We start from the raw sequence: 144,179 nt of genomic DNA, 5'->3' as shown, positions 1-144,179 counted from the left end.
GTAGGGGAATCGTCGGAGTAACCTTCTTCTTTCGTGGGTCCTTAGTCTCCACTGAAGTTATTTCAAGGTGTTCCAGATTAGTTTAACTCGTTACACATCAACGGACATGAATTAAATCAAGAGATATGCAAGAAAGAATTTTAAGCAACCGTTGCATAACTTATAGACACGTCCAGTTTTTAAACATCCAAACATGAATTCAATTTTCAGCAATCCTTACTGTAATTCTCCTCTGTTCTCTCTCTGCCTCCACAATCGTGAGTAGGGTTCTCAAACCCTTGGTAGAACCTTAAACGTATATTTATAGGCCAAACTAATCCTAGGTTCAATTAAACCCTAAACTGACTTACTTGGCCCATAGAACAACCTATGTTATATATATGTCGGCTACATATACGTGAATTCTATTGTAAAGCTATAACCGTAACCTAATTTAATACAATGTAACCTTAGAAATCTTATCCTAAATTAATCCCGTTAAAACCTTTAATTAAACCAATTTACACATAAAAAAGGAAAATACTAAATTACTAAATTGAACCAAGTAAAGAAAAACCAATATAACAATTAAATACACAATTCAATTAAAGAAACAAGAAATCAATTAACGCAATATTAAAATTCATAATTAATAATTAAATCACATATAACTCAAATAAATAATGAAAACAACTAAACACTTAAACAAATAACCAAATAGTCACACAAAAATATAACAAAACATTAATTAAAATGCCGAGACTATCCTTTTAAATTTAGGGGTATTACAATCTAGCAGCCATTGATAGAGCGAGACCATACTTCGAGTGGTCATACCACCAGCATTATTAGCCATTATCAGTTTTGATGATGATTTCAAGCCGAAACTCCACTAAAAGATCTGACTTAGTGTATAAATTTACTTATGCACCAGACACCAGTAGTCACTTGACATGAAGTTACTGAGTTATGCAAGTGTGCTTTGCATATCTGTCTCGAAGATAGAGCTCTGTTGCAAATGTTGTATGAATGTGACAGACAAAGCTTGCATGCCTATGCCTCCGTGTAGTGATTTGTTTTTACTTCAACAATATCTTGTCGATGCCATGAATTTTTCGTGACGCAATACCTCAATAGAAAACCAAATTTCTCTTTCAGCAACACCTCGGCGGCAAGCAAATTTTTTTTTAGCGACACCTCGACGATAAATCAAAACTTTGTTGCAGTAACACTTTGGCGATGACCCGGATTCTTCAGCGACCTTGGCGGCAAGTCAATTTTATTTATTTCTTGCAGCCATACCTCGATGACAAAATTTTTTTTTTTTTTAACGATAACTCAACGAAAATCTTTTCCAGCAATACTTCGACGGCGAGTAGAATTTTTCTTGGCACCTACAGTCTAGCGACGAACCAATTTATTTCTTCACAACTACACTTTGTCGGATCAAAATTTCCTTTGTAGCTACAATTATGGTGAGGGACCAAAATTCTTCTTTGTAGCTACATTTTGGCGGTGGGCCAAATTTCTTCGTTGCAGCTATAATTTGGCGACAGACCAAAATTTTTTTTGCAACTACACTTTGGTGGCATGCCAAGTTGATAGGTGCGACGAGCACTTTTGATATCATGCGATGAGCTCACTTTTCTTTTCTTCTATTTTCTTTTTTATTTTTTATTTTTATTTTAAGGTTGACTGAACTTGGAACAAACTTCCAAGATGCCTACATACCCTAAACAAGGATCAAGTCATCATGTAGTTCACAAATTTATTTTTTTTATTTTTTATTTATTTATTTATTTTTTGGTAGACACTTTATACTCATGTCAAAGAGTTTCTTTTTTTTCTTTTTTTTTCTTCTTTTTTTTTTTCAAGCGGACAATTTATACTCGTACCAAGGAGTGTTATTTTTTTTTCTTCAGATAGACAGTTTATACTCATATCAAGGAGTCCAATTTTTTTCCAGGTAGACAGTTTAAACTCATGTCATGGAGTGTCATTTTTTGTTTGGGAGATGGTTTAAACTCGTATCAAGGAGTTCTTGATTTTTTTCAGGTAGACAGTTTAAACTCGTGTCAATGAATGGTTTCCGAGTTAGGAAGTATATTGTCTTCTTCTTCGGACTCACTTCTCTCATCTTCTTGAAGGTTATCAGATATACCAGGAACTGTAACGACCCGGTCTTTTTCCTCCTTTTCCTTTTTCGGCGATTTTCTTTTTTCGTCTTTTTCCTATTTTGTCTTTTCCCTGTTTCGTCTTTTTCCCGTTTATCATTTTTTCTTGCATAACATCACTTGTTCTGCTCGGATTTGATTCTGGTTTTGCATGCATCCATGATATTTGATTTCCATGATAGTGGTATTTTTACTTTTGTAGAAAAGCATGTTAGTTGCTTACTTTCATCATAAAGGGCATGGATGCATACTTTCTTGTAATTATTCTTTATTTTTGGGGGTTTTTTGTAATTACATAAAGTAATTATTTTTCATCTTAGGGACCACCTTGCAATTTAATTTGTAAGATATATTGAAAAAGGACATTTTTGTAATTTTTGGAAAATGTGACAAGTGTCACATTCTCATGGAGCCACTTGTTGGCATTGGGGTGGAGTGACTTGGGAGCATAATCTATTGACATTTGGAGGGCGGAGATTCACCCACTTGTTGGCTTAGGATTGGTGCACTTCTTGGCTTAGATGATTGACAAGTGTAGGCTTAAGATTAAGCCTTAGAAGGAGTCATGGATTTGTGACAAGTGTAGGCACCAAATTAAGTCTTAAATTGTGTGTGTGTGAGAGGTAGTGTAAGAACACATAGTGAGTGGAGGATCTAGTATTCCTCCATTCACCATTTTCACTTAACCCCTTTCATTTTCACTTGTTCTCTAAGAACCCTAACCTAGCCACCATGAAAGGAAAAGCTTTGCTTAGAGCTTTGACCTTACTTTTGGCCTCCTTCCATTCACCCTAGAATTAAAATCTTGGAACACAAAAGTTTTCCCTCACTCTCCTGTTCATTAACCCTAAACTTGTTTTCCATTCTGAGTTTGGTAGCTTGGATAATAGAGATTCAATTCTCTATTGAGGTAGGGGTGGTAGTATGTTTATATTTTAAGTGTTTTAAAATCCTTTGGGGTTTAATATATATAGTGTACATGCTTTCAGAATTGTAGTATTGCATACTATAGGAAATCCTTATGATTAACCTAGGATTTATTGATTGAAGCATGTATATTATGTATGTATCTTGAGTAGGATTATTAATGTTGTATAGAATTCGTATTGATTTGAATTACTATACTATTATGATGTCAATCCTACATTCTAGTGAATTACTATTGATAATTGTAATTATTTTAGAAGCTTAATACTATAATGTGGTAATCTAGTATATGAAGCTTATTGTTGAGACATGGTTTAAATTGATAAGTTAGAGATATTGTTTCGCACATTTTATCATGATGAGTACTTGCCATTTATCATACCATTCTAGACTTGGAAGCCCTACGACATGGATTGTGCGATTTCAACCTATTTGTGCATGGAAGATGATTTCGTGCATTATATAAATTATATATAAGTTGTTAACTTATTTGGTTTATTTTGGATTCTCTTGGGATATTGTTACAAGTGATATGTCTAGAATTTGGCTCTAGTGCAGGAGGTATGAGTTCTCCCCAATTGAGATAGTGCGCACTTAGGGTGTTCTTCCCTGCGGGTTAATGCCCAGAATAATCGTTGACATCTCGGCAGAATTCTGAGCTTAGATGTCCAAGAATTCCACTTGTTGATTTCGCATTCCATTTCAAGTTGACAATCAATGGTTAAATTGTAACTTGAAATTTTTGTTTTATGCGATTTGATGTTGTTAAGTACATCTATTTTGATATTGTGTTGCTAAAGAATCATTAAGTTAGCTTAGGATGATCCTTTAGAACACCTTAAACATAGACGTTAAGTGGAATGCTCCTTTGCATTCGTCTATATTGATCTTGCAATGATATTGAAACTTTAAGGTATACGCATATGCTTCTTCCTACGAGTAACTTGATTACTCACCCTAGTGGTTTGGGTTGTTTTACAAGTAAAGAGACAATGTTCTTGGATGTTCATCATCTTTAGTGGCTTATGAGCAATTTGGAACATTTTTTGTTTATTGACATGCAAGTGTTTATCATACTTTACTTTTGAAGTTATATTTTTGCATACCATGGATGTATGGTTTTTTTTAGGCTAATGTAGTTACCTTGATATGTAATGATACCCAAGTACTTACTTTTGATATTAGAAGCATGTATGTATGGAGGTCAAGGGCCAAGCATGTTTATATTAGTATTTGTATTCATTTGGCACCAACTTTTGCTATAAAAATGTACTTTTACCCATTTTGGAGCTTGGTGTATGAAAATCTTGTAATGAGCATGTATGAGGCTAGGAACCATTGTTTTATATTCAAATATGCATATGAAGTTTGTTGACATGTCCACATACTCTAATCTCACGAAAAATCAGCTCTAAACTTTCATTTTGAACCAAATCATTAAGGGATTCAAAGCATGGGTTGAACCTTAACACCTTTGACATATAGCAGGTCATATTACAGAATTTCGAGGTGTTTTGATCGACTAAAACTCTATTTCAGTTGACCGATAGCTTTTGGTAGCTTCATTGTACAGTAATTCATCAATTCCAGTAGCCATTTTCAGCTTTCAGGGCCATTTCAGTCGACCGATGGCTTATTTCGGTCGACCGATGGTTCAAGTCGGTCTACCGAACCAAACTCACTTAAAAAATCAAGATTCCAGTAAGTCTCTGTGAGTTTCGGTCGACCGAAACTCTATTTTGGGCGACCGAAATAGCCTAAGTATGTACAACTTCTCTATTGGGTTTCAGCACTAAAGTTCCAACTTCAAAGGGTCATAACTCCTTCATTTCTAACCCAAATGGGGTGATTCTTGAGCCTAAATTTATGGATTTTGAGTCAGATTTCCAATGGTACCAATGCCATTCTCAATTTCTGATCACAGTGAGAGTTATTCATGTTTTAGTGAAGTAGTGTCAGTTTTCACTTAAACCGAGAAAGGGCATTTTGTGGGATTCTTATCCAAAGTTCTTGGAACCTCTTGGAAAGTTATGAAATGATTAGATTAGGTTGTATTCACCTTGTTTGACTTTTTTAGAGTCAATTTTCTCCTTTTATTTGTGAATTGACCGTTTTGCCCTTCATTATCGGATTTTGCCCGTTTTGACAATAGTTTCCTCTTTCTCTCTTTTTAACTTCCGTGACCCCATGGAATGTCACATTGATGTCTTAGAGATGATTTATATCTCAAAGGACTATGGTTTCATCTTTTGCTTCCGCATTTTAGATCCGTTATCGGGTTAATTTATGGGTCGTCACTGATGCACCGGGCTGAAAAACTTGGGCTGTCACAGGAACATCTTCTCTAGCACCATGATTTTCCATGCTAAGCTCCATGTCGTGGACTCGAGTAACAAGCTCTTCAAATGTGCGAGGCTTAATCCCTTGTAGGATGTAAAGAAGCTCCCAGCGCATACCTTGCATACATGCTTCAACTGTAGAAATTTTAGACAAACAATCCTTGTAGTCAAGACTTAGAGCTCGCCAACGGTTGATGTAGTTAACCATGAGTTCACACTTCATTTGTTTTGTATTTGTAAGCTCCAGCATACTAACAGTACGATGAGTGCTATAGAAACGGTTGAGAAATTCTCGTTCCATCTACTCCCAACTATCAATACCTCTAGCTTTGAGGTCTGTGTACCAATCAAATGCATTCCCTTTGAGGGAACGAATGAATTGCTTGACAAGGAGATCTTCGTCTATACCAGCATTGCTGCAAGTCTCTACAAAGTGTACGATATGTTGCTTTGGATTGCCTTTTCCGTCAAACTGTTGAAGCTTTGGAGGTTGATACCTAACCGACATTTTTGAAATGTCAATTTTTTCTGTGTAAGGCTTTGAGTACATGTGAGCACTTTGAGGGATGCCATTGTATTGTTCTCTTATGCAATTCACTATCATGTCTTGAAATTGTTGGACAGAAAGTAAGGTGACAGAGGCAGCATCAATAGTTGGATTGGCGTACACGTCATTTTAATTATCAATTGGAGTGTTCTCTGGCATGGAATTAGAATGAGGAATTTGACCTTTGCTTGACTCAGCATTGTCGTCACGTAATTTTAACTTTTCTGTTAGCGAGGCAATTTTCAGATCTTGCTCCTTGAGAGAGTGTTGTAATCTTTCAATTGCGCGGGCCATAGTCATCAATTGCTCTTTATACGAGGTAGTACTCGTCATCATGACTGGCATAGTGATGGAGTCAGAAAAAATCTTTGGCCTTGGGTGGACTAACCTTGAACTTGTGACTGGAGGAACCTTTGAGGTTATAGGAACCTTCCTCCTTGCCCCCAGCAAGGTGGAACTTGAACTTGTGACTAGAGTAACCTTTGAGGTTGTAGAAACCTTCCTTCTTACCCCCAGCGAGGTGAAGGCGGTATGAGTTTGAGTTGTTACTTTGACAGATTTGGCAGAATTGACTCTCACCGCATCGTGCTGTCTTTTGGTAGGAATGGATGATTTGACCATGCTCCACATCATTGAACTTGCAGAGGTGTTTGTACCACTTGATGAAGTTGTAACCTTCTTGCCACCTTTTGTGATGGTATTGATGTTGTCCGTCATGACCGCGATATCTTTGGTGGTATTCTTACTCTTCGTCTGAATCTTATTGTGACTGACTCAGTTCCCGAAGTCCTTAATTATTTTAGAACAGAGGAAGTATATATTTAATGTTAGCTGAAAATTGTACATTTTGTATAAGTCTCTCATAGGGGTGCACAAAAGAACCGTAACTGTAGAACCGGAACCGTGGGAACCGGAACCATTTTTTTCGATTCTCACGGTTTCGGTTCTGGTCCCGGTTCTTAATTTTGGAACCGTAAGTGTACAGTTCTGGTTCCGGTTCCAGCCCATGGGAACCGGTAAGAACCGGAACCGTATATCTATATATATATATATATAATTATTCTAAACTAAAGGCCTACAAGCAGCCACGTGTAATCCATAAAACAAAACCCAATCCTCAATTCATCCAATCACTTCCATCTGGACCATCTCTATTCTCTTGACTCTGAACTTGCCTTCTCTCTATTTTCGTTCTCAGATCTGAACTTCCCTCTATCTCTCTCTCTCTCTCTCTCTCTCTCTCCCTCCCTCTGTGTCTATGTGTAACTGCAAATTACAAAATCTACAAGAATCAGAAGTTCAAAACCCATATATTCCTTTATTTGTTTTCCTCGAAACAATCTCAAAATTTTAACAGCGAGGTTTGTGTAGTGCCGATACAATAATAGACAGATATATTTGTATAGTATTTGTTAGGGTTGGGATAGCTATGATGAGAGATAAAAGAGATGAGTCGGCGCCACCATTACCATTCTTTCCCTATGATCTGATATTCAACATACTCTTATGGTTACCCATTAAGTCTATCTTAGGATTCAAGTGTCTGCAAGTCATGGCACACTTTGTTCACTGACCCTGACTTTGTAAAGAAACATCTGAGTCAATCCCAAAACCACAAACTCATTGTTTCATGTGATTTCGACACTTTTTTTTGGGTAATATTTGAGAATCATGGTCCAAGACCCATTCACAATATTAATTCTGAAATCAGGGGTTTAAAATTCATCTTAGGTTCCTGTGATGGCTTGGTATTATATGGAACTCGTGCTGGTGCTTCCAATAGGCTTTACTTGCTGAATCCTACAACTGAAAAATTCAATAGATTACCAGTTTTAATCAAAAGTTCAAAACCCAATATATAGATTTCAGATTGTTCAAAAAATCAAAACCCATATCTTTCAGTTCCCATCGCTGCTGTTCCAGTTCGGGTGCAAGCTTCAGTCGCTGGTTAACGGTTCTCATGGAACCGAACCAGAACCGAACCGTATCAACGGTTCGATTCTGGTTCAGTTCCAATCTATACAGTTCCAGTTCTGGTTCCATTTTTTAGGAACCGTTGTGAACGGTTCCAGTTCCGACCGGAACCGTGTGCACCCCTAGTCTCTCAGTCCCTCCATTCTCTCTCTCTCTCTCTACAAAACCCACGATATCTCTCTAATTCTTGTTCTCTATCTCTGTTTACACATATTATTGGTGGCTTCCATTAATTCAAGTTAACGTGAAATAGTTAGGACCAAATCTGATATCCACATTATTACAAAAAATGATACTTACACCAAAGTCATGCACCGAATTGTTAGGCAGAATAATGTGGTAGTCTAACTAACGTAATTTTTTATTAATCTACTTATTCACTTTTACTGTTCACCATCCCTAATTTCAGAAACCTCTCTGCGGTTCTCAATTTCTTAGACGATGTAGATATATATATATATATATATTTGATTTACCAAAGGTACTTTGCAAATCGTCTAAAGTTGTAAATCGTCAAAAGCTTGTTGTAGATCATTAAAACACTTGGAGTTGTTGCAAATAACATCGAATTGAAGGAAAAAAAAAATGCTGTTGAAAAATTGGGTTCTATTTTGTGCAAGAGAGAGAAATTGGGAATGACAGAAAAATGGGTTTCTAATTTGTACAAAAGAGAAGTGGAGGATGATGAATGAAACATCGTCTGAAAAATTGGGGATGACAAAGAGGTTTCTGAAATTAGGGATAGTGAATAGTAAAAGTAAATAAGCAAATTAGTAAAAAACCATGTTCTCTGCCAGTTAAACTACCACATCATTCTGCCCAACAATTCGATGCATGACTTCGATGTAAATATCAGTTCTCTATTATTTATAGAGATGCATTCATTTTGGTTCAACAAATGATTAAGTGGTCAGAGTCACTTAGACCCAAAGCCAATATGGTTGAGCCACATAGAAATTGGATTCGAAATCATTTTCGTTCTTTAGTATTAAAGATGCATTTACAAGTCTCAAGGAGAGTTGCACAGAGGAGATTCATTGTATCCACAAGTTTGGTGTGCTGCTATTGGTGGATGGAGACTGTTTTATCTTGAGAGACAAGTGCCATAAAATCCGTCACTACCATGCGAGGCGCGTAAATTGTTTTAAGAAGATCGTATCCAATACTAACTTTGGTTGAAATTTTTTACTTTTTTATTTATATTATTTTATTTTACATATTTAATTAAATATTGTATTGAACATTTAATTAGTTATTTCTTAATATATTATTAATAATCTCATAACATATTAATATAAGTTTGTTGTATCTATCATATTGAAGCATATAATTTCCAACATTGATTTTTTTTTTTTTTTTTTTTTTTAACTTCTTGTAAGAGCACATTCTTTCATTGGAATAGTCCCCACCTAACTCTCACTTATGAAAACTGTCAATTTGACCTGATATACTTGAAATATAGGTAGTTTTTAACAAACAAACAAACAAACAAAAAAAGAAAAAGAAAAAAATTACTAAAAAATAATTTAAAAAATTAAAAGAACATAATTGTGCATTAATTGGATGGGAAATAATATCCTTCTCTTATTGTATACTCTCTCCTTTTGGGAATATAGATGCCTGTGTGTTTTGTTTCTGAACATGTGTGTGTGTGTGTGTGTGTATGTGTGTGTGCAGAGTATATAAGTGAATTGGTCATGATAGCTTCTTAGTCATTCAGAACTTTCTTATTGAGACAAAACCATGGGTATAACAGGTTCTTGGTCTTTAAAAGAGATGAATGATCAACTCCAACAACACAGTTTAATATTACCTACGCCATGGACCAAGTAACGTCCACTTTCCCTAAGCTCATATCCAACCCCAAAGCATTCCACACACCATCCGATCCATCAACAATGTTATGTTTCTCGTCATAACCGCGCATTGAATCACACTTATTTACAAACTTAGCCATCACATTCATCCCATTACTAGCAGCGATGCTAATCATCTTCCCACATCTCGATCCATTGTCGAACAATCTGCTAGACAACCCCACGACCAGTTCTGATTTGTTATGGTACTGCTCATCACACTCCGATTTCCATCTGCCATCGCCTCCTCCGCTAAAATATTTGTTAGTAAGTTTGGCACGTGTGGGAGGGGAGCTCGGGGAGGGGCCGGTGACAAGCTTAGAAGAACAGGGATGGTCCTTCCCACAATTGAAGCCGCCGGATGGGGCACAACTAGGAGGACCACTAGAGCTCCCTGGGCATGGAAGAGTTAAGATGATATAGAAAGAAAGATAAAGAGAGAGCAACTTAAGATTTGCCATGGTACTCATATGTTGTTGTTAGGCTAATAGAGGGGGGTGTTGCTTATATAATTAATGTGTTAGTTCAAAAGGCATTGGCGTTTACTTGACTACAAAGTCTTTGTGCCTAATTTTTTTCATGATGCAAATTGCTTTGTTCAAATGACGCATTACCCTTTCTTCTATCAAACATGACGAGGAGTCCAATGAATGCACCGAGAAGTAAAAGTGCTCCCACAAGAGCTAATACGATCATAAGAACTAGATTGAATTTGTGGCTTTCTTTCGCAATGTAAACTATATGGCCATTATTGCAAGGTTCCAATCCTGAAGCATTGCCACACAAACCGTTGTTCCCTTGTAATGCCTCTATGCTAGCATTTCTGAAGGCTTTGCTGCTAGGAATAGGACCTCGAAACCCATTGTAGGATATCTTAACATACATCAAGCTATGCGTCTCTTCAAAAGCCTTCGGAAGTAAACCAGAGAGGTTATTGTGGGAGAGATTTAGCACCTCTAAACTCTGCAAATTTTCAATTTACGATAATATTTCTCCCGTGAGAAAATTATGACTCAAATCCAGCTCAGACAGGTGAGCTAACTTGTACATCTTAGGTGAAATTTTTTGGCTAAAACTATAATAGCTCAAGTTCAAGTAATGCAGTTGTAAGCATTTTTCTAGATTTTTCGGTATTGACCCACTCAATCTGTTTATGGACAGGTCAAGATACAACAGATCAACAAGTGATCCAAGTTCTCTAGGTATACCACCATTTAGTTGATTATCGTTTAAATTAAGCCATAGCAAATTCAAATTCTCTAGTTCATTTGGAATATCCTTGGCTAATTGATTCGAAGAAAGATCAAGTACCTAAAGTTAATTGAGATATATTTCCCAACTTTGGTGGTATTTGTGAGTTTATGCAGTGTAAGATTTAGAAAGTTTTGTATTTTTAGAAACAGATCTGTGTCTTTCTAATTTTACTTATTTTAGTAATTAATCAATTAATCTCATGCGAGATAAAATAAAGCAAAGTAATAGAATTACAGATGACACCAGGATTTTTAGCTAGGAAACCTAGGCTAATTGGTAAAATAGACCAATTGTTTGCGCTGGAAAAACCTAGTGGACTGTACAGTCCAAAGTAAGCCGATTCATTATGTTTGAAACAAAGTATAATAGACTTTGACTCAGGCTCACACCCTGTCATTCTACCAAACACCAATAGCTGACAATCCTCTAGCTTTGTGACGTTCCGTCCAACAGCACTTGACCTCAGGCTTACTCTTAATTTCTGTAGAATGATTGCTGGTAAATCAAACAACATTGCTCGAATGCTTTGACCCTTTCAAAGTGTGATCGCTTTTACCTCTATTCTTCAATATTTGAATTTGTAGAAGAAGCAGATCTGCTTTTCTCTTATCGTTGTAGATGCTAGACTTTGATCACGATCAGGATTTGAACAACACTCTAAACTCACTCTTGTGTCTATGTGTGTGTTCTAGAAAGTACGATAGAAAAATCAACTTTGATTTTTTGCAAAAATATCTCTCTAAGGCTTTTAATAAATCTGAAGTTGTAATGCAAAAGTCGTAGAATTCTAGATGAATATCAAAGTTTATATAGAATTTTCAAAGACCTAGTCATGTATAAAATAAGGGAATTTTTGTGCATAGGACTTTTGGTAGTATTCTAAACTAACTAGGGAGTTTGAAACAAAACACGAAACTAGTTACCTAAACTGTATCAGCTTGTGGTACCCGTAGCCACCTTTGGAATCGGTTCCCAAACTTGGTACTGGTTCCCACTTGACAGAATCTTAAAATATGTTTGAAAAACCTGGAAAGAATTCTGTTTTGGTAACTTGAAGAATGTACCATGTAGGTATAATGTCCTGAGTGGGAAACAACTTCCTAAAGTGTTGTTCTTTCCTTTCTCAACTTTCTCAGTATATCATCTTTGAACAACATTCCAATTCCGCGGTCGATCTCGATCTTGATATTATAACTTGAGAATTACAAATCAATCAGACTTGTTTAGACATCAAAATTTGTCAATTACAAAAATTATATCTCACAATCTCCCCTTTGGTAATTTCGTGAAAAAACCCTAAAAACAAATATAATCTACCTAAGCAGAAAAATAATAGATTATAATCGTCAAGGACACGGAATTTTTCCTTCTCTGTTCTCTTTGTCTCTTGGACAAAATTTTACCTGATTTCCTGTATATGTATTAAGCAAAACTACCAAGTGAAAGTTTAATAAAACAATTTATAAAAACTCCCCCTGAATAAATTATCCAATTTTCTATTTTTCTCCCCCTTAATTAACCATTGTTCTCCCCCTTTTTGGAACTGTTAACCACTAATTGACTCTAGAGGGGGGGTGAATAGAGTCAATGGCCAATTTTCGCAATTTATGAAATTTATTTTACAACAACTATTATGCAATGATTAATTGAAAAATTCAAGCAATATAAAGCACAAGTATAAAAGAGATAGAGATAGGAAGATGCAAACAATGAACTCGGTGATTTAGCGAGGTTCGGAAACTCCTACTCCTCGGCTCAAGATCCCCCTTGAGACTTCCCAAATTCACTAGAGCTTCTCCTTAATGGTGGAGAGCAAACCTTCAAATTTGAAGCAAAACCTTGCTTCTTTTCCTTGCTAGGAGAACACCCTTCTCCTAGGCTTCTTTTGGGTCACACCAACCCTTACAAGATTGTAGCAAAGTTTGTAAATGAAATACAAGAATCTCTCTCAATAGATATACAAGTGTAAGCTCACAACTAGAGAATATCAGAATATTAATGAAGCTCAAGTTCTAGGATGAGAGAATGTAGTGATGGTTGAAACTGAAAGCTCAGAGAAGAATTTAAATGGCTTATTGAATGCTCTTGAATGCTCTCTTGAATGTATTATCCAGTGGTGTAACTACTTCAGTAAATGAGCCTTCCTTATATAGATAACCGTAGCTTAATATGTCTGTTAGAAGTAGTTGGAAGACTTAAATGCAGAAAAGTGCCGTTGTAGATTCAAATTACTTAGAAGAGCCGGCTCTACAAAAAATTGGAGGAGGCTCCAATAAATGGGAGGCGGCTCCAATAACTGGGAGGCGGCTCCAATTCACAAAATGCATTCTACGACACACAATTTGGCTACTGGAGTGCAAAGAGCAGGCTCCTACACTTGGGAGGCGGCTCCAATCCTTGTGTAAGACTAAGAATGAAACACATCTTGTTCTGTGCACTTCCTATTATGAGAGCATGCATAAGTAAAGTTCATGGAAAGATTTTAGGCCTTCTAAAAACTGATTTTTAGAGAAAATATGCATGAACCTAAAAACTTGAGCTTCAGAAGATATTCAAATATGCTTTAACATTTAAATCTAAATCTCTCACCATCCTATTTACCCTTTTCTCCATTCCCTGACCATGATCTTTTGACCTTGATGAAGACTTGCTTTCTTCCTTGAAATTGTTTGATTGATCTTTGAAGTTTGAGTCTTTCTTTGATTTCTTGCAGTCTTTGAGGCTTTATTGAGTCCATAGCTTGAGTACTTGAATGCTTAAAATGGCTCATCTAGCTCATTATATAAGATATGAACTATATATAACTCAATGAAAATATTAGTACATAAACATCATTAATGGTTTGTAATCATCAAAAATAAGCTTGACCTTTAGATAAAAATCCTTAGGCCAACAATCTCCCCCTTTTTGATGATGACAAAACATTGATGTGTTTATTGACAAAGTAGAATTGTATTTGAAAGAGAGCTCCCCCTATCAATAAGCATATCTAAAGTATCATATCATGCTTGATTTCATTTAACTTTTTTTTTACAGATATTTTTATAAGTCTCCCCCTATCAATATGCATCAATCAAGATATATATAAAAAGTATAGTAGACACATAGCATAGTAGACACATAGCATAATAACACATCTTTCTCCCCCTTTGTCATCTCAAAAAGTCTACTTCTATGAAAGAGAAAATACATGCCAATTCATGAACTATTGGAGAATGAGAATTTAAAGGGCAATAAAATAGGAAATATGTCATTTTATAGATGACAGAAGTCAAAACAGTAGATAAGGAAAATATGAACATAACTAGCTGATGTTAGACAAAAGCATAGATCATGATAAAGACTTCAAAAGAAAAAACGACATAAGTAAAAACATAGCTAAAAGAGGCTTCTTCAAAGCAGATAAAACAAGTGAGTGCACAAAAAGAGTTTTTAGACGAGGTGATATTGTTCTAAGTAGAAGGAGGAAGGGGTTCAAGGCCTTTTCGAAAGGCTTCAAAGTCTTCACTGATATGAGTGACAGTCATAAGCACTTCTTCAAGTTATTGTTGGTGGTGTTCAAGAGTGGTTTGTTGTTCTTGAAGAGTGGCTTGATTTTGACGAAAAACATTTAGAAGTTCCAATAAAAGATCATGATTTGAGCGATGTGCAACTGGAACATCCTCATCTTCAGCACTGTCATGGCTTTCATGTTCTTCCTCATCCCCATCATCAACATCCTCAATCTCTTCTCCACGAGCTCTAGCATCTTCGAATCTTCTTTGCCTAGGATAAAACCACATACCATCGGGATCCCTTTTTAGCCCCATTGTGTCTAGATTGAAAGCATCAAGGATATCTCTTGGACCTAGTTTGGCTGATTCACTTTTGTCAAGTGGAATTTTGTTAGCCATGAAAATGTGAGTGAAAACTAGGGCATAGTGGATTGGAGTGTTTTTCTTTTTCTTGCATGCCAACATGTAATGAAAGATAATGTAGGCCAAGTCAAAATCTTTTCCATATAAGACACACTAAATCAGAAAGATTTCCATGCGAGAGACTTTTGAACGACTGCCGGTTTTAGGAAGAATGGAGTATGCAATAATTTTGTGGATCAATCAAGCTTCCATAGTCAATTGTTTGGATTTGAATTCTTTGATATTGGTAGTGCGGGAATCATAGCTCATTTGGCGAATGGCTGCTAGTTTGTCAAAATCTTTCCCAGTGAACCATTTTTGAGGAGAGTAGAATTGAATACCATCATCCATAAAATGAAAGATTTTGGAAATGCTTCTAACATCAAGATCGAATTCCACTCCAGCCACATAGTATTGTAACTTCTCTACACCAGGCACTTTCTCAAGGTGGGTGTAGAATAACTGAACAAGTCTTGGATAATACTTGTTTTTCATCCCAACAAATGACCCAAGGCCAATAGCATTAAAGAGATTGTAGGTGTTGAGGTTGAGGTCATCACAAATAGTGTGTGACAGAACCTTTCCTTTGGCCACTTTCCTATGAAGAAATTCATTCTCATATAGCCTCTTGTGAGTAGGAGTTCTATATAACTTTGTGGCAGAAATTTGAATTGGACTTGGAGGAGGAGTTTGTTCATTTGGGATAGAGTCATGAGATTGAGTGATCCTAGTTTTGCCACGAGAAGGATTCCTTCTACGGGAGGATGATGCCATGGAAACTCAGTAGGGACCTAAACAAGTCACAATTTAAAAACTAAACTTATATTAATTTTGAAAGATATGGAGGCATTTTCAAAAGACTTTGAACAAAAAAATTTCATATCTAGACAATTTTGAGAACAAAACAATAAAATAAACTATGTTTGAAAACCAAAAAAAATTTGTGAGCAACAATGTGATTGTCGTTGGATTTTGAAAAATGAATTTTGAAATGTAGACTTAAAATGGAATTTTAATGGAATAAAATTAAAAAGAAATGAATTCACAAAGCAAACCCCAAAAAAAATTGCTGAAAGTATTAATTTTCTAGGGTTTGATAGAAAATTAAGTCTTGAGAAATGTTGAATCAATTATGACAATTCATGTGGAATTGGTAAAATATTATGGAAATGTAAACCCAAGAGGGAAATTCAACATAATCCACAAGAAAATGCTTAGATTCATGAAGCAAGACCAAAATATTGGATCAAAATATAACATTTCTAGGGTTTGAACATGTAATGTAAAGGAGATTAAACCAAAATTTTGTTCAAAATTGGAAGGAATTCATGCAATAAAATTCAATTTAAGATGAGTTTAAAGCAATTCATGGAGTATTACATCAAAGCATGGATCAATACATATATATGATAGATGAAATAATGAAGAAAGGAGAACAAATGAGGTTGAAGTTTTTACCTGAGATGAGGAAATTCTTGCACAACAGTGAGAGAAGAATGAATTAGGATGCAGAATAAAGGCCACTTGATATTATATGATGGATGAAATCATTTTGAGACCTTAAAATTTGAAGCACTCATACTCATGGTAAAGGAGCTCTCACGGTTTATACTCTCTGGAATTGGTGAATATAATGCCTAAAATGCTACTGCCAAGAGGATTTAAGAGAGACGTATCAGATTGGAGCCGGCTCATGGGAAATTGGAGCCGGCTCAAGAGCTTTTTGGAGCCGGCTCTTGATTTTTGGAGCCAGCTCTTGATGAGTTTTGAGAGATCCCGAGAGTTTGGACATGGATGCAGGTTTTGGGGAGCCGGCTCATGAAATTTTGTGATCCGGCTCTAGAGATACCGAGAGTTAGAATTTGTGATTTTCTTGGATACAGGTTGGAGAGGCGGCTCTTGAATGAGATGATCCGGCTCTTGTTTTCTATAGAGGCGGCTCTTATTTAGATTGGAGCCGGCTCTGCTGCTGCTACTTCACTGCATGACATTCTGCTCTGTGATCATTCCAATTTCTCTTCTGAGTAGACAGAATCTTTCCTCTTGGAGTGGTTTTGTGAAGATGTCAGCTAATTGCTTTTCAGTAGTCACAAAAATAAGATCAATATCACCCTTAGAAACATGATCCCTAAGAAAATGGTATCTAATTTCTATATGCTTTGTTCTTGAATGCTGAATAGGATTTTTAGAGATGCATATTGCACTTGTATTATCACACATAATAGGAATGTGATCAAAATAGAGTCCAAAGTCTTCTAGTTGTTGTTTAATGTAAAGTGTTTGAGCGCAACAACTACCGGCTGCAATATACTCGGCTTCCGCCGTTGATAGAGCTATGGAATTTTGTTTCTTGCAAGACCAAGATACTAATGATTGTCCAATGAAGTGACAAGTCCCGCTAGTACTTTTTCTATCAACTTTGCATCCACCAAAATCAGCGTCCGAGTAACCAACAAGGTCAAAAGATGTATGTCTAGGATACCAAAGTCCCAAGAATGTGGTATAGCTCAAATAGCGAAAGATTCGTTTAACGGCACATAAATGAGATTCTTTAGGACAGGATTGAAAACGAGCACATAAACATACACTAAACATGATATCAGGTCTACTTGCAGTTAGATTTAAGAGACTACCAATCATACCTCTGTATTTTTTAATATCTACATCAGTGCCTTTTTCATCTTTATCAAGTTTTAAAGATGAGCTTATTGGAGTATGGGCATGTTTGACTTCCTCCAAGCCAAATTTCTTTAGCAAATCTTTAACATACTTAGATTGGCAAACAAAAATGCCATCAAGTGTTTGTTTGATTTGCAATCCTAGGAAAAAAGTAAGTTCACCCATCATGCTCATTTCGAATTCATTCTGCATACTAGAAGCAAACTTTTCACATATCACACTATTGGTTGATCCAAAGATAATATCATCAACGTAAATTTGAATGACCAATAAGTTGTTATCGATGGTTTTAGTGAAAAGAGTATTATCAATTTTACCTCTTATAAAACCATTAACAAGTAGAAAACCACTTAGTCTTTCATACCAAGCTCTTGGAGCTTGTTTCAAACCATACAAGGCTTTTGATAATTTGAAAACATGGTTTGGGTAATTATAGCTTTCAAAGCCCGGTGGTTGATCAACATATACTTCTTCTTCAATGATACCATTTAAGAAAACACTTTTTACATCCATTTGATATAACTTGAAGTTCTTATGGGATACAAAAGCAAGGAGCATTCTTATAACTTCAAGTCTAGCTACGGGGGCAAAGGATTCCTCATAATCAATTCCTTCTTCTTGATTATATCCTTGAGCAACAAGCCTTGCCTTGTTTCTTACTATGATTCCCGATTCATCCTTTTTGTTCCTAAATACCCATTTTGTGCCAATGATAGTTTTGTCTTTAGGCCTTGGAACCAAAAGCCAAACTTTATTTCTTTCGAATTGGTTAAGTTCTTCTTGCTTGGCCGAAAGCCAAGATTCATCATTTTCGGCTTCATGAATATTTTTTGGTTCAAGTTGGGAAACAAAAGCTACATAATTGCAAATATTACTCATTTGAGATCTAGTTCTTACACCTTTAGATGGATCACCGATAATTTGATTTATTGAATGATTAAGCACTTGCTTCCAAGCCTTAGGAGGAGTGTCTTCATGAGAGTGACTTTCTTTTGGAACATCTTTGAAAAGATCTTTATGAGAAGGACCATTTAAATCAAGATTTTCAACATTCTTTTCAATCTCAACCACATCTTCATTTTCATCCAATGAGCATCTAAGAGGGGATAATGGTGATTCATCAAATACAACATGTATTGATTCCACAACCACTCGTGTTCTTTTGTTGAACACTCTAAATGCTTTGCTATGAGAAGAGTATCCTAGGAAAATACCTTCATCTGATTTAGGTTCAAATTTTCCTAGATTATCTTTGTCATTTAACACGAAGCATTTACACCCAAAGACTTTAAAGTATCCAATATTTGGTTTCCTTTTGTTCCAAAGATCATAAGGAGTCTTATTAAGGAGTTTTCTAATGATGACTCTATTTATGACATAGCATGAGGTACTAACAGCTTCGGCCCATAGAGATCTAGGAGAATTATGTTCATTTAACATAGTCCTAGCCATTTCTTGGAGAGACCTATTTTTCCTTTCAACAACTCCATTTTGTTGAGGAGTTCTAGGAGCCGAAAGATTATGATTGTATCCATTTTCATCACAAAATCTTTTCACATCTTGGTTGTCGAACTCTCTACCTCTATCACTTCTAATGGACTTGATCTTACATTCTTTTTCGTTTTCGACTCTCTTACAAAATTTAGTAAAGATTGTATGAACCTCATTTTTATGTGTAAGGAAAAATACCCAAGTGAATCTAGAGAAGTCATCTACAATGACAAATGCATAGAGTTTTCCACCAAGACTAGCAATTCTCTCCGGACCGAATAAGTCCATATGAATTAATTCTAGTGGTCTTGAAGTTGTTATATCCTTTTTCCTTTTAAATGATGACTTGATTTGCTTGCCTATTTGGCATGCGCTACAAGTTTTATCTTTAGAAAAATTAGTCTTTGGGAGGCCTTTGACCAATTCATTCTTAGATAGTTTTGAAATTAAATCCATACTAGCATGACCTAACCTTCTATGCCACAACCAACTATCCTCATTTGAGGATACAAGACACTTGACATCTTGATCGTGTAGTTCACATAAAAGCAAAGAATATACATTACCATTTCTTAGAGCATGGAAAACTTCAACATTATCCTTTTTGACAATGCATTTGTCCGATTTAAACAAGACATCATATCCTTTATCACATAATTGGCTAATACTAAATAGGTTATGTTTTAAGCCCTTAACAAGTAACACATCATCAATAGACAAGGAGGAGGAGATACCAATAGTTCCAATGCCAATGACCTTGCCTTTTGAGTTGTCACCGAATGTGACGCTTCCTCCTTTATGAGGTTTGATGGAGTGAAATTTTGATTGATCTCCCGTCATATGCCTTGAACATCCGCTATCAAGAAACCATTTGTCCTTGGATAAATATGGAGACTTCAAGCAAACCTACAAAAGGAATTTGAATAATCTTCTTTTGGTACCCACATTCTCTTGGGTCCATGAGAGTTAGGAAGAGGTGTATAAGTCCCTTTAATAACCCAAACTTCTTTTGTCCTACATGGCCTAATAGGACAATGATTGATCTTATGTCCTATTTTTTTACAATAATTACATTGTAGACTAAAAGAGGAATTTTTAACAAAATAATTGTTCAAAGGTTCTCTCTTTTTCAATAAACAAGAGTCTTTGTTGTGATGATCAAATCCAAGTCCATCCTTGGCATAAGCATTTCTTTGCTTTCCAAGTATAAGACCCAAATTTTCTCTACCTTTTGTGAATTTTGCTAAAGTCTCAATTTGATCTTCAATCATAATTTTTAATGATTTATTTTCAGAAATTAAATCTATTGAAACCGATTCTTTAGCTAATTCTTTTTCCTTTTTCAAAGCTTCATTTTCAAGTTGAAATTTTTCAAGGTTTTGAGAGATGATATTCTTTTCCCTTTTTAGAGTAGCACATTTTTGAACCATTTTGCCTAATTCATCATGCAATTCTCTAAAGGCATCTAGCAAGTAATTGTGTGCATCAACCAATTCATCATAAGTAGTTTCCAAATTAAATGAGTCATGATTAGAAATTACCTCATCGTCATCGGCCATGAGGCAAAGATTAACCAATTCATTGAGTTCATCGTCACTTTCGGATCCATTTGAATCATCATCCTCCCATGTAGCTTGCATGGCCTTTCCTTTATTTTTCCTTTCCTTTTCATTTTTATAGGCATAGCAATCGGATTTAAAATGCCCCGGTTTTCCACAATGAAAGCAAGTAGGTGCTTCTCTTTTTCCTTGCTCACTAGATGACCCATTTCTTTTGAAGTTGTTGCTCTTTTGGAACTTCTTCATTTGAAGGATTCTTCTCACGGTTTTGGTAATGAGAGCAACTTCTTCTTCTTCTTCATCATGAGGCGCCTTATCAATTGCAACTTCTTTGGTAGTAGCTTGTAGAGCTATATCCTTCTTTTGAGTTTCTTCATCTCTATCATTCATTTCTAGCTCGTAAGCCATTAATGAACCAATGAGTTCGTCAATGGGAAGTGTGTTAAGATCTTTGGCTTCTTGGATGGCGGTCTTCTTTGCTTCCCAATTCTTTGGCAAAGATCTAAGGATTTTTCTTACATTGTCGGATGATGTATATTTTCTTCCAAGAGCTTTCAAAGGATTAACAATGTTAGTAAAACGAGAGTACATTTCACTAATAGTTTCTTTGTTATTCATGGTAAAAATTTCATATTTATGGACAAGCATATTCATTTTGGATTCCCTAACATGACTAGTACCTATATAGGTAACTTCAAGTTTATCCCAAATTTCTTTAGCCGTTTCGCAATCCGAAATTCTATTGAATTCGTCTTTGCTTAAGGCACAATAGAGATTAATGATAGCCTTGACATTACATTGTATAAGCCTACGGTTGTTGAGGGTCCATTCAATATCGGGTGTTGGAACATTTTCACCCTCTACTATCTTGGTTGGAACATGGTCTCCTTTTTCTATGGCTTTCCAAACATCTACATCTATGCCTCTTAAGAATGCTCTCATTTTGATTTTCCAATAGTTGTAGTCACTTCCATCAAACCAAGGGGGTCTATTGTTAGATTGACCTTCTTGATGAAAATTTGTATTGGCCATGATCGTTCTCTAAGATGATTAATCTTTTTCTAGAGATTAGGCTCTGATACCAATTGTTAACCACTAATTGACTCTAGAGGGGGGGTGAATATAGTCAATGGCCAATTTTCGCAATTTATGAAATTTATTTTACAACAACTATTATGCAATGATTAATTGAAAAATTCAAGCAATATAAAGCACAAGTATAAAAGAGATAGAGATAGGAAGATGCAAACAATGAACTCGGTGATTTATCGAGGTTCAGAAACTCCTACTCCTCGGCTCAAGATCCCCCTTGAGACTTCCCAAATTCACTAGAGCTTCTCCTTAATGGTGGAGAGCAAACCTTCAAATTTGAAGCAAGACTTTGCTTCTTTTCCTTGCTAGGAGAACACCCTTCTCCTAGGCTTCTTTTGGGTCACACCAACCCTTACAAGATTGTAGCAAAGTTTGTAAATGAAATACAAGAATCTCTCTCAATAGATATACAAGTGTAAGCTCACAACTAGAGAATATCAGAATATTAATGAAGCTCAAGTTCTAGGATGAGAGAATGTAGTGATGGTTGAAACTGAAAGCTCAGAGAAGAATTTAAATGGCTTATTGAATGCTCTTGAATGCTCTCTTGAATGTATTATCCAGTGGTGTAACTACTTCAGTAAATGAGCCTTCCTTATATAGATAACCGTAGCTTAATATGTCTGTTAGAAGTAGTTGGAAGACTTAAATACAGAAAAGTGCCGTTGTAGATTCAAATTACTTAGAAGAGCCGGCTCTACAAAAAATTAGAGGAGGCTCCAATAAATGGGAGGCGGCTCCAATAACTGGGAGGCGGCTCCAATTCACAAAATGCATTCTACGACACACAATTTGGCTACTGGAGTGCAAAGAGCAGGCTCCTACATTTGGGAGGCGGCTCCAATCCTTGTGTAAGACTAAGAATGAAACACATCTTGTTCTGTGCACTTCCTATTATGAGAGCATGCATAAGTAAAGTTCATGGAAAGATTTTAGGCCTTCTAAAAACTGATTTTTAGAGAAAATATGCATGAACCTAAAAACTTGAGCTTCTGAAGATATTCAAATATGCTTTAACATTTAAATCTAAAGCTCTCACCATCCTATCTACCATTTTCTCCATTCCCTGACCATGATCTTTTGAGCTTGATGAAGACTTGTTTTCTTCCTTGAAATTGTTTGATTGATCTTTGAAGTTTGAGTCTTTCTTTGATTTCTTGCAGTCTTTGAGGCTTCATTGAGTCCATAGCTTGAGTACTTGAATGCTTGAAATGGCTCATCTAGCTCATTATATAAGATATGAACTATATATAACTCAATGAAAATATTAGTACATAAACATCCTTAATGGTTTGTAATCATCAAAAATAAGCTTGACCTTTAGATAAAAATCCTTAGGCCAACAGGAACAAATTGACAAAGCAATTAAGAATGATTAGAGCAGAAAATATAGAAAACAATAGTCAAAATCAGTTTATAACATGTCATTCAATCAAAAGAATAATATCCAAAATAATAATATTTCATGACAATGTATGAACTGAACAAAAATATGATGCATGTAAGATCAGAAAGTCAAGCATCAACATCTCCCTCAAAAGGAATAGCAGTGGTCGGAATATCCTTATCATCACCACCATCACTACCATTGCCATCCTCATCATCATCATCACCATCATCTATCTCATCATCATCATCCTCAGCAGCTAATGACGAATCTATAGGTGCAGGTCTATAGACGTCCTTAGAAGTACCACCTATCTGCTGTCCACAAAGAAATCTCACCTCGGCCTATAGATCACAGATAGCGTCAAGCATGGCCCTCTTAATCTGAAGAATCAGAGAATATAGCAGATTTCCATCATCCTTTGTGAAATTCCCTTTGGAGGGAAAGATCTTAGTAACAGGTGGAAGCTGAGATGTAGCAGTGTCTGAACCCCTAATTACTTTTCGTGCATTCTCCCTAGCAGACTTAGATTTGTTCAAGGCCTAGAGATATAGCTTAGACATGATCTCATGATGATGAGCTCTAAGAGGAAGTATAATCTTAAACTTCCTATAGAGTCCCATGATGATCATAGGAAATAAAGCAGACTTTCTCTTGGAATTGTTCTTATAATGAGCTACCATCAAGTTCACAATGGAAGCAGCAATGTGGATCTTTGCTCTAATAACAAGAAGATACAATACCTAAGTCCGATCCAATGCAATAATATCCTTTTTCCCAAAATAGCCAAGATTGGCCATAGCAAATAAGTTCAGAAACGTTGCCTCGTTAGTGAAATAGCGAGAAGGAATGTGGTTCGCTTATCTCAGAGAGCCCAGAACGCACAAAGCGTCATATATCTCCTACCATTTAGGCCCTGACTCTATAAGAGGTAGAATGTAGCCTGTGCTGCTAACCCTCTTCAAAATGCCCAAGATGCCAAAGATGACATCTTCATTCACAAGATAGTCAGTCCCAAAAATAGCAACCTCAAAATACCCATCGTCATGAATTCGACAAATCTTGGAGTGGAAATAGTGTACCATGTCAGGAGAATAACTGTGCCACATGGTAGTGAAAAAAAGTCAACTCTTCTTTTCGATGTACTCCACAAGCTTGTGACCCGCACGATATCGGAGCTTTTTCAGATTTACATTCTTTTCTGACTTAATAAGCCACCTTTGTATATTTTTGTGTACACCTTCCATGCGTGCTCATCATAGAAGTGACCCTGAGAGAATTCTACCTTCCCAGTATCAGAAACTGAAGGATACCCAACTAATAGGGGTGATAATTCGTGTTCGCGGGTCGTAATCATGTCATGTCAACTTAAGGATATTATACTAAACAGCTCTACCCTAACACGACTCGTTTAATAATTGTGTCACGAACTTTCAACACTAACCCGACCTGTTTATTAAACGGGTTACACGTGTAACCCGTTTAATGACCTATTTGCAAATATATATATATATATATATATATATATATATATATATATATATAATATTTAAATTATTAATAATAGTCAATAAAATAATAAATACTAAAAAAATATAAGTTTTAATCAACCAAATTACTAAATAGTTTCTAGTTTGCAAAAGATTAAATTATAAGACACAAGTTTATATAGTAATTTTATAACTTAAATAAAAATTTATTTACGACATATATAGTTAAACGTGTATAAATGGGTTATATGGATTGAACCATTCAACCCAAACACGACACGATTAACTAAACGGGTTAATCATGTCGATCCATTTATGACCCGAACCAATTTAAGGTTAACCCAAACACATTTAACTCGTGTTATATTTGAGTCGTGTTGGCGAGTCGTGTCAACTTTTGCCACGCCTACCAGCTGATACCTCAGTGGTAGGAGAACCTGTGTCCATAGGAGACGACAGCGTATCCTTAGGAGCATTTGAACCCCTCTTGAGGTTCACGAATGGAGATGCTAGTTCTCACTCTTTTGGGAGGCCTTGGAATTGCAATTCCTCTACCTTTGGCTTCTTTGGAGATCTCGGGGCCATTTGATTTTGGAAAATTTTGGTTTGAAACTTCAAACTTTACTAGGTAATTTTATAGAACACTTGGCCTGCACCCCAAACTCTGTACTTGAGAAAGCTTTGTTTAATTCTTTAAAATCCCAAAAATCAACCCAACAATGTTATTAAAAAATCATAATGTCAAACCTAAGCTTTCAATCCCAATAGCAAGAAAATTTTCAACCAAACTTAACCAATCCTCTAAAATTCTTTTTCAAACCCAAACCTCCAAGTTCAATCTCAAAACCCAAGTTTCAATCTTCAATTCTCAATGTCAAGGCAATAATCAAGATATGCAATTGAGTATGCGCAATAATATGATGAGAATTATGCACTTGAAGATGTATATATAAGATAGAAGTAAGATAGGGAGAGAGTATGCAATATAGAGAGAGATTTTTGTAGCAATGCCTAACAGCATGCAAAGTGGGTTTCTTAAAAGCCAAAACTCGCTATCAGGAACCGATAGCCAATTTGGGAACTGATTCCCAAGCGGCAGTGCACTCTCGTGCCAAAGAAAACAGACCTGAACTAGTAGCAAATATGGAGTACCGGTTCCAAATGGCTAGAGAGGATTTTTGCATGGTCTTGCAATCCTGAACCGATAGGGGATGCTTGTATCGGTAGAACTTAGGCAGTGAACACATCATACACTTGAATTTTTCAAAAAATATTTTCTTCCCAGATTATTTAATCACTCAATGATCAATGCAAACAAAAAAAAAAATTAAAAAAATAAAAAAAAATCTACAATCTAAAAATCAAAATCTTTTTGAGTTTTTTAGAGTTTTTTATTTTATTTTTTCAAAATAAGAACAAATCATTGAACATTTAATCAAAATCTTTCAAGTCCACACATGATCCAAATTTCTAGAAAATTTTCAGAGATATCTATAAACACAAATTTTTGACTCCACTAAATCTTACAATTTGAAATCTCAAAAAATAATCACAATATGACATTCAACTTACAAATATTGCTAAAACATTTAGAAATTAATATAGCAATTTCATGTGTGTGTGTAAAATCCAATCTCATCAATTTTCAATCAAATTCAATAAATCATTATTTAAACCATATGGATCAAAAAGCATCAAGATAAGATTATTTTTGAGCAATTTTCTTAAATAAGGTGGCTTTCACTCTAAAGAGCAGACAACAATTCCCCAGTTTAACTTGTCTCCACCTTTTCTTTTTACTCAATTAACTCCTCTTCAAAGTCTAATGGGAGTTTTCGACCCAAACTCAATAGGTTGGTTTTTCCTCAACAAAGAATTCAGCAAATTTTTCAAATTTTCTTTTCTTTTTATGCTGATTAAATATTTCCATCATTTTTTTTTTTATGCTCCTATTTTTTTTTCTTTTTTAACACAATAACTTTTATAACTTTTGTGCTCAATGTACCCTAGTCAAGAATTCAATGATTTTCAATCAAAATTTTCAAAAATGGGCCAGTACACAAAAACTATGAACTCAAGAGATTCAAATCTAAAAATCTCCTAATTAATGCAAATTATCTTTCATTGTATAGATTACAATCCAATAATCTATTTTTATCAAATCATCATGTGTCTCAATTTGCATTCAAAGATAGATCACAAATTTAATCTAAAAAAAATTCCACACATGTATCATGAAGAATATGATCAATGACTCAATACCTTAACCAAACCCTAACAAGTGATCCAATGGCAACAAAGTTTTGAATTAAACACAAACCAAGATCACTAATCATCCTAGGACTCAATATGAAGGTAAAATCATTTTGGAAACTAGTTCCACGGACTCAACTGGCACATAATTGATCAAATTTTTCTTTTTGATCCACACAGTTTTCAATCTCACTTCCTAAAATTCTCTTTCATATTTTACCTCTTTCTTAGGCAAATTTCTTGCTTTAGAATTCATAGGTGCCACAAAATTCTTTTTCTTCCTAGAATGCAACTTCTTCTTAGCATGAATATCATGAGAATGAATTTTAGAAAAATCTTTCTTTTTTCTGTGAAAACATGAATGATAGCTATGTCCATTCTTACCACAAATAGTGCAATGCAACAATTTAGGTACATATGACATATCAGAATGTAAGGTATCAGTCAAACTTGGATCAGGCATAGAATTATCAACAGGTTTAACAAAAATTGTTTTACCTTGACTACTAAATGAGCCTTTAACAAAACCTAACCCAGTTTTATCATTCACATTCTTACCTATGTTGAACTTCTTATTCAAATTGACTTGACCCATAGTAAACCCTTTCAGTTTATCTTATGCAGTTTGCAATTCAAGTTCAAGATAATCAATTTTCAGACTAAGATATTCTTTCAAGGAGTTAGCACAACTTACCTTATCTTCAAGAATGATGATCTTTCTGTTGAGATCAGAGATGATTGAATCGCTTTCAAAAGCTTTTCTCTTTCCTTCATCAATATGTTTTCTTAGATCTTTATTCTCTTCCTTTGGTTGGAAAAGTTCCTTTGCTAACTTATTGACAACCAGTTTGACTTTAATAGTTTATTCGACCATCTTCTTCATCCTTTTCATCCTCTTGAACTGTTCATCAAGAACTTCATTAGCTTCATCATCTAAAATGTCAGAATCAAACAAAGTAACAACATGAGGACCATTTTCAAGAAAAACGACATAAGAAAAATCATTGCAATCATCATGAAGAGAATCATTATCACTATAAGTATAATTTTCATAAATAGAAACTTTCATTACTTTTCCTTTATTCCTATCTTTTTTATCTTTCTTAGGACTAGGACAAATATTATCTGCGTAACCTTTGCCACCATAATTCTAGAAAGTGAATTCAGTTTCTTTTGACTCTTCTACTTTCTTTTCATTAAATTTCAATTTTGACCCCTTATCAAAACTGTTAAGATTGGTCCAATTGTCATTCCTTCTCCTCAATTGTCTTTGCAAAATCTGATTAAATTTCCTTGATAGAAAAGCAAAATCATCATCAGAATTATCAACCTGTGTTGATTTTAAAGCAAGATTCTTTTCTTTTTGATTTAAATCAAAATTCTGCATCTCAAAATTTTTTAGTAAACCTACAACTTCATCTACTTTAGAGATAGAAAAATCCCAATCTTCAGTGATAGTTTTTTTCCCTTATTTGAAATCTTTTAGGTAAAGATCTTAAGATTTTCTCACAGATTTTCTTATCACTAACCCTTTTGCCTAAGTGGCGCAGTTCAGAATTAATTTCAAGAAGATTATAATAAAAATCAGAAAATGATTCATTTTCTTTCATCACAATGTTCCCAAAGTTATGAGAAAGTATTTCAATTTTGAATAACTTCACTTTTGAAGTCCCTTCATGAGTAACCTGCAAAATATCCCAAGTGTCTATAGCAGTTTTACAATAAAAAATTCTAGCATATTCAAATGGAACAACAGAATTTATAATTGCATATAAAGCTTTTCCATTAGCATCATTACGCTTAATTTCAACAGCAGTAAAAGTAAAGGCATCTTTTAAAACTTTGATTTATTTACCATCCACAGTTTTATCTTCCATAGGTGGTGTATAACCTTATTCAACTATAACCCAAGTTTTACCTCCTGAATTTTATAAATAGGCTCTCATCTTAGACTTTCAAAATTATAATTGTTTCCTTTAAATAAAGGATCACGTTGATTAGAACTACCTTCTCTCAACACATAAGACATGATGAAACAAATTTTTGAAATCAATCAAAACTTTCCACAAGAATCAACTCAATGTGTAGAGATTGGCTCTAATACCAATTTGTGAATTTATACAGCGAAAGATTTAGAAAGTTCTGTATTTTTAGAAACAGACCTGTGTCTTTCTATCTTTACTTATTTTAGCAATTAATCAATTAATCTCATGCAAGATAAAATAAAGCAAAGTAATAGAATTAGAGATGATACAAGGATTTTTAGCTAGGAGATCCCAATTGGTAAAATAGACCAACTGCACGTTTACGCAGAAAAAACCTCGTGGACTGTACATTCTAAAGTAAACCGATCCACTATGTTTGAAGCAAAGTACAATGGATTTTGACTGAAGCTCACACCTTATCGTTCTACCAAATACCAATAATTGACAATTCTCTAGCTTTGCGACGTCCCGTCCAACAGCACTTGACCTCATGCTTACTCTTGATCTCTGTAGAAGGATTGCTAGTAGATCAAACAATACTCCTCAAATGCTTTAACCCTTTCAGAGTGTGATCCTTTTTACCTCTATTCTTCAATATCTGAATTTGTAGAAGAAGTAGATCTGTTTTTCTTTGATCATTGTAGATGCTAGACTTTGATCACGATCGGGATTTGAACAACACTCTAAACTCACTCTTATGTTTATGTGTATGTCCTAGAAAGAATGACAGAAAAATCAACTTTAATTTTCTGCAAAAATATGTCTCTAAGGCTTTTAATTAATCTAAAGTCGTAATGCAAAATCCATACAAACCTAGATGAATATCAAGGTTTATATAGAATATTCAAAGACCTAATCATGCATAAAATAAGGGAATTTTCGTGCATAGGACTTTTGGTAGTATTCTAAACCAACTAGGAAGTTTGAAACAGAACAAGAAACTAGTTACCTAAACTGTATCAGCTTGTGGTACCGGTAGTCACCTTTGGAACCAGTTCCCAAAAGACAGAACTGGATTCTTCGAAGCTAAGGTTCTTGAACCGGTTCCCAAACTTGGTACCATTTCCTACTTGACAGAATCCTGAAGAATGTTTGAAAAACTTGGAAAGAATTCTGTTTTTGTAACTTGAAGAACATACCATGTAGGTATAGTGTCCTAAGTGGGAAACAACTTCCTAAAGTATTGTTCTCTCCTTTCTCAACGATCTCAGTATATCATCTTTAAACAACTTTCCAATTCCGTAGCCAATCTTGATCTTGATATGGTAACTTGAGAATTATAACTCACTTGTTTTGACATTGAAATTTGCCAATTACAAAAATTATATCTCAGAGTATTTGTCCAGTGATATTGTACCTAGCCATCCTTAGGTGTGTCAGTTTTGAGCACTGTTCCCATTTATAAGAGATTTCACCAAAAAATTGTTGTTACTTAAATCCATGAATTGAAGATTTGGATAGACACCAAAAACTTTAGACACATCTTATATGAGTTGGTTTCCATCGAGGCACACTCTAGTTAAGCTGGACCAGTTTCTCAAGCTTTTGGTGGCAAGACCGGTAAGCTGGTTATTGTTTACCATGAAACGTTTAAGTTTCCCGCCTTGGCAAATCGTTTCAACCAGAAAGCCAAAAAACTTATTCTCATCCATTACTAGTATGGCCAAGTTATTCAGATTCCCAATTTCTTGTGGAATGGGACCGGAGAGTTGATTGTCATGGAGGTACAACATCTCCAAGTTGCTCAAATTACCAAATGAAGCAAGAACAGAACCATTGAGTTGATTCTCACTCAATTCTAGATCATTAAGAGACTTTAACTTCCCTAGTTCTTTAGGAATGAGACCGGAGAGTTGATTCTCATAGAGAAGTAGATTAGTTAGGGAGCTTAGATCACCTAAGGATGCCGGGATTGCGCCAGAAAGATTGTTTGTGCGAAGGACCAGACTCTCAAGCAATTTCAGGTTTCCTATCTCTGGGGGAATGGAATGAGAGAGTTGACTTTGGAATAGGTACAAAATGGTTAGCTTATTCAAGTTCTTGAAAGTGGAAAGGATGGGACCTATGAGAAGAATAGTATTCATGTCAAGCTTGACAAGGTTGACGAGATTTCCCATTTCTAGAGGAATGGAACCGGAGAGTTCGTTTTCATAGAGATACAAATAAGCCAAGTTGCTCAAACTGCCCAAAGAAGTGGGAATGGGACCATCAGGATTGTTACTGGACAAAGCCAGCTCGTAAAGGGACTTTAGCTGGCCTATTTCCTTAGGAATTGAGCTATTTAATTGATTCTGGTTCAGGTGGAGGACCTGAAGATTTGTTAGCCGGCTGATTTGTGGTGGGATTTTTCCCAAAAACTAATTGATGGACAAATCAAGATAGATGAGATTAGAGAGTTTTCCAATTTGAGGTGGGATGGTACCGAAAAGACCATTCATACTGAGATCAATATATGCAATATTAGGGAGAGACAAGAATGGGAAATCATAGAGCGTACCGTTTACACTTGAATTTGTGAGGTTCAGTCTCGTGACACTTCCATCAATATTGCAAGAAACGCCAGACCAAGTGCATGGGATGGCCCCTGTTTTTGAATGGCTTGAAAAACCGGTGGTGGCATTATAATTAGAAGGAAAAATCCATGACGTTAGCGCAGAATTGTTTTGGTGTTGAAGTTTGGCTTTCCATTTGAGGAGAGCATTAGCTTCTTGAATAGAAGATGAAGCTAAATTGGGTGAAGACAACAACATAATAAACTGTTGGGATTTATATGCCCTGGCATAGAAAATTCCTATCTGGATTGTATTGACATATGTTCCTGACATATCTGAAATATTTATGATTTATATAATTGGTGAATTCAATGTATTATGTTTCAATTCACTATGAAATTGATAGTGTCCAGTTAATTACAAGAAATATTTATATATATGTATGTGATGACAATCAATGCATGATATATAAATAGTAATTATAAATTGTTCATAGTCGGTAATTATGGATGGACTCATAATTAATTAAGACTTGAACTGGATCCGCGTTAGGTTGAGATATATTGCGAGAGCCGTCGTATGCAATTACTCCCTATTACCGTCATGGCATTTGACTCTTAAGCATGAGAAAAGTATAGACTCTTTTATTAATTAATAATTACTTTGATTTGTTCGGAGGATTCTTCGGGATCCTTAGACCGACACTTTGGGTAGTTATGTAATTAATAGTTAGAGGGTTATATTTTCAATATTTGCATCATTGCTACTTGTATTTATTTTGTATTGATTATGGTTGATCACAAAGTAAATTCGAAGGCCTTCGTGTGTTTTTAGACAAAATGATTTATTATATATTTATTTATTTAAATTATTATTTTTGTCAAACAAATGTTTTATTGTGATCGAGCCAGAAATAATCAAAGGTACCAAAATAAATATATTAATTAAGTAGTCGGATTGATGGCTATATTTATCCGATAACTAATTATGCATAGAGGGGTCAAAGTGCAATATTGACTTAGAGGTTATTTATTATTTAATTGGAGTTCAATTAATTTCTTTTAGTGGAGTAGAAATTAATTTATGAATTAATTGAATTGGGTCCATGGACCGGGCCAATTATTAATTCATTGTAGCCAATAAAATAATAGGCCCAATGGATTCTCACTCATAGCCCAACTTGATATTGGAATCATATTAGATTTGAGACATATGAATTAGAAATGGAGAAGGATTTGTTGTTTCCTTTTCTTTATTTTTATGTTGCCTATAAATATACATGGTCTATGTATATTTTAAGGGGTGATTTTTATGAGAAGGAAAAAGGAATAAATTTTCTCTCTCTAGAAAATTAGGGTTTATGGTCTCATCTAATAGAGGCTCCCACAAGCCTAGTTTTCGAAGGTAATTCATGGAGGCTTATGAGTGATTCCTAAAGGCAAAATAATTACCAAGAAGATGGAGATCCAAGGAGAAGGCATCTTGCTAAGGGATCTACAATAAGTGAGAACTTCACTTTAGAGGAAAGTTTTAAAGGTTTACTCAGACCTTTGATGTAAGTATTCAATCCATTAATTGAATGATACACCATATTTTTATTTTTGCATAAAACTTGTCTCTATGTGATGAATCAAGATCTATGAATCAAAATCCCTCGAAAAGTTTTTAAAACTTGCACGTTTCCCAACAGTGGTATCAGAGCATGGTTTGATTCATTATTAGAGATCATGATTTTATGAAAATCATCATTCATGGATCCAAAATTATATTCATATATATTTTTATTGATGTATGTTGATGTATGATTTAATATGTTGATATATATTGATACATGATGATGTATGAATAATTGTGAATGAATGATGATGTATGGTTGGGCCATGGATGAAGCTTATAGGAATATTACATGTAATTTTATCTTTGGATGAATGTAATTAAGGCTTTGATTTAGCCGTTTGAAAGTTCAATGATTTAATTTATTTTTCCCATTGTATTTTAAGTTGTAAATATTTTTAAAGCCATGTAATATTCATCAAAGGATGCTATGAAGCTTCAAGAAGGTCCAAGAGGGTTAAATTAGGCTTCAGAAATTTTCTGGGATTTTTTAGCAATTTTTCGGAATTTTTCTGGAATTTTTTAAGGCCTAATTTAATTTCTGGAAATTTTTATTAATTTTTCTGGATTTTTCGGCGTTTTTCCGGTGGCCGGAGCATCACCGGCGACGAGTAGAGACGTCGGAGGAGGCTAGAATCAGGTGTGGCAGCGGTGGGGTGAGCCTGGCGCGTGAGGAACACGCGCCAGGAGGTGACATACGCTGGCGCGTGCATTGCACGCGCCAGCCAAGTGTGTATGGCCTCCACGCGCGTGCAGGCGCGTGGGGGCGCGTCCCACGCGCCCCAGGCGCGTGCCAGCGCGTGGGGGCGCGTGGCTTCACCTGCAGCATGCCCCAGGCGCGTGTGAGCGCGTGTGGGGCCCTCCAGTCGCGTTCCAAGCAGTGTTTTGCTTCTCCTAGCGCGTATCAACCTCCTGCGGGTGTTTGCAAGCTGATGGAAGATCCTCGCGCAATACTTAGAGTAATTAAATGTTAAAAGCTGAATCCATTGGCCATTTAATTTGCTTTATCTGTCATTTATTGTTGTATGTGATGCATGAAATAATTAATTGCTAATTATTATTGTTCATGCATTGAATCCATGATATTTATTTAAATGGCTTGATTTATATTAATTAAATTATGAAAATTAATTGGATTAGATTACTAATTAATTTGAGGGCACTTATTGGGAAACGAAAAATTGTTTTTGTAAATTATTTTTAAAGTGTGCTTCAAGTTAAATATTAGTGAATCGTTTAAAGTCCAAATATTTTTTAAATTTAATTGGATTAAAATCAAGACGTTTTGCATGCATTATATCATGTAAATGAATAAAATGAAAACCCTAATTATGAATGATTAAAAATTGAGTGGGAGCGGGGATTTTTATCATTGCCCCATGGCCTTCGTTATTAAAACCATTGTAATTAGATCTTCAAAAATAAGGCCCCACGCATGATTTGAAGAGTCTTAATATTACAAGAATGGTTGTCTCATGAAAATAAAAATATTAAATGTTCATTGTAATTAGATCTTTAAAAATAAGGCCCTACGCATGATTTAAAGAGTCTAGATTATAATGACAACATATTTAATGTTTTATTTTTCATTAGAGCATTAATAATGTTATACACTCAATCTAAAATCAATAGTGTTAGCTCCCCAACGGAGTGGTCTACACTAGGTGATTTTAGAAAGGCTAAACATAATCGGGAGTCATTTCATATAGATAGACAAGGCATTGTCTTAAGAGATATGGAGATGATGGGATTTGCCCGCCAATAGCAATAATGAACTTCGCCAACCGAATAAGTTATTGGTGTATTGGTTATCCGATTTTTCATGCAGTGGTTAAGGGACCCACATACTATTTTAATGGAAGTGCTCACCTAATAGTAAATAAATCTCAACAATAGTAATAATGAACTCCTCCAACAGGATAAGTTATTGACATATTGATTGGTTGATTTATTATGCTACAGAGTTGAGGGACCCGCATTAATTAAAAGGGATTGTTCACCAATAATGATAATGATCTCTTGTTCGATTGAGATTTATTATATTATGTGGTTAACAAACTCATTTTAATTTTAAATATGCATGACAGAATTAATAATTCACCTTGCATATTGTATGAATGCATTTATATTCAGATTAATTATGTCTAATCCAGTTTATCTACTTGCTTACATATTCTATGATATTGGACCTTATTTATAATGACTGGAAAATGAACTTAGATATTTTATTCACAACGTAAAGGTACAAAATGTGTTTATTACTCCTATACCTATCTCTTTTACTTTGAGATACCAAATTTGACATTAATGCTTTTAATAAATTAGATAAGGCAAATGATATGACTTGGTGCAATATTCTAGAGTTTAGCTCGAATATACTCCAAAGCTAACATTTGTATTATTTTATTTTCTTCAAGCATCATATTAAATGTCAATGAGATATTTTGGTGAGATTAGATAGAGCATATGCCTAAGTACTGTGTCAAATTTAAATACCATCAAGATAGCCTGATGAACTCCAGTTTGAAATCAAATTTTGGAAAATGATTGTTTATTATTTAAAAATTAGCTGGAGATCAATAAGGCTGACTTGGGTGGTAAGTTTCAAGTTGACATGATTATTGCCTTGTTACCAAACTCATTCGACTCTGTTAGAGTGAACTAAATAAGGAATCAGTTTGAGTTCACACTCGCTGATATTCTTATAGAATTGGTAACAGAAGAAGGGATAATCAAGAGTATGGGCGTTCCTATCAATCTAACCTAGTCTATACCATCTTCTTCTAGGCCCAAGTGGATGGGCAAAGCAAAGAAGAAGGATGATAATAGGACTAGGCTAGCACAAAACATAGGTATCTAAAAGGTTAAAGGGAATAAGGCAGTGTATGTGGAGGGCGAATGAAACTGTTTCTTTTGCCGTTAACTAAGACACTAAAGGACAAACTGTCTAAGCAATGACGTGGCATAGGAAAATATATATTTAATCATTGAGCCATGTTATGTGGTTGTATCTATTGATTCCTGATGGATAGATTCTGGAGCCACTAAACATGTTTGCAATTTATTGTAAGGATTTCAGGAATCCAGAAGCCTTGATGATATGGGTATATATTTATCTTTTGACCTGATGCCAAGGTTGTAACTAAGTCAGTGGGAGTATTACATCTGAAATTAGAGAGTATGAGGATATTAGTATTAGAGAACTATCTTTATGCACAGAAGTGAAACGCAATCTCATTCTTATTTCACTTTTGGCTTATAAAAAACTAGATCGTTATTTTGTAAAACTGGTTTTATAAAATTGAATAGATATGTGATTGCTTCTGGTGTATTGAAAGATGGTTAATATACTATAATCACAAGCTCTTAAGATTTGCAGGATGTAGAAACTAATGTTGCATCTTCTAGATTGAATGTTAAGAGAAAATTTGTTATTCCTGACTCATTGTATTTTTGGTGTCTATTTTTGGGTTGTAATCAATCAAAATGAGATTTAAAGATTGGTTAAAGAAGGTTTATTACCTAGTGAGGCAGAGGAGCCTAAACCAAACTTGTGAATCTTGTTTTGAAGGATAGATAACTCTAAGGGCTTAATCAGTCAAATGAAATAGACATAAAGAACAATTGGAGTCGGTACACACGTACACGTGTAGTCTTATGAACATCCAATCAAGATTACTCACGTTTTGGATAAATTTACCTGTTGCGACACAAGTCTTATACTTTTGGTATATTCCGAGAGGGTCAAGACTGATGTGGAGCTCAGATTAGGTAAACTTATCAAGACACTTCGATCTGATCGAGTATTTGAGTATTTCTTGGGATAGTGCAAAGACTATATGGTCAATGAGGGTGTTGTGTACCAGTTTTCCGCAATTGACGCTAAATTAATTTAGGTGTCAAATAGGAATAACAGAATTCCACTTAACATGGTTAGATCTATGATCAATAATGCCACATTATCTCTTTCATTTAAGAGTTTAGCGTTAATGACATCGATGCGCATTATGAACTGCATTCCATCTTAGTCTGTCTCAAGGATACCGTTGAGCTGTGTTTTTGACTAAATATTAGTTTGAATCATATGCACATATGGGGTAGTCTTGCACACGTGCGTTTGATATGGACAAGTAAGTTGGAATCAGATCATAGGCATGCTAGATTTGATAGCTACTCTAAATGTCACTAGGATGGATTATTTTATGATCTCAAAGATAAAAAGTTGATTGTTTTCACTCACTGTTTATCTATAGGAGAATCATATTATGAATCACATACCTAGTAGCATAATGTTAGAGAATTTGGTATGAGTACCAGATGTACCACATGTGAACACACTTATTATAGAGATTGAGAATAATATATGAATTCCCTATTGATGCGTTAGCATCATCTACTACACAGATTCTTGCATCGGTACATTGATGTAGTGGGAGGATTATCATCCAATTCGACAGAATCATGTTTTTAGGTGAGACCATTATGGACATCCCTGTTAAACATGAGTTGGACCCAGTAAGCTACACGGAAGCGTGAACCGATGTGGATACAGATCGTTTTGGTGAGTTACTATGAAATCAGAGTTGGAATCTATGTATTCTAATAAATTCTGGGATCTTGTAGAACTTTCTAGTAGGGTGATTCCTATGGAAGGCAAGTTAATCTACAAAAAGATACCAGAAGATTTCTTAGTGAATAAATCATGAGTGTACAAGGGAATGTCATTATTTTTCTTAATTCTATATATTGATGACATCCTACTCATTTATAATGACGTGGAAGTTTTGTCATCAATTATAAGGTAGTTGTTCAATTACTTTTAAATGAAGGATTTTCAAGATGTAAGCTATATTCCTAAGATCAAGCTTTTGCAAGATCAGGTTAAAAGGAAAATAGGCTTATCTTAATAATCCTACATTGATAAAGTTTTGACCAGGTTTGGTATGCATAACTCAAAGAATGAGTTCTTGCTTTATTGATATGGATCGCTCTCTCTAGTAAGTAGTTTTTCAAGACTAGCAGAGGAGATTGAGCAAATGAGACTGGAACAATATGTTTCGGCATATGAGAGTCTCATATATGCCATGGTCTATACCAAACAGGACATCCGCTACATGGTAGGGATAGTCAGTAGAGATCAGTCCAATACTGGACTTGACAACTGGTCTATTGTGAAAAATATCATTAAGTACCTAAGGAGAATCAATGATATCATACTCATTTATGGATGTGATGATATGGTCCTAGTCAGGTATGCTAGTTCTGATTTTCAATCAGAAGTAGATACTATGAGGTTCATGACTTAGTGTATGTTCACTTAATGGAAGGGAAATCAGTTGGTAGATTGTCAAGCAGATTTCAACTGTTGACTCAAACCTGCAGGTGGAACATATTGCAGCCTTAAAGGTGGCAATATAAGCCTATTGGTTTGATCTCACTGATTTAGAGGTTGTGGAGCATACTAGCCTGCCTATCGAGCTATATTGTGACAATAGTGCAGAAGTAGTCCAAACCAATGACCCAAGGTTCCATAGATGAACAAAATACACTGATAGGAAGTATCATGTTCTACATGATATTGTCCGGCAAGAAAATGTACTTGTAGCTAGAACATTGCATTGGAACACAACTTTGTTGATCCATTATCAAAGGTGTCATTGATCAATAATTTTGATCATCATCTGGATAACATTGGAGTTAGGTGCAATTTAAATTGGCTATGAGGGCAAGTGGGAGCTGTTGGGATTTATATGCCCTGGCATAGCAAATTCCTATCTGGATTGTATTGACATATGTTCCTGACATATCTGAAATATTTATGATTTATATAATTGGTGAATTCAATGTATTATGTTTCAATTCACTATGAAATTGATAGTGTCCAGTTAATTACAAGAAATATTTATATATATGTATGTGATGACAATCAATGCATGATATATAAATAGTAATTATAAATTGTTCATAGTCGGTAATTATGGATGGACTCATAATTAATTAAGACTTGAACTGGATCCGCGTTAGGTTGAGATATATTGCGAGAGCCGTCGTATGCAATTACTCCCTATTACCGTCATGGCATTTGACTCTTAAGCATGAGAAAAGTATAGACTCTTTTATTAATTAATAATTACTTTGATTTGTTCGGCGGATTCTTCGGGATCCTTAGACCGACACTTTGGGTAGTTATGTAATTAATAGTTAGAGGGTTATATTTTCAATATTTGCATCATTGCTACTTGTATTTATTTTGTATTGATTATGGTTGATCACAAAGTAAATTCGAAGGCCTTCGTGTGTTTTTAGACAAAATGATTTATTATATATTTATTTATTTAAATTATTATTTTTGTCAAACAAATGTTTTATTGTGATCGAGCCAGAAATAATCAAAGGTACCAAAATAAATATATTAATTAAGTAGTCGGATTGATGGCTATATTTATCCGATAACTAATTATGCATAGAGGGGTCAAAGTGCAATATTGACTTAGAGGTTATTTATTATTTAATTGGAGTTCAATTAATTTCTTTTAGTGGAGTAGAAATTAATTTATGAATTAATTGAATTGGGTCCATGGACCGGGCCAATTATTAATTCATTGTAACCAATAAAATAATAGGCCCAATGGATTCTCACTCATAGCCCAACTTGATATTGGAATCATATTAGATTTGAGACATATGAATTAGAGATGGAGAAGGATTTGTTGTTTCCTTTTCTTTATTTTTATGTTGCCTATAAATATACATGGTCTATGTATATTTTAAGGGGTGATTTTTATGAGAAGGAAAAAGGAATAAATTTTCTCTCTCTAGAAAATTAGGGTTTATGGTCTCATCTAATAGAGGCTCCCACAAGCCTAGTTTTCGAAGGTAATTCATGGAGGCTTATGAGTGATTCCTAAAGGCAAAATAATTACCAAGAAGATGGAGATCCAAGAAGAAGGCATCTTGCTAAGGGATCTACAATAAGTGAGAACATTCACTTTAGAGGAAAGTTTTAAAGGTTTACTCAGACCTTTGATGTAAGTATTCAATCCATTAATTGAATGATACACCATATTTTTATTTTTGCATAAAACTTGTCTCTATGTGATGAATCAAGATCTATGAATCAAAATCTCTCGAAAAGTTTTTAAAACTTGCACGTTTCCCAACATAAACATGACTAAGGAAACAAATGAGAGGACCTTCTCTATGGTTGATGACCCCATGGTTTATGTTGGATGTGTAGTAATGCTGCTTTAAAGCTCTTATTTATATACATCTTATTCTACTGTTCCAAACAAGGCTCCAGATGAAGGGAATGCACTGAAATTGATATATATTAAGAAAATGATTTTATATTTTATTTTATTTTTATATTTATATTTTAAGTCCTCTCCTATTCTTCATGATATAGGTCCATCCAGGCAGGAACCGTCATACAATGAATTATAAACTAATCTGGTTCTTAGTTTTGAAACTTCATAATTTAATTTTCGAAATCTTATTATAATCATCCATTATAAAGGGTGTTTATTTTATTCATACTATTTTTATTTATAAATTATGTACTTGAAAATAAAACTCTAACTAATTATTTTGCACCTTGACATAGTGAATTTTATAGTGTTGAAATTCAAATTCACAAAAATGGTGTAATTCACCATTTAAAATTTTAAAATATATGTTAAAATTTTAAGCTAGGTCCTCCACAGGTGACAGTTTATTGATTGGTGGTGATATAGCTAGGTCCTCCACTGGTGACAGCTTATTTTATTCACTTGGAACAATAATAATACTAGTACTACTTTCTTTTTTTCCAAGTTCCAACTTATCATTCTAGATTTTTTGCATTTTGAAAGCACATACAACTCAAGACTTGCAAGGGCCGAGTAGATGAATCATTGAATGTCTTCTCTTTATATATATATATAGATTTATTGGATGTGATTTACAATTTTTACCTTAGACGAGAGATGGACAGTCTTTTATTACCTCTGATTTTTCAATAATCTATATGATAAAAAAAGGAAGAGAGATGGACACTCTTTTATTACCTCTGATTTTTCAATAATCTAAGAGATGTGAGTTCAGTCTAGGTGATTATTGAATATTGATGGACAATTTTGACTTAAAACAATCATAGTAAAAGTAAACTGTAGACACTTTTTTAATTTTATATTATGATTTTTGTACCTTATACATATCGAATGTTATTCATGGCTAATAAGTAATAAAAAATTTATTGTGAAGGCCGTATATAAACACAGTGGAATGATAAGTGTGTGAAAAGAAAAAGGCTTAATTAAAGTTGGTCAATCTAATTCTAGCCACATGTGAATGGAGAGAGATCAATGCTTGGTTTGTGTGGTTTGTGAATGGGGCCAATTACGTGGTTTGCGTGGTTTGTGAATGGGGCCAATTACGTGGCTTGCGTGGTTTGTGAATGGGGCCGGTGGCTTGCGTGGTTTGTGAATGGCTTTAGCCAAATTTCCTTGACTATTGGAGGCCTAGGGGGCCAATTACGTGGTTTGTTTCTTTTGTCCATGAGCAATCAATGGTGACAAATTGAAAGTATTGGAGGAAAAAAAATAATAATAATAAAAAGAAAATTTTAAAGGCGAATTGCAAAAAAATCCCCTTGACTTTCACCATTTTGTAAAAATTCTCCTTATGAATATTTTTAGCAAAAAATCTCCCTCAACTATCCCGAAGTGGTGACTTTAACTGACATCCGTTTAGTAAAAATACACTATTACCAAATTACCCACGCTTTCTTAATTTTTTTTGGTGACTGCCTAAAATGAATTTTATTTTCATTTGTTCACGTTTGGACTCAATCTTTACAAAAGTTATAGAATTGACTTGCTGATTTACACCAAGCGAGTCAACCAAAATTGGCATTGAATATGTTCGTTTATACCAAGTGAATCATCCACCGACTCTTAGTATCATTCGTCTTTCTCATGCTATTCACTCACTCGCATTAATAACTATACGAAGATCATGCAGATTTGGACTGAAATTTGAAGATTTACAGTTTGGGGTTTTAAACCCTAAATTTTGAGGGTTTTTTTTTTTTTTTTGGGTGGCGGTTGTCCCTTTTGAGAAGACAACACAATCATTATTTTTAGTGGGAGTACTATAATTATTTAAATTTTATGCAAACTCGTATAAAATACCCTTCTATACATGAACATATAATATGGTTGCATACTAATTTAAGATGATATTAGGGAAAAATTATCATATGGATATGATAGGATAAAAAATAAAATAAACTTGACTTATAATATGGTTTCATACGAATAGGATATAAGTAAATAAAATAAATTTAATTTAATTTTCACAAACGTATATAGTATTATAGTATATATGATTCAATTATAATATTGAAACACTATTTTATGATTAAAACGGTATGAAGAATTTGCTGACGTAGCGAGAGAGTAAGTAATAAAAAAAAAAAAAAAAAAGTCCTTTACTGTTAAGGGGCAATTTCGTCCAAAAAAATGGGTCAGCAAATTATTTAAACGGATATCAGTTAAAGTCACCCCCTCAAGATAGTTGAGGGGGATTTTTTACTAAAAATATTCATAAAGGGTGTTTTTTGCAAACGGGTAAAAGAAGAGAGGGATTTTTTGCCATTCGCCCAAATTTTAAAATATCATTTATTTATAAGGGGTGTTTTTTGCAAACGGGTAAAAGTCGAGAGGGATTTTTTGCCATTCGCCCAAATTTTAAAATATTATTTATTTATTTACTTAACGTTTGTTATTTATTGAATGCAATTTAATGCTTTCTACACATACTAAGATATACCACATACAAATTTTATTTTATTCCTCTGATCATAACGTTGCAATAGGAGCAACTTTCACTAATATACAGAGAAAGACTAGTAGGCTTATTAAATTGAATGATTTGTAGGAAAAATATATATATATATATATATATATATATATATTGTAAGAGATTTGAAGAGTAATTATCCCTCCAATTCCTCGTATGCTATCTTCTTAACAATGAAAAGATTTGGAGAGAAGGGATGGCTTTAATTATACTTTCATAAATTTGAAACTACCCTCAATAATTAAAAGAATAAACTTATTATGACGTTTGAGTTCCATCTTATAAAAGGATATGATAGTAATTTAATTCTTGTCATTTCTTTTTTTTTGTCTCCTGAGTCTTCTCTATCTTTTCCAAACACAAAGACTATTATTTTTTTTTCTCTTCATACTTTATTCAAACAAATAAATATTAATACTATCATTTATTTTCTTTCATGACTAGTGTTATATAATTTTTTTTTTTTTCCATGTTTGATCTATTTACTATCGTATAATAATATCTAACTTTAAAGGGTTTACTTCTGTCAAATGTTTAATTTAATATGATTCGAACATAATTTAATTTGTGAATTATTTTATTTAATTCAAATTGGATAAATTACATTGACATCTCCTATGATTTGCCATAATTACAGGGACCTCTATGTAGTTTGAAAAATTACTCAAACCTCCCCTAAAAGTGAAACTAACCTACATAGACCTTCCATCCTAGTGACGGCCATCAAATGCACTAACAAATTTGTCTAATTTACTTAAATACTCTCATGTTGTTATGGTAAATGACTCCAGTATCCCTTCTGTATGTGAGAGTGAGAGGAGATGGACGAAGGGTAATATTGAAATTTTAATTATTCAGTACATGACATCAGCAAAATTCATCATTGACTCGCATTGACCTTAATAGAAGGGAGGTCCATGTATATTAATTTTATTTTTAGGGAAAGTCTGACTAATTTTCCAAATTATTGAAAATGTTCTTATAATTATGACAAATCATAAGAAAAGTCTGTGTAATTTATCAATTCAAATTTAAAACCTTTAGATGCAAATTTAATTCGATTATATTATAAGTTTAATCGAACGTGTGATGAAAGTTTGAAAGGGAGTCCGGTCTCAACTAAACCCATTTACACCACCAAAAACATAATATAATTAAAGGGAGATCGTGACTATTTAGATTAGAAAGTAAAGTGAACTTCTAGAAAATATATAATAAAAAAAAAAAAATCACTTTAAATCTTTAAAATAATAAAATTTATGGTGTTGAAATCCATAAAAGGGGTTAAATTTACCACTTATGATATTAAAATTCTTGTAAAATTTCAAAATAAATAAGATAAAATTTCACCAGAAAGAACCTAGAAAAAATAGTTCCTTGGAGTAAATTGTTGCAGCATTAGGCACCCCATCCACTGTATAAACGTCTATAGAATGTGCCATCACCCAAGATCCTACCATCGTGGACAGAATAGTGGATCACACGATATCAATCGTCGATCTACAAATGATGACAAGGTTTAGAAGATCGATGTACCAACCTTGGTACATCGAGCTAGTCGGGTTTCTAGCTTCTCTCCTTCAGTGACCCCTCGAGGAAACTAGTCGTCCAAGACCAGTACCCGATCCTCTAAAAAAGTCTCTACACACCGGGAATAACTCTAAGTCCAGTAAAGTTTCTACAATCAATGAGTCCACCATGTCCAAGGTGGTCCCATGAGGATTTTAACCATCAAGCACTAATGATGGTCTTTTCAACCTGGAACCAAGCTTAGTCACATGAACTTCAAATTTGACGGGTCACTACCACCATAGTCATAAAGCAAGGCAAGCATAAAGGAAAAGTCCACGAAAGTGAAAAACTTTGACTCCCTTATTAAAGGGCAAGCATATAAAGCTTGGGCAAAATATCCCCTTATTAAAGGGGCGAGCTGGGTAAGGCTCGTAAAAAATAACCCTTTATTAAAGTTGCAATATCCCCGTATTACAAGGGATGATAATGAGTGTCCTATATTATAAGGACGCGGGCCGAAAGAATCCCGTAATCCATTTCCCCGTATTACAAAGAATGATAACAAGTGTCCTGTATTATTATTTCCCTTATCAATAGGGCATGTTGAGTGAAGCTTGAACATATTACAAACTCCTTATCAAATGAGTAACAAAAAAACCTAATTCCCTTACTAAAGGGACGAGCTGAGTGAAGCTCGTAAAACCTAATTCCCTTACTAAAGGGATGAGCTGGGTGAAGCTCGTAAAACATGATTCCCTTACTAAAGGGATGGGCTGGGTGAAGCTCGTAAAACCTACTTCCCTTACTAAAGGGATGGGCTGAGTAAAGCTCATAAAACCTACTTCCCTTACTAAAGGGACGGGCTAAGTAAAACTCGTAAAATTTAATTCCCTTATTAAACGAGTGACGAGCTGAGTGAAGCTCGTACAATTTATTCCCTTACCAAGGGAAATTACCTAGGGGTACTAAAAATAGTACCCAGGGACAGAGCACCCAAGGGGAAGATTACCAAAGGGTACTAAAAATAGTACCCAAAGGCAGAGTATCCAAGGGTACCAAAAATAGTATCCAGGGGCAGAGTACCCAAGGGTACTAAAACTAATACCCAAGGGAAGATTACCCAAGGGTACCAAAAATAGTACCTAGGACAGAGGACCTAAAGGTACTAAAAATAGTACCTAGGGACAAGGGTACCAAAAATAGTACTCCCGGGGACTATTACCTAAGGGAAAAGTCCCTAGGGAAAAATAAAAATAAAAATAAAAAATTCTTGTTACTATTCATATGAACAATACCCGTGGGTACTGTTTTTAAAAAAAAAAAAAAAAATCTTGTTACTGTTCATATGAGCAATACCTGCGGGAATAGTACCCTCGGGTACTGTTCCCAGGGCAAAGAAAAAAAAAAAAAAAAAAAGCTACTGTTACTGTTACTGTTCCCCGGGCAAAAAAAAAAAAAAAAAAAAAAAAAAAAAATTGACATTCCCAAAACTAGAAGAGCAAGCTTGGGAATGGGGGGCAACTGATAGGGAAAAATAACCTACCTTGACCAGCCGCCAGACCTTTTCGACATATTTCATTATCAGAGATAAAAATTTTCCTCGGATAAGAATGATGACATTTCTTATCCAGGATAATGAATAACGATGTGGTTCAACAGGGTGAGGATAACCTTCGCACAATTTGAGGAAGTCAACGTAGTAAATCTTATCCCGACAAATCTAGTAACAATCGATCTCCTCTAATCTCGCACAAGCCGATCTCCTGCGGGATCAATCTGATTCCAATCGACAGCCATAAATAGGGCACCAAGCCGTTAAAGAAGGTACGAGAAAAAACTCCTAAATAGAATATACATAATTATTATGTGATACGATTACAAGTACTAACTTGATCGTCAGAGGGTCCTCGGCCGGCACCCCACCGGTGCCATTCGAGGTGACATCCCTTTGTTTTGCAAGTAAACGCCGTTGCTCCAAGTCGTGAGGATTTCCGCATCAACATGTTCATACACCGAACACCAAAATTCTGTTCACGCTAGCGGATCCCACTCAAGCCCACCCCATAATATATATATATATATATATATATATATATATATATATAATTTTAGTCCAGCCAAAAAAAAAAAAAAAATTATTATTATTATTAACGCACTTAAATAAATATTAACCAATCTCATTTACAACTCCTGAATTGGCCATTGATAAAGATAAGCTTGTTTATTCTCTTTTTATTATTAGATCACATGTCCTAGCCTGGACAACCATTCAAAGTGGAATGCACAAGAATAGACAAGTGGTAACCACTTGAAATGAAGTCCTACCATATATTCCTAATATAAAACAAGATCTAAGAGATTTTTCTTAATAAATTTTATATACCTTTATAAATCTCAAAGAATCTTATTATACTTAGGTTATTTTTATCTTTTTCTTAAAATAAAAAGAGAAGCTCAAATTAGAGGCCAATAAGCTTAATCCATTCCAAATTTTGAACTTATTATATTTTTTTTCATGAATCATTTTTTAATCACAGATCATATAGATGAGAAAATTTCTCTCTCATACTCTTCGTGATATAGTACATTCAGGGCAGGGAGTCCCATAATCAATTATAAGTGTAGTTCTTATTCTTGAAATTTCATAATTTAAAATCCTAATATAATCAACCATTATAAAAGATTGTTTGTTTTATTCATACTATTTTTATTTATAAATTATGTACTAAAAAATAAAAATCTAATTAATTATTTTGCACCTTCACAAACATGAAAGATGTGAAAATGATAATTCTAGCCGCATGGAAATGAGGTCCCTTGCATTTATTCCGCAACCACCATGAGCAGTGATTTCATTACCACGAAGCTAGGAAGCACGAACACTTCTATAAAAGAGCCATACCCGTGTCATACCGATGTCAAACATCGACACTCCTCAAAAACGTCTCCGGCACTTCAGATACGTGTCCCTAAATAAAAATTAATTTTATTATTTCGGACATTTCGTCGACACTTTTCGGACTCTTCACCGACACTTTTCGAACATTTTGCCTACACTTCTACCTAATAACATAATTTTCGGACATTTTAATACAAGTCTACCTAGTAATCTTGAAAATAATATAAATAATATCATGACAAAGTAGTGAAATAATAGTATATATGATATAAAAATTATTATAATAATAACATAATTTTATTTCCTGATTTATTTCAGAGCAACTCTTAGTATAATAATTATAAATGAATTAAAGTTTTATAATACTATTACTGAATAGATATATAATAATAAAAATTTATATTGTTATGTAGTCGTGTCCACACCGTACCCGTGTCCTACGTTTAAAAATTTTGATGTGTCGGCGTATCCGTGTTGTATTGTATCCGTGTCCGTACTACATAGCCACGAAGGGATCAATGTGTGGTTAGTGGAACGACTTTAGCCAAAAAATTTACCTTATTGTTATTTTCATATACACATTTTATTTCAAATATATATATTATTATTGTTTTAAATTGTAAGCATTCAACATTTAATGATAAATAATGTCTCTGTGAATTAAAATTTTATTCTATTTTGAATAATGCGTACTATTTTAAGTAATATCTAATTTACATTATCAAACTCAGAATAAATACGTTACTACAATACTTTTTCCAATATATAGCAAACTTTTTTCTGTACAAGTGAATCCAATTCCAGCCACATGCCAATAAGGTCTAAATTAAGTAGCCCATTGATTTTTTTTTTTTTTTTTTTTTTTGTCCTTGAGCAATTGTGAAAGGCTTGCAATGCCCCGGGTAGTTCAACGAATGTCATTTATTTACAAGACCCTTTTTTTTGTGATTTATTGAATGTGATAAGATATATTCATATATCTAACTCTAATGTGAAAATTTACAATATTCAGCGGATATCAATTAATATATGATACTCCAGATAATAGACAGACATAGAAATTTTTAATTTTTCGTATATCTAGAAAAATTGAGAAATTTCATATCTGTCAACTAATTGGTACCCCAAGATATTATAAAAATTTCAAAACTCAACCTGCACACTTATATTACCCCCTTTGAGAATTAAATTCTCAATCATCCATGTGAAGGGAGGAAGAAATAACAATTATGGACTTTATCCAATGTGAAAGTCTACAAAATTTAGCTGGTAACAACCAACAAGTGGTAGACACAAAAAAAAATTCTCAATTTTTCATATATTTAGGCAAATTGAGAGTTTTTATATCTGTTAATTGATTAATACCCGAGATATCATGGACTTTCTCCAAACTCAACATACACACTACGAATGAAGAAAGGAAGAAATAACAATTGAGTTCAAGACTAGGTGATTATTGAATATAATGGACAATAGGTTATCTTATAATAATGTTATTATCTTATCTATCACTTTTCAATGTCAAAATTTTTATTTCTAATTAAAGGTTGATAAAATATAAAATTAATAATTTTATCAATTAATAAATTTTGAACCTAATCAATTCAATTGTTTATTCCTCTTTGAAGAGAGTAATATAACTTGTTCATTCTGCGAACATGGTGTTTTTTGTTGATAAACTATAATTTAATTTGATATTGTGTAAATTGTGGGATGTAACTTGTTCATAAGTACTTTAATAAATAAAATTAAAATGTTTTAAGAATGTGTAAGAAAGTAATTTTTACCTTAATTTGAGGGATCATTGTTTAATTTATTAAAAGAATGTTATTGTTCAAAGTGTCTAAATTGTAATTACCTATTTCCAACTCAAACTTGAGAAACTGTTTGTAATTTATCCAAAATAGGTGAGGTCGCTTGTATGTATATATGTGCAGAAGTGGAAGACTTTAACAAAAGTAAGTCAATCCAATTCTAGACCACATGCGAAACCTATCCTAGTGAATTCTTGACAATGATAACTAAATTTAGTGAAGATAAAAATCTAAGCACATTGATTGGTGGTACAAAAGTCATGGAAACTCTCCATTTGTCTTGGTAGGCCGGGGTGCATGAAATGTATGTATAAATATATGCATGAAGAGTGGGATCAAAAGCACAAGTAGAAGACATTAAAAATGATAACCAAAGCTTCTCCGGCCACTTGTTCTGTCATATGCTGCTTGTTCATGATTTGGATTATCATGGTTTCACCCGTGCTGTCTGCGCCGCAATTATACACCACTCCCGGCAGCTGTAAGTACTCCCCAGTCCCTCTCTCTCTCTGTTTTTATGTCGGTCTCTCTCATTCATATTGTTGTCATGACTTTTGCAGACGAAGATAGTAAAATTGGAGTACCCGAAGTCCCTACTAAAGACGGCCAATCTTTTGCAGACGATTAATCCGAAGAGCTCTCTCTCCACGGACGGAGCCAGAGTAATTTTTGAAGGTGGGCGGCCTTGAACAACAAAAAATAAAAGAAATTCAAGAATGAAGAATCTAATAATATGTTATGTTTAATGTTAGTCGGAAAATGTACATTTTGTTTAGTAGACACTCCATTTTTTCCATCCCTAGATCACAATAACAAGTCTCTTAAACCCTATATTAAAGAGGAACTGAAAACGGATCGGAAAACAGACTTTACCATTACATCCGGAATATTCCAAAACCTAGGGATACACCTATATAGGTTTTGTGCAAGTACAATTGATCCTTTGCAGACTCCAAGATATAACCTAAATTTGCTAGTGGTCTTTTTTGGGTATGTCCAAAGGAGAAAGACGCAACCACTTTTTGTCAAGTTACCAAAATATGGATAAAGTATTTGTAGGTGAATAATGCAAAAAATGGTGAAAAATGGCTGGAGAAACATAATAGCAATAGCAATATATGTTATGTACGAGAGAGTAAAATTGTTTGCATGCATGATTTTCTGACAAACCCAGCTTTTTAGGCCCCAAGAGAAGGGGCCTAACATTTAATGGCCTGAATAATGAACCATAAAACCAAGAGCATTTGGGTCATTTAAAAGCCCACTTTCAAATCTATTTTTCTTTTTCTTTTTTTTTTTGTTATTGGCAAGAAATTTACACACCCACTTTACTCATTTAAAAAATTCAAACTCTCACTATCTATTTTGAGAGGTAAATGAGATGCTACTGGATCACAATGCCTTTGATAAAAATCACTTTAAATTGTATTGAGATATTGAGACCATTAAATACTAAGACAAGCAACAAACAAGTGGCCCAGATTAGATGGAGATAAGAGAGTGTACCACATTTATTTATTTTTTTTATTTTTTTTTTTTTGGGAAAGGCTAAACAAACTCACATGTAAGGTAGTTAAGGTTGTTCAACGATAAGGTGGTTATATTTTTAGCTAGAGATCACGTTTTGATATTAAAATGCTTTCTATCCGACCGCACACAAAAGTAAGGCTGCGTATATTCAATTCTCTTTAAACTCTATAATAGAGTAATAATAATAGGAGCCTTGTGCACTGGACGCTTTAATGTATTGTAGGTGTTGAGAGAACACAAGTGCAATTGATAAATAAGGGTCTAATAGAGAAGGAGATCTCAAGTAATGTAAAACTAAAATCTTTTAATGTTGACAAATGTTTGGAACAATTAATGAGTTATTAGCCTAATGATATATATATAACCTCTCCTCAAAAGGGAAGTGAAGCGTTGGAGTCCTCTGATGGACAATTTATGAAATGTGTGTTTATTTTTTTAAACTGGCAAGATACAGTCATATCTAATTGCCTTTTAAATCATCGACTTTCTACTTTGTAAATAAGTATGCACAACTAAATTAGACTATAATTTTTTATGGTGTAGACAAAGTGGAGATTGGACAGTATTTACTGACAACATTTATCTCAAGTGGAACAGTGACCTGTTTCCAGCCGGTGAGAGATTTGTGGTTCAAAATGCGCCACGTCACTTGAGTAAAAAATAAAAAAAAAAAAAAGTGACTGAGTAGTTCTATAAAAGTATGGAAAGAAATTTTATACTTTATACCAAATAAAAAATAAAAAAAGAAAATTTTATACTTTATACATTTTATTTATTTTTTAATCTTTTCTAAAATTTGAACTACATTAATTTTTGAGACAATTTCACTAACAATCTCTCAGGTTTGACCAAATGTCACTCTCAAACATCTTTTAAAAATAACTATCACGCAAATTATAAATGTTTGTTCCGTTTTTTAATCATACCTCAAAAGTTAATTGATAAATATGTCAAATCACTTTTTACATGTAAAAAGATATTTTTACCCTTTAACTTTGGTTTGACCCATTAATTTATTTCTTTAACGATTCAAATAATATATTTACCCTCATTTGACTAACTCAATTAATTTGACTAACAGAATACATAAAAAGCACATAAACCCTCAAAACCTTAGGAAAACTTTGTGTTGTGAGTTTTAGCTAAGGTTTCGTTTCTTCTTCAATGGACCCATCATCCATAGACCTACTGGCTACACTAAGTAAGAAAAGCTTCCTTCTATGTTTTTTTTCCTCTAGACAACCCAAAAAAGCTAGGCCGAGATTTTCTCGGGAGCCAAACAGAAAGTGGGTATAAATTATTTTTTTATTATTTAAAATATTATTTTCACCTCTTTCTAAATAATACTCAAATTTAAAATATTATAATGATGGATTTTTTTTCAAAATCTAACACTGACTTCAAAACAGACGCGTCCCTTTAGTGAACTTCAAACGAAAATGGTTGATCCGGGTAAGCAACTCCGCGGCCTCTTCCTCCTGCTCTTCACTTTGTACAGTTCAAGCGAAGACCTCTAGCGAATCCGCTAGTGAGTTAGTGCCCTTATCAAAGACTAATCACTATCTTTGGAAAACGCTTCTGTATATTTAGAAAAAGGGCTTTATTGATGGCTAGAGAGAGAAATAGTGTGTTGGCAGGAGTGTGGTGGATGGGTCGGAGTTTAACAGGGTATAATAATCATTTAGGTTATTTGATATTTGGGATAAATGTAATTTAAAAATTAATGGTGAACTTATATTTTTTTTTTTTTGTTTTTTTATGTTTTTAACGGAGATAGTTTCGGAAAAGCAAAAATGAACAGGTTCACCGTTCCACTGCAGAGGATTTTTGTCCAATATTTACGGATATTTACGGGTGATCCAACCACAACTTCGGATAATGCAAATGTATTAATCATAGGTGCTTTTCTAACCAATCACAAACGCAACAGTCGTTAGACTAGCAATCCTCTTTCCATTAATAGCCTTAATTGGGCAGCTTTGACAATACCGTATATCAGGGTGCCCTCCTCAGTATGTTTTTTTTAGTCGACTATTGAAATTTTGGTTTTACCCAAATAGAATGGCTGCGATTGTGAAGGAACGGACCTTCAACGGCTCTCTCATCGACCAATTCGCTAGATTCCAAGAGCTTTTGCTTGATACTCGCAGATTGGCCTCAGGTTTAGTGTGTTTTGTGTCTCACTTGCTTGAATTGTGAGCCTGGTTAATATGTATTTGATGAAATTGGTGATGGGTTCTGTGAATTTTGGAAAATTGTAGGATAAACCCTCACTCGCTCCTCCCTCAACCTGCATCGGATAATCTTCCAATCTCATTCATCAGGATGTGCCTTTTACACCGTATCATTTCCCTCATCACAAGGTACTCTTCCCATATGTGTTCAATCTGCAGTCGATTCTACCCCTTTTAGGGTTTCTATATATATATATATATATAATCTGAAGTTGTGAACTTACTCTATACAACAAAAATCCCGAGGGTTATATACTATTATTGAATCAATTGGGCATATATATGTGTGTATGTATAGATGTAATCATGAGCTCCAATTCCTCTTTTTCAAGCTCTAGTCGATTGTTTGTGAAGATTTAGTTAATATATGCTTAGATGTGGTTAGGGATATTTTTGGAAGAGGGAAGGGTATTTAAAGTTTTTGAGTCTCAAATATCGCCTGCAGACTAACATTAATTTTTTAATGGTCAGCTAACAATAAGTCTTTTTTGCAACATTTTAATACACACAAAAAATGGTACAGGGGTGTTTATATGCACAATATGAATACTAAGAAATTTTCTTTTTGGGTGTATTTAGCCCCTTTATATTTAATCCCGACATTGAGATTAGAGTGTTTGGCAAGCAGGTTACTCTGGATTGTTTGTTGGATAAGATTTTTGTGTACCAAGTTGAGTTGAGTTACTCCTTTTAAAGACAGTAGAGGAAGTTGTTTATTTCTATCAACGTAATCTTAAACAGATATGATAGTTCAGTAGTCACCTTACACCAAATAGGCACAATACATGCTTTCAATTTTAAAATTTAAAATATTTTTGTTTATATGCTTGAAACAGGTAGCAAAGGGAATTGAAACCGTTCAGTATATGTCTTTTAACTTACTGAATTTTTGAGCTATTGCTATGACAAGAGTGAGACTGAATATCTCAATTTAAGAGTAACTAATTTGTGATAAAAATATGTATCAATTCATTCTATGCGCGTTCTATGGACGTCGTTTATGTTGGGTATATCTAAAGTAAGATCTCTCGTGAAACAGAAATCCCCAGTTATAATTGAGTTCTATAAATTATAAATTTAAGTTCTCAGTACTTAATTTTCAATTATTAAAAAACGTGTTATTTTTTTGTTGAAAAGAAAGAAAGCATTGAAATACTCTAGTTAATTTAATCAGTTGTTAAATTAAAATAGCTCAAAATAGCTCAAGTGTGATAAACATGTGCTTTTTTTTTTTTTTTCGTTTTCTACTGATAAGATGGGATTTGAAATGTAAAGTTTTGTGCCACAATTGTTACAATTTACTTTTGCATAAAACAATAGTTATCCATTAAGTACCAACGTCCAAACTTATGTATGTACACTGAGGACAATGTAGAACAAACAAGCTGACGATATATTAATGAGAAGTGCTTATAGACAGCACACTAAAAGTTACAACTGAGGAAATATGTTGAGCAAGCATTTGGTTTTATTTAGTACTTAGTAGTATATCCATAGTGCACTGACTAGCCTTCCACACCAAGTGTATCTGAGCTGGATGGTTCTGACCTCTGGGAAGGTATTGCTTGGGTTGATAACTGTTGAGAGACAATGTGCATGGTCGGCCTAGATTGTGGATTGACATTCAAGCATGCAATGGCCAACTTTATAATTGATATCAACACCTCTTCACCTTCGGCTGAGGGAGCTGAAAGGCGTTGGTCCAACACATCTTTCAGCACTATGTTCTGATCAATGGATGAAGATGATAGCGAGGTGATGAAATTTCTCGGATGCTTTCCTTTGATCACTTCTAGTATCAACACCCCAAAGCTATACACATCACACTTTTCAGTTACCTTCATTGCGAATGCAAACTCTGCAAAGAAAAAGTAAAATATATATGATCATATATGTCGAATTATTTATGACAACACAAAGCTATGTTTACCTGGTGCTATGTATCCATATGTGCCTGCAAGTGTGCTCCAATTTGAGGAGTCTAGCTTCAGAAGTTTAGCAGTGCCAAAATCTGAAACATGAGCCTCATCCTCGGGGTCCAACAAAATATTGTTGCTTGATATGTCCCTATGAACAATTGGTGGTGAGCACTCATGGTGCATGTAAGACAGTGCATGAGCCACCCCCTTGATGATATTTACCCTCTTAGGCCAATCCAAATTTTCAGCTTCTTCATTTCTACTCAGGATCGTAGCCAAGCTACCCCTTTCAAGGTACTCATAAATCAAAAATGAGTGCCGATCATGTAAACAGAAACCATAAAGCTTTACAATGTTCCTATGGCGTACTTCTGTCAATGTCCTTACCTCGCTCAAAAACCCTTTATGATCAGCTGTCTCGGATAATGGGTGAAGTTTCTTCACAGCCACTATATTGTCTGGCGGCAACTTTGCTTTGTAAACAGTTCCATGTCCTCCTTCTCCAATACAATATGAGGCATCAAAATCATTGGTGGCTTTTAAGATTTCATCATACATTGCTCTTCCATCAAAATTCAAAATTGAAAACAGATTTTCATCATGCAAATTGCTTTGTTCAATTGACACTTTACTTTTTCTTCTATCAAACATGACAAGGAGTCCAATGAATGCACCAAGAAGTAAAAGTGCTCCCACAAGAGGTAATGCGATCATAAGAACTAGATTGAGTTTGTGGCTTTCCTTCGCAATGTAAACTGTAGGGCAATTATTGCAAGGTTCCAATCCTGACACATTGCCACACAAACCGTTGTTCCCTTGTAATGCCTCTATGCTAGCATTTCTGAAGGCTTTGCTGCTGGGAATAGGACCTCGAAACCCATTGTAGGATATGTCAACATACATCAAGCTATGTGTCTCTTCAAAAGCCTTTGGAAGTAAACCAGAGAAGTTATTGTGGGAGAGATTTAACTCCTCCAAACTCTGCAAATTTTCAATTTGCGATGATATTTCTCCCGCGAGAAAATTATGACTCAAATCCAGTTGAGACAGGTGAGCTAACTTGTACATCTCAGGCGGAATTTTTTGGCTAAAACTATTATAGCTCAAGTTCAAGTAATATAGTTGTAAGCATTTTTCTAGATTTCCCGGTATTGACCCACTCAATCTATTTATGGACAGGTCAAGATACAACAGATCAACTAGTGATCCGAGTTCTCTTGGTATACCACCATTCAGTTGATTATCTTTCAAATTAAGCGTTAGAAAATTCAACTTCCCTAGTTCCTTTGGAATATCCTTGGCTAATTGATTTGAAGAAAGATCAAGTACCTGAAGTTGAGATATATTTCCCAACTCCGGTGGTATTCGTCCAGTGATATTGTTCCTAGCCATCCTTAGGTGTGCCAGTTTTGGGCATTGTCCCCATTTATAGGAGATTTCACCAAAAAAATTGTTGTTACTTAAATCCATGAATTGAAGATTTGGATACACACCAAAAACTTTAGACACATCTTCAGTGAGTTGGTTTCCATCGAGGCGCACTCTGGTTAAGCTAGAACAGTTTCTCAAGCTTTTGGTGGCAAGACCGGTAAGCTGGTTATTGTTTACCGTGAAACGTTTAAGTTTCCTGCCTTGGCAAATATTTTCAGGCAGAAAGCCAGAAAACTTATTCTCATCCATTACTAGTATGACCAAGTTATTCAGATTCCCAATTTCTTGTGGAATGGGACCGGAGAGTTGGTTGTCACGAAGGTGCAACATCTCCAAGTTACTCAAATTACCAAATGAAGCAGGAACAGAACCATTGAGTTGATTCTCACTCAATTCTAGATCATTAAGAGACTTTAACTTCCCTAGTTCTTTAGGAATGAGACCAGAGAGTTGATTGTCGTAGAGAAGTAGATTAGTTAGGGAGCTTAGATCACCTAAGGATGCCGGGATTGAGCCGGAAAGATTGTTTGTATAAAGGACCAGACTCTCAAGCGATTTCAGGTTTCCTATCTCTGGGGGAATGGGATGAGAGAGCTGATTTTGGGATAGGTACAAAATGGTTAGCTTATTCAAGTTCTTGAAAGTGGAAGGGATGGGACCTGTGAGAAGGTTAGTATTCATTTCAAGCTTGACAAGGTTGACGAGATTTCCCATTTCCAGAGGAATGGAACCAGAGAGTTCGTTTTCATAGAGATACAAATAAGCCAAGCTGCTCAAACTGCCCAAAGAAGTGGGAATGGGACCATCAAGATTGTTACTGGACAAAGCCAGCTCGTAAATGGACTTTAGCTGGCCTATTTCCTTAGGAATTGAGCCATTTAATTGATTCTGGTTCAGGTGGAGGACCTGAAGATTTGTTAGCAGGCCGATTTGTGGTGGGATTATTCCCAAAAACTGATTGATGGACAAATCAAGATAGATGAGTATAGAGAGTTTTCCGATTTGAGGTGGGATGGTACCGAAAAGACCATTCATACTGAGATCAATATATGCAATATTAGGGAGAGACAAGAATGGGAAATCATAGAGCGTACCGTTTACACTTGAATTTGTGAGGTTCAGTCTCGTGACACTTCCATCAATATTGCAGGAAACGCCAGACCAAGTGCACGGGACGGCACCTGTTTTTGAGTGGCTTGAAGAACCGGTGGCATTATAATTTGAAGGAAATATCCATGACGTTAGCACAGAATTGTTTTGGTGTCGAAGTTTGGCTTTCCATTTGAGGAGAGCATTAGCTTCTTGAATAGAAGCAGAAGCTAAATTGGGTGAAGGCAACAACATAACAAACAGGACTAAGGAAACAAATGAGAGGGCCTTCTCTAAGGTTGAAGACCCCATGGTTTATGTTGGATGTGTAGTAATGCTGCTTTAAAGCTCTTATCTATATACATCTTTTTCTACTGTTCCAAACAAGGCTCCGGATGAAGGGAACGCACTGAAATTGATACATATTAAGAAAATGATTTTTTTTTTATTTTATTTTTTTTCCATCTCTGTTATCAAGAAGTCCTGAATTACATTGAAGACTTGGTTGTGGTGGTTCATGCTTTGGTAAATTCAGCGTGCTACAGGCATCTGTGGAGTCCGATGAAGCAGGGAAATAGTCGTGCTTTACCACTATGTGATAGCCAATGACAAGGAGTGATGTTGGAGATTTAATTATGTGCTCTTGCTTGTGCTAACAAGCCTAACATCACTATCTTCTTCATTCAAAAAAGTCCAAATTATGATGATTATTATTGACCTGTGGTCCTTTAGTTCCTGGTCTTTGTTCCTTAAAGAGTAAATGGTCTTGGTGCTTTAAAACTAATTAGGCCAACAAACATTAAGTGGTACCTGTTTTTTCCAGTGTAAACTTAGGATTTTGCATAAGGCTATTAGAAAGGTGTGTGAACTTGGCCGGGGACTCGGGCATATTTTTGACTAGTTGATGGTTGTGAATTCTTGAGATTGATAGCTAAATTTAGTGGAGATAAAAATCTAAGCACATTGATTGGTGGTACAAAAGTCACTGAAAGTGGTTTAGGTGGGAGAAAGTTTACAATAGCCCGCGTAGTTATATACTATGTGGTATCCCTGGCCAATGAACAGTCATGGAAACTCTCCATTTGCCTTGATAGGTTGGGGTCCATGAAATGTATGTATAAATATGTGTAAGTGTGAGATCAAAGGATAAGTAAAACAAATTAAAATGATAAGCAAAGCTTCTTGGATCTCTTCTTCTATCATATGCTGCTTGTTCATGATTTGGATTATCATGGTTTCACCCGTACTGTCTGCACGGCAATTATACACCACTCCCGGCAGCTGTAAGTATCTCTCTCTCTCTGTTTTTATGTAGGTCTCTCTCATTCATATTGTTGTCACGACTTTTGCAGATGAAGATAGTAAAATTAAAGCACCCGAAGGCCCTATTAAACACAGCCCTTCTTCATATTCTCCTCCCCGTTATGAATCGAGGTTCATGCCTTACAAAGTCACAATCGCTGGTAAACCATAGACGGAAAGCAGCTGGTTCACATGTTTGTGGTGGGACTATTGAGATGTGAGAGCTTGTATTGTGCTAGGTTTTGTTTTATACTTTATTTATCCAAACTAATAATTTGTCCAATGTATGCGATTATGTTATTCAACTCAATTTAAATTGTCCTTTCTATTCTTTTGTATAGAACTATGATAATGGATATGAGAATGTATCCGTCAAAAATATAATTGAGAGGCTTATGTGACACAAACCAGTAGTGGAGGAGAATTAACTGTAATTAAATCATATTATTATTAATGATAGTATCGGATCTCTTAAAAAAATTCATACTCTATGGGTCATGCATTTTTCAGTTCAATATACTCTAGACAATCTCCCTGACAATAAAATAAAAAATATGAGTTGGAAAGAAGAGAGTTTATATATATATATATATACACACTCACACACAGGAATACGAATAATCATCAGATTAGATAATTTAGAAAATATGAGCTGTGAAAGGTAAAGCATCTTTGAAAACACCATTTGAGATAGAACTTGCAAATTAGAGTGTTGCTTGGATTTAGGGGCCATATTTAAATAATTATTATTTTTTTCCTCGTTACATAATTGATTTAGGTATATATATTTATATGTAATTAATTATATTTATACATTGAGAGAGAGGAGCTGAACCTGCTGATTACTGGTGATGAAGGTAAATTTATGAGATGTACTTGTTGATGAAGAATGGGTATTTACATATATACATATATAAAGTCCTAATCTCTTATTTTTCATAGAGTAAGAAAATTAATTCACATTTTTTATGAGCTATAACTGGTAATGTAATGGAAAGTTTTCTGGTTCATAAGATGTGAGAATAATATAGTCAATTTAAAAATGTTGAACTATTTAAGTGAATTATGTTTTAATTCAAAAGGACTTTAAAATTTGAATTTACCAAACACATTTTATGAATTAAATTTTATGAGTCTCGGTTTAGACATTTTATTTTTAACTAAAATAGAAACAGCACTTTTATCGTAGGAGTATTTTGGAGAAAAATCGTAATCACGTTTGGGAAAGATGATTTGTTGTGAAATGTTTGGGCTCGTGTTGTGCTAGTGTTATAGTTTTGGGTCATGAACAGTTGTCAAAACAAGAAAAAATAACTTTTTAGTGTTTTGATTTTGTGTCACTGTTTATGAAGTATTTTAGTACTGTGTAAATTAAAACAATGCCACACCAAACATTCTTTATACTGTAGTAACCCCAAAAACAAAAAGAACAAAAACATGACGCATGTCTAACGGAGTCTTGACTTTTCGTTCTTGATTCCCTCACGGTAATAAATTAAATTACATCACTATCATTGCTTTTATTTTTTTAAAAAAAATATTTAAGTATTTTTAGTTTTAGCTACGAACATTACTGAATGACTTAGTTAGAAGAGCGTCTAACTCACTCAGCCACCACAAAAATAAGAAAAACTTATGATTTTTCATCTAATTACACTTATTTATAATTTATATATATCAAATAGGCGTTTGTGAATATTCCGTTACAAGCTTATCAATCAGAGACTCATTTTTGGGTTTATCAAATGTAGAGAAACAAGCAAGTCCCACTCTTTAGGCGCCGACACCACCAGTCAAAAAAACACGTGTCTAACATAACGTGTACTCTTCTTTCTTTTCATTTTCAGTTCGCCAAAAACAGGAATTATTAATTTTTACTAATTCGTTATTTTTCCTGGCTTTCAAAAGAGACCCAAACTTTCAAGCAACCGAGACTCTTCTCGCTCATTCAAATATCTGAGACTAAAACCAGAAGTCAAAAAATTTCACAAACTATTATACTCTCATGACACTCTCTGCTCTTTAGAGGTAACAATTATATACTAATTTTGCTTTATTTCTCTCACATGTAATTCATCTTCTCGACCCTCTCTCCCTATATGCATGTAACTTTGTATGTATTTGTGAAATCAGCTATAGAGATTTTTTTATATTATAAGTGGCACGTTTAATTGCTTCTGGGTGCACTTTCTTCTTTACAATTAATCACTTTTATTTGATTTATAATGTAGAAATTGAATTTAATTCATATAAAATTAGAAAGAAAAAAAAAAAAGAAAGAATAAAGGTGGTTTTTTTCCCCTAGTAGTAGTATTGTATTATGTAGCTGTCAATTTTGATGTTCAATTTAGTGGTAATTTTCTTTTATTTGTTGTTATTAGGGTTTGAGAGTAAAATTATTGATATCAAATGGTTCTGTTGATGAATTGTCGTGTGGTGTTCTTACTGAAAATTTGATTTATCATCAATTAAGGTCTTAACACTAAAGCATATTTATATGAATATCTGTTTCTTTGGATTTCATTTGCTGTGTTTGATTGCTGAAAATAAATCTCGGAAAGCAAAATTAATTGAAGTTTCTAATATTCAAGATTTGGTGATGTAATTTGCAGCTAGATGTGTTATGTCAGATTGGAATCATATTTAGGATCTCTGATGATTGACTCTCTAGAATCTAGATTATGTTGTTGCTAGGTGCCAGCAAATTCTGCTAATTTGGACTTAATTAAAATTATTCCAGCAAGAGATCCAAATCCAGTATTTTTCTGATTCTTGACCAAAACATATATAAAAAATATTCCCATTCATTATTTCTTCATATTTTGAATGATTGTAACAAAACCTCCATTTGACTAGACTCCGTCAAAGTTTTGGCTTAGTTGACTGTGTGTCTGTGTGAGATTTTTTTTCTTTTTTTTTTTTTTTTTTCCAAAGAGTTAAAATTAGAATAGAATTATAGAACTAAGCATATGACACATTTTTTGTTTTATTTTATTTTTATCATTTCTCAGTTTTCTATGCAATTAAAAGGGAGCAAAGATAAATTGGTTGCAATTTACCAAAAACAAATGATAGATAGCTGCTAATTCTTTACTCTGATTCCTCAATACAGAAAGCAACTTTTTGGTATGGAAATTCTCTCTTGTCATTCTGCAACATGTTGTCATGTTCTAAATTTGAGAGGGAAGTTGGTTGAGAAAAGCTTGAGTGTACATCAATCGCGGAAGTTTTCTGCGGAAAGAAAACCAAGAAATTTACTTTTTATAATTGATTCTAAGTGGGGATCTTTGAGATATTCTAATCGGATTCATTCTTGCCTAAAGAACGTTTCCGATAGCCAAGCTTCTAGATCATTTAATGCTCTTTATGGCTTTCAGAATATTGATTCAAGTGTTTTGAGTGAAAGCTACAATCCTTATGTAGTCAATGGGGATGAAGGTGTGAGGAATGTTACTGAAAAGGAGGAATTAATAACTAAAGCCTTGATTCCAGGTTTGCCGGATGAACCGAATGGTGATTCTGGTGCTCCAATTAGTAGTAGTTTTTGGGAATGGAAGCCTAAACTCAAGGTTTATTATGAACAATCAGGGATTGAAAACATAGATTCCCCACCGGTGCTCTTTCTTCCTGGTTTTGGTGTTGGTTCCTTTCATTATGAGAAACAATTGAAGGATCTAGGCCGCGACTATAGAGTATTTGCACTGGATTTTCTTGGGCAGGGCATGTCTTTGCCATTTGAAGATCCCACTCCTCGGTCTAAGAATGGAGATGTATCCGAAACAGACAACTTTGTCTGGGGCTTTGGAGATGAAACCGAACCATGGGCAAATGAGCTTGTTTATTCTATTGATTTATGGCGGGACCAAGTTCTCCATTTCATAGAAGAGGTACTAAGCCACCATACATGTTCTCTATATTTATTTTCAGCTGGCAGTGGAACTTAGTTGTAAATAAAATAATACTCATATACTTTGGTTAAAAATCATCTACGGTTTCATCTCTTATATGTTCCCTTTTTCCAATATCATTTTAGCTACTTTTCATCTTAAAAATCTTAATTTTGTACCATATAGACCATTAAACAGATAGAAATATTGCTATTCTGTTCTGTTTCCAGTAATGTGTAGACCAAACATTGCAATAGTAAATTTATAAATGTATTTATGTATACAATAGTAAATTTGGTTCACTTTTCATTAAAAAATATATTTAAATTGGTTGGTTTATTTCATTTGGTTCATTTGATCACATCTTGTACTTGTTCTTGATTCCGGACTTGTTTGCCAACACATGCCTGTCAATTTTTTTGTCTTTTATTTTTTATTTTATTTTTATAATTTATATAGTATTTATGTATTTATATGGTTTTGATGGGCCCATGTAATATATATATATATATAGATATATCCATAATTTTTAATATTTACTTGTTTCAATATGATCAATGTATTCGCTCTCACACATCAGTTTCATGTTTTGAGTGTGCAAGATAACATGGTAATATACAGACTGCAGTTCATTGCTTTGCATTTCTACAGCCATTTTAGACTATCGTAGAGACTGGAGCACAATAGGAAAACATAAGTCCCCCCTCCCCTTCTCCTTTCTAAATGACATAAAATATGAAGAACGTTAAAAAAATAAAAGTGTGTTGAGTGTCTGAACAAGCAGGATTGTATTTCCTGTTTGTTGAACGGTCTTTTGTATTCTATCTTGAACTGGTTAGGCAGAAAAGTTACGGGTGCGCAAGTTTTTAATGTATTGTCATTTTGTATGGCGGTGTGTGCATTATTGGCGCTGAATTCTTCAACTTGCATAGTTTTTTATTTTTTCCTTGGTTGGTACTCACACACATATGCCTGAGGCTTGAACCCCTGACCTCCCTTTGGGAAGTAAGGGTCTGGCCCATTGGTTCAACTTGCATAATTGTACTGAAATTTCCATAATTTCTAGATGTTGTGTTCTTTTTTTTTTCCTTTTTTTGGTGAAAGTTTATGAATGCCTTTTAGACTTTTTTTTTTGCTGATTGGCTAGGACTTCAAGAATTTATATAGGCATTAAGTAAAAGTTATCCACTCTCTCATGAAACACAATCACTTCCATTGCCATTGTCATATCCACCATTGTGGTCAGCACCGGCTCTACTGCTTCCAACACCATCACCACCACCACTGTTGCCAATACCACCACTTTAGTATCAAGCATCATTACTGCACCATTGTCCATGTTGCTCCTACACCCTGCCCCACTACCATCATCAGTACTACTACAGCTGTTGCTACCTCCACCAATACTGTCAGCACCACCACCACCACCAGCACCACCATCCCATCTGCTAACTATTATTCTTTCAGCACCAACATCGTTCCAGAAAAAAAAGCAGCAGCTACGACTACCACCCCTGTCACTCACACACAAACATTGATACTGCAAATGCCTCCACTTTTACTGCCACCTCCACCCTCATCATTGCTGTCATGTTAGCAGTAATTCTACTTCTGTACTTCTATTGTTTTGGTGGGTAAATGTTTATTTATTAATCACACGCACAGAGAGGGAAAGAGAGACAGAGAGCAGAATTACAATGATATTCAATGAGGCTCAAAATAAACGCCCAGACTGGGCAAAGAAGAAGCCTCGCACAATCTGAGAGATTAGAAACCTGATGTATCAGAAAAGGGACCACTCAAACAACCTGAAAGGTTAGGTAACGGAAAGAAAATAGAGCCAAAAGCTAACAAGTACCTCAAGTAAGCTCATAGAATCAGCTGCAATGATGCCCTAAGAGCACATGGATTTAGTCCAGCAAAAAGGGCCATACCTAATAATAGGTCTGGTCCAGACACGTGAGTAAAATATTGACCTGCTGAAGCGCAGAAAGCCGATTACACATGTTTGGATTGGCACCATTCTAAATTGTTTAAAATCCACCTTTCAGTCGGAATCCATCTGTAATGACCAAGCCTGTGAAAGAGTTCATAGGTTTTGACTTGATAACTGAAAGTATGATTTCACTTAACTAGCATCACTTAGACTAACAGGACATTACGTTCAATGAGTTCTTCAATATTGTTCTTATCCAAGTAAATAAATAAATATACCGTGGATTTTGTGCTAAATGCTATTCCAAAACCCATTACTTAAATAAAGAATTGATTCACTGAATGAAATTAGATTTGGGATTTCAAAAACTTCCACAAGCATTTGGACTGCAAATTGAATTTTTCTTGCTCTTCCTTAAACTGCTGCTTTGACTAATAGGTGGCATGTGCATTGCATATGATAAAAGGTATATTTTCACATTTGGTTTTGTTATTGTGCGTTGCTGCTAAAAACCATAATATGGTCAAACGTTTTTTTTTTTGTTTTTCATTTTATATGTTACACTAGCGAAATGACAAATTTCTATTGGCATTAAAATCTAGTTTCTGCCCCTGCTATCTCTATCACCTTATTATAATCACAAAGGAAATATAGCTTTGGGACTTTATTTATTTTTTTATTTCATCTAATATAGATTATAGGATTTCTAAGATATATCCATCGCTCTTGTATTTTTCAAAGAAATGATTGCATGAAGTTTGTATGTAAAATGATGAAACTGAGTCAGTTATAATATTGCTACAGGTCATTGGTGAACCAGTTTATGTCGTGGGGAACTCACTTGGAGGATTTGTCGCGCTCTACATTGGAGCATCTAACCCTCAATTGGTGAAGGGTGTTACACTTCTTAATGCAACACCGTTTTGGGGATTTCTCCCTAATCCTACAAGATCTCCAAGACTAGCCAGGATTTTTCCATGGGCTGGGAGATTTCCTCTTCCTGCCAGTGTCAGAAAGCTCACAGAAATCGTGTACGTTTACATTTTATTTTCATCAATCGACTAGATCATGTCTTCATTTGAATGTGATGCCCGTCAGTTGAAAACCTTTTTTTTATGAAAACAAGAGTGATCATATTGATGTGTGCACATGATTGTTCTATGATTTGCAGTCTTTTAATAATAGTCTCACTAATTTGTTTCTTTTTTTGGAAAGCGAACGACATAAATTTATGTTTATTTTATTCATTTTTGAGAATTGAACTTTTAGGGCAATCATAACTCAGTTGGGTGCTTCATCCAGTAATTATATTTGTAGAAAAAAGAAGCTTCTACATCACTTTTTAAAATCACCATTGTTTGGGTTAAAATGTTCTAAACTCAACTTTTTATATGATTTTTAGATGGCAGAAAATAAGTGATCCTAGAAGTATAAGAGAGGTACTTAAGCAAGTTTATGCAGATCATTCAACCAAGGTTGATAAAGTCTTCTCTCGTATACTTGAGATAACACAACATCCAGCAGCCGCTGCATCATTTGCCTCTATGATGTTTGCTCCTCAGGGAGAACTATCCTTTAAGGAGGCTTTATCTAGGTAGGTAGACAACAGCTTAAAATACTGCAGATAATCCATTAAACTTTATACCTTTTTGTTTTGCTCCAAGTTAAGGACTTCTAGTATATTTGTATTTGCAGGTGTCAAATGAATAGCATACCAATCTGTCTCATGTATGGAAAAGAAGACCCTTGGGTAAAGCCTGTCTGGGGTCTTCAGGTGAAAAGGCAGCTGCCTGAAGCTCCATATTATGAAATCAGTCCTGCTGGTCACTGCCCTCATGACGAAGTTCCCGAGGTATGAAGTTCATAGTTTTTTTTGTTTTTTTTTTTTTTTTTTAGGAAGTGCATTTCACGCAGTGTGTATGTAGAAAACCAAGTGTACTACTTTAATGACATCCACTTTTTTACTTTCTTCGATAGCGGTTACTTTTGCTTGAAATCTAGGAAGGAAGTAATCTAAGAATTTTTTTTTAACCACTTTATTCTCAGGGATTTTCTCTTAGTGCACAGCTACTATTGACTGACATCTATCTTAGCATAAAATTCATCATAAGTTGAAATAAATAGGGAATTAGAGTTTTAAATTGAAAATGAGTGTCAATTTACCATTTTACCGTTGGTCTTGAATGCACTCTCAATTGAAAATGAAACCCTAATTTGGTTAGAGAGCATGTATGAGTGTCAATTTACCTTTATACTGTTGGCCTTGAAATTTTACCTTTTTGCCCTTGATTGTAGCTTCAATATCAATTTTGCCCTCCGACAAAAGGTAACTAGCTTGACACCAACTTGGTTTCAAAGTCTTACTAAAACCAAAAATAAATAATTACATACTCTAGTTTTAGGCACAGAATTTTCCAACCCAAGTCCTATTGACATAACGTGTCTAAACCTGGAATTTCACTTATTTATAATAGTCTGTGTAACATAATTCTAGATAAGATTTGTGTCTGATTTAGTGTTTCCTTCTAAATTTTGAAGAAAGTTGATTTACGGTAAGATAAGAGTTTGGCAAAGTTGAGGAACCTAGTTCATAAGTAGCCCAGGGAGAGCCTGATGATGCGGTATCCAACAGGGAATAATATTGGATAATAAGTTGAGGAACGTGTGTTTTGTGTCTATTCGTTGCCCATGTAAACTTTTATATATTTACACACACACAACATGTTTTGCCTTCCTTCTATTTTTGTCCCTTTTTTGGCTTGCGGAAGGCAATGGAGAAATAAAGGGCGTAATATCATGAAGCATTTTTTATGAACAAGAAAATTCAGTTATTCAACAATAATAGAAAAATAGTAGGTAGTAAAGTGTAACTTCATCCTAAATTTTCACTAAGAAGAAAGATTCTGATTTTGTTTTGAATAAATTTGGTGGCTACCGGTAATTTCACTAGCTGATACGGTTAAATTGAGACAACTAAAGGGATGTGAAATATATTAATTGGCTATATGGAAAAGTGGTTATATTATCAGCTTGTGATATAGCGAGAAGGAAATAAATAAATAAAGGGAGGTAAAAGGTGCTCAGTTGCCTCTGGTCTGGTCACATTTATCTGGTTATGCAATTAAAGCCATCATTGTCGAAACAAAGTTCTCAAATAACCTTAAAACAAGAAAGAAGAATCTTAAACATAAGATGTCATGCTTTGTGTTTAAATTACTTGAGGACAACAGTTAGTTCTGTCTTTCTTTCTTTGTTGTGTGTACTCTAATATTTGACTATCATTGTTGTACAGGTAGTGAATTATTTACTGCGTGGGTGGATCGGAAACCTAGAGTCCCAGGGTTCTGTTGTACTACCCCTGGTGGATGACCTAGATTGTATTCAACATGGCATTGCCAAGGACTTGGAATTTTCTAGAGAAGGATCAAGAAAATTGGTTAGAGTGAGGTTTTTTGGATCCAGGTTCTCTTTTTGGAATCTGATAAGATCGTTTATGAAATCCCGCTTCGGAGGTCCAAGATTCAATTCTCGATAATGGAGCCTACTTTGCCTTCAATTGGCAGAATTTAAAATCTGAAATGTATAATATTTTTCATGTCTTCTGATTTGTTGATGTATCAAAGATCAATCTAATCATTGAATTCATGTTGTTGTAAAATATATAGCATTTGCTTTTGTTTTGAGCATTTACTTTTTTCAAAGAATCAGGGATGCATAACATATTGGTAGCCTCTTGGAGAGGGAGGGCGAGCCTTGGCGCAACAGTAAGATTGAAAAAGCCACTCCGCTCTCCCAGACCAGATAAATCGCCATCTTGGAGTTGAGACTAGGGTTGCCCAACCATTTCCTGACCATGAGATGCGTTGCAAGCATTACTATAGTAAATGATTCAAATTCCTTCTAAGCATTCCTCATTGTGCAGGTCTAAAGGTGAGTGTTAGTATAGCCTATACAGTTTAATTGGTAATTCTTTTCACCAGACAATTGTCTTAGCAGTTGGTGACCTCTGCTCTGATGGCTAACAAGCCTTGGTTGCTAAGCAGGCCTTCAAATGGGGGACATTGGATGGAATCTGAACGGAGCAATTATTAAAGTGGACGGTTGGGTTGTTGCCAGAAACACACACAACACACACGTGTAAGATAATCTGAGAAATGTGAGTCGCCCAAGGCGGAATGTTTGTGGAAAGAACATGGATAATTAATCTAGAAGGGGATGAATAGGTTTTAACTTCTTTTTTTATATATATATTTTTGCTCGATATAAATTTTACCAAAATAAAATTGAATAAAACAATCCACAAAGCAAAAATAAATTATAAGTAAAAGTAGGGCTTAAAGAGTGACTAAGGATTTTTAGCGACAAGAAAATCTCAGAGATTGTCATATGGCCTCGAGTGAAAAGATCCACTATCATTGAAATTAAGTACAATATACTTTGATATACTTTGACTCAGATTCACACCCTCTTCACTCTACCATCAATCGATGAACGTCTTCAACCTTGCGACTCCCTTCTCCAAACACTCGACTTCAAGCTTACTTTTGTTATCCTTGTAGAATGAATGCTAGTAAATTGACTCATTCAAAGTGTGATCTCTTCCTCCTTTTCTTCAAATCTGAATTTTTGAAGCTGAAATTTGAGAGAGCTCATTGCGAACTTATGTGTTCCTCTTGAAGAGGATGGTATTCTTTTGCTTATCTTCTAATATTGATAAAATTGACTTATTATTAGAGTGTTGATAAATATTAACTTATCATAAATTTTTTTTAATAAGAATTATTATATATTAAACTTGTTAAATTCTTTGAAAGACAAATCTGCTTTGATAACTGGTAGCAAAATATTTTCAATGAGAACAAACAAGAGAAACATTCTTGAATCACTTGTGTGTATGGTATATATATTCTCAGACTAAAAAATAAACAATCTCGAAAATTCTTTCAATAGCTCTCTAAGGTTTTGAAAAACTTAATCTCAAGAGCCGTAATGATTATTGAGATCATTGGAAATATATATAAGTGTTAAGAGAGACCTAGAAACTCTTGGAAACCTAAGCAATTTTGTGCAAAACCTTCTCTCTAATCAAGTTTGACTTTAGACTAACTTTCCTTTTTGGTTGTGTTTTGACTGAGAGCTAGTTTTTCACCTGTATGAAATGCAATCAATTTTATTTAAAGTGCAACCTATTGTACTTTTACAGAGTAAAAAATAATTTTTAAACTTAAAAATGCATGGCTCTTGGTTAAAACATAAACCAATTGATAAATAACACGCCTCCTCGATATTTTACCTATCTAAGTGTATTCTTATTGATATGGAGTGAGATTGCACACGTTCCACTTCCGATCTTAAGACTCAAAAGTAAACTAAAAATTACAACTGAATCGGACACGTTTTGACACCAAAATATGCCAATTACACAAGTTACACTTCACAAAATGAAACTACACATCTTATCAATTGTATCAATTGGAAAACCTTGCGGGTAATCTAACAGACTGCTAAAAACACACAGAAGGTGTATGTATTTTTTTTTTTTTTTACGAAATTCACTTCTTTGCTTATTATGGTTCATATTTTGCAATCAACTTGCATTTAAATCTAATTGATAATTGAAATTTCTCCTAAATTTGTTTTATATTTTGTTATACAAAGGAATTTGGATCAATTGAAATTTCTCAGTTTAGTGGGAATGCGGAGGAAAAAGTGAAATGTCTACCACCATTTTTGATACACAAATCAGTATGGCAAATCCATGAGATGTTGATACACAGATACAAATATATACTATGTTCACACAAACAAGGACAAAATATTAGATCTAAACAAACATGTTGGAGTTTGGGTAAGAACCATTTCAGTTCATTTACATGGTTGTTGAACTCAGAGGGTGATGTCGGAAGAAAATCAGAGATTTGAAACGTTCGGCTGTTCCACATCGGAAAGATAGAGAAGTGAAGTAGATGAGTACGGTCTATATAGTGAAGCAAAGGCCGAATGAAAAACTTACTTACCTGGACGGGGTCAATGGGTAATCAAGAAGGCCCATGGCCTAGGTTGGTGGCCTCCATTGCACTTAGGAGGGTTGTCTGCTTAAGGTCCGCCCAAGTGATGGAACCTATGTCATAATTTGTGATAGTGGGGGCCTGCGTTCGCGCGGCCCCTGTCCAATCTTTATTACAAATTGTTCTGGGTCCGTTGGTCCAAGTTGTTTTGGGTCTATGGGATATAGTCCTTGGATCAGCTGCTAAATTATATCTCTAATGTTAAGTTTGGCGGCATTGAAACGGAATGGCGAGTGTTGAGTCTTTAAGGACAATGGCGAGCAACTAAGGATTGCTCACGAGAAAGGGGAGTGCATGAGTTTGACATTGCAAGTTAAATTGCACATCTCAAACATGTGCAAACCATCTGACTTCCTGTGGTCCAGACAATATTGCCATCCCTACTCAGATTCCACAATATTGCCATCCCTACTCAGATTTTCTTTGTTGAAGAATGAAAACATCTGCATTAATTTTCAGCTGATAATTAGTGGGATGGCGCCAAACAAGCCTTTGAATGGGCTGATCAACTGTTCTTCCATCTGAGCCGCAAACAGCTTGATATTCAGAGAACTGAGACAGCTTTAGTAGTAATGTCAATTAAATTAAGGGTAAATTAGACTGGCTTCCCTTGAGTTTTGGGCAAATTACACTTACTTAGCACATTTAGCCTTTATTACTTTGACCCCCCTTGAAATTTGGCTCATGTGCTTAATAACGCTCCCTGTCGTTGATGAAAAAGCTCAAAAAATGATTAAGTTACCGATCCTTATATTAAAAGACTTTAATAACCTTATATTTTGACATGAAATGCAAAAGTATCAATTTTACATAATTAATTTTTACAAAAATAATTTTTTTAGGTTTCTTTTTTTCAAAAAAAACATGGTAAGAGTAATATGGTGTTGTACGAGATGGAGAAAAAAAAAAATGTAATAGTCTTTTGGTTTGACAATTTTTTATTTATTAAATTAGATAAGGATATATAAGACATTTTACACTTTTTGAGGATGTCAAAGTAATAAAGATCTAACGCTTCATCTCTGTGTTATTTGCCTAAATTTCAAGGGAGGTCAATGTAATTTACCCTAAAATTAAACACTCTTATTTCTGGCCCTCCAGATGAATGAAGCCAGAAAATGGAGTAATCAATCGCATACTCCTCTTCCCTTTTTTTGGCTTTTCATAGAACCGCATCCAGCAATCGTCCCAACAAGTAGTTCTAACCAATCCTCCACTCTCAAGGGGCTTAACTTTCAAAACCTTGCAAGACAGTCCAAGGTCACACCAAGCACCCTCCGTTAGGGCGGTTGATTGCTACCGAGTCCTCCAACCATTAGGGTAGACAATCAGTGTTCGGGTTAGCGTCGTTAGCTGGATGGGTAAACAAAGTGATTACTGCGTCCAACCACCATTAGGGTGTACGGTACTGAGGTGTTCAGGTTCGTGTCATTACTGGATCCTTCCCCCGTTAGGCCGAACTTAGGCGGTTGCAGATGAGTCATTACTGGATCCTTCCACCGTTAGGCCGAACTTAGGCGGTTGCAGATGAGTTAATAAAATAAATAAAGTGATCCAACTCTGTAAATGAGCATGGGAGGAGGGTCCCTTTGCCCCTATCCCTCTTGTTCCTATACTAGAATGAAATGGTTCCAGTGCATAGTTCTAATTTCTCAGACATATAATTTGGTAGCAGTTACTCTGTCATGCATAAACCTCCCAAAAAAAAAAAAAAAGGGTGAAGTACAATCATCACAAGCTGGATGGTAAAACAAAAAATACGAATCATCACCAGAAAAACTAAAATTCATCTAACTGAATTTTCACCATTGATATAAAGTACAAATTTATGGCCTTGCAAACACCAAATCTGGGGGCAAACTTTCAGAAGCTATCGCTCAAAACAGCTCATAGACTGGACCGTAAACAAAATTATGGATGAAGTACAAAATCAATTTAAAACCAAACTCTATTTTCCAAACCTAAAATATAAATGAAATGCAATCAGCTGAAGTCCACTGACGTGCTGAGAACTATATATATATTCTCTAATTGCTTTCTAAAAAAAGAAAAAGAAAAAAACACATGAAAATAAAGCCAAAATAGATGATGCTGGAGAAGAGGGAAGGAACAATTAATCAAAAGCCTGCCATCCAATCTATAGATGTCAGCTCTTGTGTACATTGAAAAAGGGATCAGCGCCCTGAAATAAGGCCGGACACCTAAGAATTGAAAACCGCGTTTGAGATGCTGGGGTCTAATTTATCTCACATTCTGCCTAGTCTTGATCATTCGTTTGAGAGTCGCTAGCCAGAAATTGCACTCGTCCCAGTCACTAGTGGTAAGGAGGACCTGTACAAGGCAGAATCAACAGAAGGACAAAAGGAACTTCAATCCCCACCACCATTAAAAAATTAATATATATATATATATATATATATATAGAGAGAGAGAGAGAGAGAAACTCTCATATGTCAGCTATACCTGGATTTGGAGAGCAGTACTGAAATCACCATTGTCCAAAGCCTGGCAAAGCTGTACAAGCTTTTCAGCAGCATTCTTAGAGATGTCCCCACTATTCAATTTAGCAAACAAGGCACCTATTTTCCTAGAATTGTCCTCTATTTCCCGCTTCTTGGCAGGATTTGCACGCAAACCACCCACTGCCTCTGATGTCTCATTAAAAAGTCTCATCAAAGTTGTAATAACAGGTCTTTGCTGCGCTGTAGCACATAATGCAAAAACCAAGCAAAACATATTAGGCAATTTGGGGGAAATTATTATATGGTGACTTCCAAACGAAATGTGTAAAAATTAAAAAATAAAATATTGATCAATTCCAATTCTTTTCTTTTCTTTTCTCGATTCTTTTCCGATTGAAATGTGTGTATCCACAGATCTGTGTCTCTATAGTTGATCTGTTCCCGGATTTACAAAAATGTGCAAAAGCTCTATTGGCCTCTGCCATTGTATGAGTCTCTTCCTTGCATATGGCATCGTGGTGGTAAAATGATAGCCATGAGAAACTCAAAATCCCATGCCAAAGAGCATGGAGGTTAGAATCCTCTTCAAGGCATAGTATTGAATATCTCGTCGAATGGGAAATTCAATAAGGAGCTCCGATCAAATTGGTATTGACATACCGTTCGATCCAAGCTCTTGGAATTGGAATAAGTTCTACAATGCACCACGAAATCTCGGTGATCTTATTTTAGCTAATGAATGGAAAGTCTGCTTTGAAATCATCAGCGCTGCACCCAACTAGTACATAATTACTTTGCCGAGTTCCTTAGAGAGAATTGTCTAGCGCCCTCAAGTATTATATACCTATCCACCTGTGTAGGTTTCACATATAAGTACTCTTTTGTTGAAGGCTTTTCCTCGGAGTATGGCATGGGTTACTTCAACGCCACAGTAACTGATACTTGAACATTGGCTTAAGGCAAATTCCCAACCCCTTCTTACCCTAAAAAAGTAGGATTACCTTTGACCTTACATCCTTGAACATCGACTCCCGGCTAACATAGCCTCCTCCGTCCCTAGGGACCAACAAAGGGTATTACAGGAATATTCATCTAATGTCCATCGACTATGCCCATGCGTGCATTTAATTTTCGTCGTTTGCCCATGATAAAACAATGTCACAGCTTAATCCTTTTTTTTTTATTTTGTTAAAAAGAAGAAAGAAATTCAAATTCTCTCCTATTTACTATGGCCACGAAGAATCAAATTATCACTACATTTCTTCCTTTTTCATCTTCTTCTTCCATGTGTAGGATAAATAACCCCAAGGAATTGAGGGCTTTTTTACCAACCGGCCTCTTCCACCAGTCACCGTCAGGGTATTTGACCAAATAGAATCATCCAATTCCCGTAGAACCTATCACTAAAATACCCCTAAAGGGTATTTAACCAAATAGAATCATCCAATTCTTTTTGAAGGACAAAAGGATCTCCAATTTATTTAGATTATCCACGGATAAAAATTCACTTGACACGGAGTTAGTAGAGGACGCGTCTTGTCACAACAGCAAGGTTGCTCCATTGTGACCTAGGGGTCACAGGTTTGAAATGGGAAACAGCCTCTCCGCATGTGGTGTAGAAGAGCCCAAGGAGCAAATTGTCCATAAGATTTTTACACTTTCCACTTAGAGATTCTCGAGACATCTGGATGTCTACAATTTCCAACATCATATTTGAATATTTATAAATCAAAAGTTCAAGCATTCGTAACAAGGGGCTCTAGATTTTTATTATAGTTGCAAATGCTTATAATGAAGAAAAGAAAGCTTAGGTAAAAGAAATATATATATTACCCGGTACATTTGAAGTATCGACTGTTTGTACTGTAGGCGGTGGAGCTGCAGGAGTTATGGCTGGTTGCACTGGTGCTGACTGAGTAGGACTTGGCGGTTGCACTGGACCCATTCCAGGTCTTTGAATTCCTGAATTAGTAATTGGCATAAATCCCCTAGGCCCTGGGGTTGGAGCCATAGCTTGAGGCATCTTATGCCCAGGAACTGGACCAGGTTGAGAGGTGATTGGGCCAAGTGGACCAGTTGCAGGAGGTCCAGCTTGATAACCAGGGTTAGAAGTCCCCTTGAACAAATAAAGGCAATTTATTAGTATATCAGTCACATAAAGAAATGCTTAACTAAGAAAAAATAGTGCATATACATACAGGATATAACTGAGAACCCAATGTGGGCTGCTGATATTGCTCCACATTTTTCAACGTAGGAGGAGTTGCAGGAATGAAGGGTTTTGCTGCAGGCTGTGTAGTAACAGGTGTAGCAAAATTTGGCTAGAAGAAAAGGGGGGAAAAAATCTCAGTTCAACAAGAGACACATTTTTTGACAGCATAATTTGCTATATTTGATCTTTTTAAAGAAAAAGAGACGCAAAAGTTCCCTATCAATTAGAATGTCATATATGCTTGAAAAAGATCGCCGCTTCCGGCTGGAAGGTTTATAATCAAATTAAGTGATTACAAAGTCTCACCAATGAGAACCAAGAATAAAATATTACTATTATCATTATTACTGATGCCAGTAAGCAAGTATGACAAAATTGGTTACTTCCCAAGGGAAATGGGACCAATAATGCAAATACCTGTGGAACCTGAGGTGCTTGGGATGGAAGAAACATATGAGGCTGTGGTGCAGGCTGATATGGTGCAGGAGCACCACCATATCCTCGGCCATAAGAAGAACCAAATGATTGTTGGTAATTTTCACCATAAGTACTTCCAGGAATGCTTGGTTGCAGTTGCGATGGCACTGTTTCCTAAGCAGAAGACAAAGCATAAAAACAAGGAGTTACATTAAGAGCAATTCAGCAGATACTTCATTAAATAGAAACAGCAACATGAATGTATTCCATATTGAAGAGATGAATCCTTACCAAACAAAAAAATACATATATTTATACATATTGAAGAGATGTAAAATAAAATCACCTGATAATACTGTTGAGAGGTCTCAACCACACCAAAACCGGATTGATCAGCACTATATACAGGTCCTGTTTGCAATTGAGGGTTTTCAAAAGTCATAGACTTGGGCTCTTCTTTTTCTGCAAAAGAGAGAGACTATCATCAGCTGGCACTAAAATGGCAAGCAACATAAAGCCTGCTCTAAATAGGCCATAGAAGAGCTTATTCTACTTGAAATTATTAGTGTGAAAATCATCACCAGTACATCTGCAAGACATGCAATGCATTACAAAGAATTAACGAAATAAACAACCAACTTCTGAATCCTATGGACAAACAATCCTATAAGAATGTCCAATGGACTGGAAATTGGAAACAATAATATTCCATCATTGATCTAAACGAATAGTGTAAATTGCACAAACAAAAAAACAAAACAAAACAAAAAAAATACAGAACGCCCACCCACACACATGATTTGAGATGAATTGATAAAACAACATTGGCGAGCAAAGTGGTCATTGTGGTTGTGCAACTGTGGACAAGAGAGAGAGAGAGAGATGATTTGATAATGGTGGTGGAAAAGCAGGCAAGAAAACGCGAGGATGGTGCAGCAGATGCAGAAATTTGGTCCTATTTGTTTTGGGTTATGAGTTGGTTATAGTGTTGAAGTTGGATAACAAAAATGGATTAAGGATACAATAGTTATAAAAAGGGCATATTGGTCATGAAAAAAATAAAGGGTATATTAGAGGAGAGGATCAATCTTTCAAAGGTTGCAAATAAAAATATGGAGAATTTCAGAAAAAATAAAAATATCATAAGCACGAGAAAACATAAAGTTGAGATTAGCATGAAATATTCTGCACTACTACAAGAAATGAACTTGTTCTGCTAACAATGAACTTGCGTTTGTTGGTGCGTTTGGAAGGAGTGGAAAAGAAGATCTTTCGACGGGGAGGAATCTTCCATTAGGGCTTTGAAATATCTTATTGTTATTTCTCTTTTTAGTTGAGGGATGGGGAGAAATTCTGAATTTATAGAGGAGTTTGTTGAATTTTTGGGTTGCTTGGGCCCTTAGGACCTTTTCTTCGGCCTCGGCCTGTGTAGTTCTCGGGATGTGTTCCCCTTTTGAATGTAATCTAATATATTCTTACTTTAAAAAAAAAAAAAACACAATGTACCATATTGCCTGTATGGCAAATGATCTCTTTGTGTTTACTACTATCTTAAATAATCAGGTAGTACTGCAACAAGGCATTACAGTATTAATTAAATCCTGAGTTTAACGAGAATAAAGCAACTGCTTGAGCCTTCTCAATATGAATATCAGAAAACCTAGAACATCCATTATAGAGATATAAATCTATGTGAAACATGCAAGGAAGAAATATGATGTAAGAGACAAGAAAAACCGATGCCAAGTAAATCCGGAAGGACAATGAATAGTTTCCTCCAGGACTATCAAGTAAATAATATCTCCTAATCATCAACACACTTGAGAGAGAAGACACATACAATACTGCATAACAAATGTTACCAGAAGAACCTACCAGGCACTGCAGAAAGAGCAATACGATCCCGTAAGATCGTAAGTTCAGGAGACAGTTCCTCAGTACCCAAAAGCTTCAAATATTCCATAGCTGTTGTTAAAAGTCCTTGACTTGCTAATATTTCAGCATATTTCTCAACAAGCTTGCACAAAGAAGCACTAAATTGCTTCTGTCCAGTTGCCAAAGCAAGGACAATAGTCTTTTCCATTAAATCCTATTCAAGATATAAATAAAAATTATTGTCACGTCTCTAATTTGAAAAATATGCTTTAAATGAATATTTAAAAAGAGCATACACACCTGAAGAATATCAACATATGATTTCCCCTCATGCTCAGTTGCCAGACTTCGAGACCAAATTTCCACTGTTTTGTCAATATTTCCAGAACATATATAACATAAAGTTGCAGCTAGTGTATTACCAACACCCATGAGTCTAGAAGCAAGTGTGTCACAGAGCAAAGTCCATTCCTCTCTTTGTGCAAACTATACAAACAGTTATAATAAGAATGATGTATAAACATTGTAGTAAATGCAATAATCACAAATTCAATTATCTTTAGCAATACTAGCAACGAGAGAAAAGAGGATTATTAATCTTTTCTAATTTCAGTATCATCAGAACTTAAAAGAGGGGAACCCTCATCCAAGGAAATGATTGGGAATGCTATGGTACCTGTCTATTTTTGCAAAGGCGCATTGACCAGCACCAAATCAAGGGGGTCAATACTCCACAATCAAGTCCACAAAATGATAATTCTTGCTTGTATAATTATACTTAATAGTGACAATTTTAACAGACAAATAACTCAAAAAGAAGGTTCCAACACCATTTCAAGCAAAAAAGAAAAAAAATGCAGCAGAACTGGAGTACCATATGGTGCTTTTAATTCCATTATTGGATTGAAGGGTGTCTATATCATCAATTATCATCATGCAAAAGCAGAAAATGAAATTTGTTACAATGTTAAAATTCCCTAAAATCCTTGGCTTGAGTGGTATGTCCTCCGCCTCCCCAAAGAGGAGGTTGAGCGTTCAAGCCCTAGTGAGACGCGTGTGTGTGTATACAATGTTAAAATTTTTGCATTACAAAAATATAATAGTGCCCCAAAAAACTTGTAGCAATATTTTCATTCCTTTCATTAAATCTAAATGTATTAATTTCCATATAAAACAAGAAATGCATGTGACTATGACGTTGCAGTATCACATAAGAATATTTTCGTCATCAGAAATTGAGAAACTTACAGTGCAAAGAAGAGCAAGTGTTTCTTTCCAGGACTTCAGAGGCCTGGTGTTTACTAGGCTCATGAGGTCATTGTTCACCATTGCAGAAACAACCTGAAGGTGCAAATGAAATAATCAAAAAAATTATAAAACACAAAACAGAAATACCATAATTTCTATGAGTAACTGAAGAAAAAAGAACTAAGCTAATTAACTACCAAAAGACGAGATGAAATTTTGGATACCTTAAGATAAGGAGAACGGCTCATCTTAAGGTACTGATCACGCGCACTCTCCCACAAGGAAGCACCACCAACATGGGCAATAACTAAAGCATCAGCTATTTTATTTGCAGATATGCACTGTGCAACGGCCCCTTTGTAATCCCCAACAACCAAAGCTCGTTGAACGGCCTCATCAAATGATGGATCAGCACTCTCCTCTTGTCCACCCATTTCTTTTTGCATTTCTTCCCCACTAGGAACAGAACCTTCAACATCAATATTATTTGAAGAAGTTGACACAGGTGTATCAGCTTTAGGACTTGGAAGATTGTTAAAGAAATCTTCTCCGTTATCAGAAGGGAAGAGGGTGGTTTCTTTCTCCTGTGCATATCCTTCATTATCTGCTACCGCTCCTTCGAGACCAAGAGCACTTGTGTCCTGAGAGAGATCATTTTGTACAGTTTCTTTATCTTCAGTGGGTAAACTGAAACCAAGGTGGTTAAGCAGCTTTGTCCTTGCTGCTCCATCATCTTCAAACATAACCTTCAAGAAGCCCCATGTTTCTTTGTCATCCTCACACCTGCTCAGACAACTCAATGGGAACCACATAATTGAAGTAATAGATCAGTTCACTACTTGAATTCAGGGGCATAAGTAATAATTCAATCCTTTGCACAAAGAACGTACTCGGACTCTTCATATTTTTTGTCACATAAAGTCCTTAGTAAAGATCTCTCCCCATTTTGTATTGCTGCTTCAAATTCAGAAGAGCGACTCACCAAACTGTGTTCTGTAACTAAGTTGTGCACATAAACCTGGAACACGGAGAAAATAAAGAACAAATAAGGTAATGGAAAGAGAACCGAGTATAAAACCCACTAAGCATACCTCTGAAGCTCCGGATGGACTATCTGCTGAGCAAAATGAAACAAGCTTGCCTCCAAAACCGAAAGAGACCCCTGCTTTACGTTTATACCATTTTGGGGCCCTCAAAGGTGCTGCATGGAACACCTAGAATGTAAGAACTATAACCAAAATACTAAATTAAAAGAGAGCAAAAGAAAACTGCCACGACACATGACACAAAGCGTGTAAGGGATGATATAAAAAAAAAAGTTGGTTGCTTGATGGACTGGCAAAGAGAGACAAAATGACAACTTGATTAATCAACTTTAAGTCCGTCCACAATTCAGAACTCATCATCTTGACACTTTTGCAACCTTAACCTCCACCTCCTTGCCTATGCTCATTTCACATCCTCTTCAAAGCCATTGTGCTGGTCCAAACCATTTCAATTAGCTCTCTCATATTTTGTCAACTGAGAAAGATCAAGTTTGCCTTTCCAGGTTTCCCTAAACCTGAGAACACCTTGTTTGGTAATAATGCAACAATCAACTCCATAAGGTATGACGGGTATAATTTGTCTCATAAATTCCCCTTCATATTTGAATAGTACGAGTCCAGCACATCGTAATCCTTTAGCAAGACAACAATTTAACCACAAAGTCCTAATTATAGTGGCAAGATCCAAGTACTCTCTTTCAGATCTAGAAAACAACTTCCACCAGATCTTTTTTCCCTCTTAAAAGACTAAGAAGCATAGACAGTGACACTTCTACAAAGGTGCCTTGTTCATTTTGGACACATGTAACGCACCGACCACACTCTTGGAAACATGTTCAACACCTCATGGACAAGTCTATAATTAATTAAAAAAAATAAATCATTATTTCAAACACTTGGCCGACACATCCTAAAAAGTTGGATGACACATCCAATGCATCATTTCTGGGTCCAATGGAATTCGTAGCTACAGGAAGAAGCCCTATCAAATAAAAATCTTGCTCATCATTTATGAACATGAAACTATAAAGTGGAACTTGTCATCTAAGAATACAAACAGCTAATAATTTCACAAAAACTACATCCATCCTACCTATCTTATTAAAAGCTGTATCCTCAAACTATATAGAAATGTTCAATGGAAACTAGAAAAGCAAATGGGGAATAAAACAGAATGTACATAAAACTTAATTTTTATGCTAAAATATATGAATGGTTGCATCTAATACTCATAAGTAGGGCCTCTATATGTTCCTCGTAATACAAGTGGACTGAGAAAAGTATGAAACCCAAAAGTAAATGGATTGCACCTAAGATATTCAAGTAGGATGGCCAGCTGCAGACCATCTGATCGTACACCATGATGCTAAAAGTAATTCTTTGGAAAATAATACAAGATGACATTCATATCATCTAGGTACTACTTTACCTGCACCAAAATCACCCTCCCCTGTACCAAATCGGCTGCAACCCTGCAGAGAGAAAACATTGAATGTTAACGCAAAAACTATGATTCCTAAAAGATCCATTGACCCAACAGGACTAAAACGCATTCCCTGACTTGAAGTGGTATAATAGTAATAATAATAATAAAGAATAAAAAATTGAACGGGGATCCTTTTTTACAAGTAATGTATATATTGCATTAAAAGCACCAAAAAGGGAGACACAACCCACGTACATGTTACATGTCAAGTAGAGGTGGCAAAGTTCGACACTACTCGAAATGACATGAAGTTAGCAGTTTGGATTGACCTTAATCGTGTCAACCAGTTTAACCCATTTAATTAATCTTGTGGTGCTCGTATTCTGAAACTCAACCCGTTTAACCCGATTAGACCCGTTTAATTAATTGTGTCATGTTTTTGTTTTGAAACTCAACCTGTTTTAACCCGATTAGACCTGTTTAATTAACTATGTCAATTCAACTCAATTAACCTACAACATGTTTTAAAATTTGAATTATTCCAATTATCCTCATTTTCATGAATTTAGTCATCCATTATGTCATTTTTTTCAATTATATTTGCATTTTATACTTGAGTTAATAAATGAGTTAAATGACTCATTCAATTTCAATGAGTTAAATAGGTTATTAAACGGCCCATGTCGTGTTGTGATTTACATGACCCATTTACACTGGTCGTGCCGTTTTACTTGTTTAATAAACGGACCGTGTTCATGTCAAGGTTCCTGACATGATTATTAAAAGGGTCATTCAGGTTGACGTATTTAGTCGACACGACGCGAATATGACCTGTTAACACAAATTGCCACCCCGAGGACTATCAAGAGTTCATGGACCAAGACTAAACACACAACCTACTGTCAAAAGAAGAGGAGATTCAAAAAGATTTTTTTTTCCCTTAAGAGGAACCATAAACCTTTTCAACTTCTGGAACGATCACAATATCACACCACATCCTCGAAACATCTTTGATTCCTTTCTACCCAAATACTTTACATTAAGACATAACAAAATTTATCTTTGACAATGCTTATCTCGTCTTCCCTACCCAGCAACCATTAAAACATCTATATTGTTCCAACATCTAAGGAAACTTGTGATAAAATTGGAAGAATGTGTATGTGTGTGCGCCACAGTTTCCACTCTTAATTAGGCAATAAATAAATTTTCTTCTGGCTAATCATCCAAATAGAAACTGCCATAGCCTATTCACTATTATGATGCATTTACATCATTCCAATTGTAATTTAAATTTGTTCACACTAAAAGTAAAAATTTCAATAAGGTTTGATGGAGTTGAGACTGGAGATGAGTCAATACCCTAAAGTACCCATGACCTGTTTATCCGTATAATTTTGTATGACTGCTCATCCAAATGAATTTTCTGTTACTCATACTAATGTTGCCATGGAAAGCCATGGACGCACACATTAAACCATTTCTTCTCCGATGACATATAAACATGGAACTCACCTCAATATTATAAATGCCAATTTTTCCATCAAATGAAGATGCTGATATGACCCCTGGTATCCTTGGATACCAGTGTACATCAAAATTCCAGTTGGTTCCGGCTGGCAATTCAGTGACTATCTGCACAGAGTTATACATCAAAAGCAGTGTCACTATATATGAAAGTAGTGTAAATTTGGTCTCGCCCTTCCCCCTTGTCCCCCAACCCTGGGGGGGAAAAAATGAAAACGAAACCAAATAGAAGGGGAGCGGGAAAGAAAAGGAGGAAAAAGCGCACAAAAGGGGGGAGAGAGGAGAGGTCCAAAAATAATAATAATAATAACACAAGCCCATTCAAGTGTTCATCTACCTCTCCAGAAAGTATGTCCCAGCAGATAGTACGATTGTCTTTGGCACAGGTAAGCAAATAGGAGCTGTCAATGGGACACCATGACATAGCAATTACACCTGGTGTAAGATACGCAGGAAACCACAGATGAAACAACAAAGTCATGAACACATCCACATTAAAGTAAACAACAAATATATGGGAAAAAGATTCCAAAAAATAAAAAGCACTGACCACTAGCACAAGGAAATCTGCACTACAGAAAACCTGGCAAAGAAGCTAAAGCTTCTGCTAAAGTTAGATACCTCCAGAAGTAAGTAAAACATCCAAAATCCATATGCTTTCTCATCAAATAATATATAACATCACTAATTCACTACCCCTAATAATTAAATAACATCTACCGGATCAAGAAAATATGGGCGACTTTGAACTTTTGATTACTCCGGAATTGGATATTATTTTTAAAATTGCAAAGTCTATAGATTCAGGTTGAACTCGGTCACTTGTATTTTTGTGTTAAAGAAGTGCATACATGTGTGTAAGTGCACTTACACTATGGGCTCGATTTCTAGGGGTTTTCAATTCAAATTTTACATTGATTTTGGTTCTTTAGGCTTTGGTTGATGTGTATTCAGGTTTAGGTTTGCTTATCAAAAAAAAAAAAAGTGTATTCAGGTTTAGGTTTCATTTTGGTTGAAGTTAACTTTAAATTGATCGTTAGCATTTGATCCTCCTTTTTTTTTTTTTGATAAATAAGCATTTGATCCATTATTTGAGTAAGTGAGATTTTAAAGCTGCAGCTTGAGTGAGGCAGTGCAGAAGTGGGGCGGGATTGGAGAAACTAAACAGGCTCAGGGATAGGGGTTGGGGGTCTACCAGAGAGCTTTGATCAAAACTTCTGAAATGATCATTCGATCTAGCAAAATTTACTTCAATCGCTCAATCAAGACAGAATCATTTTATAAACTTAAGGAAACAAAAATTTCAATTGGTTTTATTATTCTATTTCACATGGGACTCCTATATTAGCTAAAAGTATGGGGTTATAGTCAGACTAGGGTATGCTGTTACACTATATGGTTTTACATATACATCTAGAGAAAGGGAAAAAAAAAAATTAAACCATCTGATAACTTCCTACGTGGTACCCCCAACCAATCATATCCTTTCCCTTCCCATGATAGTAGGAATACAGAGTGTATGATTAGTTCATTTTCCCTGATAATAGGACTAAAGAATGAATGATTGGGTGGGGTACTATTTTCCCGAGTACCCTGGGATACCCAAAACTTATTCCTAGAGAAAGATATTTTTAGAGCTTATTTTTCTTTCTACATTTAGCATCTTGCATTAAATGGTGAGTTATTTGGAATATCGATCATCAACTTGTGGAGCCTAAAATGTCATCAACACAAAATCACACGATAAACAAAAAATCGGACATGACTAGTCATAGAGATCAAAAGCATAGATAGATTGAGGAACAGAACACGACTGAATTCGATCACTAGCAGCAGAAGAACTCAAGCGGAGCACGTTGCATGAGTCTGGGTCAGAGGTAATTAGGGGGTCCTTGGTTTAAAGTCTGGTTAACCCAATATGTAATACCTGTCTTTTAATATTGGATTTGTCTGCCTAGACTAGACCGCACTGTTTTTCCCCATCAAGATTTTCCACATAGAAACGTGTGTTTATGTGTCGTTGTTTGGTTATTCATCTTTGCTATCTCCAGTTTAAATAATTTATATTGCTACAGTTGAGCAATAGCTGCTAGAATTTGAACATCAATTATTGTCAGTTAAAGTTTGAACAAGAGTTATTCAACCCCCACCATCTATTTCGGACATAGAGTTACTTTGACATATTATATCCTTTGCAACAGTCCTCCTTCAATTGGTATCAAGCATATAGATTGGGGGTTTTCCAATCAACCCAGTGTTTTCGATTTCAACCTGGCCAAGACGACTGAACTAGCGAACCAGGCCATCAGCCAGGCCACTTAACTTCAAACTATAAAATCAGTTATTTATACTGTATCTGAAAGTTTGCATAGAACACCTGGTATGACCAAAATTCAAACCAAACATGGGCTACAGTTCATTAGTATACCACAGCCACTGTACCATGACATGCCATTGCTTTCTAGAGCAAATTGAATCAGAACTCAACCAGTGACCCAGCATGCAGAACAGGTCAATGATTGTTTGGTTCTGAAAAATATGGTAACTTTCACGGATAATACAGATTTTTAGGTATCATTCGGCAGGAAGGTGCACATGAAAGGCCTCGACTCTGATCATTGAAGAGCATTGACACTTAACACTAGGAAAAAATGCAGCAATCTGTAAACAAGCAGAAGATAAAGCACAAATGTGTCGACCAACATACCTTTAGTGTGGCCCACAAACTCTCTCACCGGTGACATTACATTCCGCATGTCCCAGAGCTGTATGCGAATGCCAATGTAAATTACAAGAGTAACAGAGTTGAGTCCAAGAGGTTAAAACAAAACCACAAAAATCATTACCCTCAGAGAAGGGGAACTGTCTTCGTCTGAAGCAACAATAAGCTGAGTGGCAACATCAGGATGCCACTGCAAAACAGAGCACCTCCTTCTAATTGAATCTGCAAAACTGTCAATTGCCAAGCTCACATTAGTTAATGAGGGAGAAAGAAAAGGTTCACATTGTGGTTGTATCATGCCAAAATATTCAACTAAATTCACATTGAATTACAAACAAAATTACCTTATCACTGGCTTTTGCTTCTTTAGGTCCCAAACCACTGAAAGAACACAGAACATTTTTTTTAATAAGCACAAGTACAGAAAAACATATATTACTCCAAGCTCCAAATACAAAATAAAAAAGGCTAAATTGGATAGTTTCACAACGCACCAGTCGTCCCATTAGTTGAAGTCGATGCTAATATATGTTGAACCTTGCTGTTCCAAGATAAAAACGAAATTTCTCCTTGAGTAGCAGATCCACTACTCTGCATAAAGATCACGTGAACTGTGTCAGACGCCTTCAGTGATTTTGTACATTGAAAACGAAAATAGAAAAAACCAAGAAAATATTTTTTTTTTTTTTTTTTTTTTTTTGGGGGGGGGTGGGGGTGAGAGAGAGATTGTGCATACTGCGTATTAAGACCCATATAGGCCCCAAGCATTCATTTAAATTTTAAAGCACGATTTTACAAAATGCAGATGTCTTACAAGTCAAAATATAGCAACCACAAGTGAATTACCATTAGAGAAGGTAAAGCAATGAAAAAACATGGCACACAGAACACGAAAAACACACCACGCTCGTATAGTGGTCAAATTTGAAGCAGATCAAGGTATCCCATTTCTAATCCCACCAAATTTAATAATTGGATCTCGTCCAAATGTATTGAATACTAGATATCATGCTATTTAAAATTATTCCCTACCAAAAAATATACGTAGATGGAATCATAAACAGATCGGGCCAATCCATACCTAAATCCAACAGGAGGCAACTAAGTGATATAGATTTGTAACATCAAGAAAACAAGTAATATCAAAATGTCATATTGTATCATCCATAGGCCCGTATATGAGAATTACACTTTAGTTTGTACTCCATTTTTTAAGTAAATGGATGTTGAGATGGTAAATTTTGCAAAAATATTAAAGATGGTGGCAAATCATCTATATAATAATTCATGCAACACAGTGTTTTAGAATATGTAGTCACAAGTTCTCAAACGCACTGAGACATTGAAAAGAAAATATTGTGGTCCCAGGAAGCATAGAACTAGAACTAGAACTAGAACTCAAATGCATTCCAAAGCCATGGAGGTATTTTTCACCTTCAGTTTATGAAAGCAAATGCTTCTCAGAATAAGCCATGACAGGCTGCAATAAAAATTTAAAGTATTATTATTTATAAAGAAAAAATAATAATAATAAAGAAAAGAACGAGGAACCTCAATATATTCATAGAACAAATAAGGACACCTCAAGATAATTGAATCTTTTCTTCAAGAGGCTCTTGGTTTTGCAGATCCAAATCAATTGGATCTGCGTATTGAAATATATTAATTATTGCTCAAATGCCTTAACACTTCACTGGGATTTATGACCATAAAAATGCTCTTACAGAGACAAGTCTGCTCTACAATGGCTTCAGTATAATTCTAGACCTTAAATCTTTCTTATAAGCATGCATAAGATAGGGTACAGAGAAGCTCCAAAACATGTTGGGTTGGAAGCTCATCTCATCCTCTTAAATCTAAAGATACAATACGAAATACATATATATAAAGAACCGTCATAAGGAAAATCCAAGCATAATATAGATATACCATGTTTTAAAACGATGTAAACTGAGTTTTCCACATATGACAAATTCAATTTTATAATTAATTATTTTCATAGGAAGTTACTTGATATCTGTCCCTTTTTAAAAAATTATGATATATTATGGTTCCCAAGTTTTGAATTAGGATTCTTTTAAAAGCACTATTACTGCTAAAAATTAACTCCTGAAAGCTCAAAGCCTTGAGATTCACACCACACCATCTTAGGGACATTTTCACGTTTCGAATCGAAAAATGATTCAATATATTGATCTGCACAAATCACACACAACTTACACAAGTATCCAAGAGTTACTAAGACAAATCTAATATATACCAGTTTCTCAAACTTATAAATAGAAACCCTTTTCAGAAGATAAAATAGACATGCTCTTGCATTAAAGGACTATAGCATTATACAATGTGAAAACACCGAAATACTTCTGCCCCACCCCAGACCCCAGCAACCACCATAGAGATAAAAGTTTGTTGCCTCACACCCACTCTGGCACCCCCCAAAAGAAAAGAGAACTAGTACACAAGGTGAAAGGTATCCTCTACAATCATTGCTAGTGCCTATATAAGATGATAAATAATAAACTAGGAAGCACTGACACTTATCCTACGGGTGCTGTGGCAATGTCAAACACTCAAACACGCGTGTGAGACCCAGCCCGGACCTGTGTCCGACACAGCTAGAAGGGTCCTGCAATTTAAGTTTCTTTTTTCTGGTTGGACAGAACTGGGACACGTCAGGAACACATTTAGGATACTTCCACTACATGGCAGGGTAGGTTAGTAATTATTTTACTTAGAATCATGTGATTCTATCAAACTTGATGTAGGAGGAAAAATTCACTTAGAATCATGTGATTCTGATACAATTTTCAAATATATTAATGGTCAATTAGAAAAGTAATATAAAATATTAGAAAATAAAATCAACAAACATCTAACTCTAAGCTCCAATTTAGTGATTTCATTCATGATAATATGGATAAAATGAGCAAAAATATATAATAATAATATTTTATATTATAATTTTAGGTAAATTACACTCAGACCCCCTGAGGTTAGGTCATTTTTTTAGCTAGATTAACAATTTGGTTTTAGTTTTCACTTATATTTGAATTAGTGGTTTAACATTTCACTTAGACCCCAAATGTCAATTTTTGGGTTGTGGATTGGATGTCGCAGTGGCGGTGGCAGTGGCCGAGCGAGCTCAGAACGGCGGCGACACCAACTCAACAGTGGAAGAAGCTTCCACCAAGGTGGTTCACAGCGGCAACGGCGGCAAGGTTTAGGAAGCGGCATCATTAGGAGAATCGGCTCAATCCGAAGTTCACACTACAACACCGATCGCCCATGAACCCAGTCTTTGTCGAGGCGAGGTCTCAGTAGGAGGAGGAGATCTATACAATTTTTGGGTGGGCGGTGGAGGTGTTGGTTGGTAGTGATAAAGGTGTTGGGTGGGGGCAGTGGTGATGGGTGGGGCAGTGGAGGTGTTGGGTGGGGGCGACGGTGGGTGAGAGAGACCGCAGCCAGATGGAAAATCTGGCCAATTGGGTTTGTTTGCAGGAACAGATCTATACAATTTTTGGGTGGGGGCGGTGGAGGTGTTGGTTGGTAGTGATAGAGGTGTTGGTTGGTAGTGATAGAGGTGTTGGGTGGGGGCGATGGTGATGGGTGGGACGATGGAGGTGTTGGGTGATGGGTGGTGGTGATGGAGGAATTGGGTGGGGGCAGCAGTGATGGGTGGGGGCGATGGCGGGTGAGAGAGACCGCAGCCGGATGGAAAATCTGGCTAATTGGGTTTGTTTGCAGGAACAGATCTATATAATTTTTGGGTGGGGGCGGTGGAGCTGTTGGTTGGTAGTGATAGAGGTGTTGGGTGGGGGCGGTGGTGATGGGTGGGGCGGTGGATGGGTGGTGATGATGGAGGTGTTGGGTGGGGGAGGAAGTGATGAGTGGGGGCGATGGAGGGTGAGGATTGTGGTGGTGGTTGAAGGGGTGGGTGAGAGAGACCGCAGAAATAAAATTGTAGAGGGGTGTTTATGTCATTTAAGATCAAAACTATTCTGTATTAAAATTTTGAGGGTAAAAAGGTCAATCCGCATGTGTTTGAGACCAAAAAGTAAATTGGGATGTAAGTGAAAATTAAAACCAAAATCTTCATCTACCTGAAAAATGACCTAACCTCAGGGGATGTCTCTGTAATTTACCCTATAATTTTTCTACTCCCTCTGTCCCAAATTAGATGTCCCTTTTGGGGAGTATAACTTTTTAAGGGGACATATAATTATTACATTGTCCTCTTTAAAAATTACAAAGCTACCCTTTCAAGTTTAAATATATATATAATCAAGTTTGAATTTTTTTAAAATTTTAAGGGAATTTTATGGAAAGATGTGAAATATGTTGTTTAAACTTGGTAAGTGGACAAGTATTTCAGAACAACCCAAAAAAAAAAAGATGAACAACTAAATTGGGACAGAGGAGGTATGTATTTCTGCCGCATCCATGTCGTATTTTTTAGACATTTGTTGTATCACCGTTTTCGTATCGTGTTGCACCCATGTCTATATGCATGCTTTCTAGATTATAACATGCATACAAGATCATTTTTCTAGAAATCGAAAGCACTAACCTCTCAGAACTTCAAACGTTATAAACCAAATGAAAAAACACACCAAATAAAGAGGGAGGGGAAGCTAATCCCAAACTGAGAGATTGATTTACTTAGAACATCATATCAACAAATCTGTAAATTTGTGGGCATATTGTGGATTTTGCAAACGTCTTTAATGAAAATTTACTCATTAAAAAAAAATAAAAAATAAACAGCATCATATCAACAGCCAAATGTATACAAATATACATACATATGTATATATATATATATATATATATATACATATTTTAGTAAGTCAAAAACATATATATATATATATATTACATATGCCCAAGAACATGGCAAATTATCAAAACCAAAATGAGACAAAGGAAATAACATCACCTCCAAGCAACAAAGCAATGATATAGTCAACACTCAACAGTCCACCATTTCACATCTCCTTTAGACGATTAGCACTTAAAAACCATATAAACTTTGATAATTCAAGCAATCAGAAGTCAAATTTTATTCCCATACAATTGTCTAGGAAAACAACAAAAAAATACCATTAAATGTACTGAGGAGCCTTATACCACTTCCTCCAAACCATTCATTGAACTTAAGAGTTAGCATTCACCAAATAACCCTGACCAAAATATTAATTCAACTAACCTTCCAAACCAAAACTTATCATCTCACTCATTTTTTTCTTGTTTCCCTTAAAATGTGTATATCAGTTGGTATTCCATGTAGACAAACTGGAGAGAGAAAAACAGAAAGATTGTGTGGCCATGGGTTTTGACTCTGGCCAATATCTTTCAAATTATGCCCTCAATTCTTATAACCTCCAGTGTAAATGAAAATAAAAAATTTAGGAAAGAGAAACCTAAAATATAAAGTGTTTTGTGAAAAGAAAAGGGAAGAAACTATAATCAATCTTCTCTTTCTTAATAAAGAATAGAGCTCGCATCACAACAAATACTAGTAATCGAACATACTTTGTTTTCCTATGTGTTGATTTTAAGCATTTTCAAAATGAAGAGAGTGCCTTCATGTGCACCGAACATCAGGAAAACATAGCTATATACCTTTAGAGGAGGAAAATGAGTAGGTTCAGCTGGTTTGACCACATCCCATATACAAATTTCGCCTTCATCAGCGCCAGAAGCAAGATGGTTTGGTGAAACAGAGTTAAATTCCAGACCACGAACCTGAAAGAGAAATGATGCAGGAGCAACCACAACATGCTATCATTCAAATGCCCGAGGAATGAAGAACCATCATGGAAACAAGCTACCAAATACAAAATAGAGAAACTTACAGGCCCTTTATGCCTCGAAAGATGTCCAACAAGAGCAGTTTCAGTTGCCTCAGGACTGAAGGAAATAAATCAAAATAAATAAATCAGAGGTTCATGGGAGTGACAAAAATTATACATTATTCTCTCTATAATGCATAAACCAGACCATAGAGGTGTAACAGAATTCATTCGGAATATAATTATCCACAACCCAGCAAAATGTATATTAACCCTGAGACTTAAAACATTCAAGTAATGCTCAAAACACAATGCAAAAGCTTGCTTGTCTAAAAAATAACTAGACAAGAGACATTGAAACACAGAAAATGTAACACATTAGCACAACAGAAATGATTGATTTCAATAGAATGCGGATACATCTACCTATAGCAAAATCAGACTTACAAGAATAGACCAAAAAACAAAGATAATTTCCTGTTGGGAAAAGTTGGATGATCAACTTAATATGGTAAATGAAATAATAAACTCGTTAACCATAATTCCACTATCCCTACAGCACCCTATTGAGTATTGACCAAAGAGATAACATCATAAAGCATTTTTTTCTTACACCAAGTTAAATACCAACCCACAAATGTCAAAGCTTACACCTCCCAGTATGCCAAAAGCAGAATTCAAAACATAGACCTAAAAGTTGACAGTAAACAAGAACACACAGAATTTGACGTATGCCAATATGCACCATTCTCAGTCTAGGCAGCTGATAAAATTAACTCATTTCAAATTCATGAAACGCTAGATTTTGCATGTTCCAATCAAACAAACTACGAATCCTCAATCTAATTCACAATAAACCATCAAATCAATTGATTCAATTCACGGTACACTTAACCCCAAAGAATCCAGATCAAAACAAAATAAGAAAAAAGCATCAGTACTTAATCAGATGAAGAGGATTCCAAAGACCAATGTTGCCGTCAACTAGTCCGCCGGCGATGAGACCGAGAGAGAATTCATCAGAGCCCGACGGACTCCTACCCCAAGACAACCGATTGAATCGCTCCGAACTCGGCGACGCACCAACCAGTGGAAGCTCCCGATCATCAGACTGGAAATCGAGCTTAAATATTTCAAGATTTGCTGACGAACTGAACGACAGATCCACCGCCCCGGCCATCGTCCCCGCCGCCAGATACTGTGCGTCCGGCGCAAACGCCACCGACGCCGATCTGTTCACCCCTTTTATGCACGCCATAGTCAAATCCCAAAAGACAGATATACAGAATCACAGATATAGATATAAATGTGTGTAGAGAGAGAAATTGGAGATCTGTGGAGTGAGGAATGAGGGGTTTCTAGGGTTTCGGGTTGTGATGAATTGTGAATTGAGAAGTGTTTGTGATGAGAGAGCGCAGATCGTGAAGAAAAAAAAGGTTACGAAGAGTGTGCAAGTCTCTTCTGATCTCTTCTCTCCTTGTGTTTCTTCAGTTCTTCCATTTTTCTGTTTATGAGGATTTTTGTTAGCGGGTTGAGCTGATTTGGGTAATTTAGACACTGCGATCCGTTTCGGTTTCCAATTAATTTGTGCCACGTTATATTGTAGCCTAGACATTTGATGGGTCATGTAATGGATCAAATATTACCCGACCCGAATTTTTTGTATGGTGTTTCACTGCAATTAAAATATGAAATAGTCTATGACGTCAATTGGAATTGGAATTAAAATTTGATAGAATTGCAATCTCACTAATTCAATTTCAAATCTAATTTGAAAAAACTTTATAACTCAAGTTTAATTGAATTTCAATTCTAATTTTTTTATTAAAATAAATTATTGATTTGAAATTAAATAAAAATAATTAAATAATATAAATATATATGTATATACAGTATATATATAATTATATGCATGCATTGAATGATATAAAAACACGAATATTTTATATAGACATATATACTTATATAAAATTAACATGCATACAAATCAAAAAGTCTTAATAGGAATAACGTTTTTAGATCATTGTTTGTAACTTTGTAATAGTTAGGTGTTGTTTGAAAACTCAATTCAATACTTAATTCAATACTTAATTAGTTAGTGTGTTAACTAACGTAATATGAATAAGTGTTACTTAAGCAAGTTAAAATGGCATAAAATTTTACGTAAATGGACATCACTTATCACTAAATGAATTGCGTTTGGATGGGATGATTTGGGGGGACAGGGAAAGAAAAGAAAAAAAAAATAATAGGGCTTAAGTGTTTGGGTGGTTTAAAATCAGAAAAGAAATGATAAGGTATCTCTCAAAAAATGAAAAGATATGGGTGAAAGGATTGTGTTTAAGTAGTATTTTCATAATTTCAAACGTGCCTTTAACAATTAAAAAAAGAAAATTATTATTTCACTCATATCCTTTTATTGAAAAAGATATGATAGTAATTTGGTTGTTTTCACTCTTCTTTTTTTCCCTCTATCATATCCAAATAAGAATACTATCATTTCTTTTATTTTCTCTTCTATCTCTCCATACATAAATAGAGATTATTGTTATCCTATCTTTTATTTTCTTCTCTCTCCTATGTATCCAAACAATTCAAAAAAAGTATCAAAGAATAGTTATTTTTTAATTACCACTTAAAAACTTCAGCACTTAAAATTCAGCTCTTGAAATTTGCAATACTTAATTTTCAATTTTATCAAACGGTAGTACACCACCTTAAGATTTTTTGTTTTTTTGTTTTTTGTTTTTTTTTTTATGTTAAAGTTAATTTAAAGTAAAAGGTCGAGGGTTCAAGTTTTCGTAAGGACAAAATGGGTATGTAAGTATGTTTCTTGCCAAGGTTAAAAAATATAATTTTAAATGATACAGAAACAAAGTATAATTCCATTTGTTAAGAAATCCAAATGCAACCTAAACTATTTAGGAAGAGTCCATAAGAAAAAAGAAAGAAAATAAAAGAAAAAAATAAAGGTTGCACAAACATGAGCAAAAGCTTATTGCTTTAAAAAAAAAAAAAGATGACATTCAAATTTCCATTTAAATCACTAGAACGTAAAAGGAGAAGTGGGAATAAATGATAAAATGGAATTGTGACGTCCCGGAAATTTTCAGATTTTTCGGTATTTTTTTGACACCTCGATTTACGTGTCGTGCACCTTTTGGCACGCTGTGTGGGTTTCAAAAGTCATTTCGGGCGTTTCTTTGAGTTTAGAACTCCTGGAGATGTTTTCTGATCTATTTCGGTCGTTTTTGAGTTTTAGACTGGGGGAATCCCGAATGGGTCCAGGGTGGCTTAAGTGCACTGGAATGGTGAGGGCCTAAGTGAAAGGTTATTGGAGGGTGTAATTATTATATTTTTAGTGGAGTGTTGCCTTTGGGTAATTTCATGGAAGTTGTTTGGAGGAAGGGAGTAATTAGTTATGAAATTTTGGGGTGAAGTGATGTAATTTGTGGAAGTTGTGGGGGGGTTTTATAAATAGGAATGATTAGGCCATTTTCCCCACTATACATTATCTTCCCCACCTCATTTTCTCTCTATATATCTATACATATATTGACTACCATGTATAAGCTTTAGAAAGCTTCATTTTGAGGACTCTAACCTTTGATTTTAAGTGTGCCCAAAGGAAAAGTTGTTCTTCTTCTCCTCCTCTACACAACTGTTACGGGGTTGAAAGTGACCCCTGCGACAATAACCATGGTGAGAAATTAGAGATTTGACCACCTCGAGATTTTCAAAATTCCTAGGGCTTGGATTTGGAGTAAGGGCTAGTTAGAGAAGTAGTAGAGCATCTCTTGAACTACACAATGATGTGATTTTGGAGGGAATTGAGGCATTCTTGAAATTTTGGCCAAGGCAAGTTGGTGGGTTTTGGGGTAGCTCCAAGAGGAAATGGTGTTCCCCTTATCCTCCTCTTCATTTTGATGGTCAAAGTTTTCAATTTGGTGGAGTTTTAAGCCTTGGAGCAAGCTAGGGTTTTTCACCCTTGAGGTAAGGGTTGTCTAACTTGTGTAATCCTATATCCTTGTAAGTGATTCTTGTTTTTCCCCTTAAAATAATGCTTAATTTTACATGAATTAGATTCTAGGGTTTTTCCTATGATCATTACTTGCTAAATTGTTGCTTTAATTAAAGTCGATGCTACTTATGTGTTGTTTAGCATGATGGTTTTGTGGATATAATCATTAATTTGAGAAAAACTATATGTGTTATGTTGTTGGTTCCATGTTGTAAGTGACTAATTTGAAATGGATAATTCTGAATTGTGAGCTAAACTATGTCTACCATAATAATTACATGATGAATTGCTTATATGAAACTATCATTTGTATTGAAATGCAATGTTTTGTGGCTTGGTTGCTAATGTGGGTTTCTTGATTAAATTGTTACAAAAGTATGTTTATTATTCTAATTATAATTGTGCGGTGATGATGGAAATCATGTTAGACTTCATTTTCATAACATTGTTCATATCATGATGTGGGTGGGAAGAGTGGTATGTGTGTTTGTGGAGGATGTTGGGGAAATTGACTTGGTGAAGTTTGTGGAATAAAGATTTTCTCAAACCGTTGTTGTAGGGATACCCCATTATCGGCACTACTAATTAACCATAAGGATGGAAGGAGGTACCCGAAGTTCGGTTAACTAGTACATCTTTGGTGTGGGTGTGTTGTAGTCGATTGTGTGGGTGTGGTGTGTAAGCATGGTGAATGGCATTCATTTGGCATTGAAACATACTTTATGTGTGCTTGAAGGTTGATAGTGAATAAAACCCCTTGTATGACCCCATTTCATCTTACTATGTTCTAATTACATGTTATATGTCATGCTTACTTGACTTGATAAAACACCATTTAGGCATCTCTACTGAGCGATAGTGCTCACCTATTTATCTTAAACATTTCAGGACTCGGAAGAGACGGAGTGGATGATTCATCTTCACCATTGTAGACCATTTAGGAAGTGATATTTGATGTCTTTATAGTCCTCATTAATTATTTGTAGTGTTTTAGGTTCAATCGATAGTGCTCACCTATTTATCTTAAACATTTCAGGACTCGGAAGAGACGGAGTGGACGATTCATCTTCACCATTGTAGACCATTTAGGAAGTGATATTTGATGTCTTTATAGTCCTCATTAATTATTTGTAGTGTTTTAAGTTCAATCATGTTGTAATTGTATTCATTCTAATGGCAATGTAATTTTTATTATTTTAGGATATGTAATTGGTAACAATGGTAATGTATCCTTATATTGTAATTTTAACAAAGTGTTGTATTAATATTGTAATAATACTCTTTGGTACGGTAAATGTAATAATTCTATTTTGGGTATGTAAACCACAATCGTATCATGTTAACGTTGCTTTGTTGAGCGGAATGTTTGGGGTATATATATATATATATATATAGTGTTTCAGTAGCATTTTAGTGGTATATTAATGGTGGTTTAGTGGTTGTGTTTTGGGTGGTTGATTGCATGTGGTTGAGTAATAAAATAAACAAATAAATACAGGTTTGGGGAGTTTTAATCAACGTGTAGCTTCCCACACGTTAACTGATATCTCACAAATTTGGGCAGTGAGTAATTTTACTATAAATGACTTTATCAGTTGACATGAATTACTCACACGTCGACCGAATGTCCCAAATCAATCGACGTGTAATGTCCACACGTTGATAGGGATGCCAATTTTTACCGCCCCGCCGGGGCCCTACCCCGCCCGCCCCATTAATAACGAATATGGGAGCACTTTTATACCGTTGGGGCGGGCATGGATACAAATTTTGTACCCGTCGCGGGTCACGGGGCTGATAAGGGTTCAATATACATATCCTAGGGGCCCCGCCCCACCCTGCTAAGCATATATATATATATATATATATATAATATTAATAACTTATTTTAGTGGCTTACCCAGTTACCCATCTCTTACAATCCTAATGTAATGACCCGGTTATTTTCCTCCCTTTCCTTTTTCTGAAATTTTACGGATAAATTTTTTCCGTTTAATTTTCTTTTATGAGTTCAGTTTCTCATCTCATATTGTCATCTCAAGTGTTCGGAAATGGTTTCTGAGACTCTTTCGTTTGGATTGACAACTTCCTTTGAGAACCGAGTCATTTCTACATTTTTACTTTTCGGACACTATTCACTTTTTGTCCTTTTCCTATTTCGTCCTTTTCCTTATTCTGTCTTCCCCATTTGTCACTTTGTTGGTAAAACCTCACCTTTCGTGCTCGGAGTTGGTTTTTGACTTCACGTGTCTTCATTCAAGGTGGTTTCCACGAAATACGTATCTTTACTTTTGTAAGAAAGTACTCTGGTTGCTCCCGGTGTCCATAGGGGCATGGATACACAGTTCTTCAGAATCTTTTTCTTTTCTTGTGATATTTTTCGTAAATATCTTTTGAAGATATTTTATTTCAGGGGTTTTTAAGAAAATATTTTTGGAAGATATTTTCATTTTGAGGTATTAGTGCAGTTTTCACTTTTTAGAGGGGCCATTGTGCAATTAACAAAAGTTATTGCAAAAATACCTCGTCTGGAGCCTGGATCCTCGTACGGGATTCATTTTCACATTTCGTCGAGTCATGTACTTTTAGAATTCCGTTTTGGTCGTTTTTCTTCAGTTTCAGAGTTTCTGACCTTAGTTGCTGCCGAACTTGTTCGGGGCATATCTCTCTGCTCGGGACTCGGTTTTTGACGTCGTTTCTTCCGTTGTTCATATTTTCTTATTTTGAATCTTTTTTGTTCATGAAGTTTTATCGTTTGAGCACGTCTGCTCAAATTTCACTTTTCCGAATCCGGCTGAGCCTTTTCGGGGCACTTTTTGAGATTTTCTATAAATAGGAGGTCTTAAGAGAAAATATCAGATTTTTCTCTCTCTCTCTCTCCTCTCTCTTGGCCGGCAGCCATGGCAGTCAAGGGGCTGCCACCCTTCTTCTTCATTTTCTGGTCACTTCCCTCGAGTGAAACATCGTAGTGCCTTAACGTTTAATGTTTGTCTTGACGACGCGCATCTTTCACCCTTATTAGAACCCATTTCTGACCATTTCTTGAGTTCGGGTTTGAAATCAAGTTGTGATTTTCATGGGGCTTCCTTCGAATTCTTGCTCATGGGCTTCCTTCGAATTCTTGCTCATCGTGTTGTCCCCGACAAAACCCTTCGGTATCGTCAGATTCGGAGCACTTTTATTTCGGTGGGCTTTTGAGATTTTCATCTCAAATTGAGGTAGGGGGTGTTATAATTTATATTCTTGTTATATAGCATGATATTGATGCTAATACAACTTGTTTACATGCTTAAATATAAAATCTAGAGATTTTATTATTTAATTTTCTTGAATGAGATTTGATTTTCCCTGGTTGTCCATAGTTTGTTTTAAACATGTGGCATGATAGGATGTTACCTCTTGACATGATTATTGACATATATTAAATTGAGAGCTTTTGGACAAGAAATGAAGATTTTATTTAATATTTATCTTAAGTGAAAGATTAATTCATGTAGCCTTAACTATCTTGAAATAAATGTGTGTTAGCATATTATATTAGGCCCTAACATACTCTTCAACATAGGTAAATTTGAGAGTAATCGGAGGTATTTTGAAATCTAGAGAATATTTAATTAATTGATTAATTAATTTATTTCGAGTGTACTATTCACTCTATTGGAATTCCGACTTGATTTTCTTGATATGCATGTCATATAGTTTCATGTCATATTAAATCTAGAATATTTGATTAAGTTTTGAAACTTCTCATTTATTATTTTTCTAGTATTAAAGTTTAATACTCATGGCCGTGTCTTGCTTAGAATTCACTTGTATAATATTTTTGAATCAAGTCTTGACATGTTGTATAACATATATTAAATTGAGATCATTTGGATGAATTTCAAAACTTAGAGATTTTAATTAAAAGGATTAATTAAAGTCAATTCAGTGGCTCCTAGGTCTAGATTAAGTTTCTAACTTGGCATTTATGATTTCCACGACAAGTTCCTTCATGTGTATCAATTGAGAATAATCGGATAAGTTTTGAAACTTATATTCTATTATTTTCTTTATATAGGACTTAATTCACATGGATCTATATTGTATGAAATGAACTTGTAACTTGACATTAGACTTGTCCTTGACATGATCCTTGACTTGTCTTGTAATCTTGACAATTTAATTCCTTAAGTAGATTAAATTTCCTTATATGCTTCCATCGCGTTAATCATGCTTTGATATTGAACTCGTGTTAATTTATGAATCGGACTTGTATTTCATGTACCTTCATCTTTTTATTAAGCATCATGACTCTTTGCATATAGGTTTCATTAATGTACTTAATGAACATGCACATTTGTCTTGGAATGATTTAATTACACATGTGTTGTTTAGTGAGTAATTAAATCATGTATCTTATACTTGTGGTATGTTTACTTCAATGATTCCTTGTGCTATATATTTTGGTTGTAATCTATATAAATGCATATTATGATTTCTTGACATTTCACATGCCATGATAGTTGATGAACTTAGGGCATGACTTGTGTGTTCCAAAATCTTGGTTATGCATGAAACGTGGTTAATGCATTTTTTGTATTTTGATACTATCTTGGTTTGCACAACTTGTTGATTTTGGGACTTGGAATATCAATCAAGAATTGACATGGTTAGGACTTAGTTCTAGTACGGGGGAATGTCCTCCTACACTATAGTGCGCACTAAGGGAAAGGTACCCATGTGTTAGTAGCCTAAAAATGATCTCAAGAGTACGGTTTTAATCCAGACGATATCTGAGTTTTCCACATTGGTTGATTCACTCTTTAAATTTCAAGTTGCTATTCCTTGAAGATTTAAACTTGTCATATATGAGAAATGCTCCAATTTTGTTTACTTGCATAGATATTATGCCTTGTTCTTGAATTCATGTATAACTCTTTTCGCGTTTCATGGAATGTTCCATCCTTGTTTAATTGCATAGATATTATGCCTTGTTCTTGATTTCGTGTATACTTCTTATCGTGTTAATTGGTATGTCCCAATTATGTGAATTGCATTGATAATATAATTCTTGTGAACTTGTATTCGAGAATACTTCTTGTCGTGTTGTATGGATTATTCCAAATCTTGCTTAACTATGTTGATAACGCAATTCATGTTAATATATATTCAAGCATCCTTCTTGCCGTGTTCCTTGGAGTATCTCAATCTTGATTTGTTTCATATATGTATATGTATTATGATTCTTGTTGTTGTTACTCTAGGGTAGCTCAGGATGATCCCTGAGTCTCACTTTGACATAGACGCTAGGTGGCATGATCCCCTTTGAACTGTATCATGTTAGTCTAAAAATCTGAAAGAAATCGAGTCGATGTATGCTCATTCTCTACGAGTAAACTTGTTTACTCACTCCGAAGTTACTGGGGGATTTGTTCAGGTACGAAGACTTGGTTCGTGATGCTTGTCGTTCATTGGGATGGCTTGTAGCTTCGAGTTTCCATTTCATGCAAGTGTTAGCATGAAATATCATTTGGTAGCCTTATGTATCAAACTTGTATTTTGATTCTAAATATGTAATGTGTGCTTAAGCATATCTTTTGACTTTTATTTGATATGTTTGAGATGAGGCCAAGGACCATAAACCTTAAAGTCTAAGTGTATGTATGTAAACTTCAAGTTTTGCCTTTGAATTGCATTTTTTTCAACTTTAGAGGTTTGGCATATCAAATCTTGTAAATGTGATGTAATGAGGCCGTAGGTCATTGTAACATGTTTAAAATGTTATATTACACTTGCGTGTATGTTCACATCATCACACAATAGCATATATTGTAAATTAATCATGCCATGGGGGATTCAAATAAGACTTAGAGTCTTTTCTTCATTTTTTGTGCATAACAGGTTCATATGCACATTTTCGACCAGTTTCGGTCAATCGGTGTCATGTTTCGGTCGACCGAACCCCTTTTGATTTCAATTGTTTAGCAAAAACTCCAATTCCAATAGCCATTTTCACTATCGAGGCCCATTTCTGTCGACCGGTTCTCTACATCGGTCGACCAAAACTCATTTTTTATCTCGAGCCTCAAACTGGTAGACCAGTTTGTCACTTCGGTCGACCGAACTGGGAGCTCTTTTTTCTCTTTTCTCCTAGCTCATTTCGGCAGACCGATGCTCCATTTCGGTCGACCGAAATGAAGCTGCCTTGTAAGTTTGTTTGGTTTGTTATCTAGACAGGTTAACCTTGTTTCATTCGTTCCACTTGACCTTGTTGATCTTGTTCAAGCCATTTAATGGCGTACGTGATCTAGTTTGAATTAGATCTTGTCCTCTTGGGTGTCATTGGTGCCATAAGGTATCATATAACCTTTTATCCTAGTTTCTGCTTTCGGTTATTTCCTTGAGTTCCGTGACTTCATGGAAAGTCACTTTGGTGTCCTAGGGATGGTTCGTATCTCTAGAGGCCTAGGTATATCCTTTGCTCCCACGTTTTTGTTTCCTTTGAGTTCCTTGACCTCATGGAAGGTCATCTTAGTGTCTTAGAGGTGTGTTATACCTTGGGAGACCATTGTCTTGTTTCTTGCTTCCGTATCTGCATCCGTTATCGGGTTAATCCTCGGTTCATCACTGACCCACCGGATCGAATAAAAACCCAAGTCTTTACACCTAATTTGGGATGTAAACTTGGTATTAAATTTGCTTTTGTTTTGGTTATGGTGGAAATTGGAGCTTAGAACTTCTTGTGATTTGGTTGTATTAAACTTTTATTTTTGTTTATTATGTTATCTGAATTATGTTATGTGCATGTTAATTTTTTTATTTTTGTTGGGATACATAATTTCATTTATGTTGTGTCATTCCCAGGCTTTCCACATTTAAATAGCAGGAGCTTAAGTTCCAAAAAGTGGGAGAAAAAAATTTGTTAGAGGGGCGGGTACGGGGGCACAGTATTTCCCAACGGGGCGGGGGCTGGATATGGAAATCTAACCCGTCGCGGGTCTCGGGGCGGGCATGGACTTGACAAAAATTAAAAGGGGTGGGACGGGGCTAGATTTAGGGAAACCCGCTCCAAACCCGCCCCGTTGACATCCCTACACGTCGACCGGTTCTTGCTATATACCATTGGTGATTTATTTTCCCCTTTTTACCCTTTATCACCAATTTATTATTACTATTATTTACCACGTAACCTAGTAAAAATGCAATTATTGTATTTTAACCACATGTTAGACTATATTACCCTCGAACTTCATCATAATCATTTGATGTCCTTGGTAAATGACAACTTTACCCTTTTTGGGTCTTAAGCCATTATAATTTAGTTAAATGACCATTTTGCCCTCGTTAGGCCCTAAAGTGTTAATTTAAGGTGAAATGACTATAGTACCATTGCATGCCCTCGGGTTCGGGTAAGGACCTGGTTAGTAATTCTGATCCAGCAGATTTGGGTTGTCACATAATGGTAGAGCTTTAAATTCAAAAACCTAAAGATAACGGGTAAGGTTTACCTAGGTGGGGTCGGAGTCGACTTAGCAACGTTATATGCTTAAGTGTTTAAATGTTAGTGTATTTATTTCATTTCCATGTTTATTAAATTTTTATGCATTTACTGTTTATTTATTTTGTAACGACCCAAGTGTGATACCCCTCGATTCTAGAGCCACGGGTGATCAAGTCCAAGCATAGAAGTGAATGATATCAAACAATTAATATTTAAACAAGCATTGAGTACAAGAATAATTAAGTATAAATAAATAAGAGAAAAGAAAAAAACTAAATAATAACTCCTTAAATAATTAATTAAATAATTCTCTAAATAACAATATCCAAAATCTCTGATATTATTACAACTCGGAAATCTATTATGTGGACCCCTATCCATAATCCAACTAAAACTAAATATATAAATGAAATAAAACTGAATCCAAATACTAAAATATAAGGAAAACTCATACGTTGAATCGGAAGAGTAAAAAGATAGTCTCTGCTCGGCATGAACCACCTCTATAGCTGGATCTGACGAACACCTAAAAAATAATAGTGGATCAGGCCCACGAACAAGTTCTAATCTATTACATTTCAAACAGAGACCCGATACACGTATACATCCTAGTCAATTTAACAATAATTATATAGTCTGTATATTTATATATACACACTAGAGGAACCTCACTATATTATAGGGTTGTCTCAATCTGACTAGTAGGCAACATGTAAAAACGCAAATATAGTGGACATGAGTACTTAGACTTACCAGGGTACACAACTACACTATATCTAGCTACATATCACTGACAATATACGCACCATTACCATAGATCCTGAGACTCAAGCTAATATTATGGCTCATAACTAAATATATATAAATATAACAATTATCCTATCCAATATAAAGTAATCCACAATAAGTCATTCAACTTGTTTAGTTGACCTGACTCAAATATAGGTAGGACTTAACATTTTGGTTAATTCATCCCTTTATATAAAAATAGGTAGGACTAAACTGATAAGTTAATCCGTCCCTAGAATGCCACCATCCCATACTGGTGCATTACATCACACAATCTACAATTGATGAAATAAATATAATATTACATCAATTAAATCCAGAGATGAACATAATATAAACTAGACATATATGTGATCATATTATACTAACAATATATGACTAAAACCATACATACATATATCACAAATCCTTGCTAGATTAAAGTTAAACAATTATATCTTCCATCAACAACATATATATCAGTTAAAGTCCATGTTGTTCCTATCATTAACATATCAATATTTAATCATGCTTTTCCATCCCTCCTTGTATTTATCTTAACAGATTTGAATTTATCTTAAACAGATTTAGATCATTTAAAACATTACAACACATACAAACACATACAGTATGTAAAAATTCCAGAAACAAACCCCAGTGCCAAACAGGTCGACCGAAGTACCAAACCGGTCGGCCGATACAGTTATTTCGATCGACCTAAATACCTAATTCGGTCGGCTGAAATACAACCTTTATCCCTCACTGTTGAGCTTCGGTCAACCGAAATACCGAACCGGTCGGATAAAACCCTGCGGCTGTGATCATCTTCTCCTACTCCGGCGAACTTTGCTCCATCTAACCTCTATTGTTACAGGTCCTAAGCAGTAACTCTATGTCCCAGAGTTCCCCAACATTGACCATACCGTATTTAAACATTAATACATCAATTTAAAACACATAACATGTATCAAATCATCATATCATGCAAATTCTACACCAACTCCATTATATATTATTATACACTGTAAATTCTGATTTTTAATAATCAAATAGGCTAATTTAATTTAATTAAATACCCTGGAATTAATTTAGGCATGTACAGTAACACAGATCAAAGGAGAAGAGAAGAATTAGAACTTGCCTCAGGGATTTACAGATTGAAACCTAAGCTTCCTTTTTTGTTTTCCTCCTTTTTCCTCTCTCTAATTTCTCTCACTAAACTCTATGTTCTCTCTATTACGTGAATAGGGTTTTTAACCCTTTCTAGACTTACAATTGTATATATATAGGCATATACAAAATAAATCCTAATCCTAGAAGACATCCAAGCCATAGGAAGAAAATAAAAATAAAAGAAAATAGAAAAAAAAGAAGATAATACGTAATATACCGACATATACATATAAGATATAATTATATATATCTATATATATATAATCTGATTTATTCAATACTATCAATTATTTACAAATAATAATAATAGTAACAAGAATAAATTATCCTTAAATACATATATATCTTTATATATATAATCAATTATCCATGGGTAATTATTTGTACCCATTTCACTCCTATCCAAGTATTCCATGCGACCCATTAATTTGGTCCATAACTATTATCCAAATCCACTAATAAAATAAAACATTTTAATCTAACAATTAATTACACAAAATACATATCATCATACAAGTAAACAAATCAGTTAAATCATTTTAAATTCAAATTAATCAAACAAGCACACAATTTACATTTAAACACTCAATTAAATTAAACAAATAGCCAATTAATCAATTAAATAATTAAAAAAAATGCAAGTAAAACAAATAAATAAATACCGAGACTATCCTTTTAAAATTAGGGGTATTACACCAAGCTCGGGGGTCCGGATCTTTATTCGGGTCCTTAACCAAACCCGAGGTCATCTTAGGGCATTACAATCATTTTTAATGTTCAAATATAATTAACATATCATAATATACTTTATAGGGTACAATAGTATCAGCGAATAGCTTAGGGTAGGACGAGAGGAGATGAAAACTGGAAAGCAACAGGAACCGGTCGACGTGTGCACGTCACACGTTAACTGGATTGGCTAAATCGATCGATATGTGCGACATCACGTCGACCAGTTTAGCTCTACGCCCAAAATCTACTACTGCATTGCACCATTGGTCTCAAATGGAAACTCTAGCTCTCCAAGTAGAACAAAACTCTTTTCTTGCTCTTCATCAAAATTTCACCCTAACCCTCACAATTTTAAGCTATAACATGAAAGACATATGAATATAGGTATATAGAAAGAAAGATAAGAGATAGAGAGAGAAAACAAATGGCCGAACATGGGGAAAAAGAAAGGCTTGGTCAAGTCTTCCAAATGAATAAGCGATCCTCCCTTTGCCAAGTGTCAACCTTTGGTTGTTACCAATTCTAGGTAAGTTACCTTTTTACCCTTCTTCATCCTTTACAATGCCGTCCACATCCACAAAGTATCTACCTCAATATATACTTACATACATATGTATATGTGTGTGAAATGCCCATAATGCTCCTCACTTAAAATGAGAAAATCGAGAGAAGTTCTTTAGCCCAGAAATCGTCCAAACTTTCGAAAAACTCTAAAAATGATCCTGTCACTTCTAATTGACTCAAAATAAATAAAAATGCATTTCTAAAACCCTCAACTCGAGAAATGACCAAAACTGCCATCAGGAACCGCATGGCACGCAAAACAAAGCATATAAAATAAATAAAATATTGTAAAAATTCAAAAAAATCCGGGACATTACACAACATAATTGTTTTATTTTTATACGAAGGCATTCAAATTCAAATTTGGCTCCAACAAATCAACAAATATCATTTCAAATTGAAAAGTAGCAACATTTTAAGAAGATTTTATGAATTTTTTATTTTAATTTTCAAATTCTTTTCTTTTTCCCTCCTAATTCCTCCCTTCTAAACTCTATAAATATGGTCATATGTAGAGGAGGCAGAGGGTTAGAAAATAGAGAGAGAGTTAGAGATTTTATATTGTATTGCATTATTTCTTTTATTCAATGAAGAACATCTTTGTTTCTTATGTTTTATTTTATTATTAATATGTTAGCTTAAACACCTTATCTCGAGAGGAAGATGAAGCCACCATGGCTGACATGTAATTAAATTTCTTTCATGTCTTGTTTTATTTTTCCTCTTTAGAGCATGTCATCTATTCTTTTATTATTTGTTCTTAGATTGATAAAGAAAATAGAGGGAGGATTCTTTGTGTTTGACAATTAGTGGTAATTCGGAGAATGTATACTTCTATTTACTAAAGATATACCAGATTAAATAAAAAAAAATGTTCTCTTGAAAATAAGTAAGTGTTATTTAACTCTATATTTTCCTTCATCTCTCCAAGTTGTAATTGAATTGATGAAGTGAATTGCTTCTAAGAGGAAATTGACAAGAACAAAAGAAATTTGTTTGTATGAATCCACGGTGGTGGATTCTCATCCCTCGAGACTTTTTCCATTATTTGATCAAAAAAATTGTTTAATTTTATTTTTATATGTTTTATTTAATTTCATAAGTCAAAAGTTCAAGAAATTATTTTAAAATATTCTTTTTCATCCCATAGATTTTGGTTTTGACTTTGAGTTCGGAATTTAACTTGAGAGTGGTTTGACCTTGCTTATCATATACTATTTTTATCAAGTATTCGCATATTTTTATTATTTTTGTACAAAGTGTAAAAGACGTATTTCATAAATCTACATTCGTCAATATTATCGTCAAGACATAGTCATTTGTAAATAATTTCTCATCATACACAAATTTCGTGGTTATAAAACTTCTATCAAAGTAATCCTCATGGTCAAGCGTGACTTAAAAAATGCAAAAAAGTTAAATATAATTTTGATAAACGGAAGGTTAATGCAATTTATTTGGACTTGCCCTCATAGGTGAGTGAATTTTTAACCTAGTGTGTACTTAGGATAAATGTTATAGAATATCACGAGTGTTGCTAAATTTTTTATTTTATCAATCAATATAGTCTTTACCCATGTTATAAACTATTCAGGATAGGAGATCCTGTGCACGCACTGTTGTAACGTAACTTCGTCATAGTGCAACACAGGTACATCATTTATACAATACATTACATCATGTTACAATGTTGTAATACCATTAAATAAACAATTTAACACATTAACGTTGTTATTGCATAATCATTTTAAAATTATTGTATTTATAATTTAAAATATTTGCGACTAAGATGTAAAGTTATTCATATCGGTATACAAAAATGACCTTCAGTAACGTGACTACAGAACAAAAAATATTTTATTGCTTTGATGTCAATGACAAGGTATCGCTAATGGATTAAATACAGACTCAAATTCATATAATTATGATCTACAAAAATAGTATCATTGGTGCAAGTAGTCTTTATTAGGTTGAAAATAAAATGAGAATAAGTATCATTAATGAATGACCCACCCAATTCGAAAATAGTAAAAATGAACACGTGTTTCTCCCACTTCGTCACTACTATACAAGAACAAAAACTGAATACCAAGTCCGGATGATGACTCAAGGGCATTCAAGCCTCCGAGTAGTATTAAAGAGAATATGACGCAATGAAGATTGAGATCCAAGCCAAGAAGCATTCAAAGGAAAAGGAGAAGGCAAGGCCAAGGATAGCCTGCGAGTGCTCTGGCCAAGACGTCCGAGCGCTCAAAGGGCACCCCAGCCCTTTTTTGCACAATCAACAAGAATGTTCGGATAAGTTTAAAGCACTCAAAGGATATCTACTGAGGCTCTCATGACAACCCCCAGAGTGCTCGGACACCAGCCGAACGCTCCATATTGTGTAGACAGTGAGCAACTTCTAATATCGAGCGCTCGGGCCTTTGCCTGCGAGTGCTCGGACCTACTTTTTCTAACCTGTGTTGTTGACTTTAAAAAGTCACTTTTGACCCTTATTTTGGGGATCTTCCTTGTCTGCAAATGAAGGGGGGCATGAATTTGGAGCCCAGACCATGTGAAGGCTACAGTTGGGGGAGATATATATACTATCTTAAGGGAAATTTTAAGATTACTTTTTTTTTGGCTTGAAAGAGTTTAGAGACATGGTTGCTAAAATCCCGATTTTGAGTCATAGAATTGCACGATTCAAAATCCAAAATTGATCTAAATCGCAGCAAACTCGTGTCTTTGGTAGAATCGGGGGTAAAATGTACCGATTCTACCAAATTGCTTATTTTGGCCTTTATTTTGGGCTGGTTCATTTATTTTTGGGTTGGTTTCTCTTTTTATTACTTGGCAACGAAAAAAAAGAGGCTAGCCCAAAGTCGCACATATTTATTGTATAAAATATAATTATATAATAATAATTAAAATGACTAAGTATACAACGCAAGCCCTAACAGTAGCAAATTAGCAGAGTATAATTCAGAGGCGGCACGACAAAGCAAATTAGCGAACAGATTCTAGAGGCAAATACAGGTGTGTTCTTCTCTCTCTCTCTCTCTCTCTCTCTTTTTTTTTTCCCTTCATTTGTTGATACTTTGGCTGCCTCAATCTAATCAAAGTTAATTACTATTTCTTCATAAATATTTTCTTTGATTTTCACTTGATTCTCTTGATTTCTTGATCTATTTCCTGAGTAAATTCTACGAGTTCTAGTTGATATAGCAGAATTCAGTATATCATTTAAATGTAAACTGCAGTAAATTCTTGAAAAATGACTACTTTGTTATGATAATTTTATTATATTTGCTGATTTGTATGTTTTCGACTATCAGTTGATATAGTAGCATTTAGTATATCATTTTTTTTTTTTGGTTATATACAGTGTTATTAAAAGCCCAAGGCACTAGAGGTCCCTTATAGCCTAGGCGTAAGGCGCTACTAATAAAGCTTCTTTAAGAAAAACAATAAATGGAAGATATTTAAATTCATAAGAAAGATTCGAAAGAAGCAAAAAATAAACCAATTAACCATATATTATAAATTTATACTTGACGCCTTAAGCAAAAGCTATCATTTGAGTCCAAAACAGATCCATAATCAATACTTAGTAGCCTACCAAATCTATAAACCAAACAACAAAATATTAGTTTCAGTTTTGAGTTTTGAGTTTTGAGTTTTGAGTTTTGACTCGGACTCCTAAAACCAAATAATCTTAAGGAACCTAAATATCATCCTCTTCACCAAACAACATAGTCTTATCATTGTCCCTATTAAAAGATTTGTAACCCTCAGCATCTTCTTCCTCTTTTGTCTCCTCAGAGTTTGCCTCTTTCTTATCTATAATTTGTAGTGAAGACAAGCATGAAGGTGTTGTCCTCTTTGTTGCCCTTGGAGTTGATCTTGATCTTAAACTATGGCTGGACTCTCCAGCCCCGTTAGCTCTAGAAACTGCACCCCATGTTAAAGAGTCGTCTTCAAACACCAACTCATCTTCGACATCTACATCTTCATCCATTGTCAACCACTTATTGCTATCATCTATATCATTTAAAAGGATGAGATCGATCCTATCACGTATGTCATATCATTGTTTTAGTGCTCTATTATACTTGATGAAAACCAAATCATTCAGTCGACATTGAGTTAGCCGGTTCCTCTTCTTACTATGGAGCTGCATTAATTCAAATAATTAATAAGTATAACTTTTATAATCTAAATTTTTATCATTGAATTACTAATACTACAAACTTACATGTTCAAATATACTCCAATTTTGTTCACACCCAGATGCGTTACATGTGAGGCTAAGTACTTTAATAGCAAACTTTTGCAAATTAAGAGTTGTAGAACCATATGCGGATCACCAATTGGCTGTTATTTACACATTATTAGTAAAAAATTAACAAAATTAAAATTCAAATATTCTAAAAAATGATTAATTGAGTTGTTTACCTGGTGCCCTTGACTTTCTTTGTCTAATAGCAATTGATGAGCCAAATAGACCATCAGCTTTCATATATCTACTCAACTCCAAAGAAATTTTATCTTGCACTTCAGTGGTTGGGCCAATCTTTCTATGCATTGATATAAACCACGCATCACCTCTTCATCTTGCTCAATTTTTGGATTGCTATACAAATATTATGGGTTCAAGAAATACCCAGCTGCATGCAAAGGGCGATGAAGTTGGATATTCCATATATCATTAATGATCTTAAAGATGTCCTCATACTTCTACTCATTCCCACCAAAAGCTTTGGCTATGGCTTCTTTAACCCTATCCATAGCCTTATAAATATATCCCATTAGAGGCTTTCTTTCACCGTCAACCAACTTAAATACACAAACAAGAAAGATTATTACTTTGAGAGAGTACATAATGTTTGTCCAAAGTGTAGGCATCAACACAATCTGTGCTACATTTTTCCCTTGTATTTCTTTCGCCCATTTACTGGAGGTCCATTCTTATGAAGTGAACATCTTCCTCAAGCAATCCTCTTGATGATGGATGCTTGATAACATGACAAATGAAGTGGCAAATCGAGTCTTTGTAGGTCTAAGCAACTTTTTATGTCCAGCATAACACCTCATCATGTTTAATAAACCCGAACGGTTATAAATATAACCATTTAATATTATAGCTCTCTTTATAGTCCTCATTATATTTGAGATCTTAGCAATGTCCTCCAACATCAGATCCACACAATGTGCAGCACAAGGTGACCAATACAAATGTCGGTACCTTCCCTCCAACATTCTCCCTATTGTAAAGAAAGAAAATTTGGATTAATAGAAGGCTAGAAGCAATAAACTTAAAATTTTCACATTAAGTACATATTGACATTTATACTTGCCACAACATTAGAAGAGGCACTATAAGTGACTACTTGAATCTCTCTTCTTCTTCTTTCTTTTTTTTTTTTTTTTTTTTTTTTTTCATAATTGGTGTTGCATAAATAAAAAAGAAATATTTATAGATGCACAGAAGGCATACCCTCGGAAATTACAATAAACTAAAAAATTGAAATTGAACTCAAAAAGTAGGAAGATAAAAAACAAAACAAAATAAATCCTTAGCCACAATAAACTAGCAAACAGCAGCCCAAAGATCAGGCCAAAATGTCTGCTAAAACAACATCTTGAACTTGAAGCACCTCCAAGAGAAGAGTTCGAGCCACAACTTCTGGAGCATTGGATACCCCATCATATAATTTAATATTCCTTTCTTTCCATACAGACCATCTAGACCGAGCCTTACCCCAGCAAATCTTGTACCATTGCACATTGCCAATAGTAGACTTGCAAATATCCCAAGAAGTCTTAAAAGAAAACTTACCTCCACCCCACAAAATTTTGTCAACCTGTGTTCTTTGCAAGGACTGTAAAAACTGTCTAAAATGAAGAAAGATATCATCATGTAACAACTGAAAATCCCAGTCCCCATTAACCATCAAAACATCGACCCTACTATGCAATTCCAAAGACAATCTTCTAGCCATCCTATGGCCAAATTTCTGAGTAAGAGTTTGACCAAGACACCAGGGATCAAAAAATAGTTATACCAATTTCCTATTCCCAATCTGATAAGAAACATTAGCTTTCATAATGTCTTTAATGTCCACCATAGATTTCCAAATAACAGAAGCAGTCCCTTTAGAAATTACAGTCCATTATAAAGAGTTAAGAACTTGTTAAGCAAGTCAAAAAATACATGAATCATATTTGTTGCTCCAATTTGCTGCACGAACTTGTTCAGCAAGTCAAACATTTTTTCACCAGTCTTTGAATAAGAGGAAACATCAACAGATTTAATGAACATTGTCCCTTTAGGACAATTCACCAAAAAATTAATCAAATTGATAAGTATACAAAACCTATTATTTCATGCACCAAAATAAGCTTTTAATTAGAGTTTTATATTATTTAAATATTCTTATATGCTTGTTTTGTGTTTTGTAAGTGTTAATGCATGAATGGGAATAATGTAAGCAAAAATGGAGAACAAATGACAATCTGTTGTTGCAGCACAAAAGGTTATATGTTTTACTAAGCAAAAGAAAACACAAGGAGCATTGTAGTTGAGATGGAATTGTGTTCAAATGTCTTTCATAAGTTCCCAAGTTTGAATCCTTCCAGAGACGAGAAGCATTGTCTTTTTGGTCCTCTATCTAGTCAGCGTGCCACATCATCATTAGCAAAATATATATATATATTGAAGGAAGAATTAGAAAAGGAGGAGAGAGAAAGAAGAAAAGAAAAGAAAAAGAGAATGATGATGAGTTAGAAAAGGAGGAGAGATAAAGAAGAAATGAGAATTAGAAAAAGTTAGAAAGTGGGTAAGGAAGGAAAGTCAACAATAAAAGTAGCAGAGAAGTAGCGTGATGAAATGAAGAAGAAATTTGGGCAAAACCATCATCATAGCCTACAAGTGGGTTATTTCATTTGACTATAAATTGCATGCTTAGGAGGCAGAGAGAGGGGAGTTAGATAGTTAGAGATGTACTTTTCATTGAGAGTTTAATTCCTTATATAATTTTTCTTAAAATCTTCTCTAATTTAATGCAAGTTATTTTCACAAGTTTTATTCTCATTTAAATTCAAGTAAGTTAGTTTAATTTACATGCTTTCATTTCTTGTTGATTCTCATTTTATTTCAATCATTCATGACAAACCTCAAAATTAATGTTTTTAAAAACTCTTGTTCAAAAATAGAAACTCACTTGAATGCGTGGTTCGACCCTAATTACCATTAGACATTTTTAGTTAAATGGTTATAAATATTTAATCTTGATATGGAGTATATTTGACAACGACAAGTCCATAAATACACGCCTATCACAAATACCTCTGTCTTTTATCCTTCCATCCATCTGCCATAATTGTGCATCCATATTTTGCCCATTCCTTGCTATAATCCTGTATTAAATTGTCTGTATACTCCAGTTCTTTTTTAAGGAGGGAACTTTCACCTCATGATAAGAAGGAGGTTTCATTCTTGGACCATGTTGGCCAATAGCTTCAACAACTAGTGCAAAACTATCATAATTAAGGGCATTGAATGATATCCCAGTATCATACATCCATCTTGTAAACCGTTGGCATGCTCGGTTTCTAAGTTCTTTCTTGCAGGCATTATCAATTGTTGTTTGCTTATCCTTGTCATTTTTTCTATTTTACATAGCTACTTCCGGAGGAGGGGTGAAGTACAAATCAATGGACCTTTCTATTTTTGTTTTTTTAATTGAATATTATTGCTTCCAGTTCCACTTGCCACTCTTTTACCCTTAACATCAATAAATGCAACATAATCCTCATCTTGATCATCCATGTCATCAAAATCAGGCAACAAATTTGTGTATTCATTTTCTTTTTTCTTCTTGCTCATGTATTCTCTAATCTATTCTTTCACACGTTCAGGGCACTTTTTTCAACTTGTACATTTCTATGTCCTCCTACAATGTGTTGATTAGCCCTATAAATACCTCATTTCATAACTTTTTTTACAAAAATTACACGTTGTTGCAATCCTATCTTGTGGGTTTTGCAGGTGGCAATAATTCCAAGCTGGATCTTTTGACATTTTTTCCTATCTATTTACAATGAGAAATAGAATGGAGTCAATGGACCAAGTTAAATTTAGCAACAGCATTCAACAAACAACATTCAGGCTTTTCAGCAAACAACATTCAGAAATATGCATTCAAAATTTAAATAATCTAGCAAAATTCAGCAAACAACATGCAACAAAATTCAACAAACTGCATTCAAAAGAAGAAAAAACAGAACACAACAACAACAACAACAACAAAAAAAAGAAAAAGAAAAAGAGACAGATAGCCTTCAAAGAAGAAGGGAGAAAAAAAAAATCTGCAAACAACTCAGAAGGAATGTTAACCAATAAGACAACCTTCAAAGAAGAAGGGAAGAAAAAAAAATGAGAGATAGAGATTAGAGGAAGAAAAAGTCAGAAGGACATCAAACAGAGATTGAAAAAAAAAAAAACAGAGATAAGAACAAATAGATGAAGAAAAAAAAGAAAGAAAGGAAAAAAAAAAAAAAAAAAGGAGCCTTGAGCCCCCAAACAGAGATTGAAAAAAAAAAAAAAAATTGTTCACAAAGGGGGAAGCAGAGAAAAAAAAAAAAAACAGAGCCCTGAGCCCCCAAACAGAGATTGAAAAAAATAAATTGTTCATAGAGAGAAATAGAGAGAAAGACTCATAGAGAAGTAGATGAAGGAAAAAAAATAAAATAGAGGCCCTAGAAGAAGTAGATGAAGTCATGAAGAAAAGAAATAAAGAAAGAAAACACTGTTGTACGAGAAAAAAATAGAGATTGAAAAAAATAATCATAATAAAAATAAATAAATATAACACTTTTCATGAGTAAAAGGAAGAAATACAGAGAGACAGACGGGAGAGCAGAAGATGAAGAAAAAGAAAGAAGAATTAAAAAAAAAACCAGAGACCCAGAAGAAAATATATATATATATATATATGAGAGAGAGAGAAGAAAGAAATGAAGAGAGAGAGAAGAGGGAAAGGAGGAAAAAAAACTTAATTGACCTGGTAGGCTTGTTCCTGGCTTCATCTTCATCAGAAAGAGGCAACTGATAACCCTTTCTTCTCTTTCTTTCTTTCTCTATCTTCTCTTTCCTACTCCCTCACATCTTTCTTTCTTCTGCAGCTTTTGCTTGATTGATTTGTTGACTATTGGGACCATTGGGTTGCCTCAGAAGAAGACCAAATTACCATTTTTTGCTTTTAGTTTCCAAAAGCCTGTAAGTATATACTAATATATAAACTATAAAAGCAAACACGTAAAATATATAAAAGGAAATAGCACCTTATAATACATGTGCACCTTATAAAAGCCCCAAGGCGTAGACAAGGCGCACGCCTATTAAAGGTCGCTACGCCTGGGGGAATTACAGGCGCTGAAGGTGTGCCTGTGTGCGCCTCACGCCTAAGCACACGCCCAGGCACACTTTTAACAACACTGGTTGTATGTGTTTAATTTGGGGGCTGTTTGGGGGGTCTTGTGTGTATTTGTTTATGCATGCTAATTTAGGGATTTTCCTGGGCTTGGTGATCAAGTGTATCACATATCTAATTAAAATTTGAAACTTGTGTTTAGTGTCAATATTTTTAATTTGATATGGAGCCTTGGCTGTTACAACTTACAAGTAAATAGAAAGAAAATAGTACACATTATTACAATTTAATTTATGCCTTATGCTTTTGTGAAGCAATCCTGATTTGTTTACGTTCTGTTTGTTTTTTTTTTTTTTAGTTTCTGTTTCAATTTGTTGAGTGCTGAATGCAAAACTTTTGATTGGTTGAATAACTTGAATTATATGAATATTGTAATAGATGTTATCAGCTAAAAGTTCTAGTAAAAGTATGAGAAAAAATGCTTTGGGACAAAGATTAGATCCGGGATGGGAACATGGGGTTGAGGATGGGATTTCAAAAAAGTGAAGTGTCAGTATTACGACACTTCTCATTATGGGGGTATTTTTAGGCATAAACATCACTTGGCTGGCACTCATTTAAAAGTTGAGCCGTGTCCACAAGTGGCCGAAGACGTGAAAAATAATTTCCAAAACTTCTTCAAGCTCATTCAAAGGAAAGTGAAAAGAAGAGAGAAAAAATTATATGATGTTGATATCAATGATGATGATAGTGAATGCATAGCCTTAGAACAATCAAAGAAGCAGAAACAATGTGGTGTACTGGATAGATTTGTAACAAAGAGTTCGGCCCGGCAAACAACAATGAATGAGAAATTTAAAAAGGATGAGAGAAATGTCATATGTCAAATCATAGCCCGATTTTTTATTTTTATTTTATACAAGTGCTATACCATTCAATTGTGTAAATAATCCCATATTTCCTCTTATCATTAATGGATTGGAAAGTATGGGAGAGGGCTCATTCCTCATTCTTATCATGAAATTAGAGAGACATTATTGAAGAAGGAAGTGCGTGAAACATTGAATATACTTGAGAATTTTAGAGAAGAATGGGTGACGACTCGATGTACTATTATGTCAGATGGGTGGTCTGACAGGAGGAGACGTTCAATATGTAATTTTCTTGTCAATAGCCTATCGGGAACTATCTTTTTGTCATCTCGAGATACTTCCGATATTTCAAAAACTAGCCAAATGGTTTTTGAAATGTTAGATGAAATTGTGAAAAAAGTTGGAGAAGAAAATGTTGTACAAGTTATGATTGATAATGCTTCTAACTACAAATTGGCTAGAGAGATGTTGATGGAAAAGAGGAAAAAGTTATTTTGGACACCTTGTGCTGCTTATTGCATTGATTTGATGTTGGAGGATTTTAAGAAAAATATTAAGATGCACCATGTGACAATTGAAAAGGGAAGGATGATTGTTTCATACATTTATTCGAGGTGTATGCTTAACCATTGGATGAATGAATTCACAAATGGCAAAGGAGCTTATTAGACCTGCAGTGAAGCGATTTGCCACTTCTTACTTAACTTTGCAGCGCCTTAATCAACTAAAAGGAGAATTGAAGAATCTTTTTACATCCTTTAAGTGGAAGTCTAGTAAGTTTGCAAGGACACATAAAAAAAGAATTGAAGGCGTGGCTTTAGACAATCGTAACTTCTGGATAAATTTTGTTAGTTGTCTAAGAGCTGCAATACCTCTTGTTAAAGTACTCCGATTGGTGGATTCTGATGAGAGACCAGCTATGGTATTCATTTATGAAGCAATGGATCGTGCCAAGGAGGAAATTCAAAAAAACTTCAATAACATCAAAAAGTGGTAAAGTTTTAATTTATTTAAAAATTAAAAGAGTAATAAAGTTCTTTATTGTTTAGAATATAGTATTGTTTTTAAATAGTTAAACTGAAAATTACTAGACTTACATTAAATTAACGATTTTGTAGGTATGAACCTATTTGGAAGATCATTGATGAAAGATGGGCATCTTAACTTCATCAACCCTTGCACGTGACAACATATTTTCTGAATCCCCAACTCCAGTATAGTCCAAGTTTTCCATTTAGATACAGAGGTGAAAATAGGGGTTTATAAATGTCTCCAAGGAATGGTTCCTGAATCTAATGAGAGAGTAAAAATTGATTGCCAAATTGATGCATTCAAAGTTGCAAGTGGACTTTTTAGCATAGAAAATGCAATATTGACAAGGAACAAGAAGTCTCCAAGTTAGAAAATGCAATATTGATATTTCATAATTCAAATTTCAATTGAAAATTAAACAATTTGAACTTTAATGTTATAACTTTTTTTAATATAACAGCTGATTGGTGGGATTCATATGGTAATGTGTGCCCTAAATTAAAGCGGTTTGCAATTAGAATATTGAGTTTAACATGTAGCTCTTTGGGATGTGAAAGGAACTGGCGTGCCTTTGAGATGGTAAATTACCGAATAATACATAGTTCTAAAATTTTAATAATGTTGTAGTTTAGTTTTAAGTTTTAACCTTATTGGCAATATGTTTAGGTGCATTCAAAAAGGAGAAATCGGAAGCAACAAAAGAAACTGAATGATTTGGTATTTGTTATATATAATATAAAATTGAGGGAGAGGCACGTGAAAAGACAAGCCGTCATAGAACCAATTAATTTGTTTTGAGGATGTTTCTTCTGATGATGAATGGATTACCAAAAAAGAGGATCCGATTCTTCCAACAAAAACTAAATGGTTGAGGGTTCTTGATGACAAAGTTCAAGAAGGTGATACCGATGAAGATGAAGTGGAAAGGGTGACTAGGACACGTAAGAACTTAAACTTTAAACTTTTATTATAATATTGTATAAATTATTAAATTATATTAATTTTCTTTCTTTCTTTATGCTTTATAGTTAAGGAAATTTATGCAATTGATGACAATGAAGACGTGGATCCATTAAATCTTATTGCTGGTGCTAATGAGGAAGATGGTGATGATGATGCTGATGGTGATGAGTTCGATGAAGACTTTATGGATATGTAATTTTAGTTTGTAACTTTGGAGATGGATGAGTTAGGATTTGAGATTTGTGAACTCGTGTTATTTTGAGCTACATTCTCTTTTATTTATATTCGGACTTTGGAATGGTACTTATGTACATTTTTGTGTGTGTATGTGTGTTTTGGCTTTATTTTTGTTATATTTTACAGATATTATTGTTTAAGAAGTTAGTTTCAATTGTTTTTTCACAATTCGGTAGAATCTTACGATTCACGATCCGATTTTACGATTCCAATTCTACGGAGCTCAAAACGATTCTATGTAAAATCCCAATTTTAACAACCTTGTCCAGAGAGAGAAATATTAAGAGAGCAAGAGAAGGGCAGAAATGAAGCTCGAAAAGAGGAAGTTTTCAGCTTCAATGGAGGCTTCAACCATGCAAATAAGAAGCTAACTCTCTTCCTATGGAGTTGATGTAGCCACCTCCAGGTAATTATGGTTTGATCTTTGTTAATATTTTGGGGAAAATGATGTATTTGTATAGTTATTGTATAACTTTGATGTTTACAAGTTCTAAGTATCTTGTAATGAATTTTAATGTGCAAAATCTTTTATGATGAAAACCTCTTCTTGTCTTAGAAAGCTTTTATTATAAGGGAACTTTGTTCATTTTCATGATGACAATGAGAATGATGAGTTATACAATTATTTGCATGACATACAAAGCAAGAATTTTGATATATCATACTTAGAGAAGACAAGTTGTACTATATGTTAGTCTACCTTAGTTAGGTGGACAATTTATGCTAACCAAAGATGAACTATGCTTAATTCTTGAATTACATGCCCATTTACTTTCTTGATGATTCCGTTGTGAGGGTAAGTCATACGAATTATTGCTATGCATCTTATAGTTTTCCCCATCATAAACGAAATCGGCCATGGTTATGAGGGGATGATGAAGTCAGTTCCCTAGCTATCTCTCCATTTGAAAACTTAATCATTTAATTTCAAGTCTTGTATTTAATTTCAAGTAATTTAGATTACTCAACAATTAACATTCAACCATTCTCGAATTAAACCAGAATTAATCTTGCAAAATTAATGGCCATAAAGTTCACTAACCTAGTAGTTCGACACCCTTTATGTAACTATATCCTACAAAAACTCATGCTATTGCGAGTGATTTTTAATTGAAAAGAATAACAAACATTAGTATTAGAGAATTATTTATTATCCTTCTGATCGTATTAGTTGATCGTAGTATATTCAACTTCTAGTTCTGTATTGCTTGAACTCTTAAGACTCCTTATCAAGGTCTAACTTGATCAATAAATTGAAGTTGTTTGTATAATTTAAACCTGAAAATAATAACCAACATTGTAAATCAACGTAAATAAATTTATATAATACATATCAACGCACACATATAGACAGAGATGAAAATAGAGACCTACTCGATTTGAAGACAATGTTATCGATCTTAAAACATGTAATAAGTTGTGACAACTGTGACAACATCATCTTTATGAAGGGTTGAAAACTTTATTAAAACATTCCCTGAAAAAAAAAAAAAAAAAAAAATGCATTGTCTACATATATATTGGAAAGAGATAATATACCGATCATACAAAAATAATCGTTGTATAGGAATCCTAACTGTAAAGTATATGAAATCCATGTAGACTTGAAGCTTTTAGCTTTGTGGGGATTGAATGTTCGGGGAATGAATTGCTATTGAAATTTATTCTTAAAGTAGAATTGCTTTAAATTAACAATTTGAAAACTCAAATTTTTTTTAAACATTATATAATTTAATGAAATTGTAATATGTATGTTAATTTGTAGATTTTAAAAAGTTAAAGTGTTTTTGAAAAAACCCATTATATAAAAAATGTGTAGAAAAACACCCATGCAGTTTAGTATGTACATTTGAAAATTTGTGCAAATTGCACCATGATCATTAATTTTGACCATTTTTTTTTTATATTTATAAAAACCCCTAAATCCCTTAATAAAATTTGTGCATAAAAGTGTTTTTAAAATTTTATTTTGCTTTTAAGGGCATTTTAGATATTTTAGTCTTCAAATTGAGAAATATCCTCATTTACTCAATTTGAAAAATATAAGGGAATTTTTTGAACACTGGGGTTTTTGGCACATTCAGTTTTTATTTTTATTTTTATTTGCACTTTATGCCTTTAGAAAATTTCCAAATTAAATAGATATTTTAATAGGAAGACTACACTTACATAGAGTTAGGAGCCTTAAATATCAAAATGGTCTATTTTAAAAGTTCATTTTTCACTTTGATTGAATTAAGTAAAATAATTACATATGCATCAATAACTATTATTTAGGTCCAAAATGCCCTCCAAACACTTATTCTAAAATACTAAAAATTATTTCCCTAAAATCAAGTAATTTCTTTAAATAATTTATTTCCTTTAACTTTAAACCATATTGCTACAACTTTCATACACACACACACACGATATCTTATACAAATAATAAAAAAGATTCAATATAGTAAAAAAATGGGGCAATCAAAGGTTAGTCCCCAAAAAGAAAAATATAATTCAACTCAAAAAATTTAAATAGTCTTTACTGTGTTGCATGCCTTGAGATGATCATTAATTTTTTGACTCAATTAATTCCACTTGTTTTATAAATAAAAAAAAACAAAAAATAACAAAAAAGGTAGTGCACCCTTTACTGAAGCAATGGTTTAGTTTTTTCAGGGTTGGCCCTGAGATTGACAAAATCTTGAGAGGCCCTAGGTGAACTTAAATATGAAGTCTTTTAATTACTGAAATGCACACTAACATACGCATAAAGTAGTAAAAGGTCATATTCAATTTCGAATTTAATCACCAAGTTTTTAAGGGCTCTAATATTGAATGGGTTGTGAATTCATTTAATCGAACGACTCTAAAATGTTGTGTTTTTTTTTTTTTTTTTATTATTATTATTATTTTTTTTTGGTTTTTTAAACATATCATTTATGGACCTAAAAATTTTGAGGCCCTCTAAATGTTGAGGCCCTAGGCGACCGCCTTTCTCATGTGTGGGTACTGTGTACATATATATATGATTAAAGTTATGTGCAAATAAATTTATATATATATATATGTATATAGGATGAATTTCCACTTAGTGAAAAAAAAAAATCTATGCATAATAAATTTTCACTAAATTATTTGTATATTTCTAAATTGATATTTGTAGGTTTGAACCATACGGAATAGGAGATATCGTTAAATTTTTTTGCACAAAATTTATAATATATATATATATATATATATATATATATATATAATATATTTATGTTGTCTTTTATTTTATTTATTTTGGTAATATATACACCATATACAAAAATGCCAAGTTGAAAGTTAACTTAGAAATCTTGTTTTTCTAAATTTTATGAATGAAAGAATTATTTGATTTATGAAGGATATTTTGGTATTTTGAAATAAGAATTTAAAGGGTAGTTTAGACCTAAATAATAGTTTTTAATGCACATGTAATTATTTTACCTAACTTGACCAAATTGAAAAATTAACTTTAAAAATAGAGTGATTTATTATTTAAGGCTCCTAAATCTACTTAAATATATTTTTCCCTAATATTTAACTAAATTAATCCATTTGTATACTTAACATTGTCTGAAGGTAACAATGTCTTTGTAAAAGGGCAAAATTGTTATTTAAAATATCTTTTTGCAAAAATTATTAAATAATAAGAGGATCATAAATCACTTGATGATCCAATCAAATCAATACTAATACTTAGATTTCTTATTAAATTCTGATAAATCTAGTTTCCTTAATTAAAGAAATTTAATTGGTATGAACCACATGATCTAAGACCATTTATTAAGTTTTTTAATTTTTGTTGTCCTGACAAAGAACTCAAACACTTGAACTAGCTATCTTTGGTTTTGGAAGTTTTAAGATATTATCATCAAGCCATGGTTATTTGTAATTAATTTCTGATAATACAAAAATTTCATCGTTAGAAAACGACTATCTAAGTAATCCTCATGGTCAGGTGCGATTTTAAAAATACAAAAAATTTAATATAATCTTAATAAATTTAACAGAAGGTTAATGCAATTTATTTGGGACTTGCCTTCATATGTAAGTGAATTTTTTTAACTACCTGTGTACTTAGGATAAATGTTATAGAATATCATCAGCATTTTTAAAATTTTCATTTTATCAATCAACATGACACATGTTAAAAACCATTCAGGATAAGAGATCGATCCTGCGCAATGCTGCAACGTAGCTTCATTACTGTGCAAAACAAATACTAGTACATCACTTATATAATATATTATATTGTGTTGCAATGTTATAATATTATTAAATAAAAAATTTAATACATTAACATTGTTATTGCATAATCATTTTAAAATTATTATATTTACGTAGTATAATTTAAGATATTTGCCTCTAAGATGTAAAGTTACTACTTTAGACCTTTATAAAAAATGACACTGAGTGGCTACTGAATGAAAAATATTTTATTGATTTATAGATATACTAATGTAATTCATTAAAATAGTATCATTTAGCTTAACTGAAGTCACATAAACTGATAGTAAAAATTATTGTAAATTCGAGAACAAAAGGGTAACAGAATTAAGTCATAAATAATAAGAATAAGAATATGAACGATGACAGCAATATCTGTCGATTGAGAAGGATTATGTTCCACAGTTGAACTAGTATTTATCAGAATAAAAATAGAATGAGTTTAATTATCAGTAATGGATGACCCACCCATTTCGAAAACCTTAAAGATGGACACGGGTTACTCCCACTTCGTCACTCCCAAGCAAGTTCCAAGCTCAAAACCAACATCAGCGACACAATCAACTACTCTACAATTCAAAAAGACACACAATACATACACAGACCAAAAGGGCCACCACCCAGCATCAGCGTTAACAATTCACAATGTACAGGGACGTGTCGGCATGCAATACATACAACTACGGCGACGCCCTCTACTGGGACGCCCGTTACATTCAGGAGGGCGGTTCCTTCGATTGGTATCAGCGATACTCCGCCCTTCGACCCTTCGTTCGCAAGTACATCCCTCCCTCTTCCAGTGTCCTCATGGTCGGTTGTGGCAACGCCGGTAAATTTCCCTCAACAACCCCCTTTTCATATTTCTTAATTTGATTTGATTTGAATTGAATTGTTCACAATTCTTTAAGTTTAGGGTTTTTTTTTGCATATTAGTTTGAGTTCCCATGTATTCTAATGTGGGTTCTGTTTGTTCCTGTGAAAATTGGAGAAGTGAAAGGGAAAATAAATATCTAGTGTTTTTGCGATATATAGATTTTTTGAGAACCACGGCAATAGAAAATGGTAGGGTGTGGCAGTGGTGGCAATGTTAACATTTCAGGTATATTTTGGTTATTAGGGAAACTCTTGGAAGAAAATGTAAAGGGAATTGAAGTGTCTTAGTTGTTCTGTTGTTAGATCTCTTATAAATTGACTACTCAACTTAACTAATTCAAAACACTATGTATGATACTGCTTAGTTGATATATATATATATATATATATATATTGATTTTCTTGGAAACTAGAATGACGAAAATATATATTGGTATGTAATGAACCAAATTTTCTTTGTCCTTCTTCTGGTTTCTTAGCAGCTGAACAGAGCATTTACAGTCTGGTTTGAGAAGTGTGAGAAAATGGTTGGGAAGGTTAGCATTCGTTAGGACTTAGCAGAGGAAGGAAAGGAAAGGAAAAGAATAGTAGAGAACATAGAGAAGATAAATATTTTATCACGTGAATGGACAGGATAAAATGATGTTTATTTCTTATTACAGATAGGAGTAAAGCAAGCAATCTCTAAAATAGGGATTTGAAGGTTATAAACCCCCTCCATTACTTCCAATCTGAACAAGGTGTAAGGTTCTCCATTTCCTTCTCTTTCTTGCCCCCCTAAACTCCTCAACACTACAAGTCTCTTTGGGTGTTTCTCCCATTTCTCCCTCCCCCTTTTCATTTTGTGTCTCTCTTTGTTTAGTTTCTTAATTTAAGTATCAAATTTAACTAAGACAACTCTTCACTACCTTAATTTTATACTTGTTGATAAGTATAAAATTAAGGTAATGAAGAATTGTCGGCTTTTTTTTAGTAAGTACTCATACACGTATGTCTCTTCTAAGACTTGAATCCCTTACCTCCCTTTGGGAAGTAAGAGGCCGATACCGCTAGGTCACTGGCCATTGGTGAATTGTCGTAGTTTAATTTTCTTGCTGTTTTTGTTTTACTGATGAATTTTGAAAAGTAATAAATTTAAGGCTTGAACATTAGCATTTTGAAGGGACAATTGAAGATGCAAGATGGTTTTTATTTTTATTTCGGCATCAATATTCAATTTCATAAGGAGAAAAGTCTAGTACAATTGGTTGTTTGATATATATTCTATTTTGATCTCACCATTTGTGGCTCATTGTGAGTGTGGAAATCACAACGGCGGATGTATTGTACAGTTTGCCATTTGAGGATTTTCACCTTCTGGAGTTGGGACATTCTTTTTGAGACAAAATGATCCATATGCATAAACCCATTGCTTTATTGAGTACTATTACTTCATAATTGGTGTCTTGCGGAAGTTTTAGGATTATATTGTGTGGTGATATGTAGACTTAAGAGGGGGTGAATATGTCTTCTTTGTTTATTTGATTTACTTTATGGTATGATGATTACCATGTTGAAAATTTAATAAAAAATAAATAATAATAATAATAATAATAATAATAATCAAAATCAACAGAAACATAGGCAAAAAGCAATAATGAAAAGAAAAAGAAAGATGCTATATTTTATGTGTACAACATTAACGAGAAAATGGATACTTTCGTCTGAGACTCTTAGGCTAGTCAATTCACTAATGAATAAGGGGCCAGATCTCTGACATAGAATTACAATGTGCATGTGCTGCACTCCTGTATATCTTTTATAGAAATGTAATAAATCCAACATTTATGCAACAGTTAACCAATTCAAATATATATATATATATACATACATATACATATTTTATGAAAATTGAAGAGGTGGGCATGCTTGCTGGATTTTGTGTTTCACAAATCACAGCTAACATCAGCAACATGATACGAGATCAAACCTGTGGGCTGTCGGAAATGCCTTATTTTAGCATGAACTGAGAAGTCCGTTTCTTCATTGTTGGAAGTTGGAACAGGCCCAGAAACAGCCATTTCTAAATTTTGGGAACATAGCTTACACCTTAATCACCAGCAAATTGTAAAATGCTAAAATTTGTCAACTTCGTTGGTATTTTTAATTAATTAATTAATTAATTATTTATTTATGAATCATATCAATTATGTTTTTGATTTTGTAACTGTATATTACTTAATCTTTTAATACTTATTTTAGTGTTATATATATAAAAAAAGAAATGAATCTTTTTGCACATATCTGAGCAAATTTTAGCCAGACTTGGTAGGTTTTTCTTAATTAAGTCTTTGTATAATTATTATGATTTTATGATCTGGAATTGAGTTGTGGAACTCTTTGATATTTCCTTGGTTCATGTGACCTGCCAAGAGCATTTTAGAACTTTTCACTAGGTGGGAGATTTGATGCATGGTTACATGAATGAAAATCTGAGGAAGTGTGTGTTAGGGGTTTCTTAGGTTCGTTTGGAAGAAAATGGTTCAGTGCCTCAGCATTCTTCTGATTTTGCTTGTTCAACTATGCATTACGATTCCATGTTTTCTCCATTTTTTCTTCTCATGCTTCTAAAAGATTCCTTGCACTTGTCCTTCGGGAGGAGGAGGGATTGGGTTTTGTGGTTGTGAAATCCACAACTGATATGCTCTAATACCAGTTGTGGAACATGGGATCGTTACCAAGCCTCTAATATGTCAGAGTACGCATGGTTAATTAGCCTTAGAAGGGGATGGATAGGTCTTATGGATATTGATTTGCAACTCACTCACTTTTCAAATATCTGTTAATCCTTATTTAAAATTCAGTTAGTTAGTTTGATTCGTGTCTCAATAGCAATCACATAAACACATAAAGCAATAAATAAAATAAGTGCATACACAACATTTTTTACTTGAAAATCTAGAAAGATAAAACTCATGGGATCTAGTTAAAAGAAATTCAAAATCCACGATGATAAAGAGGTTTACAGCCAAGTTACCTGATTACAATCCCTAGAATCACGTAGTCCCTCCTGATTCAGACTTATGCAAGATCTTCTCCATCCTTCCAGTTGCTGATTCATCAACAGTCCCGCTCGGGCCGCTCCTCACACAATCTGAATCTCTTTGGACTTTTGATCTCCATGAGTGGTGACGTTCTTTCAACTTGTTCCTTACGAACTTCCCGGTTAATGCTTTAATTGATAGTTTCAATTTGCTTCTTGCTTTGATTCTGTCAATCACATCAAGTATAGTAGTCTTTGAAAAAAAATCTAGATTGATTATCAAAGCTGTCTCTCTAATAAATCTCTTAATAATATGCAAAAATTTGAAAACATTTTGAGAGATACCCCAGTATTTGGAATGAATAGATGTTGCTAATAGTTTAATAGATGTTGATAATAGTTTAAACTAAATTTAACAACTCTTGAATTTTTACTAACTTACCAAAATTTATTTTTAAATTAAAGCTAAATATTAAATACTAATCAATGCATCATGATAATCATAACAACCATTAGATTAGAAGTAAAGGGATATAAAGCATGCACAATGAGCCCCAGGATTTTTACCTGGAAAAACCAAATGAGAAAAATCATGGGATCTGGTCCATATAAAAAATCCACTTTTAGAGAGAGATATTACATTAGGTTAAAGTTCACATACCCTAGAACTCTTGGTTAAGGATAGACTGATCCACCAAACTCACGCACAAACACAGCATGCCCCGTCAACAAACTTTGCTTCTCAGAATTCTGCTTCTTCAATAGCAATTCTGATCTCTAGACTAGTCGTCCACAACAATCTCAGACTCTCGATTGATTCTAGGGGTGCAACTTGGGTTGGGCAACCCGAGCCCAACTCAATTTTTCACGGGTTTGGGCAATCATTTTTACAATGGGTTGGGCCTGGGTTGAAAAATCTCAACCTGAACTTAATTAGGGTTGGGTTGAGGTGCTAGAAAAATCTCAACCCAAGTTTCCGCACACACTTTCATACCTTTGATGCATAGTTCAACTGAGAGTTGATGAATGCAACATCCTTTACTTGTTGAAGTTGATCCTTGAGCTTATCATGGACATGACTCAATACAAATTAAAAAGTACAACTCAATATGGTTTTGTAAACAAATTCGCCAACACATGATACAAATCATACAATAACTTTACACTGACTCTCCTTATGTTGTCTTTCTAGCATCTCTTTGACCTATTAGGATATGTAAGACTTGTTCAAAATGTGACAAATGACAACTTTTGAAAGTAAATTTGGTTTGTTTCTCGAGTATGGGCATGTGGTGTTTTTCAATGGTCTACTTAATGGAAATTTTTAGACAATCACTTGTCAAAAAAAAAAAAAAAAACTTTAGTAATACAATCAAATCACTAACCCCCAAAAAATGAAATCCAAATTTATTGTGATTTGATACTTCTTTTTATCAAAAGGACCTGTAGCATATGCATTGTCACTTTGCCATTCAATTTTTTTGATGAGTCACTTTGATGTTCATTTTGCTATAACATTTGTATTTGTTGACAAGGCTTCTGAGGAGAAAATATTCTATTTTGTAGTTATGTCAGAGGACATGGTTAAAGATGGGTATGAAGATATAATGAACATTGACATTTCATCAGTAGCTATAGAAATGATGAGGAGGAAGTACGAGCACGTTCCTCAGCTGAAATGTATCCTATCTAAAGATTTACTTGATTTATTCCTTTTCGGAGATCTTTAATTGTTCTTATGAAGTATCACATTCATTTATTTGTAATTTTTCCTTATGAAACTGAGTAGACATGCAAATGGATGTTAGGGATATGAGCTTCTTCCCAGATGAATCATTTCACAGCGTCCTTGATAAAGGTATGGCTCTGTCCGTCCACTATGTAATTTCTCAGAATTTGCAATGTGTGTGTGTGTGTGTGTATATATATATATTTTCAATTAAAGGATTTAGTGTGTTATAAGCTGATGATAATTTTTTTGCCATCAATTTTGCTTGCATGATCTGCTGATCCTCATTTAGGAACTCTTGATTCATTGATGGTAAGTTGTGATTCTGATTGTTCTCTTGGTATCTCTAGATTATTTTCCGGCACATTCTAATTTTTTTTTTTAATGTATTCTTGTGATTCTTAAGTGTGGTACGGATGCTCCAATTAGTGCTGCTCAAATGCTGGGAGAAGTGAGCAGGTTGTAGGCTTCATGAGCTTTTAAAGCTTTTTAAGATTGCGATTCTTGCCGAAGATAAAAATTGTGTGTGTGGTTAAACTTTTATTATTTCGCCCCCTTTTTGAAATATTTATCATTGAAACAATTGCTTTATGTTTTTCAGGCTTCTAAAACCTGGAGGGGTCTATATTTTGGTAATCATCCCTTTTGAAATTTTATATTTGTGAATTTTTCTCTTTAATTTTGAAGCCTTAATTTATAATTTGTTACTCATTTGCTATTTACAGATAACTTATGGTGATCCAACAGTGAGGATTCCTCATTTGAGCCGACCTGTATACAATTGGAAAATTGAATTGTACATTATACGTAAGTTTCTTGTTTCTTACCTATCAGGAAAAATAGTTTCTTATATTTTATTTCATTTTTTCTTGGTTTTCATTTTTACACATCCCATCATCTTTCTCTTTCTTTCTGATCTCGCAGGCTTTAAAATATTATTTATGCTTTTGTAGTCATTATAATTTTGCATTATATGTCATTGGCTTAAATCTCTTTTTGATGTGGTTGGATACTAAACATTTGTTTTATATATCCCTACCCCTCCTCCATTACCTAATTGGTTCGGATAAATTTTTATGCCTACAATTTAAATCCATTAGAGTTGTCTGTTATTATTGTTCACTCCTAAAATCAACGTTCTGTTGGGTATATAAGTCGTGTGTTGGCGTATTCCTACTCAAAACGTGTTGTAACGTATCAAAGTGTGTTGAGTCGTTGGAGCACATCAATTGAAGGTATGGCAGACACAAAATTGTGAAGAACATGGTGTGAAATTCGCATCCTCAGTCGCATATCTAGGGCATAGGTAAATTGACCTTTCCTTTACAACTAAAGATTGTACAATAAGAATTACTCTACATTTGCACGAGTAGGAGGCAGTACTCAGGATGAGCATGATGCATATTGTGATCCTTGCAATCATGATGTAGGTCATGTACTATGTTGTGTTTCCTGCGATTCCGTTGTGACTAATGGCTGTTGCATCATAATCCACCTGGGATTTCTTTGGTTTCCTTGACTTGGTGGCTTAAGCTGAGGGATAATTGTGGGGTGATCCTGAGCCAAGCATTCAAGTTGTATTCTGTATTGCAATAAGTGGCACGAGTTGTGTTTTGACCATGTTACTGAGGAGATGGATATGTGGCTCTTTGAGTGCAGTCAACACGTGAATCTTGATTTATTGGTATATGCAAAATACACATTTGATTACAGGTAAGTATCCCAAATACATATTGGAACACAATTCACAGAGAAAAGAAGTCAATTCATAGAGAGACGAAGAAAGACAAGGAGAAGAAGATCATGGTGAGCATTATGCCTAATACACACAATTCACAAAGTGTGAATTCTTTATACACTATCTCACCTCCATTGGTGGATCCAGGGGGGGGGCTTAAAAATTATTATTATTTTTTACTATACCTAACTTTAGCCCAGCCCAAAAAAAAAAAAAAAAAAAATTTATTACTACTATTAGCCCACCCAAAGAAATATTAGCCCAACCCATTGACAAGTCCTGGATTCGCCCTTGCTCACCTTCGTTTCTATCTTCTCAGTAATCTGTCATAACTTTGTCCTAACCACAACCACTGAAGAGGTTCACCAGATTGTAAGAGTTGCATCGTATTTTTCTTTATTTATGAAATTACACACTTTTATGAGATTTTAAGCATTTTCTAACTTTGATTCTGGATCTTTACCACTCTTGTTCTGAAGTGTCACATTCTTTTTTAGAAAATTTGTTGTGCAAATCTTTAAACCACTTTTCTCAACCTTCAATTTGTTTCATCTTAGTATGAGTAGTTTCATCTAACTTATCAAAAAAAAAAAAAAATGAGTAGTTTCATCTGGCTTAAGTAGTGAGGACCATTGTGTCAAGTTGCGGTTGTGGAGTGTAATAGGGATAAATGTAATGGATTCGTCCATGTTGTGACATATTTATCAACATTACAAAATTTGATTAAAACGAACTGGTACACAATTTTTTTTTGATAAGTAATAATAAATTAAAAAAAGGTGTTCAATAGGGGAATGCGTCCCGTAGACATAAGAGAAACCGGGATCTAAGGCCCAAAGAATCCAAAAAAGAAATTAAATCATTAAAAGAGGAACAAGAACTTCTGTTCACATAACTGAAGAGAGAACGAATAATAAAAAGTTTCAGTGTCGCTGTAGACGACTCCTTTCCTTCAAACATTCTACTATTTCTCTCAAATGCACCACCAAATACAATGTGGTACAAATCTCCAATAGTCACGAACACTCCTACTCACACGACCTCTCCAAGCATGAATCAGCTCCTTAGTAGAACGTGGCATTACCCAATACATGCCAAATAGCCCAAGAATAAGATTCCAGCAGTCGTGCGCTACAGAACAATGCATTAGGAGATGATCGACTGACTCCCCATCCTGCTTACATATGCAACACCAATTAACAAAATAATTTACCCTTTTCCTCAAATTATCGATCGTCAGAATCTTACCCCAAACGGTGGTCCATACAAAAAAAGCCACCCTAGTAGGAGCCATAGAGCGCCATATAGTCTTCCATAGAAAATCATAGGGTGCAAAATTAGACAAACATAAGAACAAAGACCTTACTTCAAAACGACCATGAGAAGAGGGAATCCAAATCAAGTTGTCATAACCCCTGCCAATTCCTTCCTGCCGATACAATTGATCTAAGAAAATGCTCACATCTTCTAACTCCCAATCCTGAAAAGAACGCCGAAAAAGAACATTCTACGTAATTCCACTATTATCAAGCTGATAACAGTTAGCTACGATGGCATATTTATCAACTGCAATACTATATAATCTGGGAAATGTACAACATAAAGGCTGATTCCCACACCAAAGATCTTCCCAAAAACGAACGCAACTACCATCACGAACTCTGAATCTAGCATGAGAAGAAAAGGCATCCCATCCTTTCCGAATGAATTTCCAAGCCCCAACTCCTCCCGCAATAGAAACCGGACGTGTAGTCCATCCGCTAACATCATCCCCATACCTGTAGGAAACTAATCTACGCAAAGGGCGGTGTCTTTCTTTCCCATATCTCCACAACCATTTGCCCAGAAGAGCTTGATTAAAAGGAATCAATCGTCTAATACCAAGACCCCCCAGATTTATAAGCTTGCAAACTTGCTCCCATCTAACAAGGTGATACTTGAACTCTTCTCCCCTTCCTTCCCAAAGGAAATTCCTGTGACTTTGTTCAATTCTATCAGCAACGGAGCATAGAATTTGGAACATAGAAAGAAAATAAGTGGGAAGGCTTGATAAAGTGCTCTTGATAAGAGTAACTTTACCCCCCTTTGAGAAATATTGCTTCTTCCAACCTGCCAACCTCTTTGCATACCTATCAATCACAGAATCCCAGCTCCCCGCTAATCTCGAAGAAACCCCTAGGGGCAATCCCAAATAAGGGATAGGAAAGGAACTCACCCTACACCCAAGAACTGCAGCTAGAGAAGAGATGTCCTGAACATTCCCGGCCGGAACAAACACACTCTTGGCCACGTTAACCTTTAGCCCGGACACTGCCTGAAAGCAAGCCAGAATGCATCTCAAATTTTAACTATAGAATTCAACAAAACCTTTTTCTTTATTGATTTTAAAATTATTTTATTTAATATATGAATGTTTTTTTGATACAAGTGATAGCTTATAAATTAATTTTAAGGTTCTGTCAATAGTAAAAGTTTACTAAATTTGTTTAACAGATTCTATTGAATATATTTGCAACTTTTCCGATTTTTAATTCATTATTTATTTATCTTTTATCAAAAAATATTTATATAGACTAAAATCATCTGTAGTATCACCACCAAGGGCTTAGTCCAAGTGCTATTACCCTCTCCTTCCAAAAGGAAGGTCAAGGGTGTGAGTCTTCAATTGAACAAATGTGTGCGTGCATAATTTCCTACCGAAAAAATGTGTAGAATCAAGTATTCACTTAATTATGATTTTCTAATTTTTTGCTTATCAATTTTAAGAATTTTTTTATTTTTTTTGATTTTTCAAATTTACTTTGTTATATACTTTTTTTTTATGAGAAATAGATAAATGTAGAGTAATATTGGTATAATATAAAGTGTTGGTTATATAGCATAATTAGTCATAGAGTTCGGTTCTTTTGGTAAATAAGCAACTCTTTTGTGTTGTGTGTATACATGTGTATAATATCAATGTTCTCGGTTGAGAGAACATATATGATTTCTCAACTCTCTCTCTCTCTCTCCCACTCTCTATTACTTCTTTTCATCTTCTACCATGAAAGAATCTCAACACAAAGTATAGTATGTATAATACACATGTATTTGTAGTTCAGTAATATAATTATCACATGTATTTGTAATTTCATCTACTTCTTTTGAGTCGGTAATGATTTTCGATTTCACCAAGATCTTGTGCCAACTCGGTCGCAATTGTGGCCGAGCCCAATGCGACTTGGCTGAGTTGTGTGAATTTTAAAACCATGATAAGGGCAACGGAGTAAGAATAGATTTTGCAAAGAAGTTTAGCAAAATATGTCTGACCAAGATAATTATATAAGCTATACCTATAAATCTAAATGCAAAAGCAAAGGCCCAAGGGTATAGGCCAAAAGAGATCAAAGAATACAGGCAATGCCCTTGCACCAAATCCTGTTGTATTATAGACAATATCCACAAAATTCCAGCAGAGCTTCTGAAAAATCCAGTCATTCAGAGCTTCCAGATCTGCCAACAGATCAAAGCAGCAATACCTTTCAAAATCCACCCATTAGAACATTTATCCCATTGGCTATGAGCAATCTGCACATTTTCCATTCTAAGAAAAGACAAGATCATGTTTATACTAGCAGGAGGAGGTACAACATGAGTGGTTAGGGGATTGGTTGTGACATTGGGATGGGTAACAGGTTGCCCTTGGTGGCTCAATTTTCCCTGAACCTCAATAAGGTCTTGGATGTCATGTTTCAGCCTTAAACACCGGTCAATATTTTGGCCATTTGTCTAATGGTACATGACCTTTGAGAAAGAGACCATGATGAATAGTTCCTTTGCGGTAGCGAAGAAGTCGTTTAGCGGCAGTCCCATTCAACTGATAGGACTTATGCATGAACTGCGCCACTAGTGATCAAATCAGATTAGCCCCTTTGCCCAGAGTTTGAATATTGGGTTTTTTTTCTGCTTCCTAGACCTGAGAAGTTTTCTTTTCCTAGGATATATCGATCAGATGCCGGGGGTGTGTTAGAACTTTGGAAGTGAGAAGTGTTGTTCCTTTGTTTAATGGACACATTGATATTCCTAGCCCTGCCATTGGTTCAGCTTGCACTTCATTCGAGAGAAGTTCATAGATAAGCAAGTAATTGAACGAGGGGGGCTCCTGGATTTGGGCTACCAGACCGACCAGAACATTCACAGCTCTAAGACTTGTGGTTTCTGTGCTCCCATCTGGACCTGTAGCTTTATCTGGATGAGATGGTGTAACAATTAAAAAACACTTTTTTCAAAAGAATGTTTAAGGTTTTTCATTTTCCAGTCTAAATGGTAGAGATTTTAATGTGCTTTTTTTAAATGTGTTTGGTAACCAAAAAAAGCATGTCTAAATGGTAGTGATTTTAGCTCACTAGAGCTTTTAAATGAAGCTGAAATTTCTAATTTTTAAACTTCGTTTTTTGAATTAAAGTTCTATATTTTTGGTATTTGTTTTTCCTTGACTTTTTATTTTTTATAAGGATAATTTTATCCCTTCTTTTACAAAGTCCTACTAGTACCAAATATACACTCCATTCAAGGGCATTATTTTAAAATTAGTAATAGAAGTGCTTTAAACAATATTTTTACCAAACAAATTAAAAATTGCTTTAATGGTGAAAAGTACCTTATATATTGTATTACCAAACATCTAACATGCTTTTAACTAGCTGCAATTTGTGACTGCTCTATTGATTTGCACATTTCCCATTACAATAGCAATGCCAATTGGGCCCAAAGTGGTATCTCCACTATCTCCCAAAGTGGAATGTCAGGTTCAAGTCCCTATAGGAGCAGATGGGTCTGTGATTTTCTTGTCAAGGAAAGAAAAGTTACATGTGGGTCATTCCTTAGGTATTCTGTAATCAAGCTTTAGATTGAAGTCCAACTTGATTCATTTTTAGTTTAAATATGTCGTTGGTGTGGTTTTTATTTTTTTATGTTTTATTTGCTTAGTAGTAGTAGTAATTTCAAGATTTGTTGAAAATAGGACATAATGCTACTCCATCGGTCTTATTTTTGTGAGTAATGTTACTAGGTCATTATTTGTGGTCTTGTTGGACCTAGAATGTTCATGGTAGTTAGGAGTTCTAAGTTTCTTATTGTAGAGCCTCACTCCTCATAATAATTGGAGAAGCTCATCAACGTATGAATTTCTATATAAGCTAACTATTTAAAGAAGCGTCGGGTTCTTGAGGTATCTTTCGTGTGTTACCATAATGAACAAGACTAGGAAGTTTCCAAGAGTCCCAACAGCTCCTTTTGGTACTAGTCGCAAATTTATTTACTTCTTTTGTTACAATGCCTATTTGGCATCAGTTTCTAACTTTCAAGTTCAAGCTTCTTATTAGAAGGATAGGAAATGACTCTTTCTACTTCTTAGTGTATTTCTTTCAGTTTACCCCTTGATTTTTTTATGTCATTTCTTTACTCACAGCTTTAAAGATAATTTCCAACTTGTTGAACATGTTTCTATTATATAACCAAGGATAAACAAGGTCTGCTGTCTGTTTAAATTACATCACTATAAAGACCACAAGAAATAGAATCTAAGCATTGATTAATTACTACAAATGGACTAGAATGTATAAAGATTGAATCTTTAAATGACTGAGACTTTTGAATATAAATTTAATGGAGTTCCCTTTGAAGTCACAAGAGCTTTGTTACATGGACTCTTCAAAAGTAGTGAAGTACTCGTGTCGGACGCCTCCCTCGGACATGGGTACGGGATATGTGTTTGACACTTTTGGTTAGACATGTATTTAAAAAACATGTCCAATCATTCAATTACATTATATTATACTTTAAAATAAGTTAAATGCCTATATTGAACATTATATTAGATAAAAACATTACTTTACTCTAGAAAATAAAATAAAATAATTAATAAAATGAATATGTACCCGTGTCCATATGTCCTACTTGGAGATTTGACACGTTTGACGCATGGATACATACCCGTGTCTGACACACATACCCGAGTGTAACATAGGACAAGAGTGTTTTAATGTGTAAAGATTGAATATTTGAATGAAAATACCTTAATTAAGGTACCTTTGAAGTCACTAGTGTGTTTTATTGTATAAAGATTGAATCTTTAAATGAAAATGAGACTTTTGAATCTAAACTTAATGAAGTTCCTTTTGAAGTCACATTACTACAAATGGACTAGAATTGCTATTGGTCCATGCTGCCTTTTGTTGTTGAGGATGTGGCTCATTGGGAATTTCAATAGCCCAATAGTAGAGTAGATTTGGACATCAAATGCATTTACATTACTGCCTCGATTAATGACACCAGTCTTTAAATCTAGGCGGTGCTAGAACATGCCTCAAAAAAAAAAAAACGGTGAACGTATCTTCCCCTTCTTCCTCTTTCATGTATTTAGCACTAAATTTTCCATAGCAAAAACCATTTTTTATTTTAATTTTATTTTATTCCATCTTCATGTTACTTTGCACTCTGCACCCATATGATTTTAGTAGAATAGCCTACCTATCGGGCACCAATAACACAGTTTTTGCACGGGCTCATCATCTGATGCAGAAATCTAGTTGGTTTTTTGCAGAGACCTTGACGATGTGCACGAATTCAAGGTTGTCTTTTTCTCTTTTTCTCTCTCTTTTTTTTTGTGGTACGCCACTTTCTAGGTTAACATTTGAATTAATATATCTATTCTCAATGAGAAAAAAAAAAGTGCTAATTATCTCTAAACTTGGAGTGAGATCAACCTCTGTCGACGAGCAAGTGAACAACCTAAATGACATACACTGGGATGAAGTCCAAAGATATGTGTAAAGCTTAACATGAGTATTGATTTTACTTTTATTTTGAGTTTTTGAACTGATGTGTGAAATATTCATTCTTATGGTCTTGTAATGATTGTACGAGCAAATATTGCTCTGCTTGTTCTTAAATGTATTTATTTTTTTTGGGTGCATATTGCCACCCCTTGGCATGTTGAAAACAATGCTTGTTTTTGTGCAAAGTTGATAAACCATTATTTTTGTGTTTTGCGATTGAGCATAACTGGTTGTAATTGTATAGCGGTATCTGAAAACATATCTTGGGGTTACTACTGTCATATTGCTCTATAAGAGTTTGGATGCTATAACCTTGTCACGGCCCTCTATAGTTTATGCACTTGTTATGATGCTCCTTGCCTTATCTACTGATGTTTTAGATTGTCATCCCACTCCATTTTGCAGCCAGACCAGGATTTCAAAGGCCACCAGGTTCTACTTCATCTGTAAAATCATACTTGGAACCTATTCCTACCACGGAGAAGGGCCTACTTCCTGCAGATTTTGTAATAGAAGATCCAGATTCTCACTTTATATACATCTGTAGAAAGATGGAGGAAACAGACCTAAACTACATACCGACCTTTCCATTGAGGGCTGATGTTTTATAGAAGTAACTTAATGGAAGATCTGGGATGCTGGACGTTGGTTTCTGTCTCTTGAGCATGAAAATTCGCTAATATTATTTGTATGATTATTGCTCGTACAACGCAACTAATCCTTAGGAATCCTTGATGATACTAGTGCTTGGAGAAGACTTTTTCATGCTCTTCATGGTAGGTTAGCTTTAGGATTTGAACACGATAGAACGAATAAATGAACCTCGATAGAAAAATTCAAAATTTTAGCCAAAATAATCTCCACCTACAATCGGTGTTGTAGTGTATAAACTGATTCATCAACAAAACTAATAAACAAATTTCATGTTGTATTTGTGTCGATGCTTAGAGTAGTTTAGTCATGCATGCTCATTTGTATTTGTAACGTTAAGGTAAATGCCATGTCCAGTTTTTGAGCAACTGTTTGGAGTTGCTTAAGATCTTCACAGAAGAGGTAAGAGAGTCATAGTCCTTGGAATTATGCTGCAATGGAAACTTATCAGAACTTGGCTCTCCTGGGTTCATATCCTCTTGAATTTTGAATGTTTTTAAACTTCCTGCAATAATCCGATTTAGACAACATTTATTTTGAATATATAATTTATGTATATATGCTGCAATTTGCTCTTTCTTGTTTCCTGCTAGATTATGTTTGAATGTAATGATTTGCTATGTTTCAATCATCTAGCATCAAACCAGCAACTCGAAGTCTGATGGGCTTGACTGTGATCTTTTTTCTTGCTGGTTTCGCTTTGCATTAGAAACTAGTGAACCAAAATGAATTTGAAATAATTGATTTTAGTTTGGCAGTTTTTGTTAAAGCATCATTTGGTAACAACAGGTTCATGATCTTTAGATGAGTTGGAGATGGTCTAAATGCAGGTAAAGATTGTTGTATTCTAGGAGCAGAATGCTGTATGTGAAAAACAGAAAATAGAAAAAGAAATTGCACATTTCGATTCTGTTTTCTGCTGAAACATGGTCGTATGTAATTTACTGTATCTTTTTTATATCTGTGTTGCGGTGATATTTATTCTGTGTTATTTAATTGGTAACCTTTTTACCCTTTTGATGTTTTGCTTGGTTACCAAGATGGGAACACTGAAATTTTGTGACTGTGTGGGAATGATTATAATTTTTTACTTTTTTTTGTTTAGTTAAGTAGTAAGTACTCACCAAAGGGTCTTTGGCTTAGCGGTATAATCCCCCTTTCTTCAAAGAGGAGAGAAGAGATTCGAGTCTTGGTGTGGGCAAAAAGAGTGTGTTTGCTTTATTATTCGAAAAGTAACAAGTAGACACACATTTCACAGTTGCCCACTACGGGACTTGAGCCCCTCACCTTCCATTTGAGAGAGGAGAGGTTATGTTATTGTACTAATAGCCCATTGTTTGCTTTTTTTTGTTTTGTTAGTTTTTTAGTTAGGTAAATTACTCGCACAGTTTTTTTTTGGCCCCTTGTGGCTGAATCCCTCACATGGCATGACCTCGGCCAATCTCTCATTTGTTCTCAATTCTTATTTCTACTAGTGTCCATTTTCTAATCAATTAATAGTGTTATTATATGTGTTTTGTGTGTGTGTGTACATACATATATAGATATATATATGTACTCTTTCCCATGTTTTTGTCCTAGAAGTCCTCATTTTCTAATGGTAACATATTCCAACTTAACACTGATTTATAAAGGTTCCTTCATTATCTTTTATAATCTTTAAGGTCATTTAAAAAGCTGCACTGTACCATGTAAATGGATCAATGAATAAATGACAAGTTTTTTCACTTGTTGTATTTTTATTTTTCTAATACAAGTTTGGTCAAATGTCCTAAAATACATAAATATTTACTCAATTACAGCAAGATCAATACAACCTATACACAAAATACACAATATCTTCAATTCTTTGTTTCCACTACTTCTGTTGTCTAAGGTTATCAAGCAACTCATTTCTTGCAGCCAAAACCTCCGAGAACAGATGATTTGAGCACTTCCCAACACCATCCAAGACCTTCTCAAACACCTCCAATCTTCTCTGCAACTCATTTGACGCTGCGTCGACGCCTTTCTTCGTCGCCATAGCTGAAACAAGGCAAGCCACTGCATCATTCACCTCTTTCACCTCTTTCTGAACACCCCTTTTCTCCACTGTCAACTCGGACCAAAAACCCGAAAAGCCAGTACTCTTCATAACCATCAAAGCTTGTTGGAGAACCCATACTTTCCCATAACAAGGCATCTCTTTTGTACTCTCTTCCTTGCTCTGAAGCAATTGCTTTTCTTCTCTGAAGCAATTGCTGCAACTCTTTGACACGATCACCGGCTTCAGATGCTCCATGGCTAACGAAGGCGAGTTCTCAACGAGCCCTAACGCGTGAGAGAGCGAAAGCCGAGCTTGGGAGAGGTGGGAAACGGAGGAACTCAACGAGTTCAGAAGCTCGAGCAATTCCAAGGTGTGGTTGAGATACTCATCAATGAAGGGGACATCCCACTTGCTCATCGGGTAGTCTATGTCCATCACTAGCTTTGCAAAGGCCTTGTTGACAATGAAAATGAGCTCCAAACACTGCTTGATATGTGTCAAGGACAAGAAATCTGAATTGGGTTGCGAGTTTGATGAGAGCTGGTTCCAATGGTTTGATACATGGGACTGAAAAGCTTGTAAATAGGCCATTAATGGTTGGGAATGGTGGTGGTGATTGTTCATTTTGGTGGAGGATTTGTGAGTAAAGCCAAGTTTTTCAAGTAAGAGAACCATGACAGATACAATACAGAGAGAACTTTGGTAGACTTTGGTTTATGTTGGTAGTTGGTCTATATATATATATATACACACACACACACACTAAGTAGATAGATATATGTATACACACACGCACACGGACACGTATAAGTCAAGTCTAAAGATAAACATGGCACAAAACCAGGGGCTTTGTGGAATATTTTTATGCCATTGAATTTTAAAAAGGATTAGACTGTGTTTGGCGTTGGTCAAATGTTCTTATCTATTTGAACACGCATTTGGGGGATTGGACCCACTTGATGCTTGTTGTCCGCTTACGCTATGTAAATGAAGCTTCGTGGACACTGTGTTTGGATGGCCAAATTATTTACCTTTAAAAAGAAAAAGAGGCAATAATTGGATTAATTGGCCCCAAGCATGTTGATCCGTTTTGGGTGGACTGATTTAGATTGCCCAGCTTTAACGCTTGATAAAGGGGCCTAACGGTTCCTCAACCATTCTCAATGTCAGGTGCTATGCAAATTGGAAAATGAAGTTTTGAAGTCGGCTAATTACAGAGTAAAAGGGATAGGGTATTAAAAAGAACAAATAAATATTAAATAAATTACTTGAATGCCTAATGAACTCTCTCTATTCCAAAATGTGAAAATTTGTAGAGACATATATACATTTTTTTTCGACAATCACTCCGTTTAGGCAGTGCTGGCTATAGGGTTCTTGCGGCTCTTGGAGCGGGACGACTATCGCGTCGTTGGAAGTGCTTGCGCTTATTCTTGGCAAAACCTGACTGTTGTTCTGATATAGAGTTGGAGTTGAGTGGTGGCTTTACAGGGGGAAATTTTTTACAATCATCTGCAAATCACCGAATATCTAGTCCAATTAACTTTAACAACTATTTTTTATCACAATTTCCTTTTCAACATTTATAGAGATTATAAGAACCATCTCCTAAATTTTCCAAGAACATTTAATTAACATACTCAGACATGACCAACAACATTTTAGGTAGTGAAAGTTCTTTTAAATTAATACCCTAGAGTAAAATATTTGGCAAAAAAGAATTACTAACAATGTAGGTCGTGAAAGTTCTTTTAAATTAATACCCTAAAGTAAAATATTTGGCAAAAAACAATTACTGCCAATAATCATTGGCCAAGGAGGTGGTATGGGATGTTAATTTAGTAAAAATGAGATTAAAAGGCTTGCTTCTCCAACCATGACTAACATCATTGTGTTCTCAATGTGCACCAACTAAGTGGTGTATTTATACTATTTCGTTTTTTTTTTGGGTAATTTAAAACCTTTAAATAATGGGGCATTTATACTATTTTAGTTGCCTTGTTATATGAAAAAAGATGAGAGGGTGAGACGTTTTGGAGTATGTGGGATTATTTATGTAGAAACGTACTCACTTAGGCTACAATTTGAGAAGATTCACAATGTTTTAGTGTAAGTCACACAATCTTTCTTAATAAATATTACTTTTACTCTTCAAGCGTTCTTACGCTCCGCATGCGCTTTCGCTCAAATTCTCACTGCTCATAAATTTTTTTTTTTAGTTGGTACTCACACACTTATGCCTTTATTGAGGCTTGAACTCTTTACCTCTCTTTGAGAAGTAGGGACTTGGTATCGTTGACCACTGGTCCGTTGATATTCTTGACTTAATTTTACCTCTCTCATGCTCACGCTCCCGTTCTCGCTCCTGTTTTATGTGACTTAAATTTTGACTACTGATCAAAATGAACCGGTCCAGTAATCTGGACCCGGTTCCAATTGTGGCATTACGAAGTTATTTTGGCTACTGGCAAAATGGATCGATTATGTTTTTCTGAACCGGTACCACATGGGTTCCAGAACAGTGTTTTGTTAAAATGGATTGGTTACGTTTTTTTTGCAATCGGCACAATCTTGCTTGGGAAGGACTGAAAGGTCTGTGGATTGTTTCCAAGTTGGTTTCTAACTCTCCAAAAATGCAAGAATTGTGGGTCAATGTGTTTCTTTATCTAAGACTATTAATACCAACTTTAATAAGATTTTAAGGGAGAGAGTGTGTGAATGATTGAATTGATTTGTGTCTACACAAGTGCGATTGAGAGGAAATTCATTATAATCCTTCATTTTTTTTTTTTGTCACGGTGGAATTTATTCAGTGCTCTCGTGGACGTAATCTTAAGTTTTGGGTGAAACACGTATATCTTGTGATTGTTTTTTTTATTATTTATTGTGATTCATTGTTTTTCTTTGGATATCGTTGTTTTTGTGTGTGAGTACTTAATTAATTATAAAAAGTACAATCTCTAGCACATAGTTGTGAGCTAAGTGGGCCAATAATATCAAACTCATACTTCTCAAAGAGAAGTCAGTCCAATAGTTAAACATCACTTTTTTCTATAGAGCATGTTTTTCATGGAGTAGGTTGCATTTTAAACGTATCTTAACAAAACTTCCATTATATATACACACACACGCACCCCATAGCATCTGACACTAGTTTATTAAAACAGGGAATTGGGTGGGTTATTGCTTCTAGATTTTTGATTAGGTCTATTAAATAAGGCAATAATACTCCTAACGAATTTGTATTATAGAATGAGAGAGCCCAGACACTCTCTATCCGATTGATGTTTAGAGTGGGATCCACAACATCCACCGAATAAAGAGAGCATTAGGCTCCCCATTTGATAGTATAAGTTCGGACGTCTGATCCAACCAAATAATGATGCAAGAGTGTGGTGGTTATATTGTTGAGTAGACTGATTTGGATTGCCCAGCTTCAATGTTTGATAAAGGGGCCTAAAGAGTCCTTCAACTATTCTCAATGTTTATTAGAAGTTTTTATTTGTTTATCCACAATCATCTGCAAATCCTAGATGTCTGTTTAATATAACCTAGAACGTGAAACTTAAATGGTAAGTAATAATTCTGAGACTTTATCGTCCGTAACGTATTATCTTATCACAAGTAACTCTTCCAACTTCATTTATAGGGATTACAAGAACCATCTCCATAAATTTCCCAACCACAACATTTAAAATTAACATACTCAGTATCAGACACGACAAACAACGTTTTAGGTTGTGAAAGTTACCTTGTAAATGAAAACTCAACTTTAAATAATTGGCGAGAACTAATCACTGGCTAAGGAGGTGGCATGGGAGGTTAATGTAGTAAAAATGAGATAACAAGGCTTGCTTCTGTAGTGATGACCAACATTATTGTGTTCCCAACGTGCACCAACTAATCCTCCAATTATCATTATTATTGTTATTGTATTATTATTACTATTATTTTCTTAGCAAGTAAGAAAACACGTCCCCAACTCCACCACAAACCTATTATTGTTATTATTATTATTATTATTATTTTCTTAGCAAGTAAGAAAACACGTGCCCAACTCCTATTATACTCCAAAAAGGGTTTTGATTTGAACAAGATCAACCACCCATGTGATGAGAAGGAGAGGATACACTGCATGACCTAAAGGCTAAGTGCTGTATTTGTGCTATTTTAGTTGACTTGATATGTGAAAAAGATGAGAGAGTATGAGTGAAAAATAGGTTATTAGTTTAACGGTATAATCTCTATATTCTAATGTTATGTTTAGTTTGTAGGAATAGAATAGAATGAAATGTAAGTGGAAATAAATGAGAATAAGAATAGAATAGAAATGAATGATCTTTCTCATTCTATTGTTTGGTTGCAAATATAAAATGTATTGGAATGAAATAATAATAATAATAATTATTTTGGAATTTGGTTGGACCGATTTAAAATTTAGAATGGAATGAATTTCAAATTGAATTCTCCAAAATACCCATCTTATTAATAAATTAATTAAATTAACAAAATAACATTCTTTTATAATTTTTTTAAAAGAAATGGTGGCAGTGGTGGATGGTGGTGACGATGGTGATGGAGGTGAAAGTGGTAGTGGCGTAGGTGGTGGTGTTAGAAGGCAGCGGCGGTGGAAATGGTGGAAG

The 144,179-nt window shown here is 34.6% G+C and overlaps 5 protein-coding genes and 1 non-coding gene across 7 annotated transcripts; 4 read left to right on the top strand and 2 right to left on the bottom strand.

Annotated features, from left to right (window-relative positions):
- Window positions 1-54,322: 54,322 nt before the first annotated feature.
- LOC132296286 (MDIS1-interacting receptor like kinase 2-like) lies at window positions 54,323-57,783 on the bottom strand. Its single transcript, XM_059794496.1, has 2 exons — window positions 54,748-57,783; window positions 54,323-54,675 (listed from the first exon to the last, which is right to left on the bottom strand). Exons 1-2 carry the CDS (start codon window positions 57,566-57,568, stop codon window positions 54,323-54,325), a joined length of 3,174 nt encoding a protein of 1,057 aa, XP_059650479.1. The 5' UTR covers window positions 57,569-57,783.
- Window positions 57,784-60,445: 2,662 nt separating this feature from the next.
- On the top strand, window positions 60,446-68,067 carry LOC132295086 (pheophytinase, chloroplastic). 2 transcript variants are annotated; one of them, XM_059793161.1, is made up of 6 exons: window positions 60,446-60,586; window positions 61,671-62,445; window positions 65,186-65,412; window positions 65,784-65,975; window positions 66,077-66,233; window positions 67,674-68,067. In XM_059793161.1, the coding sequence occupies exons 2-6, from the start codon at window positions 61,687-61,689 to the stop codon at window positions 67,914-67,916; spliced, it is 1,578 nt and encodes a 525-aa protein (XP_059649144.1). In that variant the 5' UTR covers window positions 60,446-60,586; window positions 61,671-61,686; the 3' UTR covers window positions 67,917-68,067. The 2 variants fall into 2 exon arrangements, with proteins under 2 accessions (XP_059649144.1, XP_059649145.1); XM_059793162.1 differs by having other exon boundaries at window positions 60,576-60,626.
- A 2,323-nt stretch (window positions 68,068-70,390) lies between these two features.
- Window positions 70,391-70,550, top strand: LOC132297568 (U1 spliceosomal RNA). The gene has a single exon (XR_009479272.1). It is a non-coding gene; the product is annotated as a U1 spliceosomal RNA (small nuclear RNA).
- Window positions 70,551-72,220: 1,670 nt separating this feature from the next.
- On the bottom strand, window positions 72,221-92,708 carry LOC132295085 (protein transport protein SEC31 homolog B-like). The gene is made up of 22 exons (XM_059793160.1): window positions 92,121-92,708; window positions 91,243-91,297; window positions 91,010-91,132; window positions 85,879-85,975; window positions 85,729-85,765; window positions 85,509-85,614; window positions 85,370-85,427; window positions 83,000-83,097; window positions 82,651-82,770; window positions 81,139-81,181; window positions 79,755-79,864; window positions 79,554-79,681; window positions 78,888-79,446; window positions 78,664-78,756; window positions 77,716-77,901; window positions 77,416-77,629; window positions 75,887-76,002; window positions 75,541-75,714; window positions 75,110-75,232; window positions 74,745-75,027; window positions 72,913-73,151; window positions 72,221-72,780 (listed from the first exon to the last, which is right to left on the bottom strand). Exons 1-22 carry the CDS (start codon window positions 92,435-92,437, stop codon window positions 72,691-72,693), a joined length of 3,369 nt encoding a protein of 1,122 aa, XP_059649143.1. The 5' UTR covers window positions 92,438-92,708; the 3' UTR covers window positions 72,221-72,690.
- A 24,152-nt stretch (window positions 92,709-116,860) lies between these two features.
- Window positions 116,861-118,402, top strand: LOC132296285 (uncharacterized). Its single transcript, XM_059794495.1, has 6 exons — window positions 116,861-117,204; window positions 117,427-117,608; window positions 117,704-117,822; window positions 117,910-117,960; window positions 118,043-118,184; window positions 118,272-118,402. Exons 1-6 carry the CDS (start codon window positions 116,861-116,863, stop codon window positions 118,400-118,402), a joined length of 969 nt encoding a protein of 322 aa, XP_059650478.1.
- Window positions 118,403-123,188: 4,786 nt separating this feature from the next.
- On the top strand, window positions 123,189-137,798 carry LOC132295083 (uncharacterized). Its single transcript, XM_059793159.1, has 8 exons — window positions 123,189-123,508; window positions 128,141-128,254; window positions 128,364-128,432; window positions 128,596-128,615; window positions 128,710-128,762; window positions 128,905-128,935; window positions 129,029-129,110; window positions 137,265-137,798. Exons 1-8 carry the CDS (start codon window positions 123,325-123,327, stop codon window positions 137,468-137,470), a joined length of 759 nt encoding a protein of 252 aa, XP_059649142.1. The 5' UTR covers window positions 123,189-123,324; the 3' UTR covers window positions 137,471-137,798.
- Window positions 137,799-144,179: the final 6,381 nt, after the last annotated feature.

The sequence above is a fragment of the Cornus florida genome, unplaced genomic scaffold (assembly GCF_030987335.1).
Source record: "Cornus florida cultivar Cherokee Brave unplaced genomic scaffold, ASM3098733v1 CherokeeBrave_3.0.0_Hap2_Chr02, whole genome shotgun sequence".
Classification (NCBI taxonomy): Eukaryota; Viridiplantae; Streptophyta; class Magnoliopsida; order Cornales; family Cornaceae; genus Cornus; species Cornus florida.
The sequence above is the reverse complement of the archived record's forward strand: the minus strand, read 5'-3'. Positions and strand labels throughout refer to the sequence as shown.

Excerpts from the sequence above, each read along its gene's own strand:
- LOC132295083 (XM_059793159.1), top strand. The coding sequence starts at position 123,325 with ATGTACAGGGACGTGTCGGCATGCAATACATACAACTACGGCGACGCC. Across the intron at positions 123,509-128,140 it reads GGTCGGTTGTGGCAACGCCG|TTATGTCAGAGGACATGGTT; the intron begins GTAAATTTCCCT and ends TCTATTTTGTAG. Across the intron at positions 128,616-128,709 it reads GAACTCTTGATTCATTGATG|TGTGGTACGGATGCTCCAAT; the intron begins GTAAGTTGTGAT and ends GTGATTCTTAAG.
- LOC132296285 (XM_059794495.1), top strand. The coding sequence starts at position 116,861 with ATGGCAAAGGAGCTTATTAGACCTGCAGTGAAGCGATTTGCCACTTCT. Across the intron at positions 117,823-117,909 it reads ACTGGCGTGCCTTTGAGATG|GTGCATTCAAAAAGGAGAAA; the intron begins GTAAATTACCGA and ends CAATATGTTTAG. Across the intron at positions 118,185-118,271 it reads GGAAAGGGTGACTAGGACAC|TTAAGGAAATTTATGCAATT; the intron begins GTAAGAACTTAA and ends TATGCTTTATAG.
- LOC132295085 (XM_059793160.1), bottom strand. The coding sequence starts at position 92,437 with ATGGCGTGCATAAAAGGGGTGAACAGATCGGCGTCGGTGGCGTTTGCG. Across the intron at positions 85,428-85,508 it reads ACAGTTCCCCTTCTCTGAGG|CTCTGGGACATGCGGAATGT; the intron begins GTAATGATTTTT and ends ATTCGCATACAG. Across the intron at positions 79,682-79,754 it reads GTCCATCCGGAGCTTCAGAG|GTTTATGTGCACAACTTAGT; the intron begins GTATGCTTAGTG and ends TCCGTGTTCCAG.
- LOC132296286 (XM_059794496.1), bottom strand. The coding sequence starts at position 57,568 with ATGGGGTCTTCAACCTTAGAGAAGGCCCTCTCATTTGTTTCCTTAGTC. Across the intron at positions 54,676-54,747 it reads ATATGGATACATAGCACCAG|AGTTTGCATTCGCAATGAAG; the intron begins GTAAACATAGCT and ends TTTTCTTTGCAG.
- LOC132295086 (XM_059793161.1), top strand. The coding sequence starts at position 61,687 with ATGGAAATTCTCTCTTGTCATTCTGCAACATGTTGTCATGTTCTAAAT. Across the intron at positions 62,446-65,185 it reads TTCTCCATTTCATAGAAGAG|GTCATTGGTGAACCAGTTTA; the intron begins GTACTAAGCCAC and ends ATATTGCTACAG. Across the intron at positions 65,413-65,783 it reads AGAAAGCTCACAGAAATCGT|ATGGCAGAAAATAAGTGATC; the intron begins GTACGTTTACAT and ends TATGATTTTTAG.